The sequence below is a fragment of the Mustela erminea genome, chromosome X, assembly GCF_009829155.1.
Source record: "Mustela erminea isolate mMusErm1 chromosome X, mMusErm1.Pri, whole genome shotgun sequence".
NCBI classification, from domain to species: Eukaryota; Metazoa; Chordata; class Mammalia; order Carnivora; family Mustelidae; genus Mustela; species Mustela erminea.
The window spans coordinates 63,666,279-63,810,457 of record NC_045635.1 but is presented as its reverse complement, the minus strand read 5'-3'; the positions used below and the strand labels follow the sequence as shown (position 1 = coordinate 63,810,457).

At 38.7% G+C, this 144,179-nt stretch overlaps 1 long non-coding RNA gene and 1 pseudogene across 3 annotated transcripts; both read left to right on the top strand.

Annotated features, from left to right (window-relative positions):
* The first annotated feature begins 10,425 nt into the window (after nt 1-10,425).
* On the top strand, nt 10,426-13,162 carry LOC116582282 (annotated as a pseudogene).
* Nucleotides 13,163-45,229: 32,067 nt separating this feature from the next.
* LOC116583134 lies at nt 45,230-122,513 on the top strand. 3 transcript variants are annotated; one of them, XR_004282625.1, is made up of 7 exons: nt 45,230-45,507; nt 47,276-47,352; nt 51,265-51,345; nt 52,830-52,927; nt 58,456-58,568; nt 60,216-60,392; nt 122,404-122,513. It is a non-coding gene; the product is annotated as an uncharacterized LOC116583134 (long non-coding RNA). The 3 variants fall into 3 exon arrangements; XR_004282626.1 differs by lacking the exon at nt 60,216-60,392; XR_004282624.1 differs by lacking the exon at nt 122,404-122,513 and having other exon boundaries at nt 60,216-60,649.
* The last annotated feature ends 21,666 nt before the right edge of the window (nt 122,514-144,179 follow it).

Below are 144,179 nucleotides of genomic sequence, written 5' to 3'. Positions count from 1 at the left end.
TGTGCACTTGAGAAGAATGAGTATTCTGTTGTTTTAGGGTGGAATGTTCTGTATATCTCTATGAGGTCCATCTGGTCCAATGTGTCATTCAATGCTCTTGTTTCTTTATTGATTTTCTGCTTCAATGATCTGTCTATTTCTGAGAGAGGCGTTTTAAGATCTCCTACTATTAATGTAGTCATATCAATATGACTCTTTATTTTGATTAACACTTTTCTTATGTAATTGGCTGCTCCCATATTGGGGGCATACATATTTACAACTGTTAGATCATCTTGGTGGATAGTCCCTTTAAGAATAATGTAGTGTCCTTCTGTATCTGTGACTACAGTCTTTAGTTTAAAATCTAATTTATCTGATATTAGAATTGCTACCCCAGTCTTCTTTTGAGACCCATTGGCATGAAAGATGCTTCTCCATCCCTTCACTTTCAGTCTGGGTGTATCTTTAGGTTCAAAATGAGTCTCTTGTAGACAACATATGGATGGGTCCTGTCATTTTATCCAATCTGCAACACTGTTCTGTTTTATGGGCACATTTAGGCCATTCACAGTGAGAGTGATTATTGATAGATACATTTTTATTGACATCATGTTATCTTTGAAGTCTTTCTTTCTGTGGATTGTCTCATTATTTCTGTTCAATGCTATTCTTAGGATTTTTCCTCTTTTATGGAAACCCCCTTAATAATTCCTGCATTGTCAGCTTGGTGGTTGTGTAGACTTTTACGCCTTGCATATCTTGGAAACTTGTTATCTCTCTCCATCCATTTTGAATGTCAGTCTTGCTGGATAATGTATTCTTGGCTGCATGTTCTTCTCATTTAATGCCCTGAATATATCTTGCCAGCCCTTTCTGGCTTGCCAGGTCTCTGTGGACAGGTCTGACGTTATTCTGATGGGCTTTCCTCTGTAAGTAAGGAGCCTCTTTGTCCCAGCGGCTTTCAAGAGATTATACTTACAGTTTTGGTTCCCCAATTTGACTATCAGGTGCCTTGATGTTTTTTTGGAATCTATAATCTTGGGTGGAGACCTTTCAGCCTCTAGTACATGAACACTGGTTCCATTCATGAGATTTGGAAAATTTTCATGAAGAACTTGTTCCACTATATCTTCTAGACTTTTTTCTTTCTCCTCCCCTTCAGGGATTCCAATAATTCTGACATTGGAACATTTCATGGCATCATTTACTTCCCTGATTCTGTTTTCGTGGTTTCTAAGATGTTTGTTCCAGGCTTCCTCCTGATCCTTTCTCTCTATCTGTTTGTCCTCCAGATTACTAATTCTATCTTCTGTCTCAGTTACCCTAGCTTTGAGAGAATTTAGATTAGATTGGAACTCATTGAGAGCATTGTGAAACTCATCCCTGGTACCTTTTAGCTCTGCCCTAACATTGTGAACATCATCTCTCATCGCTTTCATCTCAGCCCTAATCAATTCCATTTGGTCATCCATGGCTTTCTCCAACCTAGCTATTGCCTGGATAATTGTTAGCCTGAATTCTCTTTCCAACATATTGTCTATGTTGATAGCCGGTAGCTCTGTTGCAGAAGTTCCAACCTCTGTATTTTTCTTCTCTTGGGCATTCCTCTTCCAAAATGACTATTTTGGTGATAGATGACTGAACAGATGTAGCTGGATGTATCGGCCGTGGTGCAGTCAAGGTGCACCCTGGAACACTTCTGAGCAATCAGGATTCCCCACCCATATGAGAGACAAAAGAAAAGAAAAAGAAAAAAAGAAAAAAGAGAGAGAAAAAGAGAGAGACAGGAAAGAAAGGGAAGTTGAAAGAGAAAGTTCAGCCCAAATGGGCCCCAAGGTAAGATTTATGAAGTATACAAACAAAAACAGACAAACACAATGACCGATAAAAATAATGACAAGAGAAAAAAAATATATATGCAAATAAAGGAAGAGCCTCGTCAAAAAGAACGCCACGTGTAAGATTTATATACTATCAGGACAAACACAAAAACACAGAAACACTGGTGGAAGAAAAAGATGGGAGAGTGGTTATAAATTCTCAGTGTGGGCGAGGAAGGATGTTTGATTCTTCGTGGATGTACCTTGATATCTTTGTTAAAGGACTCAACTTTCCTAAGATAAAGGGGGATTAAAAATTGGTTTACCTAGAGGGGTAGTATAGATTGGGGAAAGGGTTTTACTTTGAAGTTTAACTCTATATGAATATTAGAAAATAAAAATAAAAAGGAATAAATGAGACTAAACTAAACTAAAATAAAAAAAATTAAAAAATAGAAATGCAAAAGAAAAACACATGTGTATGTATCAAAAAGTTCAGGTTAGAAGGTTATTATGGAATTTGATGTACTGGACATCTCACTGTGATGGTAAATAGGTTAAAAAATTATCTATATAAAAGAAAAAATGAACAAGAATAGTGGGAAAGAGTTAAAAATAGAAGTTGTCCTATGAAGTAGTGGTGGTTGTTCTCTTATAGTCTTTTTTTTTTCCTTTTTTGGTTGGTTTTCTGGGGGAGGGGCTTCCTACGTGGGTTTTCAGGCAATGATGTTCCCTGAGTTAAGTCCTCCCGCCCCCCTCAAGGGGGTGGGCTCTGAGGAAACTGTTTCTTTTTTTCAGGCTTTTGTTCTCTGGCGGTTTTTATGCTTATTCGCTTTTTTAAAAATTCTCTCACCTTGACTGCTTTTGATGGTTTTTGTAGTTTTAGAGGAAAACAAACTGCACCCTGACCTCCCTCTCAGAGAGCAGCCTCAGTCTGGCTACAGAGCCCAAATAAGTTCCCCCTGGGCTGCTGACAGAGCAGGTTCCAAGTCGCGGTCCCTGCGGATGCAGGATCTTCCGCTTGTACCCAAAACCACGGCAAGCACCCAGCTTGCATGCACCTCTTTCAGAGGCAGCTATGGGTCGCACACGCGTTTCAGGCTCTGAGAACGGGGTGCAGGTCCGAAAGCACCAGTCTGGGCTTTTGCACACCTCTCTCAGGGGAGAGTTTGGGGCGCGCGTCTTATGCTCTGAAACAACGGCGCGGGTCAAAGAGCGCCAGCTGGGCCTTTGTGCACCTCTCTCAGGGGAGGATGAGGGGCGCGCGCATCTCAGGCTGTATAGCAGGGCTTGCGAGTTCTGTCCTCTGGCGAGGCTCCCAGCCCCTCACAGGAGCTGGACCCCATGCGTTCTCCCGCGCTGGTGGCTTAGGGACCCAGACCTGGTTTCTCCGCTGCACTCTCTCTGGCTCAGCGCCAGGGGTGGCTGTCCTGGTACCGCGGACTTAAGCCCCTGTCCCTGGCTGCCCCGATTCCCACAATCCCCCCCACCCCCCGCGATCTTTTGCTCTTTTGGAGTGCTTTCAACCAGTCTCCAAGTTAACTCTCGTCCCCAGATGCAGGGCACTCTCGCTCGTATTAGGGGTATTACTTTCCAACCGGTCGCCTCTGGTGGCTCCCTCCCCCTTTTGTTTATCTTCTGATATCAGTCGCTGTTCCCACTCTGCTTTACCTGCCCACTGGCATCTTTTGCTCCTGTAGAGATCCAGACGTGTATAATTCTGATCTCAGGCTGATTTCATGGGTGATCGGAGTTCTTTGGTAGGTAATGAGCTCACTTTAGGGTACAGGTTTAAAAGGCACCTCCTCACAAGGGGTGTTAGGAGAAGGGAGTTGGGGTAAATTGGAAGGGGAGGTGAATCATGAGAGACTATGGACTCTGAAAAACAATCTGAGGGGTTTGAAGTGGCGGGGGGGGGGGTCGAGGTTGGGGTACCACGTGGTGGGTATTATAGAGGGCACGGATTGCATGGAGCACTGGGTGTGGTGAAAAAATAATGAATACTGCTTTTCTGAAAATAAATAAATCAATTTAATAATTTAAAAAAAGCGCATCCTCCTACTTCCCCGCCATCTTGTCCCCCCACAACTCTTGCTTTTGAAAATGGTTGCCTTCTTGTGATGAGCACTAGCATTGAGCATTATATGTAAGTGACAAATCACTAAATTTTACATCAATTTTACCATATATGTTTACTAACTAGAATTTTAAAAATCTTAGTCAAAATAAAATCTTTGACTGATATTCCAAAGATAGTAGATAATTAAAAATTTAAAAAGAAAATGGTTGCCTTATAAAGAAAAGATCCTAAAATGCTCTGTTGCATAATGTCCCCTGTTCTCCAGAACCAGTTGCTCCAGTGGGGTGGGAGGTCCTGTATATGGGTTTTGTGCATTCTATTGTTGTTGCTGAACCATGTTTCCTTTCAGCCCAGTCAACTACAGTGACTGACTTTGCCTGTTGTTGGCAGGGTTTTATCTGTTAAGGTACCTGTGTGGGGCCACCTTGGGCTTGTACTTGGGTCAGACCAGATGCTTGCCATTAGCCCATTTGCTGAGGCTGTGGTGACACCAAACTACAGGCACTGTCCCTGCATTGTTCCTGAGAAGATTTTGTTGGTGAGCATGGCTTGCAGTCAGACCAGAGGTCTGTCCACTACCGATTTGTCTGTTGAAGTTATGGTGACCCTAAGTAGAGGTCTTTCTCTCTGTGCCTCCTCTGGTGAGGTTTTTGTTGTTGTGTGGAGCTAGCAGTCAGATCAAATGTTTGCCCCTAACCCAGTGCTGGGGCTGCAGTTGACTTTTTGTGTAAGGTTATTTACCCTCTTCCCTGGGCAAGAGTCACTTTAGAGGGGCAATGGTCACTGTTGTGGCTACTTACAGAATGAGACATGTCAAGAACCACTTTAGGTGGGTGGATTGGTAGAATCCACAGGAAAATGCAGTGTGTGGGGTGTGTGTTGTCAGCAAGTTAGGTGGAAAATGTTCATGCTACTTTCCACAGGCTGGTCTGAGGAGGGAAATGGTCCCTCTCAAGTCTTTTGTTTTGGGAAAGTCTCCTAAAGAGCCCTGACCCTCCAGTGCACACTCTGAGATCAGTACATGAATCTCATATACCCCAGTTGCTTTTCAAACTACTGATTCTATGCTGTATTTTGAGAGGTTGTTTATTATGCTTTCTCTTTAAAAGCATATACTCAGTTTCCTATTGCTGTCTGGCTCTTCCAGATCAAACATTTCTGGTTTTTAAAATACTCAGAGTGAAGCTCTGATGGTTGTACAAACTTTTGAGTTAAGCCCTACTGGTTTTCAAAGTCAAATGTTTTGGGGGTTCATCTTCCCATTCAGGTCCCCTATGTCTGGGGTACCTGATGTGGGTTCTGTTGCTTTTGCCTCTCAAAGAATGTGGTGTCCCTCCTGTTTGTGTTTAGCTCACCAGGAGTTTGGTTCCCAACTCTTTCCACCCCTCCTACCTTTTTTGATGTGGCCCCTCTACAATTAACTATGGAGAGTCTGTTCTTCCAGTTTTAGGGTCAGTTTCTGCATTAGTTACCCTGATGTGGCTGTTATCTAGGTGTATCCATAGGACAAGGTGAGTTAGGGTCCTCTCACTTTGTCATCTTCCCAGGCTCCTCAGATTTAAATCCAGGTTCTTCTGTCTAGGTTTCCTCTCATTTTAGTGGAGTTCATCTGTTAGTAGCTTCCTGGTAAAGGGTACATTGGAAAATGTTTGCATAATTACTTTCAGTCTTTAGTGTCTAAAAAAATTGTAAATTCTGCCTTGGTACTTAATTAGGCCTTTATCTGGAGATACAGTTTTCAAGTTGCATATAATTGTCTCTCAGAATTTTTAAGGCATTGCTTAACTGTTTTTCAGCCTTTGGTGTTGTTATTGAAGAGTTCATTACCATACTGATTCTAGATAAAGCTTTTTTTCCTTCTGTAGAAGTTTGTAGTCTCTTCGTACCTAGTGTAATGGAATTTCATGATGCTATATCTATGCAGGTATAGTTTTACCCATTGTACCAGGAATTTGTGGGCTCCTTCAATCTAGTAACTCATATTCTTTAGTTCTGGAAAAATTTTAAAATTTCACTAATTATTATACCCCCCCCCTTTATCTCTCTTATTTTTCTATAAGTCATACTACGTGGATAATGGATTTCCACAAGTCCTATAATTTTCTTATCTTTTCTGCCCAATTTTCCTTTTATTTTTTTCTCTAAAATCTGGAAAAATTCCTTAATTTTATCATTCAACCATTTTATTGAACTTTTAATTTCTGTTTTCTTAGTTTTAGTTACTGAGAGTCTTTTAACACTTTCTCTATCTTTTTTTGGAGCAGTCTGTTCTTGTTTGATGGATTCAAAATCTTATCATTTGTTTGAGAACATTTATTGTAGTTTTAATTGATGCTTTACTCTCCTTGCATTACCTCTGTTTTTTCTACAACTTGATTTTTTTCTGTTTATTTTATTCTTTGCTTATTTATGAAAGGCTTTTCTTAACTATCTGGTAATCTATGGATTTCTGTATACATTTAAGAGTGAGACACTAAAAATTTTATTAGATGTTTTGTGCTACTGCTTATGGTTTTAAATCTATGGGCTTCAATGTAGAATAATTGAACTTGAGGTGTTTAGTTGAGAAATTCCCAAGGTCAGTATCTGAGGTCATTCTTCATGGATGAGTCAGATTCTCTAGGTAAAGCTCTTACAATCTTCTGCCCTATGAAAACTATCCCATACTATTGTTTAAATGAGTTTTTGAAAGGAAGAAAAAATAAATGTATGCACTTAATCCTCCATTTTTACTCAGAAATGGGAGAATATGGTTCATATCATTGGCATATTCATAAGGGTAATAATGGCAATGTATCATCCTTCTTAGCATCAAGCACATTCTGAAAATATCAACACTTCCAGGGAAATGACATACTAACTCTTCTGAAATGGTCAATGATTATGTCCAGGGGTGAGTTTAGGAAATTTTGTACACATCAGGTGATAATAGTTGAATGTGAAGGTTAATTAGTAATATAGTTTAAACATGGGAGTGGTGCATAACCAATGAATCTTGGAACACTGAAAAAATAAAGTAAAATTAAGAAAAAAACATGGGGGTTATCCTTATTTAGATGGTCTGTAAGAGTTGTACAGGTGGGTAAAATTTTTAGGGAGAAAGTGTGGATGGAAAAGAGAGCTGTTGAGAGAGACTGGAACCTGAGTCTCTAAAGAGAAGGGGACTGGTGATAAAAGCAAGGAATGAGTGAAGTCTACAAGATTACTTGCTGTTTGTATCTTATGAATATTTTCAAGGCTCACACTTTGTACAATGTTGAACCTAAGATAAACAATTGGTCTGATTTAAAACTTGGCTAACCTAACTTAGACTAGAATTAATTCTGAAAATATTTATTGCATTCCTACTACTTATGTATTTACTCAACAAATAGTTACTGAGTACTTATTATACATCAGGCATGCTTCTAAGCCATGAAGATACAATGATAAAGTCACCAAAATTCTGCCTTCATGGAGTTTATTAGGTGCTAGATACTGTTCTAGTTGTAAGAAGACAGTGTTGAACATGATTAGTGAAGTCCCTATTCTTGTATAGCTTATATTGTGGTTTGATATGGGAGTAGAGAGTTAATAAACAAGATAATGTTCAATAATGATTAGTGTTAAGATAAAAGAAAAAAAAGGTGATATGATATAGAGTAACTAGGTGATACAAAGCTGAAATGTGAATGATAAGAACACATATAAAATCTGAGGGAGAAAAACCTTTATAGACAGAGGAACAGCTAGGAGTGTTACATGTCAGTGGGACAGAAAGGCTATTATAATTGAAGCATAGTGATAAAGAGGTAGTGGTATGACGTGACATGGGTACAGACAAATCAAATAGCATCTAGTTATTTGTATTAAAATATTTTGTTTTTTAATGATAGCAATAGGGGGCTATTGGAGATCTTCAGGTAGGGTAATTAAATGATCTAACTTTTATTTGAAAAGGATGATCCCGACTGCTCTTGAAGAATGGATTATACTGTGGCAAGAATACAAGTAGGCAGACCTGTTAGGGGGCTGTTGTGGCAAACTAGGCAAGAGAACTGGTTAGAATAAACCATGGATATGGAAGGCAGTGGATAGATTTAGAGATATAAATTCAAAGGAAAGTCTGGTAGATTGGGTATAAGGTTATAGGAAAAGAAGAGAATTAAGGATTATTCTCTTTTTTGCTTGAGTAACTTCATGGATAGTGATACCATTTCCTGAGATGGGAAAAGCTTGAAGGGGACCAGGTTTTTGTGTTTGTGAGATCAAGATTTCTGCTTAGAGACATTAAGTTTGAAATGCCTATTGAATATACAAGTGGTGAGATAAATTAAGTAGTTAGATATACAAGTCTTGAGATCAGGAATATAGTTAAAAGTTGGGACTCATTCTCATATAGTTGGTTTGTATAGAGTTGTTCAGCTGCATAAATTTTTCTAGAGAGAAAAACGTGGATGAGAGAGGTTTCAAACACTGAGACATACCAACATTGAAGGATGGACAGAGGAAGAGAAAAAAGTAAAGGAAAATGTGGAGAGGCCAGTGATATAAAAGGATAACCAGGTGAATGTGTTGCCAAGAAGATAAAAGAATCAAGTATTTCAAGAACAGGAAAGAGTGATTACTTCCTAGTGCTTGAATAAGATGAGGACAAAGAAGTTTCTCCCCATTAGTAATGTGGATGGCATTTGGTGACCTTGGAAAGAATAATTTCAGTGGAATTTTAACTTTTAATTCCAACTGGAGCGGGTTGAGTTAGAAGCAGAGATAAGGTAGTGGAAACAGTGACTCTAGATGATAGTTTAAACAAGTATTTCTGTGGTAAAGAGCAGAGAATTGGGGCAGTAACAGAAAGGTAGCATTGGGGTCATGAGAGTGTTGGTTTTTTTCTTCACTTGTATGATGATAAGAATGATCACTAGAACAGGGTAAGTTGGTAATGTAGAAGAGAGTAAGTCCAGAATTCAGAAGATCCTGAGCTAGAAAAAAACTTAAGGACTTAAGAGAAGCCATGGACATATGAAAAACCCACAGCTAACATCCTGTTCAATGGCAAAAAAACTGAGAGATTTTCCTCTAATATCAGGAACAAGACAAAGATGTCCACTCCACCAGGGTTTAGTCAACATGGTACTGAAAGTCCGAGCCACAGCAATCACAAAAGAAAAAGAAACGAATCACCTATATTATTAAATAATAAGGTAAACTGTCATTTGCAGATGATATTACATTTACATAGAAAATCCTGAAATCCACAAAAATTACTAGAATAAATGAATTCAGTGAAGTTCAAAATACAAAATGAATACCTAGAAATCCACAGTGTTTCTATACATTAATAACAAAGTAGCAGAAAGAAAAAAATTAAGATAACAACTCTATTTACAATTGCCTTTAAATAATAAAATACCTAGAAATATATACCACATCTTCTTGATCCATTCATCTGTTGATGGACATCTAGGTTCTTTCCATAGTTTGGCTATTGTGGACATTGCTGCTATAAACATTCGGGTGCACAATGGAATACTATGCAGCCATCAAAAGAAATGAAATCTTGCCATTTGCGACAACATGGATGGAACTAGAGCGTATCATGCTTAGCGAAATAAGTCAAGCAGAGAAAGACAACTATCATATGATCTCCTTGATATGAGGAAGTGGTGATGCAACATGGGGGCTTAAGTGGGTAGGAGAAGAATAAAGGAAACAAGATGGGATTGGGAGGGAGACAAACCATAAGTGACTTTTAATCTCACAAAACAAACTGAGGGTTGCTGGGGGGAGGGGGTTTGGGAGAAGGGGGTGGGATTATGGACATTGGGGAGGGTATGTGCTTTGGTGAGTGCTATGAAGTGTGTAAACCTGGTGATTCACAGACCTGTACCCCTGGGGATAGAGTATTATGCCTCCATCAGAAAGGATGAATACCCAACTTTTGTAGCAACATGGACGGGACTGGAAGAGATTATGCTGAGTGAAATAAGTCAAGCAGAGAGAGTCAATTATCATATGGTTTCACTTATTTGTGGAGCATAACAAATAGCATGGAGGACATGGGGACTTAGAGTGGAGAAGGGAGTTGGGGGAAATTGGAAGGGGAGGTGAACCATGAGAGACTATGGACTCTGAAAAACAATCTGAGGGTTTTGAAGGGACGGGGGGTGGGAGGTTGGGGTACCAGGTGGTGGGTATTATAGAGGGCACGGATTGCATGGAGCACGGGGTGTGGTGCAAAAATAATGAATACTGTTATGCTGGAAATAAAAAAAAAAATAAAAAATAAAAAAAAAAAAACAAAAACAAAAACAAAAAAAATAATAATAAAATACCTAGAAATAAACCAAAAATGTGAAAGACCTGTAATCTGAAATCTATAAAACATTGAGGAAAGAAATTGAAGATGACACAAACAAATGGAAAGATATTCCATGCTTGGGGATTAGAGGAATTAATATCATTAAATGTCTACACTACCCAAAGCAATCTACACATTCAATGTAATCCCTATTAGGTCCCTCTCTTTCTGCTGCCATCTTGGTTTTACCTTCTCTGCACAAAATGTATGGTGAAGCCACAGAAACTATCCCTACTACAGAGTAGGAGTTGCCACAGCTTCAGGCTGAGACAGGGTCTGGAAGAGAATATGACAGTGATGAATCAGTACCAAAGCTCAAGAAACAGGATTCCATACAGGCAACCACACAACCCCAGCTGGCAACATCAGTGGAAATTGATGAAGAATCAGACAGAAAAGCAAAAATAGAGTTGGAATGAAAAGAAGGCATAGAAGGCATGTCTAAACTGGGTCTTCAACAAGTTATGAGAGTCACTATGCATAAATCTAGGAATATCCTCTTTGTCATCACGTCATCAATATTTATGAGCCCAGCTTCTGATACCTGCATAGTTTTTGAGGAAGCCAAGATGGAGGATTTATTTCAGCAGACACAACTAGCAGCTGTTCAGAAATTCAAAGTTCAAGGTGAAACTGTATCAAACATTCAGGAAAACACACAGACTTTTTCTTCTGCCATATTATTAGTTATAGAAATGCAACTGATTTCTGCACATTGATTTTGTATCCTGTCATGATGCTGAATTGCTGTATGAGTTCTAGCAGTTTTGGGGTGGTGTCTTTTAGGTTTTCCACATTAAGTATCATGTTGTCTCTGAAGAGTGAGAGTTTGAACTTCTTTGCCATTTTGAATGTGTTTTACTTCTTTTCTATACACTAACAATGTCACTAAAGAAAGAGAAATTAAGGAATTGATCCATTTAAAATTTCACCAAAAATGATAAGATACATAGGAATACACCTAACCAAAGGAGTAAAGGATCTATACTTTATAAACTACAGAACACTTATGAAAGAAATTGAGGAAGACACAGAGATGGAAAAATATTCCATGCTCATTGATTAGAAGAATAAACATTGTTAAAATGTTTATGCTACCCAGAGCAATTCACACATTCAAGGCAATCCTTATTAAAATACCATCAGCAAAAAAAAAAAAAAAAAAAAAAAAATACCATCAGCATTTTTCACAGAGCTGGAACAAATAATCCTAAAATTTGTATGGAACCAGAAAAGACCCCAATTGACCAGGGGAATGTTGAAAAAGAAAACCAAAGCTGTGGGCATCAGAATTCCTGAATTCAAGCTATATTACAAAGCTGTAATCATCAAGACATCATGGCACAATCACAAAAACAGACACACATATCAATGGAATAGAATGGAGAGCCCAGATATGGACCCTCAACTCTATGTGGAAATAATCTTTGACAAAACAGGAAAAAATATACAGTGGAAAAAAGACAGTCTCTTCAACAAATGGTGCTGGGAAAATTGGACAGCCACATGCAGAAGAATGAAACTGGACCATTCTTTTACACTATACACAAAGATAAACTCAAAATGGAAGAAAGACCTAAATGTGAGGCAGGAATCCATTAGAATCCTAAAGGAGAACTCAGGCAGTAACCTCTTCGACCTCAGCCACAGCAACTTCTTTCAAGACACATCTCTAAAAGCAAGGGAACCAAAGGCAAAAATGAACTCTTGGGACTTCATCAAGATGAAAAACTTCTGCCTGGAAAGGAAAACAATCAATAAAACTAAAAGGCAACCTATAGAATGAGAGAAGATATTTGAAAATAACGTATCAGAGAAAGGGCTGATATCCAAGATCTATAAAGAACTTCTCAAACTCAACACCCTCAAACCCCCCAAATAGTCCAGTCAAGAAAAGGGCAGAAGACATGAACAGACACTTCTACAAAGAAGACATACAAATGGCCAAGAGACACATGAAAAAAAAGCTCCACATTACATCAGGGAAATACAAATCAAAACCACATTACACCAGTCAGAATGGTGAAAATTAACAAGACAGGAAACAACAAATGTTGACTAGGATGTGGAGAAAGGGAAACCCTCTTACACAGTTGGTGGGAATGCAAGCTGGTACAGCCACTCTGGAAAATAGTATGGAGGTTCTTCTGGAAGTTAAAAATAGAGCTACCCTACAATCCAACAACTGCAGTGCTGAATATTTACCCCAAAGATACAAATTTAGTGAAACAAAGAGGCACCTGTATCCCCAATGTTCATAGCAGCAATGTCCACAATAGCCAAACTATGGAAGGAGCTGAGTTGTCCTTTAAAAGGTGAATGGATATTCATATGGTTCATATATACAATGGGATATTACTCAGCCATCAGGCAGGATGAATACTTAGCATTTACATCAACATGGATGGAACTGGAGGGGATTATGCTAAGTAAAATAAGTCAAACAGAGAAAGAAAATTATCATATGGTTTCACTCATATGTGGAATATAAGAAATAGGACAGAGTATCATAGAGAAGAGAGAGAAAACTGAGGGGGAAGAAATCAGAGAGGGAGACAAACCATGAGAGACTCTTTACTCTGGAAAACAAACTGAGGGTCAGAGAAGGGGAGGTTGGTGGGGAATGGGATATCGTGGTGATGGGTATTAAGGAGGGCACATGTTGTGATGAGCATTGGGTGTTATACGCAACTGATGAATTACTGAACACTACATCTAAAACTAATGAAGTACTATATACTGGGTAATTGAATTTAAACTCCAATTGTACAAGAGAAGTGTTAAGAGGAAGAGGTTGATGAAACAGGTGTAGAGGTTAAGGACATAGAATAGGTCATGTCACAAGCAAATGTGTCAAGAACAAAAGCAGTTCAACCCCTGAAAAACAATGGTAATGATATTGTAAATGCTATTATGGAATTAAAAATGTTTACCATCTGATAATTGACTCTCTCTGCTTGACTTATTTCACTCACCATAATCTCTTCCAGTCCCATCCATGTTGCTACAAAAGTTCGGTATTCATCCTTTCTGATGGAGGCATAATACTCCATAGTGTATATGGACCACATCTTCCTTATCCATTCATCCGTTGAAGGGCATCTTGGTTCTTTCCACAGTTTGGCGACCATGGCCATTGCTGCTATAAACGTTGGGGTACAGATGACCCTTCTTTTCACAACATCTGTATCTTTGGGGTAAATACCCAGCAGTGCAATTGCAGGGTCATAGGGAAGATCTATTTTAATTTCTTGAGGAATCTCCACTCTGTTTTCCAAAGAGACTGCACCAACTTGCATTCCCACCAACAGTGGAAGAGGGTTCCTCTTTCTCCACATCCCCTCCAACATATGTTGCTTCTTGTCTTGCTAATTTTGGCCATTCTAACTGGTGTAAGGTGATATCTCAATGTGGTTTTAATTTGAATCTCTCTGAGGGCTAGTGATGATGAACATTTTTTCATGTGTCTGATAGCCATTTGTATGTCTTCATTGGAGAAGTGTCTGTTCATATCTTCTGCCCATTTTTTGATATGATTGTCTGTCTTGTGCATGTTGAGTTTGAGGAGTTCTTTATAGATCCTGGATATCAACCTTTTGTCTGTACTGTCATTTGCAAATATCTTCTCCCATTCCTTGAGTTGCCTCTTTGTTTTGTTGACTCTTTCCTTTGCTGTACAGAAGCTTTTGATTTTGATCAAGTCCCAAAAGTTTATTTTCTCTTTTGTTTCCTTTGCCTTTGGAAACATATCTTGAAAGAAGTTGCTGTGGCTGGTATCGAAGATTACTGCCTATGTTCTCCTCTTGGATTCTGATGGATTCCTGTCTCACATTGAGGTCTTTTATCCATTTTTTAAAAATTTTATTTATTTATTTATTTTTTTATTTTATCCATTTTTAGTTTATCTTTGTGTACGGTGTAAGAGAATTGTAAAGTTTCATTCTTCTACATATCGCTGTCCAGTTTTCCCAGCACCATTTATTGAAGAGACTGTCTTTTTTCCACTGTATATTTTTTCCTGTTTTGTAGAAGATTATTTGACCATAGAGTTGAGGGTTCATATCTGGGCTCTCTACTCTGCTCCACTGATCTATATGTCTGTTTTTATGCCAGTACCAAGCTGTCTTGGTGATCACAGCTTTGAAATTGAGGAGTGTCTTTTGGTGTTTCAAAAGAAAAACTGAAGTTTAGTTTGAGATTTGTACTATTTCTCTCATTAATAAAGTTATGGCTTCTTGTTGGGTGGGAAAAAAAGGGAATCCCTATCAAAATGCCAACAGCATTTTTCACAAAACTAGAAGAAAAATATTAAAATTTGATGGAATCACAAAAGACCTCAAATAGCCAAATCAATCTTGAGAAAGAAAAATAAAGCTGGAGGTATTACAATCTTAGATTTCAAAGTATACTACAAATCTGTAGTAATCAAAAAAGTATGGTACTGGTACAAAAATAGACACACAGGTCAGTGGGATAGAGCAGAAAGCCTAGAAATAAATCCAAAATTACATGGTTGATTAATCTTCAATAAATGAGGCAAGCACATGCAATGGGAAAAAGTTTCTTCAAAAAATGGTTTTGGGAAAACTGATTAGCAAAAGGATGAAACTGGACCACTTTCTAATACCATATACAACATTCCTTTGGGGATTCGGGGTCTCTTCTGGTTCCATACAAATTTTAGGATTGTTTGATCCAACTCTGTGAAAAAAACCAATGGTATTTTAATAGGGATAGCATTGAAATTCTATTACTCTGGGCAGGATAGACATTTTAACAATGTTTATTCTGATCCATAAACATGGAAAATTTTTCCATCGTTTTGTTTTTTCTTCAATTTCTTTCATAAGTGTCCTGTAATTTGTAGAGTATAGATTGTTTACCTCTTTGGTTAGGTTTATTCCTAGGTATCTTATGGTTTTTGGTGCTATTGTAAATGGAATCAATTCCTTAATTTCTCTTTCTACTGTTACATAATTAGTGTATAGAAAAGCAACTGATTTCTTTGCATTGATTTTGGATCCTGCAACGTTGTTGAATTGCTGTATGAGTTCTAGTAATTTGGGGGTGGAACCTTTTAGGTTTCCCATATAAATATTCATGTCATTTGCAAAGAGTGAGAGTTTGACTTCTTCTTTGCCAATTTGAATACGTTTTCTTTTTGTTGTCTGATTGTGAAACTAGAACGCCTAATACTTTGTTGAACAACACTGATGAGAGTGGGCATCCCTGTTGTGTTCCTGACCTTAAGGGAAAAGCGTTCAGCTTTTCCCTATTGAGAATGTATTTGCTGTGGGCTTTTCATAGAGGGTTCTTATGATATTGAGGAATGTTCCTTCTATCCCTACACTCTGGAGAGTTTTAATCAGGAATTATGCTGAGTGAAGTAAGTCAAACAGAGAAAGACAATTATCACATGGTTTCACTCATATGTGGAACATGAGCAATAATATGGAGGACCATAGGGGAAGAGAGGGAAACTGAAGGGGGGGATGTCAGAGAGGAGACAAACCATGAGAGACTATGGACTCTGGGAAGCAAACTGAGGATTTCAGAGGGAAGTGAGGTGGGGGCTGGGGTAGCTGGGTTATGGGTGCTAAGGAGGGCATGTTTTGTGAGGAGCACTGGGTGTTATACACAACAAATGAATAATTGAACACTGCATCAAAAACTAATGATGTACTATACAGTGTTAACTGAACATAATTTAAAAAATAACACTGTATACAAACATAAACTCAAAATGTATTAAAGACCTAAATGTGAGATCTGAAAACATAAAAGTCCTAGAAGAGAACACAAGCTGTGATTTCTCTGACATGAACAGTAGCAAAATTTTTCTAGATATGTCTTCTCTGGCAAGGGAAATGAAAGCAAAAATAAACTACAAGGAATACATCAAAATAAAAAGCTTCTGCACAGCAATGGAAACCACCAACAAAACAAAAGTAAACCTACCAAGTGGGTGAAGATATCGCAAATGATATATCTAATAAGGAGTTAATATCCAAAATATATAAAGAACTTACACAACTAAAAAAAAAAACAAAACAATTTGATTAATAAATGGACAGAGTACTTAAATAGACATTTTTCCCAAGAAGATATACAGATGGCCAGAAGACATATGAAAAGATTCTCAAGATCACTAATCATTAGGGGAATGTAAATCAAAACCATAAGGAGATATTACCTCCCACCTGTAAGAATGTCTAAAATAGAAAAGAGAAGAAATAACAAGTGTTGACGAGGAAGTGGGGAAAAAGGAAAGTTCATATACAAAACAATATGTTACTGTTGGTGGAAATGTCAGTTGATACAACCACTCTGGAAAACAATATGGAGGTTCCTCAAAAAATTAAAATAGAAATGCCTTATGATCCAATAATTCTACTTGGGTTTTTACTAAAGTAACACCCAAAGTAAACAAAAGCATACATTAAAAAAGATATATGCTTTGTAGTAAAGCTTGAAATCAGGTAACATGATGCCCCCAGTTTTATTTTTGTTTTTCAACATTTCCTTAGCGATTCGGGGTCTCTTCTGATTCCATACAAATTTTAGGATTATTTGCTCCAGCTCTTTGAAGAATACAGGTGGAATTTTGATCGGAATAGGATTAGAAGTATAGATTGCTCTAAGCAGTATAGACATTTTAACAATGTTTATTCTTCCGATCCAAGAGCATGGAATGGTCTTCCATCCTTTTGTGTCTTCTTCAATTTCTTTCATGAGTGTTCTGTAGTTCCTCGAATACAGATCCTTTACCTCTTTGGTTAGGTTTACTCCCAGGTATCTTATGGTTCTTGGTGCTATAGTAAATGGAATCGATTCTCTAATTTCCCTTTCCGTATTTTCATTGTTAGTGTATAAGAAAGCCACTGATTTCTTTACATTGACTTTGTATCCTGCCACATTGCTGAATTGCTGTATGAGTTCTAGTAGTTTGGGGGTGGAGTCTTTTGGGTTTTCCATATAAAGAATCATGTCATCTGTGAATAGAGAGAGTTTGACTTCTTCATTGCCAATTTGGATACCTTTCATTTCTCTTTGTTCTCTGATTGCTGCTGCTAGGACTTGTAATACTATGTTGAACAAGAGTGGTGAGAGTGGGCATCCTTGTCGTGTTCCTGATCTCAATAGGAAGGCTGCAAGCTTTTTCCCATTGAGGATGATATTTGCTGTGGGTCTTTCATAGATACATTTGATGAAGTTCAGGAATGTTCCCTCTATCCCTATACTTTGAAGCGTTTTAATCAGGAACGGATGCTGGACTTTGTCAAATGCTTTTTCTGCATCAATTGAGAGGACCATGTGGTTCTTCTCCTCTCATATTAATTTATTCTATCGCATTGATTGATTTGCAAATATTGAACCATCCTTGTAGCCCAGGAATGAATCCCACCTGGTCATGGTGGATAATCATTTTAATGTGCTGTTGGATCCTGTTTGCTAGGATCTTGTTGAGAATCTTAGCATCCATATTCATCAGTGATATTGGTCTGAAATTCTCCTTCTTGGTAGGGTCTTTGCCTGGTTTGGGGATCAGGGTAATGCTGGCTTCATAGAAAGAGTCAGCAAGTTTTCCTTCTGCTTCAATTTTTTGAAATAGCTTCAGGAGAATAGGTGTTATTTCTTCTTTGAAAGTTTGGTAGAATTCTCCAGGGAATCCATCAGGTCCTGGGCTCTTGTTTTTGGGGAGGTTTTTGATCACCGCTTCAATCTCATTACTAGATATTGGTCTATTCAGGTTGTCAATTTCCGTTGGTGGGAATGCAAGTTAGTGCAGCCTCTTTGGAGAACAGTATGGTGATTCCTCAAGAAATTAAAAATAGGACTTCCCTATGACCCTGCCATTGCACTCCTGGGTATTTACCCCAAAGATACAGATGTAGTGAAAAGAAGGGCCATCTGTACCCTAATGTTTATAGCAGCAATGGCCACAGTCACCAAACTGTGGAAAGAACCAAGATGCCCTTCAATGGATGAATGGATAAGGAAGATGTGGTCCATATACACTATGGAGTATTATGCCTCCATCAGAAAGAACGAATACCCAACTTTTATAGCAACATGGACGGGACTGGAAGAGATTATGCTGAGTGAAATCAGTCAAGCAGAGAGAGTCAATTATCATATGGTTTCACTTATTTGTGGAGCATAACAAAAAGCATGGAGGACATGGGGAGTTAGAGAGAAGGGCGTTGGGGTAAATTGGAAGGGGAGGTGAATCATGAGAGACTATGGACTCTGAAAAACAATCTGAGGGGTTTGAAGTGGCGGGGGGGTGGGACGTTGGGGTACCAGGTGGTGGGTATTATAGAGGGCAGGGATTGCATGGAGCACTGGGTGTGGTGAAAAAAATAATGATACTGTTATGCTGAAAATAAATAAATGAAAAAAAAGATATATGCACCACTGTGTTTATTGCAGCATTATTTGCAATAATCAAGATATGGAGCAACTAAGTGTCCATCAACAGATGAATGGAGGGGTGCCTGGGTGGCTCAGTCAGTTTAGCATCAAACTCTTGATCTCAGGTCAGGGCTGATCTCAGGGTTGTGAGTTCATGCCCCACATTGGGCTCCAGACTGGGCATGGAGCATGCTTAAAAAAAGATGACTGGATAAGGAATATATACATATATATATATATATAATCAGCCATCAATCAGGTTGAGATCATGCTATCTGACACACATGGATGGACCTAGAGGGTATTATGCTAAGTGAAATAAGTCAGAGTGAGAAAGACAAATACCATATGATTTAACTCATAAGTGGAATCTTTAAAAAAAAAAGCCAAACAAATGAATAAACAGATCTGTGAATATAGAGAAGAAACGGATGGTTGCCAGAGGGGAGGACAGCAGGGGCCTTGGGGAAAGGGTGAAAAGAGGTGGGAGATACCAGCTTTTAATTATGGAATGAGTAAGTCACAGGAATAAAATGTACAACATAGGGTGGGAAAAAAAGAGACCATGGCCAAGTCTCTTAGCACTTCCTTGCATTTAACCTTTGCTAAGATTCTTTTTATTTTTCTACTTCCCTTACTTAGGCAACTGCAGTTTTCGTTGTAAAGAATAGGGACGTCCTGCTCTATAATGACTACCAGATTTGCCATGTGTCTTTGACTTACTTGACCCACTTTTTAGCATGGTTCTTTTGGGGTTAACAATATTGTTTGTGGACTTGTAAGATAGCATTGTAAATCAGATACAAGCATTGTGGACATAGATTCATGATATCTGGTATCTATAATGTTCACAGACATGTGTGTCTGTGACTTAAACTTTATATAAGGAGATAATCATCTAGAAGACATTTATAGTTATCATTTACTGGTTGCTTACCATGTGCCAAGCAGTGCATGAAGTGGTGTGTGTATGTGTGTGTGTGTGTACATGTACATATATATGTATATGTGTGTGCATGTATATATAATTTATTAATATATATTAATATTATTAATATATATTTTATATGTATTTTTATTAATCCTTACAACAAATTTATTAAGTTGGTACTATCATTATTTCTATAATACAAATTAGGAAACTGGGGTATAGAGAGGTTAAGCACCTTATACTGTGTCATACATTGAGGAATTTTATGCCCAGGTTTGTGACTATGAAATTCATGCACTTAATCCCTGATATATATTGCTTGATTATATATATAGAGATATAGATATAGATATAGATATCTATATCTATATATATCTTGATATATATTTGCTTGATTTACTCTAAGGGACTAAACCCAGAACACTCATGACAATTCCAGCCCTTAACTAAGTCTATAAAATGCAAATTGGATCAGGACATATTTGAGGTTTTTGTACTTACTACTTCCTCATGGATTATTTTGTTGGGCTCCAGACCAAGTCAATGCATGTTAGAGCTTGTTATGCTGGCAAGATCCAAGGACTTCCAATATTTCTTTGGATTCTCATATAATTTTGGAAGGATCACCTAATACTTCTTTAGCATGGATAACAGCTTCATCAAAGTTCTGTAGAAAATACATGGCCTTTTATGTTTTCTTTTGAATCCCAGGATTCAGAAGAACTGGCCTCAGTTTAATTTCACCTGTTTTTGGCTTTGAATCAGTGATGTAAACGCTTAGCTGACATTTCTTGGCTCTCTGACTCCTGATTGCAGATGCATGTGCTCTTAAGTAAAAATTCACTCCAATCTTATGCCACAGACACTTCTATTTTGGCATCTGTGTTGCCACCCCCCAAATGAGGAAGCTCTCTGTCAGCTAGATAACTAGTTGAACATAACCAGCAGCTGGAGGGCAAAATCATTTTAGCAGCATAGAAGGCTATTTACATAAGGTATGAACCAGTAAGTAGCCCATTCTATTCTAGGTAAATCAGAAAACTTCCCTCACCTGAGTAGATAGAAACATTTTTAGACTTTGGTTCCCCTTATTACCCCAGCTATAAAGCTCATACTAAAAGGCTATTGCTCATGATATAACTAGACCTGAGCTATGTAGCTGGGTGCAGTCTCTAAGGGTCTATATACTAGGAAGGCTGATGAAGCAAGAGGTTGGTGGAGAGAAAAAAAAGGAAACAGTCTAGGTAGTGAAGGAGTAAGTCATTCATCATTTCTAGAGTTTAGATGAATGTTGTGGCTCAAGAAGAAAGGTAGATTAAGTAAGGAGATAAGAATGAGGGGATAGAGGTTGTGGGCAAATATAATGAATATTGCTTTTCCCTCTTTATTAAGACTTTAGGGTGACCTCTGGGTGAGTTTGAACAAAAATGGGCCAGTCAGAAATCTGGGTTTCCCTGATGTTTCTGTCCTCCTTCTTTTGCATTGGTTGATTCTGTTCTCAGCCACCATGGACTGGATGACCTCCAGTCTCTTGCCCTCAGGCTTAAGAGTTTTTGGGCAGACCAAATGGAACATTCATGTGCAAAGTTGGTGAAATAAATCAAGTAGGGAAAAAATCCATTTTGGTGTGGCCATTGTGTCAACTTTTATTATTTCAGTTCAGCATGGCTGCATATATAAATCTCCTGTAAGGAACCAGAAAAGGGATATGTGAAATAACATTTCTAAGAGGCATGGTCACTTGCTTCTAATAATAATTACTACTTGCAAAGCCTGGAAGTGCTTAAGATGTTCATATTTTTTGAATGATCAACTGGTTCCCTTATTTATACGTATAAGAAAAAAAGGCAAGTAGGGAGAGGAAATTGTCTGTTGCTGCAGAAACGTGAAAGTCACATTTTTGGCACTGTTCCCTGGTTGATGTCATTCTGGGGAATGTGCTAAAGGCCATGATTTTCCAGAGGGAAAAGTTTTTTTTCCATAGCAGCCTGTTTGTGGGCACTTATTGCCCCCTCTGAAGTCAGGCCAAAACCAAACCAGGCCTTTTCCTGCCCTGTTTGGCAGTACGGTCAAGTCCACCTGAAACAGGAGTCCAAAATTTTTGTTGGTCATTGTGCCCATCCATTCCCTGAACCCTCTTATACTTTCTGAATCTTCTCTTTAGCGGCTTCTCAGTGGCTTGACCTTTGCACAGGCTGCTGGGAAAGTTGGTTTTCCCCTGCTGTGTGGAAGCTCTAAGGGCAGCCAGGTGTGTGTGTGTGTGTGTGTGTGTGTGTGTGTATAAGGGCCATCCCTTAGCTGACTCCTGAGGTAGACCACACTACAGTGTGGGTTGAGGCTTAACTCAGCTCAACTCATTCCTTCTTATCTCCTAAATGGTCCCAAAGCAAAATGGAATATAGATCCTACTGCCATCTGATCGTAGTCCTCTCCCTACCCCTGATTCCCTTACCCAGCCTGATCTTCATGCTCTTATATGAAGCTGTTTTGAGACCCTTTAAAAACCACTTGTCATGGTTTAGAGGACTTTACTTGGACGCATCTAGCATAAAAGAAAGAGATCTTTGCATCATGAAATTGGCCAGTAGTTTAGTGTGAGCCACAAAAAGTTATGTCTCAGTTCTCACTATTGCCCCCACTCCCTCAGCACAGAGGCAAACACCAGTCTTCAGGATCATTCCCACTTTCACGCATTTATTCTCATCTTAATGAATAGCTATTTCACCATGTGCCTTGCACAGAACTACTCTCATCACTGGCTGACCATTGTGCCTTCATCTGGTTCAGGCCTCTGCTTAGCTTTTAAATCCTCTCTTACCTCCAGCTTTGATCTCCTATTCCCCAACATTCATTCTTTAACCATATTTATAGCCAGTTCATGAATTTCATGAATGAAATGCTAAGTCAGAAAGATTAGTGCTCTAATGTGAGTGTTTATACAAAGCATAATAGCCCCAAAGAAGTTGTGATTAATTCTACTTTGGGGACTCAGAGAAGGCCTTGTAGATGAGATGATGCTTAGAGCTGGATCTCTAAGGTTCAGAATGAGTCCACTGGGAAAATACGTGGGAAGGAGAAGACGATACCTAGAGACACCTCCAGGTGTCTATAGGGCCTTATTATCTTCATATCCTGCTATAAACTTCCTTGGGAACAGCCACAGCATGAGCTCAAGCTCAGAGAAAGGAGCTCAGCTCAGAATCATATCTCACAGAGTATCAACAGTAGGGAGTAGATCCTTAGATAATGTCTACTTCAATTCATTTATTTTACTGAGAAGAAATCTGAAATCCTAAAAAGTGAAGAGGCCTACCCAAGGCCTCACAGCTGGTTAGTGGCAGAGGTAGAAGTGAAGGTAGAAAGATTCCTGCATTCCCATTCCTGGGTTAATACCAGGTTGCTTTGTGTCCTTACCATGTCCCATTTGTCCCTTTGATCTTTTCCTGTGAGAGCTCCCATCAACCACCCTTCACTTACAGAAGGTTCCCTTCTAAGTCTGGGCAACAATGTTCATTGCCACTTGCTCCCTACGTGACTTTAGAAAAAACTACATGTCTTTTCTGGGCCTTAGTTTCTTGTTTTCCCATCTAAAAAACAGGTGAAAGTTAACTAGTAAGTTTCTATATCTAAACCTTATTGAGGAGGACACACAGTAGTTTGTACAAGAGCTTCATTTTTTGGTATATTTGCTGGAGTGGAGTACGGAGATCTGAATGGGTTGGCTAAAAATAGTAAAATAAATATATAGTGGGGAATGAGACCCTGAAGACTTCCTATAGGTTTGGAAGAAGATACGTCACTTCAAGTGTAGTATTTTTAATTAATTATAATTAAAAGGTTAATTAATTAACTTTTATTTTTAATAATATAACTGAGGCCCAAGTTTGGAGATGTGTAAGTTCTCATAGATGGTTAGTGAGGATCTGGGCCTCAAACCCAGATCTTCTGATTTGAAGTCAAGTACTTTCTAAAAATCCACACTACCTCACTGAGCTGGTTATACCCTGTACAGGGCAGTGCTAAAAAGACAAAGAGTTCAGAAATCTGCTACAAATAGGATTCAGTTGCATTGTGGGCCAGAGTATTTGCTGCTGGCCATTATGAAGGGAGGGAGTTCAGAGCTTTGAGAGCAGGGGAGGATACAGTTGCCTCCCCAGACCCCATTTGGGGATTTTGGAGATTTCCCTGGGTCTGAGCTACAAGATGTAGGGGGGTTAAAGGTTTGGTTAGCCCCACTTTCCTCATAATTCCTCTTTGTTCATACTGTCTTTCCTCTTAACTACATATGACAGCCTACCCTCTTCTAGTCATAGACAGAGATGATCAATCTCTGGGTTAACTTACCTCCATTTTTCCACTACGCCTCATAGTAACTTTCAAAGGAGCAAAACATCTCACAAGCTACTTTTGCATTCTCATTTGTTTTTTATTTCATACTGTTTGAGATTGTTTTTGTGTTCTCCTAGAATTCTCTGGTGGGGAAAAAAGGCATAGTCAAAGTCCAGCTTCTTCCTCTTTGGAAATGGACTTGGATTATACCATTTAGGCAGTGTCTCACTCATTACTATACTTTCTAACACTTTTTATTCTTTGGGTTGGTTCAGGTGGTCTCTAAGCCACTGGTACTTCTTCCCGGTGGGTGGGGCAGGTGCTCTTTTTGGAAGATGGGGGAGATGAGTTTAGTTCTGGACATGTTGAGTTTGAGAGGTGTGTTCTATGTCCAAATGGAGATATTGAATAGGCAATTGGATATCTAAAGTCTGGATTTTGAGAAACACTTTTGGCTGGAGATACAATTTGGGAGTTGTCAACAAACAGATACCATTTTAAGGCATCAGAACTGATGAGATAAATTAGGGACTAAGTGCAAAGAGAAACGAGGTTCTATGAAAGTTCTCAGGCCACAGTTTATTAATGAGCTGGGAAGCTGTGGAAACTCATCTCCTGGGAGGACGCAACTTTCTTCTTTTTCCCAGATTGGTATTATTGGGCTTCTAAGTGTGGTGCAGTAGAAAAAGTGATGCCACTGGTTTATTGTATACTTTGTGTTAAGTCACCCACATGTTCTGGATCTCAGTTTTCTCACCTGTATAATGAGAGCATTGGATGAGAAGATGTGATGTCCTAGAATGGTTTATCACTTCTACTAATAGAATCAACAAAGTCCTGCTACTGTGTTATCTATTGGGGTGACAAGCATGTTAATGTTCTTTGTAAAGTGACAAATCCTATGTAAATGATAATTGCCATGGTTGTGGTTATGCTCTGCTTTATTTGTGGGATGTAAATGTGTAAAGATTATTGACCTGGGGAGTCATGCACACCTAGGGTTCTCTTCTGGCTCTCGCTCTCAGTTGTTATGTGAGTATGTCCCTTTGAATATGACTCTTTCCTTCTCTGGTTCTGTTTTCACATCTGTAAAGTGAGGGGCTTTTGTTTATGCCAGTGACTTTCAATATTTTTAAAAGCAGAGAATCTCATTTTAAAAATGAAATCAGTGTAGGGGAACCTGGGTGGCTCAGTTGGTTAAGCATCCATCTCTTGATTTTGGCTCAGGTCATGATCTCAGGGTTGTGACATTGAGTCCCACCTTGGGCTCTGTGCTTAGCATGGAATCTGCTTGAGATTCTATTTCTCCCTCTGCCACCACCTTCCTACCCCGTCTCACACTCTTTTTCTCTAAGAAAATGAAAAATGATATCAGTGTAGCTTCTCTAGTTGAAAAAAGCAGGTTGAATAGGGGCTAGAAGCTCTGGTCACCTTAGAGGCATACCATGAGCTACTTCTAGAACCCCAGAACACCCAGGAATGCAGTCTGATCCTCAACTAACTTAGCTTGCAAGGCCCTTTCAATTCTGACATTCTGCAGTTTGAGGGTTCCCTTGGTATCATATGAAGTTCAGAAGTCAACAAAATTTTTCTGCAAAGGGTCAGATAGTAAGTATTTTGGGCTTTGTGAGCCACTATTGTCTCTGCCTTCTCCTCTTCTTCTCCATCCCCCTCCTTGTCCCTCCATCCCCTTCCTTCCTCCTCTTTCTCCTCTGCTCCTGTTCCCCCGCTCCTCCTTCCACCTCAGGACCTGTGTATAGCCTGCAATTTCCAGACTTCTCTTGGCTGGGCCTTGGGAGGGTGAAAGATGGTACAAGTCACAGGTAGAATGTAAGCCTTAGGTGCATTTGGAACCCTGCTGGAAGCAAACCAGCTCCCCTCTGCCACAGTCGCCTTGGCTGAGTTGGGCCATTCCATGTGCACACAGTCTCAGAGAAGGCACAGCTATTAACAGTGGCCCAAGGTGACTCTGGACCAAAAAACGTGGAGCTATTTGTTGCAGACACAGCTGGGAGGAGATGGGGGCAAAGGGGATATTTCAAACATGAGTCCAGGCAAAGAGGAGGAGGGGAGGAGGGGCCTAATTGGGATCAGATGTCTCTGCAGAGCAATAACACTACCACCTGGTTATGGGCATCTTAGCTTTGCAGAATCTAAAGGGCTTTTCCAGACAGCATTTACTTCATCTTCACTGCACCCTTGGGAAGGAGAAAAGAAGGCGAGGAGGTGTAGCTGTGGTGGTAAAGAAAGAGTTATGACTTAGGAGTCAGGAGCCACAGCTTGGTCACTGACTTGTGAGGTAAACTTGGAAAAGTCTCTTCTGCTTTCATTTGTAAAGAAATGGTAGCATTGGATCAGATCAGTGGTTATCACCAGACCAGAGCAAGAATATCACCTGGGAATTTTTTGAAATTCTATTTTTAAAAATTTTATTTTATTTTTTTCAGTGTTCCAATATTCATTGTTTATGTACCACACCCAGTGCTCCATGCAATACGTGCCCTCCTTAATACCCACCACCAGGATAGGTGAACCTAAAATTCCATTTTTTAAGCCTCATCCCAGACCTAGTGAATCAGACACTCTCGAATTGGGGCCCAGAAATGCATGTTTTAACAAGACTTCCAGGCATGAACTAGAATAATCTAAGGACTTTCCAACTTTGATTCTCTGATTATATGTGATAATGGATGTAAAAATACATTTTAAACTGTACCTTACACATTTCAGAGATGATGATGGTGATGATAATGATGATGCTCCTGTTGACTTTAAGCCATGCTTTGGCAGTCAGTTCATTACCTTAGCCAGGAATTTGCTACCCCACCCCTACGGAGTTTCTCCCAAGGCCTGTAAGACAGAGATATGACCTCAGAAGCTTATATACTATGAGAGTAGGTAAGTTAGGTAAGGCAATCTGTTTCAGATGGGTGACAGAGAAGAAATCACAGGACAACTATTTTGAAGATCCAGAGAATAGGCATAGCCAGTATTAAAGACTGCTATGTGTGTGTGTGTGAGCTCACTGTGGGATGGTGGGTTGTGACATTGGAAAGAACTCCTCGTATTAGTGGTAGTAAGGTCTTACTACCTTTAGGATTTAAACACTTTCCAGGAAGGTGGGAGGATATTATGGAATATGAATGTAAAGGAGAGGCACAAATTAAAAATAAACACATATGACTTCAGCTTGTTATAGCACTAAAACTAGAAAGATCCTTATATTTATCCAGGGTTCTGGGTGATTTCCTGGGTGTTGGCTGTAACACTAGTCATCTCCTTCCCATTCTGGAAAACGTATTGGAAAAAAAGAAGTGAATATGAATCACAGTATATGGAGGACTTAGACTCTGTTCTAGAATATAAAAATTAAGTCATTCACAAACATTTATACTTTAGTAACAAATTTATTTTAACACACTTTCAAGTGATCTCAAAATTCCTTACATTCTGGTTGAATAATTGGACTGGAACCCAGTGCTCCTGACTTCTAATCTGGTGTGTTTCTTTTGTAATCTGTATTTGCTCAAACGCTTTTGAAATGGGGAAGTTTGACCCAAATAAAGTTTAAAAGGCATGTTTTTGAGGTACAGCTGGAAGGAAGGTAGGACACAACTATAGAGAACTTGGAATGCCAGGCTGAATCTTCTGAATTGTTTCCTGTAGGTAATGGGAAAATGTTAGATGTTCTGGAACAGTGGTATGACATCATTAACAATTTAGGAATGTTATTCAAATGCTTTAGTGAAGCATACCTGGTAGATTGGAGTGGGAGAGAACTTGAAGGGAGCAAAGCAACTAAGAAGTAGCCCCAAATGTAGACTGGAATTGCCAAAGACCTGCTCACTCTTTATGGCGTGAGTACATTTCTATTTTTTTTTTATTTCTTTTCAGTATAACAGTATTCATTGTTTTTGCACCACACCCAGTGCTCCATGCAATCCGTGCCCTCTCTAATACCCACCACCTGGTTCCCCCAACCTCCTACCCCCCGCCCCTTCAAAACCCTCAGATTGTTTTTCAGAGTCTATTTTTAACAAAAGAAACAATGTAAGTGCAAAACCATAGTTTCTTTTCCTGGGATTTCAACCACTAGAGATAGGGATATTTGGAAGCTGGAGGCTTCCTGGTCCTGGAACACAATTCTGTGGAGATCTCCCAGGATTACACTCAGACAAGCCCTTGCTTAAACTCAGTGCTGCTCTCTCTGCTCTCTGGTTTCATTTTGCACTCAGATTTCTATGTATTATGTGCCAGGGGCCTTGAGTTTAGGGGGAAATTCACTGTTCCTTTCATTCTTTTCACAAAGCCCCAGGCTCAGGAAAGTTACATATACATGTTACTATGCCAGCTGCATCACCCAATCCCTTCCGGAGATCCTGGCTACAAGCTTCATAGTTTGAAGTTTCTAAAGCTCATTCATATCTATTATCTCATTTTGTTCTCATTAGAGCCTTATGATGGGCAGGCTTATTATAATTTAATGGTATGAAACTAAAGACTGGAGTGGGGAATCTAACTTGTCATTCTGCCAGTGTGTGGAACAGCTTACTTATTCTGCCTTCTAAGCAATATTCCATGCTTTCACTTGCATTGTTGGGGTTCTGGTGGTCATTTTTTCCAGTGTACTAAAAACCTTCTTAGATCTCAGACAAGGTCCGGGATGGGGCAGAGAAAGAAACAGAAGACCAGGAAACCAAATTTCTCCTCATTTCTAGCCCAGAGCCCCTCCCTCAATACCATTCTGCTGCCTTAAATGTACTGACAGACCTTGGTAGGGATATCCTTAGCTTTGCATGCTCATAGCCCTGCTGCCTGTCTGATGCCAGTTATACTCTGCATGACAGTTATGTCACCTTTGCCTGAAATTAGCCATGTTTCCTTTTTGCCATTCTCTTTCTTACCCTGGCAGCTGGAATAAAGTTGCAACCTAGGGACTCTCCTTCCCTGGGCTATCCCAAGTGATGAGGCTCACAACTCCAGATCTTCCTTGGACAGTACAAAAGGCCAATCATTGAGAGGCCAGGTCACCACTACACATAGAAAGCCTTTAAAATATAGATGGCACAGGGTCTTTAGCTGAAGCTGCTTTGGCCAGACCTTTCCAGGACTCTGACTGGGTCTTCAGTGTGAGCCAAAGGCAACACCAACCAGAGTAGTATTCGCCCAGCTTTCAGAGTTCACACAATGTCATGCTGTCTAGATTTTCATCATGAATGTTCCCAAGACTCAAATGCAAAGGGAATTGGGTTGATTTCAACTGGAAAATATTCCTGCCATCTCAGTGTTCTCTGGAATAACCTGCTTGCAGCTGTCATGGGGCGGCCCCCTCCCTGTAATGCGTGGCTTTTCCGAGGCTCAAGCTCCAGGGATCTGGAGGGGAAGGGGGGGGGACCAAGGTTATGTATGCCCCCACCCCCAGCCTGGCCAGTGCTTGCATTTTTCAAGCCTGAAATTGGGTCTCTGGGGTTGGGGTTAGGGTTGAGGTAGAAGGATTCATGGAACAAGTCTCTGCTGGGTGGATCCCTGCTTGCAGCTGGTTACATTTCTTTGACCAGCTTCCAATAGGAAGAATTCGTCTCCTGATGAAGAAGCACATTCCCCTGGATAGAGAATCTAATTGGTTGGGAGGCGGGAGTCCTGGGTTTATGTCCTAGCTCTGTCATCAGCTTGCACTGTGGCTTTAAGCAAGTCAGTCATCATCTCTTTGTCTCAACTTCTTCCATTTAAAGTGGAGCTACTAATACCTGCTGCTCACATATATGGAGTAAGAACACGGTGTAGGGGACATTGTTGAATGTTCTGGGAGAAATAAAGGGATGGTAAGACTTTATTCTTACCTCCCTCAGATGGAAGGAACTAAAGTAATTGTTCTTATTTCCTTTCCTCTTGCCTTATGATGTTGGTAAGATGTCAGGGTATGGGGAAGTCTCCAAGGATTTAGATAGTCATGGGGCAAAAGGAAGAATGGTGGTATAAGCAGAAGCATAACCTAATATACAAGGGGATATACCCTAAAACATTCTCAAGGAGATGTTGACGGCCAGCTGGAAGCAAAGTCTTGTGATAATGGGAAATAAGATGTTGGGATCAAGGATGACACATAGGTGCTAGGAAGGAGGAGAGTGCCAAAGACAAATTTTATTGCCTCTTACCATAATGCATTGGACTGTGCTAATCCTATCTAGAAATTGCCTTCATTGGCTACCTGGACTATCAGAACCTTGGCCCAGCTTTGGTATCTCCAAGCTTCTTTTTCCCTTTGGACCAGAGTTGTACTTAGGCTGCATACCTGGAAGGGGTATCAGCGGATACGAGAAAAAAGAGCCTCTGCCCTGGCATCAGAAGTCACTTTGGTCCTACCTGTGCTCTGACACTCCTATCTCTGACTTACTGTCCTCTTGAGATCTAGACATATGCTGTCCAGTGTGGTAGCCACTAGTCAGATGAACAACACTGCACTGCTCATGAGAAGGCCTGGATAATAGTATGGTTGCTTTGGCAGCAGCCCAGCAATGCTGTGAGACCTCAGGGCTCATATCCTCCTGAGAGTAGAGTAAGATGCATTTTTTTTAAACAAAGGCTCTTGAATGAAGCATTTTAAATAAAACAAAACAAAAAAAAAGAAAGAAAGAAAATCTGGGAAAGTAATTGGACTAGGAATTTTATTACCTGTTAATCATATACCTGCAGAGAGCAGAGAGCCTAAACCCATAATCCATCCCCAGGCCTCCTATTTCATAGCTCTTTGTAGCCTGGGAAGGGTGTTCACGACCATTATTTCATTTAAGTCTCCTTAATAAGGTAGAAGCAAGTATACCAGGAGTTATTCTATTCATCTGATACACAAAGAAACTGAGGCTCAGCAGACTGAAGTGGTATCCAAGGGCCTCTAGTTATTAAGTGGTAGTGCCAAGCTGAGCATGGAAAAACCTTGGGTAGCATCTTTGACTCCTTTAGTTCTATTTTCAGTCAACTGCTAATTCTGGGTGAATTTCTTCTTTACCTCATCTTTAATCAGTCCATTTTCTCCCCATTGTCAGTGTCACCACTGTAGCCCAAGTCCTCCAGTCCATTTTCCAGATAGCAGTCAGAGTGATCTTTCTAGTGTATTAAGTTGATCATGACAGTCTCTTGTATAAACCCTTTCTAATTGTTCTTAAGATAAAAAACAAGCTCTTGAATCTGGCCTACATAATGCCGTATGGCCTCTATCACTTAGAGTCTGTTCTCTCTCTCTCTTCCCATTCTTTCCTTGCATTCTATTCTTCAAAAACTTTGAAAATTTTCAGGTCTTTGAAGATATGCTTCCAGTCTATACACATGTTATTTTCTCTGCCTGCCATACTCAGTTACCCCACTCCTCTTCACTTGGTAAACTCATACTTATTTTTCAAGCCCTACCTCTGATACTGCCTTCTCTAGGAACCCTCACCTCAGCTTCTCCGTACTCAGATGGGTTAAGCGCTTCTTCTCTCAACTCCCATAGCACCCCAGACCTGCTTGTTAATATAGCTGTTATTATGTTATATTATAATTATCTGTTTTCTTGTTTGTCTCTCTTGGTAGATTTTGAGTGTCATAAGATCAATAAATATGCCAATTTTAACTCTCTATTATGTACCTAGCATGAAGCAGAGGGCGTGGCACATAATGGATGCTTATAGATATTTCTTGATTAATTGAATGAATGAAAGTAAGAATAAATGAATGATGGATCCCACGTAATCCACCCTGCAATACAGTGTTCTTTCTACTTGGAAACAACATATTTTATTATTTATTTTTAAAGAGTTTTATTTATGTATTTGACAGACAGAGATCACAAGTAGACAGAGAGAAAGGCAGAGAGAGAGGAAGGGAAGCAGGCTCCCTGCTGAGCAGAAAGCCTGATGTGGGGCTTGATCCCAGGACCCTGGGATCATGACGTTAGCTGAAGGCAGAGGCTTTAACCCACTGAGCCACCCAGGCGCCCCTATTTTATTTTTTTTACAAAGCTTTTATTTGTTTATTTGAGAGGGAGAGAAAGATAGACAGAGAGAACATGAGATGGGAGAAGGTCAGAGGGAGAAGCAAACTCCCCACGGAGCTGGGAGCCTGATGTGGGACTCGATTCCAGGACTCCGGGATCTTGACCTGAGCTGAAGGCAGTTGCTTAACCAACTGAGTCACCCAGGTGCCCATAAAACAACATATTTTAATATAGAGATGGTCATTTGACCTTCAAACCACCATTTCAGTGAATATTTAAGACATGTTTACTAGTCATAGGACCTTAATATTGGATGAAGGGGCTTGGCATATGCTGTGTGTCAAACACACTGCTAAATAATCTATATTCAATGTATGCATTCATTTATTTATCAGTTTGAAGGAGGGATAGACAAATATGATTAAGTAAGTAAAATATATAGTATATTAGACCGTATTAAATGCCAAGGAGAAAAGTAAAACAAGGATGGGGGGATAGGTTATATGTATAAGGATTATAATTTTAGATAAAGGTTGAGAATCAGAATGACATGATAAAAACAGGAAAAATTGAGGGGATAAAGAATAAGGGAGATGCAGAAAAAAATCCAGGTTTTGAGTCTGGAAAAACAGTGAATCATACAGAACGATAGAGTACCTTTCTATCTCAGATGAGGTTTCCCAGCATGAAAACATTCCTTAAAATGTATTCAAGTTGGAGTCAGATGTGCTACTGGGTATTTACCCAAAAGATACAAACGTAGTGATCCAAAGGGCCATGTGTATCCGAATGTTTATAGCAGCAATGTCCACAATAGCCAAACTATGGAAAGAACCTAGATGTCCATCAACAGATGAATGGATAAAGAAGATGTGGTATATATACACAATGGAATACTATGCAGCCATCAAAAGAAATGAAATCTTGCCATTTGCGACGACATGGATGGAACTAGAGGGTATCATGCTTAGCGAAATAAGTCAATTGGAGAAAGACAGCTATCATATGATCTCCCTGATATGAGGAAGTGGAGATGCAACATGGGGGGTTAAGGGGGTAGGAGAAGAATAAGTCAAACAAGATGAGATTGGGAGGGAGACAAACCATAAGTGACTCATAATCTCACAAAAAACTGAGAGTTGCTGAGGGGAGGGGGGTTGGGAGAAGGGGGGTGGGGTTATGGACATTGGGGAGGGTATGTGCTATGGTGAGTGCTGTGAAGTGTGTAAACCTGGCGATTCACAGACCTGTACCCCTGAGGATAAAAATATATTATATGTTTATAAAAAATAAAAAATTTTAAAAAGTGAAAAAAAGTATCCAAGTTGAAATATGATGGGAGAGTCCAACTGATGTCTTTGAATTATGGGTAAATCTAGGACTCATAGTTGCAAATGATGGTCATCTGAGAAAAGCAAATGTGCAAAACTAGATGAAACAAGGCAGCTTCATTATAGCAGAAAGGGCCTGGGGCAGAGAGTTAGGAAACTTGGGTTTAGGCTACCTTTGCTGTGAACTCGGTTTGTGACTGGACATTTTTCCTCTCTCTGGGCCCTAGTACCATCTATGGTGAGGATATGTGGTTGGGTAGATGAGTGCCTTTTACACTCTGCACTATGTTACACCATGGGTTTGGAGAGCCCTGTCAGGGCTCACTGAAGTGGAGATGGAGTGGATATAAAAAGTCAGGGTTATTGGTCATCTTTCTGCTTCAGCAGAGTCAATCACTAGACTAGATGGTACCTGCTAGGTCAGATACTCTGTGACTGTTTGCCTGGCAACATCACTGGAAACCTTTGTTCACCCCTCTTACAGCTTATTCAAAAACTTGTGAAGGTTTCCTGGGTAATGTGGGCATTACAGGGATGAGGAAGGAACAAAGGGAAAGAGCTGTATGTAGTGTATGGCATTGACAGTTTTCTGTCAGTGATTACACAGAAAAAGAGAGAGGAATTCTCCGGCTTAGGGGTTGGAGCAGCTTCCGTGGTGTTGGTTATCAAACACTGGAAATTTCCAATTGGGCCAACCTTGACTATTGATTATATTTTCCACTAGTACAGCCTTGGAAATCAGACTCAAATGCTGTAGAATTGATGGGCTTTAGTTAACAAGACAGGACTTCCCTACCAATGGGAGTAGGGCAACTCATAAAGACTACCATATATGCATATCTTTTGAGTTGATAGTCAATTACTTAGTGGAATTTGTGTATTCCTGGATGCATGAAATTAGATACCAGTCCCCTTTCTCTGGTTATTCAGGAGAAGTAGGGGAGAGTCAGTTCAAGGAACAGGATAGTAATTCCTTACCTCTGTAGGATAAATCTTATTTTACATCTCTTCAGTCAAGGCTTTCAGCTGGGCTTCACATGAATTCTGTGGGGTTAATAGTGCTTAGATTCTTATTCTTATTTGATAGATTCTACCTTCTCATCTTTTAAGACTGAGCTTGACCTTTACCTCCTCTATAGTAATTCTGTTCTCACACTGTTCATCCACTGCCCATCCACCATAAAACTTAAACTCTATTCATTTCTGTGTAGTCATTTTATTATTCTTATTTAAGTGTCTGATTATTTCATGTGTTTATGTTCCTGAAACAAGCCATTATCCCTTATAACAAAGACTTTTGACTTGTCCTTTACTACCTTCCATATAGTCTACTCTCAGAGTAAAACCCCAAATCTTAACAATGGTCAACAAGGTCCTTCCATGCTCTTCATATTGCATGTCACTTCTCTGACTTCCTCTCCTATTATTCTCCCTTTGCTTGCTCTGCTTCAGCCACATGAGCTGCCTTACAGTCCGTTGCATGCACCCAGTACATTTTTTTCCTCAGGGAAAAATGTATTTTTCTGTTCTGTATTTTCTGTTCCTTATGTCTGGAATTATCTTTCCCCAGGTACATGGTTGGCTCCTTCACTTCCTTCATGTCTCTAAACAAACTTTATTTTATAAAAGAGTCCTTTCTTTATTATACTATGTGAACTATTAATGATATATACTTGCACTCTCCTTCTTGCTCTGTTTTATTTTTTATTGCATTCATTGACATATTATGATTTTACTTACTTAATAATGATCTATCTCTTCACACTATGATATTAGTTGCTTGAGAACAAGGATTTTTGTTCTGTCCAACGTTATATTTTCAGTCTCTGGAAGAGCGCTTGGCACATAGTAATTTTTTTTTTTAATTCTGCTGGATAGCAATGGCCACGGTCGCCAAACTGTGGAAAGAACCAAGATGCCCTTCAACGGACGAATGGATAAGGAAGATGTGGTCCATATACACGATGGAGTATTATGCCTCCATCAGAAAGGATGAAATCCCAACTTTTGTAGCAACATGGACGGGACTGGAAGAGATTATGCTGAGTGAAATAAGTCAAGCAGAGAGAGTCAATTATCATATGGTTTCACTTATTTGTGGAGCTGAACAAATAACATGGAGGACATGGGGAGATGGAGAGGAGAAGGGAGTTGAGGGAAATTGGAAGGGAAGGTGAACCATGAGAGACTATGGACTCTGAAAAACAACCTGAGGGTTTTGAAGGGGCAGGGGGTGGGAGGTTGGGGGAACCAGGTGGTGGGTATTAAGGAGGGCACGTATTGCATGGAGCACTAGGTGTGGTGCAAAAACAATGAATACTGTTACGCTGAAAAGAAATAAAAAATTTTTAAAAAGTTCTGCTGGAATTTTGTTAAAGATGTCATTTATTTATTTGAGAGAGAGAGAGAAAGTTCGGGGGAGGTGCAGAGGGAGAAGGAGAAGCAGATTGCCCACTGAGCAGGGAGCCTGATGTGGGGGGCTTGACCCTGGGACTCCAGGGATCATGACATGAGCCAAGGGCAGAGGCTTAGCTGACTGAACCACCCAGGCACCCCCAAAACTTTTTTGGATAAATAAAACCTAAAAGGCCTAAGGGCAGATACTTTCAATTCCTTCATTCATGTTCCTTATTGTAAACACACTTGTCTTAATAGAACAATGGAAGTTAGAGCAGAAAAGGCATTTTTAAATAACTTTTTTATTTTTTTATAAACATATATGTATTATAAGCCCCAGGGGTACAGGTCTGTGAATCGCCAGGTTTACACACTTCACAGCACTCACCATATCACATACCCTCCCCAATGTCCATAACCCCACCACCCTCTCCCTACCCACCCCCGCCACCCTCAGTTTGTTTTGTGACATTAAGAGTCTCTAATGTTTTGTAGAAAAGGCATTTAGGGACCTGCTTGTCTAACTCTCTCATTTAATAGATGATAAGACTGAGGGGAGGAATCTTGCCCAAGACCATATAGCAACTTGTTGTCAGAGTCTGAAGAAGAGTTCAAGACATCTAAGCCTAGACCCACAACTTTCCCCATTATATTCCATGCTAGGCACACAAGTTAGTTTTATTTTCCAACTCCAGGGCATAGGTAAGGCATTGTCAGTACGTAGAAGCAAGCTCTGGGCAGATTAATGTGGAGGTAGAAGAATTTTATTTTTACATGAACAGGAGTTTCTCTGAGCATTTACCACTCTGGTTTTGGAGAACAATAAACACTGGGCCACGCATTACATAAATACCTGACCTATCAATCCACAAATAATAGTCATTCAATAAATCAAGTAGCAAGCCTTTCTTGAATGTATAATATGTGCCTAGACTTGTACTGGAGATATGAAAACATTCAGCCCTGATTCCTGCTTTCTAGGAGTAGTCTAGTAGTAAAGGCAAGACTCACCTCAGACAAGCAGATACCAATTTGTGAGATATGACAATAAGCATTGTAGAGAACAGCAGGAGACCACTGAAGGACAAATTAGTCCAAGAAAGCATTATGGAAGAAAGGAGACATCTTTGCACCTATTTCATGTTGCCTTCCTGTCAGTGCTTTATCTTCCTTCATTTGGAAGTGTTTATTTGCACGCATGGGCCCAACCCTATGCTCTTCAGGGAAGGATGATGAGTTTGATGCTATTTGAAGCCAGGTCTCTTGCTTCCTCTTCTTTTCACTCCTCCCAAATAGAATCTGCCTTAGTTTCAAGCATGTTTACTGAGTACCCTGTGGGTACCAGGTACAGAGCCAGGGGCTTGGAATAAAAAGATAAATAATCTACAGTCATTTACCTGTAGTAGACCAAAGTCTAATAGGTCAGATAGATATGCACAGAGGTTTACAAAATAATTCAATATTGAAAAAAGTAATTTATATTCTTCTTCATTAAAGAAGGGATTTGAGGTGCTAAATGTGGTAAGTTCTGCTTATGAACAAATTATAATGAAAACCCAGATGAGAGAAGTAATGATGTAAAAGTAAATCATCCAAAGTTTGCCAGACTAGGTGATATTTGAATTGAACTCAGACAATGATTATTTTTCTAGGGAATCAAAAATGGGAGGTATGGGTAAAGGGACGCATTCTAGACAAATGGAACATTACACAAAGGTGGGCATTGCCTGGCTTGTTGCCCTGTGTGTCTACAGCAAGTATGGTAAGTGTCTGGCATGGTCATCACTATCAGCTCCTTCCATGCCCATGGTAGAAAGCTTTAATCAGATGTAATATTCTTTCCCAGAAATCCTGGATAAGGCTTAGAATCCTTCTGAACACAGTATGACCACTTGCAGTCAATTTGAATTGATTTACGAGATGAAACATATTTGCTATCCTTGGCTGACTTCAATACCTTTAAAGTTACAGACGTTCAGGAAACAGAATCCTATTGGGAATCTAAGCTTTTAACAATCTATTACCCCTCCACTACCTTCTGCCATGATTCTCATGTAATGAGTTCATGGATCTGTATTTAGTAGCTATTACGTTATATTATATTATTAAATTTGCCATCAGAAATTTTAAATCAGAAAAAAAGAAGTTTTAGATTAGAGAAGTGGTCTGTATTTCAGAAAGCCCCCTTTGGTAGTAGAATAAAGACTGAAGGAAAAACCAGTGACAAGGAGACTGTATATGTAACTGTAATATTACTGGCAAAAGATGATGAATGCAGTACCTAGGAGGAGAGGGTAAATTAGATACTGACTGAGACAGATCATAGGAAAGTTTTAAGTGTCAGAATCCATGTGCTTTAGAGAGATATTAGAAGGAGAAAGAATTTGCAGGAGGAGGTGGTATATGGGGAAAGATTAGTAAAGATAGGATTTGAGCCAGGCCTTGAAGGATAGTTATCACTTGACTTTGAGAAAGGGGTGGAAGTAGTCCATTTCAGACCTCTGTAGCACAGGAGCAAAGATACAAAAGTAGAAAAATCACAGGGCATGTCTGAGGAGCAGTATGTAGCTCAATTTGGCAGGCTTTAGTTTGGCATTCAGAGTGGACATCACCCCCATCACCATTCCTGTTAGATGGCTTCTCTCACCCTCCAGCCAGCAGGTGCTCAGGAAACATAGATTCGTGTTAACATTAACTAAAGTGTGGCAAAAAGTGGAAGGACTTCTCATCTGCAAGAATATCATTCTAATGCTGATTTTAAGAGCCAGATCTGGGTTGTCTCCACTGCCATTTGCCAGCCTTGAACATCACGGAAGAAGGATGCCTAAGGGATGAAAGCTGTTTATTATCCAATGGGGAGTGGGGAGAAGAGGCTTATAACCATGAAAGGCAACTCAGGACACATCCAGAACACATAGTGGAAATCTCTGAATCACTCTGAAGGAACTCTGACCTATCTCCAGGCAAAAAGAATTATGAAAAATATCCTCCTTTAATTTAATTACATTATATAGTAACTCAACTTTTTCATAAGATATCACATTCGCAAAGTGCTGCCTCAGATAGTGTTTTTTTTTTCTTTACTATAACCTTGTAAGGCATGTTTAAGATTGCCCTAATTTTGTGGGTAAAAAAAACTATGTTTCAGAAGAGGTTACAGGACTTAAGCAAGGATATAGGAATATAGGATATAGGATATAGGGCTAGTAATTGGCCATGCCAGGCTCCAATCCTTGTCTTCTGTCACCATCTCCAATTCCTAAACTTTTCCTGTACAAGAAGGTATCAAGGATCAAAATGGCATAAAATCTAACCCATTAATCTAACCCATTCTTTTGAGAGAATAATAATAATAATAATTCATTTCAACCAATACTTTCTGAGCACCTATTCTGTTTTAGACACTCTGCTAGGTCCATGGGGTGCAGACTACGAAAACACAGTTCTTACCCTCAAGGAACTCACAGTCTAGTGGGAAAAACAGACATATATATATAGAGAGAGAGAGAGAGAGAGAATCACAAGCTAATAAGTGAAGTGATACTCGAAGAATGTGTAAAGCGCTCTGGGAGTTCTGAAAAGGGTGAACTACTGTACAGGGAGGAATTGGCACTTGAAAAAATCCAAAGCCCCCAGTCAACACAATTAACTTCTTCTGTAGAATTGCAGGCTTGGAGATGGGACAGCGAAGAGAGAATTAAATGAGTATATTTTTGAGGCCTTTCTGAAAATGCCTTTGTGCTGTCCTGCTTGAAAAGTTGGTTGCATTTGTGTGGCCGTTATTGTGCTGCTAATGCCTGGGCTGGATTCAGTGGGCCCATGGCTTGTCCCAGCAACCTCTTGATTAACTTCTGTCAGGTTTGTTGCAAGGTGTTGGGTGCTGGGACATCAGACTGAATATTACCATTTGTAGTTGTTCTGCATGTGTCCAGGACTGGTGTGGGTCAGGTTCATGAACCCTAGAGTTTACAATGAGAATAGGGCCTGTCAGGCAGCATTCTGCTTACCAGAGGAAGGATAACTGAATTAGCATTGATTGAATGCTTAATATTTCATTTTGGTTCAGATAAAACATACCTATGGAGGGCGCCTGGGTAGCTCAGTGGGTTAAGCCTCTGACTTCGGCTCAGGTCATGATCTCAGGCTCCTGGGATCGAGCCCCACATCGGGCTCTCTACTCAGCAGAGAGCCTGCTTCCCCCTCTCTCTCTGCCTGCCTACTGTGATCTCTCTGTCAAATAAATAAATAAATAATCTTTTTAAAAAATGCCTATGGAGTGTCTTCCATGTGCTTGGCATTTTATATGGCATCACATGTTCATCTTACAGTGGAAGAGACAATAGATAAAGAAGAAACTGTAAATGTATGATCCAAGGTGTTATGTTGTACAGTAAAGTTCTATATAGTGAACTCTGAGTTCACAAAGGAAAGAACAATAAATTCTGTTTGGAGGTTCCAAACAAGCTTCATTGAGTAACTGACATTGGACTGAGTTCTTATGGATGAATGTACTAGCATTATATTAGATGTTTTAGGAGAGTAATTATTACTCAGGATGATTTTGGTTACAAAATACAGAAAACCCAACTCACACTGGCTGAAACAGATCAGGGACTTATTGACTCATGTAACAGGAAAATATAGAGATAGGAGAGGCTTTAATCATGGTTTAGTCATTACTTTGCTTCTTTTCTTTATGATTCTCTTGACTCTGCCCTCTTTTATATGTTGGCTTTGTCCTCATCCTCATTTCCCTTATGGTTGCAAAAGGGAAACCAGTGGCAACGAGGGTGGATGCTTCTTCTTTTATATTCAGTGAGGCAGTGAGGCATTGTTTCTCACAATGTAACACAAAAGTGAACTTTAGTGGTTCAGGACAGATAAAGTTTAGGGTAAGATTATAGTAAGCATGGGGGCGCCTCCCAAACATTAGTTAAAAGCAGTTGAACCATTCAATAGCTTAAGGGCAGTCCCGTTTTCAGGCTTTGTTTCTTTTTCGCTTAATTCTTGCTTTTTAAATGATGTCCCAATGAGGGTGACTAGGTAGCTCAGTCAGTTGAGCATCTGACTCTTGATTTCAGCTCAGGTTGTGATCTCAGGGTCATGAAAGTGAGCCCTGCGTTGGGCTCTGCTCTGAATCTGGAGCCTGCTTAAGATTTTCTCTCTCTCTCCCTCTGCCCCTCTCCCCTGCTTGTCTGTGCACACATGTGCATGCACGCTCTTTTACTCTCTCTCAAAAAAAGAACAATCTTAAAAAATAAATAAATAATGTCCCTTTTCCTATGTCTTTTATGTGTCTTGATTTATAGGTCACATTCTGGACTTCAGAATAGTAATACTATTTCTATAACACAAAGGTCACTTGTTCTATCAAGGCATTCTTCATAGCCTGCATATGTAATGAGAGTAGTGGACAAAGTTAATTATGAGAGGGAAGTGTTGCAAATGGTTTATGAGCAATCTCTGAAGTCTGCCACATCAAGGTTCTCAACCCCTCTTTGCCATCACTTAGCTGGCTGCCTTGGACAAATTAATTCATCTCTTGGAGCCTTGGTTTCTTTATCTAATAAAGATGGAAATAATATTAATACCTATCTCATAAGGTTTGAGGCTTGCATGAGATAATCCATGTAATATATATGGCAGAAGCTCCCCAAGTTTCTTGGTTCACTGTGCCTTTCCTGTGTTAGTAACTGTTTTCACAGCATCCCCAAGCCAAAGGAAGTATTTAACCCTTCTGCTATATTAAGAACAAAACACATAATAGTAAGTAGTAGTTCATGCTCTGCCCGACAGATGTCACTGTGTTTCCCTCAAAAAAGTAAAATACAGTAGCCCTGTGAGTTGGCTACGGCACCCTGGTGTGCCTTGGTGCACAGTTTGGGAATAGAACACTGCCAGGCAAACAGTTGGTGCTAAATACATGGTATTTGTTATTATTATAAAATGTCTGTGATTGTTATTAGAATATCTGTTATTGTTATTAAACTGTTATTACCAAAGAGGATACTGACCTACTAGTTTGATTCAGATGTTGAATATCCCTGAGGAAAGATGCTTCCCTTTTTGGTAGTAATATCTTCTAGTCTCAGGTTTTCTCTTAAGTTAGGACCAAATAACCCTAGCTTGAGAGGGGAGAGTAATTTCTATGTGCATGGAGAAGAAAACTTCATTCTCAAAGGAAGTGCACTTTTCTAGCTTCTAGTGATTTCTAGTCAAAAATCACTCTTTCAGAAGAGGCTTCTATGTATTAGATTTAAAAAATATACTTTCCTATGTTTCTGCCTGTCCTCTTCTACTCTCCTTTTCCTTCTCTTTCCTCCTCTACCTCTCTTCATATTTCTTTCAGCCAGTGTCTGAGACTTGGCCCCATCTCCATCATAATGAAGGGATGCTTGATACTAAGTTAAAAAAAAGTGATTGGTTGAACTCTGTTTTGAATCTCAGCTTGGTCTGTGAACCAGTAAGAACAGTGGGTAATGATAGTTCATTCTTGTATTCTTCTTTCCCTTCCCCTGAGGGAGCATAGGAAAACAATTTAAACAGAGAGACTCCAGAAGTTGGCCTGTGGGCTTGGACACAGGAAGCTGAGGAGAATAAAGGTAAAGGCTGTGCTGAATTTCCAACTCTTAGCAGTTGAGGCCCATGAGGTATCTTTGACATTTTCCTAGAGGCTAGAGCTGACTTTAGTTCTATTTGGTTGTTTAGATTCACTGAAGGGAATCTGATGTCAGAGGTATAAGGAATAGAATAGCAGACCTGTCCATGCACTGTTGACTCTGGGCCTCCTTGGGGCTGGCCAGCAGAGGTCGGGAGTGGCCGGCTGGCTTTTAGCCCTGGCCAGCTGGCGGCGTTTGCTTTGGCCGTTGGGGGAAAGAGCACTTTGTGGAAAGCTGGTCTTCCCAGCCAAGGGCCTATTTTCATCTTGAATCTGTTGAGTCCAGCCTGAAGTCTAGATCCAGGATCAACAGAGGCTGTGGAAAATAGGACTGGATGCCTGGCAGCCAGAACTGTGGGCTTTGTCTTCCTGACCAGGACATTCTTCCCTGAGCCTGTGAAAGTAAGAATGATGGAAACTGGGGTAGTTGTGGTATCAGGGCCAGAGAGAGTTAACTGCTCTTTGCATGGTCATTGAAGCCCAGGATTGGCTGTAATATATCACTAGGCCTCATCTCTTCCCAGGTCTTCCAATCTAGGAAGGTGTATGTGTGGCTAGAGCTGACATAGCTCCTGAAGTGCCTGAGCCCCCCTAAATGGGGGCCTCCACACACTGAGGGACCACTAGAAGGCTGGATCAATAACCTTCCCAACCAACCATATACCACAGGAACACAGAGAAGTATCAGTTTGGTTCCTTTTTTTCTGAGATCTCGAAGTCTTTTTGGGGAAACAAACCATTTTCACAAAGAGGTACCTTTAGTACTAGACAGGGTAGAGTGAAGCTCATGTGAATAGCACAAAGAAGCGCTAAAGGAGTTCAGAGGAGGGCAAAAGGGCTAGGAGAGATATAGGTTTAGATGGGTCCTGAAGAGTGACTAAGAACGAGATAAAGATATGATGAGAGTTTTCTTATGCTCCTAAGGCAGAAATCCTTTGAAACTGACTCAAAATATATTTTGATTTAGTATAGAATCCCGGTCTCCAACCAAATTATATTCACTAGGATACCTGTATTGAGATTGTTCTGAACTTGAGTTCGCATCACCAAAATGATGTGGTCTTCTCAGACATTACAACTTGTCTAGAGCTGGAAGAGAATTAGATACCTGGGGGCATGAATCACATTTCTCAAGTTCTTCTGTTACTTTGCTGCTCAACTGTTTCCCAACTTGAAACCCAATACTAGCTCTTCTGTTGCTTTCAGGATGGCCAAGCAGCTGTATTCAGTGTTCAAGGCCTTTCACACTCTGAAACATCCCTTCCTTACGTTCTCTCATTCTTTTTGGAGACTCTCAGCAATTTCATATAGCCTAAATCTCCATCTTGTCCCCTGAAGGCCATGAGAAATGGCTTAAAGTTATTTGTGGTCTCAGAAGACTTTGGTACCAGTCCCTGTCATCTGTTTGAGAATTTGACATTCTTCATGAGGTTTCTTCATTCCCTTTCATATCTAACATTATCATTACATTCTTACTTAAGCAGAGTTCTATAAAAAAAACTGATTCTCTGTTGCTGTAGATCAGGAGTCAGCACGCTTATTCTGTAAAAAGCCATATAGTAAATATTTTAGGTTCTGAGAGCCATACTGTCTCAGATGCAGCTACTCAACTCTGCCATGGTAGCAGAAAAGCAGCTATAAATAATACGTAAATAAATGAACATGGTTGTGGTCCAAGAAAGCTTTATTTATGGTATGATATTTGAATTTCATATAATTTTCACATGTCACAAAATATTTTTCTTTTGATTTTTTCAACCATTTAAAAATGTAAAACCATTCTTAGCTCACACTTTTCAGAAAATAGGTGATGGTTGAACATGGCTGGCAAGCCCTAGTTTGCTAACCTCCACTCTAGAAGACAGAATTTAGATTACTGGGTGGATATTATGGGGGATTGAGTTTGGGTTAAAATTTTAAAAAAGAATCAAGATTATTGGAAAATGTAATAAATTCCCTAGGAAGTTAAACCTACTCCTTTTCCACTGAACATATTAAAGCACCACTGACTAAGGATATCATAAGAGGACTCAAAGATTTTGTGGGGGTTTGGATTTGAGGTTTTGTAAGTCTACAGGACTGTGCTTTTGTGAGTTTTTCTTCCTCTATATAACCATCATTTCCCAACTACCTGCTGTCTTCCTTTAATTTTTAGAAGTCTGTGTGGTTGTCTTCCACTTTTATCCACCTAACATTTGATGATACTGTTTTAATTTGCTCCCCATCTTTTTCATATTTGTGCATATTCTTTCCCTTCCAGAAACCCAGGAGTTAATGTCAAAGGGCAGAGTTCATTAAGCAGCAGATGTACTGTTGCCTAGAAACCATGGGGGACAGCTGCAAATTACTGCAGGGGCCTTTTGGGGAAGATGGTCTCACCCAACCACCAGGGCAGAGTAAAGAGCAAAAGAGATAATATATGTAAATGCCCCTTATTTATTATACAAGCAGAATCTGATTCTGTTTTACAGAATATCATATCCTTTTTTACTTTACTAAAAGGAATTTAAATTTGCTTCAGGAAATTTCAGCTCCTTTTTTGCTCCCCTCCCTTCAACAGTGGTTTGATCCTGCTTCTTAGAACTGCATTCCCTTTCTGCCACTTCACAGTAGTGAAGATCCTGTCTCACAGACTACTAGGCCTTTTATGTTCTTACTTTCCCTTCTTCTATCCCTACCCCGAAGTGGTTTAATGACATCTTATAGAAAAGCCTCCTTGTTTTGCTCCTTATAGATCTCAGTGGTTTGATTCTGTCTGGGGAACATCAGCATCTTTTCTCTTCTGTTTTACACCAATAATTTGATCCTACGTCATTGAGCATCAGTTTCTTTTAGCTCCTCCCCCGGGGTCTACAGTGGTTTGATCCTGCCTCACAAAGTATTAGGTCCTCTCTGATTCCCCCTCTAACATCGCCACCACAAATGGTATGGTCCTTAGCATCAGGTTCTTTTTGTATCCCACACTGGTCTTCGAAGCAGATTGAAGCTGCTTCATCTCATTCCTGATTCAAATTGATCCCTTCAGTGGCTCGTTCTTACACTAGCAACGTAAAACTGGCCCAAATGGGTTTAAAGTGGTCAGAACTTGCTCATGACCAGTTCAAACCTTTTCTCACACGGAAAAATCAGTTCTGACCAGTTCTAATCTATTTTGACCAGTTTAATGTAATTCTGCAGAGCTGGAGCCTGAGGTCGGTAAACTCAGGAAGACGGCTGAAGACGATGCTGATTTGAGCCAAAGCAAGGAATCAGGTACTTACAAAAGTTGAAACTGGGCTGAAAACTAGGAAAGAAAATAGATGAAATGAGAGAGTAAAATGTAGGAGCCAGAGTTGGTTGAGGGAAGCTCAAAAGAGATTAGTTGCACCCAAACCTATTTTTTTTTTTTGAAAGGTGAGAGGCCATTTTGAGGAGGTAGTGCAGGATTTTGGGCTCTGCCTTTGTATGTCTGGGAAGCAGTATGGAAGCTGATACCATCCAGCAGTCCGATCCAGCTGGAGCTGAGACTGGGTTATATGTGGCCCCAGTGATACCTGGTTCTGCTATTCTTTGTGTCTGGCCTCATCTCAAGTTGCAATTATTAGAATCCCAAACCACAAATGACAACATTTCCACCCCTTTAACTGTGGATGGTCATGATGCTTTTTAGCTGTTTAGGGATGTTATTTAGTTTAGAAGAAGGGATTGGTAAACCTTGAAGAAAAACTAATTACAGTAGATAATCATTAAGTGCAAAACTCATTTAATTAGAATTGAGTTGAAGACTATACCTTGCAATTTTTCAGAGATATGTGTAAAAGAAGGTGGTAAGTTGAGAACAGTATTTAATCTTTCTCCTGTGGGACTGGTTATCTATCATCTTATTATTGACTGAAGTAAAAATTGGCCTGCATTTTCTGGATTTCTCCCAGGTGGTTGTCCTGTCCTTTACTAGGACTGTAGTAGATATTGAAAGAAATGAAGTCTGGAAAATGGAATTTTTATAGATTGTAGCATTTCTAATTTGAGCAAAATTTCTGCAGAGGGACAGTTGGCAAAGGCCAGAGGCTTTGATGATGAGTGACAGAATGCTGCAAGATTGAGGGTGGGGCTGGGGCTCTCGTTTGGTGCAGGATGTCTCAACATCTTTTTTGCAGATAGATGAGGCTTTATGGCTATTTACAGGTTAAAAAAAGGAAGTATTCTTAGAATGGCATAAGAACTTTGCTGACTGGGAGGGAAATTGATCCTTTTATGAAAGAATTTGGCTTAGGATCCTATAATTTGAAAGATGTCTTTTAGGAAAATGGATTCAATTAGCCACTGCCTATTTTTTGACTTGGAAGAAGGGAGGCCATTTTTGTCAAGACAGTTGAATGGCACTTCCAAATGTCAAGGTAGAAAAAAAAATCAAAAGATTTGGATTCAGAAGACCCAGGCTTTAAATCCTGTTTCTGCTATTTGCTACATGGGCCTTGAGCAAATTATTTAACCTCCCAAAGACTTACTTTCCTCATTTGTGAAATAAAGTTAATATCATCTGTTCTAAAAGAAAAATAACCTTAGAGTTTAATGCCTTTTGGAGCAAAGTAACTGCCATTCAACATTGTATGAATAAACTAAATTGTATGATGGATTATTTTTGTGTATATGTGGGGAAAATAATACACAATTTAGCTTGATAAAGACATTTATTTATTTTCAATTTTTAAAAAATATTTTATTTATTTATTTGACAGAAAGATAGAAAGCACAAGTAAGCAGAGCAGCAGGCAGAGGAAGAGTGAGAAGCAGACTCTCTGCTGAGCAGGGAGCCCTATGTGGGGCTCAATCCTAGGACCCCAAGGCAGCCACTTAACCAACTGAGCCACCCAGGTGCCCCGATAAAGAGAGTTTTTAAAAAAGTCTTTCAACAATGTTAAACCCAAATGAAGCTAAACTAAAAATATAATAGATGTCAGAAATTATTATTTTTATAATAATTTTTTTATTAAGTGACACTCAGAAAATCCATAGCATAAAATGGCTCCTTGTTTTTCAGATTCATAGAGATCTCTGGATCCAGATTCAGTTCCTATTTCATCCTGGACCTGTGGCCACTAGAAGCCCTGAGATGTGGTATGCACCATCATAAATTGTGGTGATGCAGGTGGTGGATAAGAGTTGGAAGAATCATGTCAGAGATATAGGTGATAGGTATGGACTAATGTAAACAGGGTAGGGTGTAACAAACTGTCCTTCAGCCATAAACATCTTGAAATTATTTCTTACAAGACAAACCTGGATTACTTCCCCTGGATTCTGTCATCCTCCTTGAAAACAGCAGGATCAGGTAAAGGAGCAACAGGAAGGACAATAATGTAGACCTTTATGAATATGGAAATCCTGATTCTGCCATTCATAGGTGATGGGGATGGGAGCCAAATAAGGCAGCAGAGCTTGAGCTGGAGAAAACCAACATTAGATTTTAATATATTTTTGACCATAATGGCTCCATTAAGGAGCTGTGTTCTGCATACAGATTTGTGGGCTTGGAAATGTGGCCTTTTTAAAATAAGGTTGACTAATAGATGTAAGTGTTTGATAGTTACAGTTAGTGTACCTGTATTACTGCAAGGTGTATAATAAAGATTTTTATTTTTATGACATCCTGGTTAACAAGATGGAGAAAACTTGAGCTGTGACATTGTTCCTTTAGTTGGACTCTGAAAGATTTTTTTAAAGTATACTATTCACTGAGCACTTACTATGTACCAAGCATTTTGCTAAGTACTTTATGCATTAATCATTTCATCCTGAAAAAAGCCTTATTATCTATGTGTAATTAGCTTCATCATACAGATGGGAAAACCATTTACAAAGGACACTAATAATTAATTCTAAGTTTCTCTGGAGCAGAAATTTTATTCCTGCTCCATAGCATAGGATTTTTTTTCTTTTAATTTTTATAACTTAATTTTATTTTTTCAGTATTCCAAGATCCATTGTTTATACACCACACCCAGTGCTCCATGCAATCCGTGCCCTCCTTAATACCCACCATCAGGCTCACCTATCCCCCACCCCCCCACCTTCCAAAGCCATCAGTTTTTTTATCAGAGTCCTGCAGTCTGTCGTGGTTCAACTCCCCCTCTCACTCCCCCCCAATTCACTTTTCCTTTCCTTCTTCTAATGTCCTCCATGTTATTCCTTCTGTGGAGCAGAAATTCTTGAGAAGTGTGTGTGGAATGAAAGGGAGGATGAAGGCACATTTTCTGAGGGGTTTAGTAGAATCACCTCAATGAAAGTTTTTTGAAACCATGTAGGCATTTCCCCCATTATAGTACTTTCCTTAGAAGTACTACAGAAGGCCTACCCCTCCTTGGGTATTTTAGATGTTTTGTGAGTTACTGTGATTATTGTGAAAGAGTGAAAGGAAGGGCCCTAAGGTGTGTTGAAGAGAGGAAAAAGGTTGAGCTTTAATATTGCAAAGGGAGATCCTTGATGTTGAGCTGTAGGACTTTGTACCGGGTTCCATCTTGATTTTAGCATTTTAATTAACAATTGGATGGAGAAGTAGAATAGTATGTTCATCAGATTTTTAAGAGACCACTGGAGTGTGGGGGGGTATATATACTGGATACCAGAACCAGGAATTCAAGAAACATTTACTAGACTGTAACAATGGTTCAAAAAAGCAAAATTAATTTGATAAGAGTAAATATGACATCTTGCACAAATTTAATAAAATTTAAAAAATATTCCATAGGATAGGTTAAATTTAATATGGCTGCCAGAAAAGTTAATGCATACTCAGTCTGCATTAATAGTAGTAGAGAGTCTACAATGAAGGAGGTAATTATTCTACTCTTCTCTAGGTTTGTATGAACTACACCTCAAGTATTGTGTTAGTAGTGGCAGCTATCTCTTAAAAAGGGACAAAAACAAAATAGAGGTTAAGAAAAGAAGCTTGAAGGGTGAAGTGGGACATGATTGCTATCTTCCATTATCTAAAAGGCTGTCATGAGAAAGAGAATTTTATCTGCACAATTGTGACCCCAAGGGACAGAATTAAGATTGTTAGGTGGAAGTTACGGCAGAGCTGTCTGAAGATAAAATGGGTTGTGTTGGAAGGGAATGAATTCCCTGTCACAGGGAATATTTAAGCAGAGACTAGCTGACTACTTGTTAGGGATTTGAGATTTGTTACAAAACCTCAAATGTAGTCTTATTGCTACAGTTCAGTGGATTGAGAGAATTTTCATTGAGCATTTCTTGAATGTTGTCTGGTTGCTGGAGGGGGTGGTGATCAGAAAGGAGAGGTATAGGGTAACCCTGATGATAATCTTTTAATCCAAGAAAACCCTGGGGTTAGCTGGTGTGGCTCAGCCAAGGATGATACTGAAGGCATAAAAGCACTTACTAAGCACCCTATACATGCCTGGTGATTTGACCTGTATTATTTCTTAGTTTTCACAACAATCAGGTGAATTATATATAATTAGCATCTCTTTTACAAATGAGAAAAAGGAGGTTCAGAAAGTTTAAGTGACTTGCCCAGGTTCATGCAGCTAGTAAGTGACTTTGGGGGAGCATATCAGAGTTCTGTGCAGGGAAAGATGTGACAGAATTTCTACTTGTTACCTGAACACTTCTCCAGTTGAGTGAAGAGTTGGTATTGCCAGAGGCAAGTCAAAACTGTGTGGACAAGCATGTCATGCTGGGCTGGGTGCCTGGAGTAGATGAGAATATCATAAAGATATATGATCAGCCTCTAGTCCAACAGATCCTGGAGGATGGTGTTGGAATGCAACTGAGCTATTACACAGGCTAAATGGCATGACTGTTTATTCATAATGTCTGTACCTTATACGGAACAGAATGGCACAGCTGTCAAAGGATATAAAGATCTTCAAAGTCCAGATAAACCTATCTATTTTGAAAAACAGAAGACTGTGCTCGAGAGAGGAGAAGGACTTTTCAAACCTGTTCCACTTAATGAATTTGCTCCTGATATTGCCAAGGAAGTTATTTTTAAAAATGTAATTTAGCAAATTTAGGACTAGAGCTTCTTAGAGCTGATTTGTTTTTCAGAAAGGACCAACTCCCCTGTGAAATGTGCTACTCTATTTCAGAACTACAATATGGATAGGTAATGTTCTGGTTTCTACACCTCCCCCCACCATATTATAGAAATCAGCATCATATAAGTTAAAAGAGCATTAGTTTAGAATCAGAAAGATTAGATTTAATTCCTTTACTGGAACCCATGGGATGTTCTTTAGTTTTTTTGAGACTCAGATTCATTATCTTTGAAGATAGGAATAATAATAGCTCTATTTTAAACATGTGGAGTTTGAGGTTCTTCTGAAAAATCCAGGTAGAGAGATTAAGGGAAGGCTGAAGCTCAGGGGAATGACTGGATCTAGAGATACAGATTTGAGAATCAACAGCCAAAGGGAAGGTACATAAAGCCACATGCATGGATGGCATTGTCTAGCAGAAGGATTTCTTCCACATGATGACTCTTTAGCTCTTTGAAGTTGACAGTTATGTAATCCCAATTATTCAATTCTCTAGGCATGGCATCCCTAGATCAAAGATATTTCTGAATGTCTTGAATTCTAGCCTCTACATCAGCCAAACTGTCCTTTTGAGGACATATTATGTTTTGGTTTTATCAGTCTTGAGGTGTGGTGTTCTAAACATAGTATTCCTGGTATGGTATGGAGTTAAGTACAAAACCCTTAACTTATTCATTTTATTCACTATACATTTTTGGTGGCTCTGATGGAGATTGTCCTTGACAGTACCTTGAGAAATACTGTCCTATGGCATAGAGAGAACTGCATTTGAACCACTCTAGTCCTTGGCATTGACATAGCTTGACATAGCTTCTAGCTCCCTACCCGGTCTTGCCTCACTGCTAAATGCAGGCATGAAGTTGTTGTGGGATATTACCAGCCCCATTTAATTTCCTAATAACCAACACTTGGATTTAGTGGAAAAGATAAAACTTTTTTCCCTTGCTTTTTCATTTTTTTTAAAAAGCTTCTTAGGTACTCTGGAACTGGCTTACCAGTATTTAGAAGGGCACATCATTGTGAGCCAGAATGACAGAGGACTCAAAAGGTAAGGTTCATTGATTGGTGATTAATGACTTCTTACCTCCCCCAACCCTAATTTAATACACCATCAAAAAAACCAAATGTCAGGTATATTAAACAGTTTTATGCAAAATATTGAAGATTTAAAAAATAGAAGGAAATGTAGGTAAATAAATTATTTCCTCTTTGCATATGCTTAAAGTAATATATGGTGTCATGAAGGAAAGGTTTATATATTTTTATATAGAGAAATGAAAATCTCTGTAAATATAAAACATAAAAAATATGAAGTACAGATGATAAACTGAAAAACTGCAACAAATACGACAATTGCAGTTGATACTCATTTGTGGATCCTATTCATTTAGTCACTAAAATTTATTTGTAATCCTGAAATCAATACCTGTGGTGTTTTTTTGGTCATTTGTAGATATACACAGTGGCGACATTTGAATTACCTGATGTGCACATTCCTCTCTGAGGTCCAAGAAGATGATTCTCTTGTCTTTTTCTTTTAGCTCTCAGGCTGTAAATAAGTGTATTTTCAGTCAATTTAGTGCCATGTTTTTCACATTTTTGTGCTTTTTCTTGGCAATTTTAAAAAAAGATTTTATTTAAGAGTGCACGCACGCATGCGAGAAAGAGAAAGATAGCAAGAGAGAGCATGGTAGGGAAGGGAGAAGCAGGCTCCTTGCTGAGCAGGGAGCCATTCGTAGAGCTTAATCCCAGGACCCTAGAATCATGACCTGAACCGAAGGCAAATGCTTGACTGACTGAACCACCCCGGCCCCATTTTTCTTCGTGATTTTGCTGTTTATAATGTCCCCCAAGTGTGATGCTAAAGTGCTGCGTAGTGTTCTTGAGCACAAGAAGTCTGTGATATGCCTTACAGAGAAAATACATATGTTAGATTAGCTTAGTTCAGGCATAAGTTACAGTGCTATCGGCTGTGAGTTCAATATTAATGAATCAACAATGCGTGTTAAATAATGTTGTCTCTAAACAGAAACCCATATAAACAATGTATGTATTGATTTATTGACAAAAATGTTGTGACTATGTCTCACAGGAACATAACTCTGCCAGAACTAAGCCAATCGAACATATCTATTTTCCCCATCTCCCTCTCTTCTCCTTCCCTTTCCCCTCTCCTTCTTCCTTTCTCTCCCTCTCTTTCACTTCCTTTCCCTCTTTCTGTTTCTCTCCCTCTTTCTCTCTTTCCCTCCCTCCACTTTTGGTAATGCAGAGAAAAGAAAGATTCATTCAGATTTGGGTAAAGAGGTAATGTGAGCAGGATCTTAGAAGACTTCAAGAAGGTGACATTTGAACTGAGTAATAAAAGATTTGCAGGATTTTTCTAGGTAGAAAATGCAGGGCAGACCTTGACCTTCTTAGCTTCTAAATGCCAATGATGCTACCACAGATTGTAAAAGCATGCCTTTGTGATTCAATGAGAATGATTTTCCTTTGATATAACTGCACCCAGAATTTTCTAGTGCTTTCCCTCAGATTCCAGGTGCGTTGTCATATTCTGATGCCCTGATGTTGGGATCAATAGAGGATGGACATAGAAAAAAAATCAAGAATACATCATTTTGATGAATCAGGTATGTAATGTGGAGAATGGATTAAAGTTGGGGAGATTTGGGGGTGAAAAGGAGAAAGGAACAGATATTTGTTGAGAACAAAGATTTGTTGTAGTGTTACAGTTCTTACTTAATTTTAATGAGTTCATTTAACAACCCCATAAAGTAGGCAATTATTCCAATTTTACAAATGACAAGTAATGAAGGCCTAAAGAAGGGTAAAATAGTGGAGGTGGTGAGAAATGGATATATGCAATTTACATTTTGGAAATAAACTTGAATGTAGCAGTAGGAAGGGTAGAGAAATTATTAATCAGCTTAACTGTAATGTGCAGATAACACCGCTCAGTTCACAGTGTTATGCCATAAAGTTAGATGAAATAAGGGCTATGACAATGCTCTATAAACTGTAGACCATTATACCAACGAGAGATGCTCAGAAGCTTTGAGCTTTGGCAACTTGGGAGGGTGGAAATATTATTAATGGAGGTGGGTACTGAAGAGGAAGAGTGTTTTGGAGGGAAGATGATATTTCCTAATTCTTCAACATCTCCTCTTATCCTTATCAGTTCACCCGTCTCTTGGCAATTTCTATTGTTTTTTACCACTGTGCATAGAGACTCCATCTACGTAAATATCTGTAAATGCATAGATTATCTCTGGAATGATACATAAGAAACTTTTGACAGTGATTTTGCCTGCAAAGAGGGGACATGGGCGGAAGTGGGAAAAACACTTTTCACCCTGTATTTTTTGTACACTTTGAACTGTGTGTCATATACATAAGTTATGTGCTTAAAAAAGAAACATTATAAAATAGATTAAAGATAAAATAGGAAAAAAAATGTCTTACAGCTACAATACATTTACATCTCCTGTACATTAATCTCAGAGTTTCCCCTGTGTCCTGTTGTCCGTGAAGCTTTTCTCTGACAATCCCATATCCTATCCTTTCTTCCCACTTGATGAGGATGCCAGTGGGAAAAAAGGAAATTTGAGCTAATAAGTATTGACTACTTTTGTAAAGATTAGTGGAGAAAGGAAGGGTATTGGGTAAAATGGGACTTTGGGGTTAAGAGAGGGTTTCTAGTTTAGGTTATTTATTTGTGGCTACGAGTGACTTTTGTACCTGTTTAGAGGTAGAGGGGAAGAAGCTTGGAGAGAAGTTGAAGATAAAGGAAAAGGAGGGTTTGTAAACAGGCTGTTAGCTTACACTAAGTATCAGCAATATTGAGATAGAGTTGCAAATGTATGTGTTTCTAGGAAACTGTTTAGAAATGGTGCTTTAAAAAAAACCAAAATGCTGTCTGTGAGGAACCAGAGCCCAGACAGGCCCCTCTGTAGCCATTTACAATAGCAGCTCTTGGGTCTGCTGAGATCTATCAGGCATTTCTTCGACAAACATTAAGTGATTACTATGAGTAAGGCACAGCATACGGCAAGGGTTGTGTGGTTAATTGAATGTACTGACTTGATATTCACTAAAGAAAGAAAGTTTCTGTAAGAATAAGGATGCTTGGATATAATTCTGGGGCTGGATTAAGAGAGTCCAAGTGTAGTGGATTCTGACAGAACCACTACAGTGCTTGGTTCCTAGTAGGTGTTCAGTAAGTGTTTGTGACATAATTCGTTTATTGAGCACCTCCTATCAATCAAGCACTGTGCTAGGCTCTGGGACCACACAGATAAGTTAGACAAGGTCTTGCCTTTTCAGGTGCTTAGGTTTAGTAGTGGTTACAATAAAGTGATGGGTTCAAGACAGAGGTACAAACAAGGGTAGGAGGGGGCCTACTCCAGAAACAACCAGATTATAGTGTGTTGAGGAGTAAATATGGACAGAGGAAGTGAAGACACTGAATGTAGACTGTTCTTTTGAGACACAGTTTGGTTAAGAAGAAAAGGAGACAGAGGGCAGGAAACAGAGAGACAGGGTTCAGGGATTGTTTTTTATGAATAATGAGAGATTTGAACATATTTTTGCATAGAGAAGAAAGAAACAGCAGAGAGGGAAAGAGTAAAGATTAAGAAATAAAGGCAGTAATCGATGAAAAGAGATCACTGAGGGTATAGGAAGTGATGGGAGATAAAACTGACCAGGAATTCTTGGAAGAATCATTGTGTGGCACTGAGAATTTTTCTGAAGCAAGAGAATTTTGGGGTGATACTAGGTCAAAATATGGTAAGTCAAGAGTATGGAAGATAGTGGATAAAATAATGGTTTTTGTGTCCATGCTAGTCATGGAAGAAAATTAGGCTGCAGGGGACTGGTAAATTGGGAGGAGACCAAATAATAGGAGTAGTAGGAATGAGGAAGTAAAAAGTCCTTAATGGGAAAATGTATCTAGAGAGTGGAATATATGGATATAAGATTTTAGAGGTAGAGTGGTTTTGAATGGTAAAAAGATCCTTGTAGACTTCTTACCATTGGTTGTGGACAACTGAAATGCAGGGAAAGGTCACTGGAATTGAGCCGAGAAAGTGGTACTCTAAGGTTTATCTTCATGGATGTTTAAGTCCCTTCATAATGATACAAAGACTTGTATCAGGAGCCAAATATACAATTAATGTTTGGAAGAAAACAGGAAGTAGGCAGAGGCCACTGATGAAACTAACAAGTAGGAGAAAGCTAGTGTTTCACTTGTTCATTCACCTACCCTTCCAGATAAGGAGATAAGTGATAGAAATTGTGCTAAACATTATGTGCTTGGCTTTCCCTCCTCAAAGAGCTTCGAAGGGAATGAGATGGTAGATTCAGATGTTTGACCTGTGACTGTGGAGTCCAACCTGTCCCAGCAGCACCAGCTTATTAAAGGTCTAGTCTGCAGGGTAAACCAGACCAGTATGGTATTTGTGGCTAGCCAGTCACATGCAACTCCTCAGAAGCACTGAGTGGTGTAGGGATGAAGAGGGACTGAATCACATAAAGGAGATGGAAACAATATGTTCTGGGCTGAGTAATTCCCCAGAAAGTGTGGCGAGCTGCCAATCTGTCCATGCATTTCCATGGTCTTTATAAGAACAGTAGTGAACTATAACATATAAAAGTTTATCTCCTTGAGACCATGAAAGAAGCATCAGGTAGTGAGACTAAGATTTCCTTGTGTCCAGGACAGATTTTCAGGTATAGATTTGTTTATCAGTTGGCTCCAGAGTTTATATCCTGGTGGGAGAGGTATCCCAGAGGAAGAATAGTAACAAAATAGAGGCTCCCAACTTCGGAGGTACTTAAGAAGAAAACTCAGAGAAAATAGGGAATAGCTTCAAGAAGGCCCAAGCTATCCTATCCAAGTAACAGTGGCAAATAACAATCCAAATGACAGCAGCTAACACTTACAAAGCATTTACTCTATACCAGGCAATGTTTAAGCACTTTGTGTACATTATTTTTTTCAGGAATTATAACAATCCTGTGAGATAGGTATTAATATCCCCATTTTCCTAAAAGAAGTACACATTGTTTTCCCAGGATTTATTCTCACTCTGCTGCTGGGTCCTGGGTATGTACATTAGAGACTGTTGCTTGGTTGAATCTTTGCAGATAGTTTTGGCTTTATAGTTTGGACCATGCTGTGGAAATCAGGTGTTGCTTTGAAGCAAACCTGACAGAAAGAAACTTCACAGAAGTTTTTATAACATCTAAAATTATAATAATATGCATATATATGCTTAGAAATTTTGAATAATGTTTTCCTCTAGTGAGGTTAACTGTGCGCATGTATTACTGTGTACATGTTTACCATGTGCATAGATTATCCTTTTAAAACTAAAAATAAAACAAAAAATGCATATTGTAAACTCTGCAAATACTCTTTTGAAAATTCCATTTCTTCCTTTCCATTTTCCCCTAAATAATGCTCTAACACTGCATGATAGGACTTAAGGTAAGGGAAGTAAAATTAATAGGCATAGAGCTTGCTGCTACAATTTTGCCATTTTTTCCCCCGAGAGGGCTTATTGTATCTTGTAACATTCAAAATAGTTCCATAACAAACTTCAAAAGTATAAATTCTATATTTTATATTCAAAATAGAGAATAGCATAGCTACTTGCCACCATTCTGACCTATACCTTTATTTGAGTGGGGGTATAACTAGGTCTAAGTTATAGTAGGTGTTTCCTTTAATAGAAATATTCAATTTCAATTAGCCTGAGAGATCTAAACTAAAGAAAATCATCTTGTAGCTATCTGGCCGTTCAAAAGAGTTCTCTGCTCCCTTGAAATTCATTACAAATTCTCTTCAAATATTAGACCTCAACACACTGTTGCCCGATATACACTGGCCTAGTTTTGCTTGTGTCCCTTCATTTTTCTTGGTGCTATCTTGTCTCTTACCTTTAAGGTTGTATACCAAAGCCCCTAAAAATTAAAATATTTTTCTGGTTCAAACCCTGTAAACAACCTAGAGCCTATCTCTGTTTCCAGTAAGACCCTCAACCTTATTTTAATTGTTAGCCTGTTTATTATTGTTAAGTTTCAAGGTGAATTAAATGATCCATTAGGTCACATCCACTTTAAGTCTTTGGTTCACTTAAAGCAAGTATTTCACATTCCAAAGGACAATCCTCCCTCTTGGCCACCCTTTTCCACCTTTCTTAGGATTTATGGTGTCAAAGAGTGAATATATTTTTTTTCCAGAGACATCTCAAGGAATTCACATTGTTTAAACCAAAGAAATAAATTGTTAACATTAATAGTGAAATATCTGGTCCTAAAGAGGTTGATGTTCAGGTAGAGGCCTTCCTAATATTCCCCTTTGCCCTTGTAAACAGTGATTCTTCACAAGCTGTAGGCAAGGAAAGGACCAACAAAACAGAAAGTCTTATCATTCTTCTAGAGCTTCCCTTGATACCTCTGCATCCCCCCAAACACCAACATTACTTTTGCCCTCTTGAAGTTACCACTCAAAGGTGGTTTGCTCAATCTGGTCACTATGAAGATTACAGCCACATTGTTGAAAAGACCTGCAAAATAAATATCACTTAAAGCCACTGTGTTATTGAACTAGTGGATGCTTCTCGCTCCAGGTCCTGGGCTAAAGGCTTCACCTGATATATTTGTACTTCCTCCAGACTAGTTGCTGCTGACCTCAGAATCAGATTGAGAATTCTGAGAAAAATCAAAGCCTTATGCTTTACCCTAAGGCAAAACTGTCCTTGTTACCTTAAGTGCCTGATTTTATTAGTCACTTTTTTTCCTCTGGGGAAAATTAATACCACATTTAAGGACAATAAAGTCACATGGTCTCAAGTCCAGGAGCCAATATCAGACCTTGGCTATATACAGGTGAAAGTAAAAGACAGGAAGGGAAACTCTCTGACACTGTGGAATGGATATCTTCTTGTCAGCAAACTGCTCCAGGTTAGGGCCCTAGACTGGGAACACCATTCCAAATCAGGCTGGTTTGGAAGGAACCCCTTGCTTGGAAGGATGTGACATGATTTTTAATGAAATGGTTTCTGGCTTCTCTTCTGAATAATTGGCATGATAATGAAAGGGAACAGTAGAAGGCTCTGGTAAGATCTATAATGATGTTATTTCCTCTCCCTAGCTCCAAAAGTGATCCAACTTTAGCCTAGCTCACAGAGTCTGCTTGACCCCTGGTGTCAACCTCAATTGCAGCAACTACAAAAGCCATCAGATGACTGAGTTACATCATTAGAAGTAGGTTCTAAAGGTCATCTAATTCACCTCATTCTTCTCTCTCTCACCCTTAGCTCCCATGCAGGATTGTACCTGAAATAAGCTCTTAACTGCTGAACTTGTCAGGACTTGTCAGGAAAGGTGGATTGTTATTTCCATTTCAACCCAGAGAAACTGGAGTACAAAAAAGCAAAGGAATTTGGGGACCCACCTTTACCTGCCAATTTAGCTGCACATGGGTTTAAGCTTAGAATCTAAACAGAGAGGAAACAGTTAAGATGAGAGCATGAAGACAGAATGGGGCCTTCAAATAAGCCATTTCTATTCTTGGAGAACAGAAATGTAGCCTTTAATGTCTTCCTGGTACCTTCTATCTATGTGAATATCTCATTTCTAAAAGAATTTTCTCCCTAAGTTCCCTGGACTTCCTTTCACTTCTTATTCCTGGTTCCCAATAACTCCCTGAGTTTGAGGGCAGAGAGCATGGGAATACATGCATATACATATACATACTCTCCTGATGTTAGGAACTAGAAGGTCCTAGATAAAGTCTTTATAGAACACTTCTCTAGTCATAGCCAGCCAAAGTAATTTCAATGTGGATGTTTTTATATAAGGAATATACTAAATTGTATGATTACTGCTTTAGTATTTCAACTAATCTTCAGTTTAATGAATATGACCTTTAGAGGAATAAAATTCTCAAAAAAACTAGCAGAGCCTCCAGAATTACCACACAGAGTCTTCCAGTCGTTCCTGTGAGGGAGCATAGAGCTTTACAGGGGTGTTGTAAACTCTGGTTGATGACTAAGAATTTTAGCATTGAGGTTGAGAGGGTGGGAATGAGGGTCTATTTTTCTTTTTGCAACTTATATTGTTTTACTAGTTATGGTGAATTCATCATAATGTAGAATTTATTAAAATTTTTGATTAACAAAATGGTATGTAAAAAAGAAAAAAGATAAAATTGGAAATTGAATATTGGAAAGGAGAAAATTATTTTAAAAATACAAGTGGAAAAGAAAAAAGGAGGAAAGGAGAAAATATTAAAAGCTAACAGAGGAGAGAAAAGGAGAGGGAAAATGGAAGCAGAAGGACAATAGAAATGAAAAAGGAAACTCTAGCAAATGTAAAAGAAAAAGGAGTAGGAAATAATTTTAAAAAGTTTAACAAGTGAAAAAATAAAAAGAAGAGGTCATGTCAAGAAAATGCACAGAAATAATCCTGAAAGAGCATCCAATAACCAAAGTTGAACAATTGGAACAACAAAATAGATAATGCAGTACTTAATTCCAAATCATTTATTTGGATACCTGCCCCCTACCCCAGGAGGTGGAGCTTAGTCTCTTCCATTCAAAATATAGATGAGGCTTAATGACTTGATTTTAGTAAGTACAGTATCGAGGGGGATGAAAATAACTTCATAGTGGAGAAACTTGGCAAACACACCTTGGGCAGGTAATCAAGGTTAATATCAATAGTGATGAGTCCTGTACTGCTATGTATTTTGCTTTCATGACTGTATTTGCTGCTTTCCAGAAGTTTTGGACCATCATGTTTTCATTATTGTTTCCACGTATTTTTTTATTTCTTTTTTGATTTCATGGTTGACTCATTCATTCTTTGTTAGAATGTTCCTTAACCTCTATGTATTTGTGGTCTTTCCAGATTTTGTCTTTTTTTTTCTTGTGATCGACATCAAGTCTCATAGCATTGTGACTGGAAGTGATGCTTGGTATGATCTTAGTCTTTTTGTACTTGTTGAGGCCTGATTTGTGACCAAGTATGTGATCTATTCCTCAGAATGTCACATGCACTCAAAAAGTATATGTTGGCCAACTGAAGGTAATAATAGAAAGTATATTTTGTTGCTTTAATATGAAATGTTCTGAATGTATCTTTTAAGTCCATCTGTTCCAATGTATCATCCAATACCATTGTTTCCTTATTGATTTTTCTGCTAAATGATGGGATGTTAAAATCCTCTACTATTATTGTGTTATTATCAATGAGTTCCTTTATGTTTGATATTAATTGTTGAATATGTTTAGGTACTCCCAAGCTGGGAGCATAAATATTTACATTTGTTAGATCCTCTTATTGGATAGACCCTTTTATTATGATATAGGATCCTTTTTCATCTCTTGTTATAGTATTTGGTTTAAAATCTTCTGTGATATAAGTATGGCTATTCCAGTTTTCTTGTGACATCCATTTACATGCTAAATATTTCTCCAAACTCCTGCAGGTGTCTTTAGGTCCAAAATGAGTCTCTTTTAGGCAGCATATAGATGGGTCTTGTTTGTGTGGTTTTTTTTTAACCCATCCTGACACCCTTTGTCTTATGATTGGGGCATTTAGTCCATTTACATTCAGATTCAGAGTAGTTATTGATAGATATGAATTTATGCCATTTTATTAATTGTTCTGTTGTTGCTGGAGATTTTTGGTGTTCCTTTCTAGTCTTTGTCACTTTTGGTCTTTCTTTCCCACTCAAAGGAGTCCGCTTTAATATTTCTTACAGGACTGGTTTATTGGTCATAAACTCCTTTACTTTTTGTTTGTGTGGGAAACTCTGCTTCCCTTTCTATTCTAAATGATAGCCTTGTTGGATAGAGTATCCTTGGTTGCATACGTTTTCTAATTGGGACAGTGAAGATATTATGCCACTTTCTTCTTGCATACTAAGTTTCTCTGGAGAGATGTACTGCTAAACTTATTTGTCTTCTCTGTGTGTTAAGGGATTCTTTTGTCTTACTGCCTTTAGGACTTTTTTCTTTAGCTCTATATTTTGCAAAAATTTTTAAAAATTTTTATTTATTTCACACACACACACACACACACACACACACACACACACACACACACTCTACAGGCAGGCAGAGGTAGAGAGAAAAGCAGATTTCCTGCTGAGCAATGAGCCATCTATGCTACCCAAAGCAATAGACAAATTTAATGAAATCCCTATGAAAACATGACCAGGACTTTCCAAAGAGCTAGAACTAACAATCCTAACATTTTTATGGAACCACAAAAGACCCCAAATAGCCAAAGAAATCTTGAAAAAGGAAAGCAAGTCTGGAAGCATCGCAATTCCAGGCTTCAAGCTATATGACAAAGCTATAGTCATCAAGATAGTATGGTACTGGCATAAAAACTGACACATAGACAAATAGACCAAAAGAGAAAATCAAGAAATGGACCTACAACTCTATGGTCCATTGATCCTTGACAAACCATGAAAGAATATCCAGTGGGAAAAAAGGCATTCTCTTTAACAAATGGTGTTAGGAAAACTTGACAGCCACATGTGGTAGAATGAAACAGGACTACTTTCTTACACCACACACAAAAATAAATTCAAAATGAATGAAGGACCTAAATGTGATCAGTAAACCATCAAAATCCTGAGGAGAACATAGATAGAAACCTCTTTGACATTGGCCATAGCAACTTCTTACTAGACAGGTTTCCTAAGAAAAGGGAAACAAAAGTAAAAATGAACTATTCAGACTTCATCAAGAGAAAAAGTGTCTACACAGTGAAGGAAACAGTCAATAAAACTAATAGGCAACTATGGAATTGGAGAAGCTATTTGCAAATGACATATCTGATAAAGGGTTAGTATCCAAAATATATAAAGAACTTATAAAACTCAACACCCCCCGCAAAGAATCAAGTTAAAAAATGGACAGAAGACATGAATAGGCATTTTTCCAAAGAAGCTATCCAGATGGCTAAAAGACATGAAAAGATACTCAATATCATTCATCATCAGAGAAATACAAGTCATAACTACAATGAGATATTAATTCATACCTTTCAGAATGGCTAAAATTAGCAACACAAGAAACAATAGATGTTGGTAAGGATGCAGAAAAGGTGTACCTTTTACACTGTTGGCCAGAATGCAAACTGGTGCAGCCATTCTGGAAAACAGTATGGAGATTCCTCAAAAAGTGTAAAACAGAACTACCCTATGATCCAGTAATTGCACTAGTAGACATTTACCAAAAGAAACAGAAATACTGATTCAAAACCATATATACACCCCAATGTTTATAGCAGCATTGTCAACAATAGCCAAATTATGGAAAGAGTCCAAATGCCCATCAACTGATGAATGGATAAAGAAGTGGTATACATATGTAGATAGATAGATAGATAGATAGATACACACACACATATACAATGGAATATTATACAGCTATAAAAAGAATGAGATCTTGACATTTGTAATCACATGGTTGGTGCTAGAGAGTATTATGCTAAGTGAAATAACTCAAAGAAAGACAAATACCACATGATTTCACTCACATGTAAATTTAAGATATAAAACACATGAACAAAAGGAGGAAAAAAGAGACAGGCAAGCTATAAAACATACTCTTAACTATAAAGAACAAACTGAGGGTTGTTGGAGGGAAAGTGGGCAGGGGGATATGTTAAATAGGTGATAGGTATTAAGGAGAGCACTTGAGATGGGCACTAGTTGTTGTATGTAAGCGATGAATTACTAAATTCTACACTTGAAACTAATATTACACTGTATGTTAAACAATTGAAATTTAAATAAAAATGTGAAATTTAAAAAAATTAAAAAGTAAAAATAAAAAATATATAAAAAGGTATTACTGACAGATAACATAGTGGTAAGTAATGTTGATAGTGTGTTCCATCATTTGATGGGTGAGAAGAGCTCTTCACCTATGTGGTCTTTCTCTCCAACATATTTCCCAATTCTAATTATGAAAGAATCACTGGGGAAATCCCAATTGAGGAGAATTCTATGAAATACCTGACCAGTACCTCAGAACCATCAAGATCATCCAAAAGAAGGAAAGCCTGAGAAACTAAGTCAAGAGGAACCTAAGAAGATATGACAACTAAGTGTAATATTGTACCCTGAATGGAATGTTGAAATAGGAAAAGGACATTAGATAAAAATTAAGGAAATCTGAATAAAGTATGGACTTAACAATAACATTTTAAAATTGGTTCATTAATTGTAACAAATGTACTATACTAACGAAAGACGTTAATATAGGGAAAACTAGGCGAGTATATAGGAACCCATTGTATTATCTTTACAGGTTTTCTGTAAATCTAAATGATTCCAATGTAAAAATATTATTAAAAGTTAAAAAAAAAGAGGCAAAATGTTAAAAAAAAAACCACTTAACTGAAAGGAGATAATTTTTTTTTAAATTAAAGAAACAGAAAAAAAGGGAAAACTCTAACAGAAAAAGAAAAAATCCTAAATTCTAAAAAAAAAAATTTTATAACCCTTAAAATATAAAGAAAAACGTAACAAAACTCAAAACCCAAAGGGAAAAAAGCATAGAAAAGAAAAATCCCCCCCAAATGAGTAAACAACAAGAAAAAATACAAAACACCCAGGAAGAAAGTTAAAACCCCAAACAAAAAGAAATAAACAAACCAGAGGAAAAAACCCATAAAAGAAAAATCTGAAAACACATAAAAGTAAAATGAATGCCCCAAACAGAGGAAGATATTCCCCAAATTGCAACAAAAAGAAGAAAACCAATGGGAAAGAGAAGGCAAGGACAGTGAACAGCATCAGCAACAGCAGCAACAAGAGCAACAAAGGGCAATAAAATAGCCCAGCACTAAAAAGGATTACAAAAAATCCCAAAAGAAGGACAAAAAGCACAAAAGAAAGAAAAAGAAAAAAACTTAAGGAAAGGGGAAACTCCGGTAACTATAAAATCAAGCTTGGGAGAGACCGAAGTGACTTGCTTTCTGTGGGTAGGTGTGTGGAGTGGAAGAAGTACCCACAAAATGTGGCTGTCCACAGCACCCTTTGGGAGCCATTGGAAGGAATGAAAGGGGTATGTTATTGTAACATATGCAGACAGGCATTTAAGTGGCTCATTACCACCATATTAACTTTTTTCCCAAGTGAGTCTGGGAACCTGACTGTTTGTTTTTTTTTTTAAGATTTTATTTATGTACTTGACAGAGAGAGATCACAAGTAGGCAGAGAGGCAGGCAGAGAGAGAGAAAGGGAAGCAGGCTCCCCGCTGAGCAGAGAGCCTCATGCGGGGCTCCATCCCAGAACCGTGGGATCATGACCCAAGCCGAAGGCAGAGGCTTAACCCACTGAGCCACCCAGGCGCCCCAACCTGACTGTTTTTATCCGGAGCCCCTGAGCCCTGTTTTATTTTACCAGGGTCTGAGAGATAAACATTTATTTATTGGCCAGGTCTGAGGTCTGTATTAAGAGGGTGCCTGGCCAGATGGAGATACTGTTTTCTCTTTCAAGAGTCATTTAGGGGTGTGTGGGTGGCTGAGTGGGTTAAAGCTTCGGCCTTCGGCTCAGGTCATGATCCCAGGGTCCTGGGATCGAGCCCCTCATGGGCTCTTTGCTCGGCAGGGAGCCTGCTTCCCTTCCTCTCTTTCTGCCTCTCTGCCTATTTGTGATCTCTGTCTGTCAAATAAATAAATAAAACCTTTTTTAAAAAAGAGTTATTTATTATGATTGAAGGCAGTTACTGGCTGGGCCACAGCTAAGTGAGTACTATGTAGTTCCTCTTGATACTCCGCTGAGTCAGGACCCTGGAAGTTGTTAACTACTAACCTAACCAGTAGCCAGAAGGCGGTCTTGTTTTTAAAAAACCTGTGATTCCAGCCCATGTAAATGGGTGCAGGGATAAGGATTGTCCTAAACTGCTGGAATCCCAAATAGAAGCAATCCCAAACAGTGACCTTCAGTTTGACTTGGGAGCATATTATGTGGTAGTTTTGGTTGGTATTATTTGCTCTACCTTTAAAATTCTGTGTGGTTTAAGTTGATGTTAAAATCTTTTAGATATCAGATTGGGTCTTGATTGAGTGGTGGAAGGTAATAGCTAAGATGAAATATTGAATTTAGATAATTCATAAGTCAAGTTATTTCAATGAAAATCACTGACAATTTGGTAATAATGATAATGATGATGACACTTGTGTGAGCATTTTGATACATCAGTTCTCTCCTCTGGCCTTTATCTGGCCAGAAGTGGTAACAACAGGTGGCAACAGTGATAGGGCTCTTGGACCACCTGTATTTCACAAATCATACCAGTGACTAGCCAGGAGCCAGAGGCCTTTATATTCCCAGTAACGTTGTAATCTTTCTGGGTCCTGGAGTCTCGTGCTACTTGGGTCTGGCACCTAGAGTGGTGATGTTGGGCACTTTCGGGACAAATCATATAATATATAATCATATAATATAACAAATTATACCACAATGTCATTGGCCAGCTGATGGGTCATATCAAGAAACTGAGTTAAGATGTGCAGTGGATAGAAACGTGGATAAGAGAAAGGATTATGAGATCTAGAATGAAATTCTAGACTTTAGTCCTTGTTCAGTCCCATGTGAACCAATTTGTCTGGGAAAAGTCACTTAACCTCTCTTAGCTTCTTCTATACAATATGCCAACCTCATACAAATTGAGTGTCTGTGTCTTTTTTCCTCATAATAAAAATTTGAATTGAATCACAAATGAAAAATATAAATATGTGGTGAAAAAGCTATTACATATTAAATCAGGATAGTATGGTAACTTGAAGTTACCATAACAAAAAACAGGGTGATGCATTGATTGCAAACCAGTTTGTTTCTCCATGTTCTGCCATGTACATTTTTTTTCTATTTGTCTTCCTCTCCACATCCCAGTCAAACCAGTCTTTTTCTGACACTTTGCTCAGTATATGACACTTCAGTGGCATATTCAGTGGGTGCAAAATCTTTTGGGGTCAGAAGAGACCTTGGATTAAGTGATGATATCCTGCCTGACACCAGGGGATTGGACTAGGCTAGTAGAAGACTTCAAGTTTTCACACATCAAATATTTTCCAAAAAATGTTGAGACTTCACATGAGGCTGACAATTTATTATTTTTGTCAATTAAGGACATTATAAAAATAACAAGTATTCTCTGTGTTTATCATTATTTCATAAAAGAAAGGATATTTTAACATAAAAAAATGGACATAATCTCATGGGGCACCTGGGTGGCTAATTCGTTAAGCATCTGCCTTTGGCTCAGGTCATGATCCCAGGGTCTTGGGATCAAGCTTGGCATCAGGCTCCTTGCTTGGCAGGAAGCCTGCTTCTCCCTCTCCAACTCCCCCTGCTTGTGTTCCCTCTCTCGCTGTTTCTCATTCTGTCAAATAAATAAATAAAGTCTTTTTAAAAAATAAAAAAAATGGGCATAATCTCAAAATTAAAAATAGTTTAAGGGCGCCTGGGTGGCTCAGTGGGTTAAGCCTCTGCCTTCAGCTCAGGTCATGATCTCAGGGTTCTGGGATCGAGTCCCACATCGGCTCTCTGCTCAGCGGGGAACCTGCTTCCTCCTCTCTCTCTCTCCGCCTGCCTCTCTACCTATTTGTGATCTCTGTCTGTCAAATAAATAAAATGAAAAAAAATAGTTTAAAAATTTTAACTTAATAAAATAATCACTACATAGTTCTTGTATTTCTCATATTTCCCTTGGACCAGTGATGTTTATTATCAACTGATATTTAGGAACTACCCCCCTATATCTTGGTTCTAATTTTGACTAATTTATTGTGTGACATCTGGCCAAGTTTTTTCTCCATTTATCTCAGTTTCCTCATTCCTAGAATGGAGATAGATTAGATGAGATCCAAATTCCTTTTTAACTCTAATGTTCAATATACTGTAATTTGTATTTGTTGAGGTTCTTTCTAGTTCTTGGAATCTAGTTTGTGCTGAAAAAAAAAAAGAAGACTGATAATTACAGAACCCCAAATCAAGTAGCACGCAATTCACATTCCTAGTATGCACATAACAGAATATTTGTACCAGCCATGATGCAAGACATCAGGCCTTTCCCTTTTCTCATGTTTTTTTTGTATTGGGGGGGATATAAAGGTTATTTCTTTGATATCAAACTGTTGCTTTTCTAGCATTTACTACAATCACTGCATTCTCCTGTTTTGCTTCACCTTTTCCTCAAAACAATGGAAACTCAAAGTCTATAAGCCTTCTCCTCTGGTATGCATTTCTCTTTGGCATTGGTTGCTATGTAAAGATTTTTTACCTCTTATCTGTTATTTTTCTCCCTTCTGCTCCTATCCCCTAATATGTACTTTCCATTAATCCTTCCATATTTATTTTTTTCTTTCTTTTTTCCTCTTTCGACAGAAAGCATGACCTCAGCTGTTGGCATGGTCCATAAATGGCATTATCTGAATTCTTGGCCAAACCCCAATTGAAGAATGTTGGGCTACAGTTGATTCTAGGTAGCTAGAGGAACTATAAAATTAATTAGCAACATAATTTTGAGTTTCACCTGCCTTGTAAAAGTGTACTGGTGTTTGTACTAGAAAGCACTTTCTGGCCCAAATCCTACTCTGCTTTTTTAGTTTTAGTTCAAGTTTTAAGAATACTTGGATTTTCAATGCAACATTTTGAGCAAAGTGGTCATTTTATTGGCAACCTCAACTTTACTAGTCCTGGGCAAGAAATACAAGAGCAAACTCGGGACTCCAAGACTACTGTCTTGGAGTTTAAGGAGAGCTCAGTCTGCACTTGTCTTAAGAGATCCTAGGTCTGAAGATGAAAGTCTGTTCTCTTGCCCCAACTCCTGCCTCCAGTGTCTCTCTTCATAGTATGTTTTCTTGACATTTATTCGCATGACATCTGAAGGGTGGGTCATTGAAAAAAAAACATGGCATTCAAGAGGCAGCCCAAATTATAGTGGTTTCTTTTTATCAAATTTATTTAAAAACAAGCCAAAATGATATAATCCACAATTCAATTTAGATTCAGTTTCGTTAGTTGCTCACTACTGAGAGTGATGCATTGTTTTGTCTCTGGGAAGGCCTTAACTGAGGCCATTTCTCTGTGATCCACAACCTGCACCACCCCCAGCCTGTAACCCACCCTCCACCTGCATTCCCACCCCAGCCTTCTTTGCCCTAGAGCTGGGCCTTCCCAGCCCTAGGTAGTGGGATTGTGGCACAGTCCACTTCTGGATTCTTCCAGCTGTACTCTCACTGGGGAAAATCAACTTTGAAGTAAAGCTGGGGGCCTGCCAGGAAACTGAAAAGGGGTTATTAAAAATGCTATTTTTCAAACCACAAGTGATGTTTTGCTAACAGAGGGTAACAGGTTACTTGGAACCTGAACTCCTTTGGGTTTTGGATTAAATTGCAAAGTTGGCTGAGATTTCAGACCCCCAGGGTCTTGAGGGCTGAAGACACAATTGAAAGCATATTAAATGCTGGCTGGATCTACACAATACCAACCAACTAGTTAAAAAGGGAGAATTCACTAAAATCTGTTTATTTAGTGTCATGAACACAGAAAAATAAGTTTGAATTTAGCCTTATTCTTTTTTAACTTAGTTTTATTTTTGATTTATTAATTAGTTTTATTTTAATATATTCAGGCAAATATTTTGAATATGGAAATAGCCTGTATTTCTACTATGAACATCGTATTGTTTAGAATTCCACTATATTCTCCTTCACTTTCCTACCCCCTACAGCTTTCAATTGTGACGATTCTATCTTAAGAACAAAAAAAGGAGTTCTGCAGGATTCTTTACAACATCACTAGCTCATTCGACTCTCCAAACTGTTTTCCCTAACAAACTATGACAAGACCTGAAATTTGGCTTTGTTCATTTAGGTCCTTAAAGAAATTTTAGTTTCTAAGAGTCTTCATTTCAGTATTTGTGGCTTAAACAGGCCTTTGGCATCATCTCCTCTAGCACATAGTTGATAATCACTATAGCATGAAAGGCCTTTCTCTCCTTTTGTCCTTCTGCTGGATTCTTAGAGGTATTCCCTTCTATAATTCGGTCCCCCCAAACTTTCCCAGCTTCATGTTCTCTGATTCCTTTTCACTGGACCACTTGTTCTTCCTTTAACATTGGGATGTATTAGCAGCAGCCTCTCTATGAGCCTTGGCTATGGCAGTTTTGAGCCATAATCTCCAGGGTACCCTCGAGTCACCTGACAAGCTTTGCTTGGTAAAATTCTTGGGGAAAAGTTGCTGTTATCTTATTTTCAGCTTGTAAACTGGTATTTCTGGCCTGGAAACCTGTAATTTTGAGCTACTCTTACTTTGAGCATGGCCACTGGGACTGTTGTTGTGGATCTGGCCCTGCATTTCCTACTCTTGCTCCCCATTCTTAGGCCCAGTAGGTCCCCCAAGAAAAATGTCTTGAAGAACTATGGCCAAAACCCACTGAAGTTGGTGGAGGTTGTGGATGGGGCAGACGCTAATTTCAAATGTGTCTAATCTAAATTTCAAAGTATCTAATCCCACTTGGATGTTTTCCAAATTCAGGATCCCAGAAGTAACTTAAACTATTAGGATTGAAGAGGCCTTTAGAGATCTTTTATTGCATCCTCCTCATTTTTATGATGAGGTGACCAGCGTTGTTGTAGGGATTTGGCCAACATCACAGAGCTAGTCAGTGGGAGAAATGGGGTGAGAGCCTTGGTCTATATAAGTTGTCTGATGTTATGGTCTGTTAGTATTGATGCTGAGATTTAGTCTGTAGCCATTTTAACTCCCAAGCAACTCTTTCCAGTTTTCCTCCCAGTCTACTTAATAAGAGAAAATAGCAGTAACAAACTAATATATACACTGAAATTCCAAATCAAGTGTTCGAACATTTTAGGCCTTGATGTCCCAGCTGTCATCTTAGGTCCTGCCCTGACCCCCACAGCTGCCCCTCTCCGTGGAATATCTGAGGTGGAGGTTCTCCTTTTGGTTTCTGACAGACCATGGAAGGAAGGTAAGGGAGGTTTTCTGCCTCTAAGGAAGGCCAGTGCTGGCCTGAAGCCAACTTTCCCATTTCTCCCAGGCGGATTCCACAGTAAATGGGGGTAGGAGGAGACACAATTGGCCCAGACTGTTTTTATTTGGTCTGCAGTGTGGAAGATCAGACGTTCTGAAGAGAATTTAAAACACTTCTTTCTTTGGATTCCTGGGGCTGTGTAGGGGGAGATTGGGCCCCACTTGGCACAGAGTTGATTACAACATTCAAAAAAGCTCCAATATTGTTGCCCAAGGCTAAATGGAAAGTTTTCCTTCCAGTCAGGGGTGACGCCTAACCGCCCCCCCCACCTTCTTAAGTCTTTGATTAAAAGACACCTGCCACCTAGGAGACCAGCAAACAATAAAGCTGTGAGGGGCTGCTCAGAAAACCCCTGAGGGTGGATCAACAGTAGTGGAGCCTGGATGGGAGGAATACAATGATTTGGCACCTCTATGGGTCCCTAAAGTCCCAAAACCCAGTTTTTTAAAAAAAACTTTCTTTGAATATACTGAATGTTAAGTTTTTCTGTTTTTAACTCATTTATATGTACTGAACATGTCAAAAACATCACTTTATTGAATGCCACTGTGTCCAAGGAGTTAACCTATCTCCTTTATTTTTCACTTGAGGTAAGAATGCCAACTACCTCACCATTTGTCATCGCATCTTATTCAAAATGTTTAAAAAGAAGAGACTAAAGACTGAAAATTGATGAACTACTGATGACCACTTCAGGGGAGTTTGTGGCTTAGAAGATGTTAGAAGAAAGTTATAATTAATGCAAAGGAAAAAAAATAATGTCTCACAAATAGAACTTCAGACTTATTGGGGAGGAGAGAGCTTTTCTAGATCTCTTGAATGAGCCTACCTTCATGAGAGACTATTTCTGGAAATAGCTTCCTGTTAATCAGCATAAATAATTATTTTTAAATGTTAATGATTATTTATACCCCCATGTACTTTCAAAAAAATATTTTCAATTGCTGGGAGTAAGTATTTGATCTGATAGAAAGTCATTGCAGAGACTCCTTTTGCAACTGGCCATGATGAAATATTTACCCAGAGCAAAGCACATTGGACTAGTTGTCTTGGTGATAGACAGCTTGGCAGAAAGAGCTGTCTGAAACTCTCTGAGGTGGGGTTGAACTGTCTGTAAAGTCTCCATTCAAGTTTGGCTAATTGAAATTAGGAAGAAAATTAATGTAGAAAGAAGGCAAAAAATTTATACCTCTAGTCAGGTTTTGCATGTCTGTCAATGTACTGGGTAAAAAAAAATATATAGTTTGGGGAGTTCCTGTTCTGTTATTTTTACTATGTCATTGTTATGCAAGAAAATGGCACATTAGCTTATAAGACAGGGTTACCAGTATTGGCAACATTCGTTTCCTGAGGACCCCAAGTGAAGCTGAGCTGTGTCACTATCCACACATCATCATAGTACCTAAGGCACAGAGGAAGCAAGGAACATGTCACTGGAAAATGACCTCAGTAGCATCCAGATAAAAATGATATATGTTTTGCCAGGAAAGGAAGCATTGTGCTCAAGGCCAAAAGAAACCAAGAGAGAGGCATTTAATCTCAAGTTTATGAAACTCCAGAAGTTATTAGCAAAAAAATTCATGTTTATATGCATATGTGCAATTTTCTGGAGTCTTTACCTTTGATCAGATTCACTAAAGATCCGAAATCCTCTGAAAGTTAAGAAGTACCGCTACATAGATTCAAATTTATTGGATTGGTTCATTGTTAGTTTCTTTTCCTGATATTTAGGTATTGGTTAGCAGGGGAATGATGAAATCTTTTGTGTTCAGCATGTAGACCCACTAGCTAGACATGCTCTAGTTCAGAATAGTTGGGTGTGGAGATCATTTAGCATGTTATTCTTTGGGAAAAATAAAAACATAAATACTAATCTTTCTTTTTCCTTAGATATGCCATAATTCATAATGTAGAATAAGGTTTACAGAAATACAAACACAGATATACAAATTTAAAGCTTTCTTATCTATTTTGTGTCATTATTTAATTTCATCCTACCTTCATTGCTTTAAGTATTTCTCACTTCCATAGAGTATTGAAACACCCCTACTTCTTCATTTGATAAAACCACTATACATCTTTCTGTATGATGTTGGCATTATTTGGTTGGTTTTCCTTACTCTGATAAATGTTCTTAGTTAATATTAACTAATTAGTCTCTTTTATTCTGGTCCCCCATATTTTCCAAATCAGCTACCATCTCTACTATCAAAAATCCAAAGCAGAACATTATGATACAGTCATTTTGAAGAAACTGTTTCAACTATGAATAGTTACTATTGTTTTAAACTTATCAGTTGATATTTAGAGCATACGTATCTACCTAACTCCAATCCTAGTTGTCTGAGTCTTTCACTTTATTCTTTAATTTTTTTATTTTAAAAACTTTGATGAGCATATTACCTTTATATTTTTAAAAAAGAATTAAAGATATATCTATCTATCTATCTATGTATCTATCTATCTATCTATCTGGCACATCCTTAGAAATTAGCGTGACTGGCTCTAACAGATATATATATCAATATATATATATATATATATATCTGGCTCTAACAGATATCTGTTAGATGACGTGCCAATCATGTTTTTTGAAACTCTTTGATTAAAGGAACATTACTTGTAGAGCATAAGGAATAACATGGAGGACTTTGGGAAAAGGAGAGGAGAAGGGAGTTGGGGGAAATCAGAGGGGGAGATGAACCAGGAGAGACTGTGGCCTCTGAGAAACAAACTGAGGGTTTTGGATGGGAGGAGGGCGGAGGGTTGGGTGAGCCTGTTGGTGGATATTAAGTAGGGCACGTATTGCATGGAGCACTGGGTGCGGTGCATAAACAATGAATCTTGGAACACTGAAAAAATAAAATAAAATGAAAAAAATGAACATCATAATATTAAATATATGTGTATTACTGAAATGTCTGAGATTACTGTGAGAGATCCAACCAAAGATTTCCTGTACAGCCTAGATCTCAGAATGAGAGATGATAATGTGGCTAAAATACTTTCTCTCCCCAATGTCTTTGACTTTTAGGGGAAAATCAGGTTATTTGAAGTGTTTATCAAGATATAATTCTTGGAAAGTGAGAAGATAGATTACTGAATATAACTGATGGCCCCTTACGAGATGACCGCAGGTGGTCAACACACCACTCTTCGTATATGAAAAAACATAAATATGCCAAATTCCCACTCCATTTCGAACCTCACTCTTCCCAAGTGTAGAAGCTGGTGTTAGGGTGAGTGTCAGAATGAGGTAAGGTTATTTGTTTTATACATTACCTGGTAATTTATAAAACAGTTTAAAGTATAACGGTGTGTTGTTTTAGGCCACACCAAAACGGTTGGGTTAAATTAACTCGGTCAAAGAGTTCCTGATGTCAGAATGGCTGAATAAAAATCTGAATTGATGCTTAGCTAAAATGCTGCCTCTTTCAGAGGGCTTTCTCACAGTGAAGCTGAAAACTCTTAATATGTCAAGGTGTGAATAATATATCTAAAATTTATGGAATTTATGGCATGGCCACATTTATGGAATGGTCTATTAAGGATAAAACTGATAAAAATTCTTTCTCACATTAACTGAAAACTCCAAACCAATATTTTAAGGTGTAAATAATACATCTAAAAATATTCCTTCCACTCTATCTTGAGTATATAATATTAACAATAAACCATTACTTGCAATTTTATTTTCCCACACATTATCCCTCACTCAGTTCAGGGTTTCTATGTTTGCTGTGGCTAAGCACATTTAATACATACTAGGAAAGCATCCTCTTACTTTGGAGGTGGGAACACTGCGTATCCTCTCCCGAACATCTCACTCCTAAGCATTTCTGTTTATTCTTTTCAGCTTATCAAGTGGGGAGTAGGGTGAATAGAATCTGTTAAATCTGGTTGTTTGATGGGACGCCTGGGTGGCTCAGTTGGTTAAGCAGCTGCCTTCGGCTCAGGTCATGATCCCAGCATCCTGGGATCGAGTCCCACATCGGGCTCCTTGCTCAGCAGGGAGCCTGCTTCTTCCTCTGCCTCTGCCTGCCATTCTGTCTGCCTGTGCTCGCTCTCTCCCCCTCTCTCTCTGATAAATAAATAAAATCTTTAAAAAAAAATCTGGTTGTTTGATATGTTGAATAAATTGATTGACAACTGATAAATGGTTATACTGAATTAATTAGTCGTGAGGCAGAACTTACTGTTAGACTGAGTTATCTATTTGGCTGAAGTAATTGCTTAATTGAACTGACTGTCAGAATGTTTCCTTGACCAATTTTAAGCAAAGTTAGAAATGAATTACAGAGTTGGACATTTTTGTCTCCTTAGAGTGTAGGAGTTCAAAAGGAATAACTCTGAAACTCTGAGAATTTTGGGGCTAGACATCATTTGTCTTCTATTTAGGATTTAGGCTTATTAACCACCCAGAGACAGTCATTGGGATAATGAATTGGAGGGTCATGCTGCATTTATCTTTTGGGAGAGAGCAGTTTTCCAAGAAAAACACCAGATCTCTGCTAAGTATTGGCTTATTCTCGAAATCAGATGAAAGTTAAAATTAGTTATTAGGAATTGTGTGTGATCTGCAGAGGCAAACGAAATAGGTCATTTCAAAAGTAACATCAGAAGTAAGTACATTGGAGGAGGGTAGAGAAAAACATACATATTAAAAACACACTTAGAATTTATTGCAAGCATCATAAATTCAACTTTAACAGAATTATGGAAACCAAAATAATACGACCCTATCTTCTGGTAGATGAGTAGCTGGGATAGAGATGAGGCAGAGTGAGGCCAACATGACTTCCTATTTTTTATTTCATCTTTAGATCAGTTTTTCTAGAGGAAGCTATTTGATGAACACTTTCCCTCTTTCTTCACAGGTCCATTCTACACCTGAAACTAATATTGTACTATAGAACTCAAGTCTCTTTTGTATTTTCAAAATTACCCCTAGTTTTTACTGTCCATTCAAATTGCATTTTTCAAATTTTGTTTTGTTTTGAGAGATAGTAGAAAATCTTCCATCCCTTGGAGTCTGTAGCTTTAGGATCAATACGAACTGCTTGTTCTACCTACGCTGCAAATTCAAATGTCTAAAATCAAACATGTTTACTTTCTGTGTGTAATCCTTCTTCCTGATTTCCCTTTCAAATCAAATTCTCTAGCTATCCTTTCAACAGATTTGGGAAACTGTCATAAGATATAATTCTAACTAAACTGACACAAGGAAGTTCAGTTACTCTATTTGCAACTCTTAGAGGCGATAAACATAAAAATATCTCCCCAATCTCTCATTCTTTGAAGTTCTTGCTGACTCAAGGGGACTCTGACAATTGACTTTGTTCTTTTTTTTTTGAGATTGCTTTTATTTTTATTTTTATTTTTTTAATTTTTTATTTTTTATAAACATGTATTTTTTTTAATTAATTTTTTATTTTTTATAAACATATATTTTTATCCCCAGGGGTACAGGTCTGTGAATCACCAGGTTTAAACACTTCACAGCACTCACCAAAGCACATACCCTCCACAATGTCCATAATCCCACCCCCTTCTCCCAACACCCCTCCCCCCAGCAACCCTCAGTTTGTTTTGTGAGATTAAGAGTCACTTATGGTTTGTCTCCCTCCCAATCCCATCTTGTTTCATTTATTCTTCTCCTACCCACTTAAGCCCCCATGTTGCATCACCACTTCCTCATATCAGGGAGATCATATGATAGTTGTCTTTCTCTGCTTGACTTATTTCGCTAAGCATGATACGCTCTAGTTCCATCCATGTTGTCGCAAATGGCAAGATTTCATTTCTTTTGATGGCTGCATAGTATTCCATTGTGTATATATACCACATCTTCTTGATCCACTCATCTGTTGATGGACATCTAGGTTCTTTCCACAGTTTGGCTATTGTGGACATTGCTGCTATAAACATTCAGGTGCACGTGCCCCTTTGGATCACTACGTTTGTATCTTTAGGGTAAATACCCAATAGTGCAACTGCTGGGTCATAGGGCAGTTCTATTTTCAACATTTTAAGGAACCTCCATGCTGTTTTCCAGAGTGGCTGCACCAGCTTGCATTCCCACCAACAGTGTAGGAGGGTTCCCACTTCTCAGCATCCTCGCCAGCATCTGTCATTTCCTGACTTGTTGATTTTAGCCATTCTGACTGGTGTGAGGTGATATCTCATTGTGGTTTTGATTTGTATTTCCCTGATGCCGAGTGATATGGAGCACTTTTTCATGTGTCTGTTGGCCATCTGGATGTCTTCTTTGCAGAAATGTCTGTTCATGTCCTCTGCCCATTTCTTGATTGGATTATTTGTTCTTTGGGTGTTGAGTTTGCTAAGTTCTTTATAGATTCTGGACACTAGTCCTTTATCTGATATGTCGTTTGCAAATATCTTCTCCCATTCTGTCAGTTGTCTTTTGATTTTGTTAACTGTTTCCTTTGCTGTGCAAAAGCTTTTGATCTTGATGAAATCCCAATAGTTCATTTTTGCCCTTGCTTCCCTTGCCTTTGGCGTTGTTCCTAGGAAGATATTGCTGCGGCTGAGGTCGAAGAGGTTGCTTCCTGTGTTCTCCTCAAGGATTTTGATGGATTCCTTTGGCACATTGAGGTCCTTCATCCATTTTGAGTCTATTTTTGTGTGAGGTGTAAGGAAATGGTTCAATTTCATTTTTTTCCATGTGGCTGTCCAATTTTCCCAGCACCATTTATTGAAGAGGCTGTCTTTTTTCCATTGGACATTCTTTCCTGCTTTGTCGAAGATAAGTTGACTGTAGAGTTGAGAGTCTACTTCTGGGCTCTCTATTCTGTTCCATTGATCTATGTGTCTGTTTTTGTGCCAGTACCATGCTGTCTTGATGATGACAGCTTTGTAATGGAGCTTGAAGTCTGGAATTGTGATGCCACCAACGTTGGCTTTCTTTTTCAATATCCCTTTGGCTATTCGAGGTCTTTTCTGGTTCCATATAAATTTTAGAATTATTTGTTTCATTTCTTTGAAAAAGATGGATGGTACTTTGAAAGGAATTGCATTAAATGTGTAGATTGCTTTAGGTAGCATAGACATTTTCACAATATTTATTCTTCCAATCCAGGAGCATGGAACATTTTTCCATTTCTTTGTGTCTTCCTCAATTTCTTTCATGAGTACTTTATAGTTTTCTGAGTATAGATTCTGTGCCTCTTTGGTTAGGTTTATTCCTAGGTATCTTATGGTTTTGGGTGCAATTGTAAATGGGATTGACTCCTTAATTTCTCTTTCTTCTGTCTTGCTGTTGGTATAGAGAAATGCAACTGATTTCTGTGCATTGATTTTATATCCTGACACTTTACTGAATTCCTGTATAAGTTCTAACAGTTTTGGAGTGGAGTCTTTTGGGTTTTCCACATATAGTATCATATCATCTGCAAAGAGTGATAATTTTACTTCTTCTTTGCCGATTTGGATGCCTTTAATTTCCTTTTGTTGTCTGATTGCTGAGGCTAAGACCTCTAGTACTATGTTGAATAGCAGTGGTGATAATGGACATCCCTGCCGTGTTCCTGACCTTAGCGGAAAAGCTTTCAGTTTTTCTCCATTGAGAATGATATTTGCGGTGGATTTTTCATAGATGGCTTTGATGATATTGAGGTATGTGCCCTCTCTCCCTACCCTTTGAAGAGTTTTGATCAGGAAGGGATGCTGTACTTTGTCAAATGCTTTTTCAGCATCTATTGAGAGTATCATATGGTTCTTGTTCTTTCTTTTATTGATGTGTTGTATCACATTGACTGATTTGCGGATGTTGAACCAACCTTGCAGCCCTGGAATAAATCCCACTTGGTCGTGGTGAATAATCCTTTTAATGTACTGTTGAATCCTATTGGCTAGTATTTTGTTGAGTATTTTCACATCTTTGTTCATCAAGGATATTGGTCTATAGCTCTCTTTTTTGATGGGATCCTTGTCTGGTTTTGGGATCAAGGTGATGCTGGCCTCATAAAATGAGTTTGGAAGTTTTCCTTCCATTTCTATTTTTTGGAACAGTTTCAGGAGAATAGGAATTAGTTCTTCTTTAAATGTTTGGTAGAATTCCCCCGGGAAGCCGTCTGGCCCTGGGCTTTTGTTTGTTTGGAGATTTTTAATGACTGTTTCAATCTCCTTACTGGTTATGGGTCTGTTCAGGCTTTCTATTTCTTCCTGGTTCAGTTGGGGTAGATTATATGTTTCTAGGAATGCATCCATTTCTTCCAGATTGTCAAATTTATTGGAGTAGAGTTGCTCATAGTATGTTCTTATAATAGTTTGTATTTCTTTGGTGTTAGTTGTGATCTCTCCTCTTTCATTCATGATTTTATTTATTTGGGTCCTTTCTCTTTTCTTTTTGATAAGTCGGGCCAGGGGTTTATCAATTTTATTAATTCTTTCAAAGAACCAGCTCCTAGTTTCGTTGATTTGTTCTATTGTTTTTTTGGTTTCTATTTCATTGATTTCTGCTCTGATCTTTATGATTTCTCTTCTCCTGCTGGGCTTAGGGTTTCTTTCTTGTTCTTTCTCCAGCTCCTTTAGGTGTAGGGTTAGGTTGTGTACCTGAGACCTTTCTTGTTTCTTGAGAAAGGCTTGTACCGCTATATATTTTCCTCTCAGGACTGCCTTTGTTGTGTCCCACAGATTTTGAACCGTTGTATTTTCCTTATCATTTATTTCCATGATTTTTTTCAATTCTTCTTTAATTTCCCGGTTGACCCATTCATTCTTTAGAAGGATGCTGTTTAGTCTCCATGTATTTGGGTTCTTTCCAAACTTCCTTTTGTGGTTGAGTTCTAGCTTTAGAGCATTGTGGTCTGAAAATATGCAGGGTATGATCCCAATCTTTTGATACCGGTTGAGTCCTGATTTAGGACCGAGGATGTGATCTATTCTGGAGAATGTTCCATGTGCACTGGAGAAGAATGTGTATTCTGTTGCTTTGGGATGAAATATTCTGAATATATCTGTGATGTCCATCTGGTCCAGTGTGTCGTTTAAGGCCTTTATTTCCTTGCTGATCTTTTGCTTGGATGATCTGTCCATTTCAGTGAGGGGAGTGTTAAAGTCCCCTACTATTATTGTATTATTGTTGATGTGTTTCTTTGATTTTGTTATTAATTGGTTTATATAGTTGGCTGCTCCCACATTGGGGGCATAGATATTTAAAATTGTTAAAACTTCTTGTTGGACAAACCCTTTGAGTATGATAGGGTGTCCTTCCTCATCTCTTATTATAGTCTTTGGCTTAAAATCTAATTGATCTGATATAAGGATTGCCACTCCTGCTTTCTTCTGATGTCCATTAGCATGGTAAATTCTTTTCCACCCCCTCACTTTAAATCTGGAGGTGTCTTCGGGCTTAAAATGAGTTTCTTGTAGGTAACATATAGATGGGTTTTGTTTTTTTGTCCATTCTGATACCCTGTGTCTTTTGACTGGGGCATTTAGCCCATTAACATTCAGGGTAACTATTGAGAGATATGAATTTAGTGCCATTGTATTGCCTGTAAGGTGACTGTTACTGTATATGGTCTCTGTTCCTTTCTGATCTACCACTTGTAGGCTGTCTCTTTGCTTAGAGGACCCCTTTCAATATTTCCTGTAGAGCTGGTTTGGTGTTTGCAAATTCTTTCAGTTTTTGTTTGTCCTGGAAGCTTTTAATCTCTCCTTCTATTTTCAATGATAACCTAGCTGGATATAGTATTCTTGGCTGCATGTTTTTATCGTTTAGTGCTCTGAAAATATCAAGCCAGCTCTTTCTGGCCTGCCAGCTCTCTGTGGATAAGTCAGCTGCCAATCTAATATTTTTACCATTGTATGTTACAGACTTCTTTTCCCGGGCTGCTTTCAGGATTTTCTCTTTGTCACTGAGACTTGTAAATTTTACTATTAGGTGACGGGGTTTGGGCCTATTCTTATTGATTTTGAGGGGCGTTCTCTGAACCTCCTGAATTTTGATGCTCGTTCCCTTTGCCATATTGGGGAAATTCTCCCCAATAATTCTCTCCAGTATACCTTCTGCTCCCCTCTCCCTTTCTTCTTCTTCTGGAATCCCAATTATTCTAATGTTGTTTCGTCTTATGGTGTCACTTATCTCTTGAATTCTCCCCTCGTGGTCCAGTAGCTGTTTGTCCCTCTCTTGCTCAGCTTCTTTATTCTCTGTCATTTGGTCTTCTATATCAGTAATTCTTTCTTCTGCCTCATTGATCCTAGCAGTGAGAGCCTCCATTTTTGATTGCACCTCATTAATAGCTTTTTTGATTTCAACTTGGTTAGATTTTAGTTCTTTTATTTCTCCAGAAAGGGCTTTTATATCTCTTGAGAGTGTTTCTCTAATATCTTCCATGCCTTTTTCGAGCCCGGCTAGAACCTTGAGAATTGTCATTCTGAACTCTAGATCTGACATATTACCAATGTCTGTATTGATTAGGTCCCTAGCCTTCGGTACTGCCTCTTGTTCTTTTTTTTGTGTTGAATTTTTCCGTCTTGTCATTTTGTCCAGATAAGAGTATATGAAGGAGTAAGGAAAATACTAAAAGGGTGGCAAAAACCCCAGGAAAATATGCTTTAACCAAATTAGAAGAGATCCCAAATCATGAGGGGGGAGAAAGGGGATAAAAAGAGGTTCAAAAAGGAAGAAAGAAAAAAAAGAAAAAAGAAAAAAAAAAGAAAAGAATTAAAAAAAAGAAATCAAATAAGAAAAATATAAAAAAGAATATATGTATATATTAGATAAACTAGTTAAAAAACGTTAAAAAAGAAAAAGGTAAAAGTTAAAAAAAATTTTACCAGAAGGCGAGAAAAAAAAAATGAAAAAGAAATAAATTAAATTAAATGCAAGACTAAAAAAAATCACAGGGTAAAAGCCATGAGTTCCGTGCTTTGCTTTCTCCTCCTCTGGAATTCTGCTGCTCTCCTTGGTATTGAAACCACACTCCTTGGTAGGTGAACTTGGTCTCGGCTGGATTTCTTGTTGATCTTCTGGGGGAGGGGCCTGTTGTAGTGATTCTCAAGTGTCTTTGCCCCAGGCGGAATTGCACCGGCCTTACCAGGGGCTGGGCTGAGTAAACGCTCGGGTTTGCTTTCCGGAGCTTTTGTTCCCTGAGCCCTTTCCGTAGAGTTCTGGAGGACGGGAATAGAAATGGTGGCCTCCTGGTCTCTGGCCCGGAGGAGCCGAGAGCCCAGGGCCCCACTCCTCAGTGCGCCCTCAGAGAACAGCGCCCAGTTACTCCCGTCTGCCTGACCTCCAGCCGCGCTCCGAGCTCACCGAGCCTGCGACCGGTTCAAGGTAACACTGAGCTGTGAGCTTACTGTCGGCTCTGTCTCTGTAGCCGGCTTTCCCGTTCCAATACCCGCAAGCTCTGCGACACTCAGACACCCCCGATCCTTCTGTGACCCTGCGGGACCTGAGGCCACGCTGACCCCGCTTGGGCTTCGCCCCGGTTTAGCCTCTGGAGCGATGTCCCTCAGCGGAACAGACTTTTAAAAGTCCTGATTTTGTGCACCGTTGCTCCACTGCTTGCCGGGAGCCGGCCCTTCCCCCCGGGGTCTATCTTCCCGTCGCTTTGGATTCACTTCTCCGCCGGTCCTACCTTTCAGAAAGTGGTTGTTTTTCTGTTTCCAGAATTGCTGTTCTTCTTCTCATCGATCTGCCGATGGATTTTCAGGTGTTTGCAATCTTTAGATAAGCTATCTAGCTGATCTCCGGCTAGCTGAAGTAGTCTCAGCCTGCTACTTCTCCGCCATCTTGACGACAATTGACTTTCTTATCAAGGCTGAGGGCAGTGGGACAGAGAAGTTTTTAGGGATTTGTTGGAATACAGGGTTGGGGAAACCCCTCATATCACAACTACTTTCAGGGAGTTGGTTCTTATATTGGAAATATGTAAACTTGGAGCTGTCTCTGGTTATTGGGGCAAATTCTTGAAGTTTCTAAGTAAATGAAAATATGCTCAATTTTGAGGACCAGATGGCATACCTTAAGTGTTTGGAAAGTTCTCAAGAGTTCCCCATGTATATTACACTTTGGGTAGAATTTAGAGGTGAGTCTCTCTGAGCATGCTGAAATTTATCTCTTAGGGCTTGGGCAGCCATCAGATATGTATAGCTGATGTCAGATAACTTGACATTCACTGCCACAATCAAGTCACAGATAACTGGAAAAAATGGCTGACACTTGTTGAATATTTACTCCATACTAGGTAATATTCTAAGCATTTTACATAAAATTTACTAACTTAATATTTAACACAACCCTAAGTGTAGGTACAATTACTATCTGTACTTTACAGATAAAGAAATTGATAAACAGAGAACCCTTGATCACACGTGGCTGAGCCAAGGTTTGAATCCAGGCAATCTGGCTCTGGACCCAGTCAATCCATATAAATAGTTATAACTTCACTACTTTACATTAATATAATTACATTATTTGTTTATAATAAAATTTTTATATGTGGGTGTTCGTTTATACTCCGTCATATTCCAGAAAGTATGTCAGCATAGAATATCAAGTAAGGTAAAAAGTGTAGGTGGTATTCTATTTCTTATTAGACTGAGGAAACAGGCAGAGATAAATTTATCTAAATAGCTAGACAACCAGAAGTAGAAGCTGAGTTAGCTGATTCATAAAGGGGCATATGGACTTATTGTTTACTTGGAAAATTTTATGAGGGTTCTGAGGCACAATTAAATGAAAGATAATATGAAGATAAATGAATATGCGGTAATATCCCAGTGCCACTGGAAGGATCTGGTACATAGTGAATGTTTAGTAGGCATTAAGACACACTACATTATGCAGTGGTACTATACCAATAAAAGAGATAAGATTCTTATCCTCAAGGAACTTACAGTCTAGTTGGAGAATCAGCCATGGACACAATAGTATATGACCCATGCTATGGTGAGAGATGAGGCAGGCAGAGGACAGATCTTTGATGGACTTTTACAGGACACTTAGAAGGTTCAGGTTTTATCCCCAAGACGATGCAGACCCATTCAACTATGGTGGCAATCTGATCAAATTTATGGGAAATTTCACACTGGTAGTAGTGTAGAGAGTATATTGGAGAAAAATAAGATTAGAATCTTTCAACATTGACCTCTTCCTAATTTTGTATTCTCTAGTTCATACTCGTCTTTATCTGCTAATTTCTTGATTCATTCAAACATTTTTCAGTGGCTGTCCACTATTTTTGCTGGATATAAAACTGAAAAAAACTGCCCTCAAGGATGTCACAGTCCAGTTGGGAGACATTCATTATGAACATAGAGATGAGAAAAGAGTTTTAATTATTCTATGGACACAGTGATAGAGAAGCACAAACTGGAGTGTCTGGGAGAGTCTACCCTGGAAGATTGTAAGAATCCTTGAGGACTGTCTTTTATTTTCCTGTGTCCATTGAAATAGTGCAGATACATAATAAAAGCTCAGTAAAAATATTGCTTTCCTTTTGTTGTTGTTGTTATTTTTGTTACTCAGTATCTAGCATTTCTACTGACAATGAATCCCATGATGGCAGCTCAGATCTTAGGTCTGCTCTTGTCTCCTTTTCATCTCAGCTAACCTTTTCATTCTTTGATAAAGTTAATGTATGAAATCATTAATAAAAATGCATTATTTTTTATGGCTTGTTCTTTTCTTCCTAATGTAATATATATAATAGTTGGAAAAGTTCACTCACTCATTAGATAAGATCTCATAAAAGATGCCCAAAGCTGTGATATTATTCCTTTTGGGTTTAAGAACATAGCTAGGTAGGATTTTATGCTGCATAAACTCAGAACCACTAAGAATCAAAAGAACAGGTTGTAAGAATCAAGTTCATTTTCTTCTAATATCAAGATGATATCCAGTAGAGGAATTGCAGCTGGACAAAGGGAAAACCGAATTCACGGTCTTAGGCTTAGCAATAGCCTTTTGGGAAATCTTTGGAAGATTGACTCCTCAAAGAAATTTGCTCAAAATCTGCTCTGGAAGATTTTCAGTCAGGTTCAGTTCTGAAGAAAGACCACTGGATATAGACAACTGTTTTTGCTTTGCCCTGATTTTGAGGCTTTCACCACAGGCTACATCTTGTAACTCCAGCTTGTTTCTAATTTATGGCCAAGTGGTGATTTTTTTTTTTCAAATCTTTACATTTGACAGTTGTGTTATAACTTTGGTTTTCTTGTAAGTGAATGGGGTTGGTAGAAATGCAGTGAAGGTGAACATAGATAGCACAGATCTGGTTTGCTGTTGTTGTTTTTAATACTATTATATTAAGGTGCATTACTAGTCGGGGACTCTCGAGTTGTCAAACTGTGGTTGGTCTTTTCTGAATAATTTATGTTCAAGTAGGGGAGAAGCATTCCCCATCTTTTGTGTATAATTATAAAAGGAAGTTTGGTTGACTGATCTGAACAATGATTATTCTTATAATTTTGGTTGGGGGAAAAGAGAGACAGAGACAAGGAGAGAAAGAGAGAGTAGGGGAGAGGTGATGGGAAAGGGAGGGAAGGAGACATTGGGAAGGAGGGAGCTTGGCACAACTCATTCAAAAGCAAAAGAAGTAAAAAAAAAATTTATGGAGAAGATCTAAATAGGATAATTCAATTAGGTTATGCTAAGCAAAATAAATTCTGTTGTCATTTTAAAAAAGCATTACAAATTCTCATGTTGTCTGAAATAAAGATTTGCTCCTGAAGTTTATTCCAGTTCCAAGTGATAGACCTTAAACTCTGAGGGTGGAAAGGAAGAGAGATGAAACAAGATATTTTTCTTGATAACTGTTCAGGCCTGATTCAATCCATCTTCCTCTATCTGTCTGAATCAGAAAATCCATTTTATTAAAATTTGTTTGATCATTATATATATAGCTATGAAATTGCAATTTGTCCTACAGCCAGGATGGGGGCTCAGAAAGGAAATCAGAGGCCCTATCACTGAAGATATTTCCCATAGATGTTTTCATAACCAGAGTACAATGATTACCATGTGTTGTAAATGTTTATTTTTATTTGATGGTGCTAAATGGGACATACTAATAGTGTTAAGTAAACACAATAGCATTATAAGATTTTAATAGCTCCCAAACTTCTACAGTGACACCATTGATATCTTTGATTTCAGTTTAAGCAATGGAGGCCCATTATTTTCTATGATGTTTCTAAATTACTTCAGTGATAGGTTCAGCTATTTTGTGTACATCCAGGGTACACAACAGACAGCCAATTTACCTTGCAGCAACTGTGATCTGAGTTTTGTCAGCAGGGTCAACATTCCTGAGTAGAGGGTCCAATGATTTGTTTCAGAATAAAGGAAGCCTTCTAAAAACTCATACTTGCCAGTAAGAAAACCTTATAAATGAAAACTTCAGGAAGTTGATATGTAAGTTCAAGGAATAATACTTTCAGGGGATTTTGTTGAGGAAGAAAAGTCATTTGTTGTATAGTTAGTGTGCTTATCTCTCTCTCTCTCTCTCTCTCTGTGTGTGTGTGTGTGTATCTATTTTGAAAATATAAGACTAAAAAATGTCCTTAAGACATTTGGACAGATCAGATTCTCTGAGTTGGAAGAGATTTTTTTTTAAAATTATTTATTTATTTGTTAGGGAGAGAGATAGAGAGCACAAACATGGGGGAGCAGCAGGAAGAGGGAGAACCAGGCTCCCCACTCAGGAAGAAGCCCAATGTGGGACTCAATCCCAGGACCCTGGGATTGTGACCTGAGCCAAAAGCAAGCACTTAACTGACTGAGCTAGCCTGGTGTTCTGGAGGGGATATTTATTTTTTTTCCTTTTCAGATTTTTATTTAAATTCTAGTTATTCAACGTATACTATAAAATGGGGTTCAGGAGTAGAATTTAGGGATTCATCACTTACATATAACACCCAGTGCTCATCATAACAAATGCCCTCCTTAATACACATCATCCATTTAACCCTTGCCTCACCCACCACCCTCCATCAAATCTGTTTGTTTTCTACCCTCAAGGGTCTCTTATGGTTTGTTTCCCTCTCTCTCTTTTTTTCTTTCTCTGATATGTTCATCTGTTTTGTTTCTTAAATTCCACATATGAGTGAAATTGTATGGTATTTATCTTTCTCTGACTGACTTATTTTACTTAGGATAATACACTCTACCTCCATCTACATCATTGCAAATAGCTAGATTTCATTCTTTTTGATGGCCAAGTAATATTCCACAGTGTGTATGTGTATGTTTGTCTGTGACACCTCATTTTCTTTATCCATTCATCAGTAAATAGACATTTTGTCTCTCTTCATAGTTTGGCAATTGTTGATAATGGTGCTATAAACATCAGGGTCCATGTGTGCCTTTGAATCTGTATTTTTCTATCCTTTGGATAAATACCAAGTGGTACAATTGCTAGGCCATAGGGTAGTTATATTTTAACTTTTTTGAGGAATCTCCACACTGTTTTCTAAAGTGGCTGTACCAGTTTGCCTTCCCACCAGCAGTGTAAGAGGCTTCCTCTTTCTCTGCATCCTCACCAACATCTGTTATTTCCTGAGTTGTTACTTTTAACCATTCTCACAGGTGGGAGGTGGTATCTCATCTTTTTTTTCTTTGTATATTAATTTTTAAAATTTTTTATAAACATATAATGTATTTTTATCCCTAGGGGTACAGGTCTGTGAATCACCAGGTTTACACATTTCACAGCACTCACCATAGCACATACCCTCCCCAGTGTCCATATCCCCACCACCCTCTCCCTCCCCACCTCGCCCCAGCAAACCTCAGTCTGTTTTTTGAGATTGAGTCTTTTAAGGTTTGTCTCCATCCAGATCATATCTTCTTTCATTTTTTCTTTTATGCCCCCCAAACCCCCCATGTTGCATCTCCACTTCCTCATATCAGGGAAATCATATGATAGTTGTCTTTCTCTGATTGACTTATTTCACTAAGCATAATACCCTCTAGTTCCATCCACGTTGTCGCAAATGGCAAGATTTTATTTCTTTTGATGGCTGCATAGTATTCCATTGTATATATTCACCACTTCTTCTTTATCCATTCATCTGTTGATGGACATCTACGTTCTTTCCATAGTTTGGCTATTGTGGACATTGCTGCTATAAACATTCGGGTGCACGTGCCCCTTTGGAGCACCACGTTTGTATCTTTAGAGTATATGCCCAGTAGTGCAATCACTGGGTCATAGGGTAGCTCTATTTTCAGTTTTTTGAGGAACCTCCACGCTGTTTTCCAGAGTGGTTGCACCACCTTCCATTCCCACCAACAGTGTAAGAGGGTTCCCCTCTCTCCGCATCCTCGCCGGCATCTGTCATTTCCTGATTTGTGAGGTGGAATTTCACTGTGGTTTTGATTTGTATTTCCATGATGCTGAGTGATGTGGAGCATTTTTTCATGTGATTGTTGGCCATCTGGATGTCTTCTGTCGCTCTCGGCCCGCAAGAACGACCCGCAGACGAGGTGAGTGGCAAACTTCTTTATTGGCAAATCTCCTCCGGGACCCCCACCAGTTCATTACCCCAGGCTTATATCCATTAAGGCGAAAATTCCATCCAATCAGAGTACACCACGAATAGCAACACTACCAATCAGACGGACTACCTATGACCTTATCCGTGAGCATGTGAGATGCTCGTGAGCACCTACGTGACTCCATAGGTTTCTATTGTTCTATAGAATGTGCGCCGTTCCCATGACTCCTGGTATCGATCATACGTCACCCATGAGCGCACCCACATTCCTTGGGTTAAACATTCACAGTCCTTACTCCTCAGGCATTTCCATCTACGTGACCAATTCCATCTACGTGACTCCTTGCTCCATGCTGCATGGCTCTCCACAGCTCCCCCTTTTTTATTGTTTATATGGCAGGGATCGTGCCTGTCTTAGGTTGCCAATCCTCAACACACATGCTTACCCGTCATCGGGTACTCCCCCTGGTCGAGGAGCCCCTGTCTTAGGTTGCTATGGTGAGGGATCAGTCTTACCCGTCTTTGGCTACCGATCAAGCATACTAAGCCATATTTGGGGGAGGTACCAGCCTCCAGAGCCATCATAATGAGCGTCTGAGTCAGAACCATCAGGGCTCTAATGTCTGCCTAGCTTGAGGAGGGAGCCTGCATAGTTAGTTCAACTAATACCGGAGTCAAGGGATAGCTTGGTGGCGACTAAGGCCGTTCCTTGAGCTTGCCGCGATTGGCCAGCTGCTGGTTACGTACGATGGCTCTCAACTTGTAAACTTCTGCAAGTATTATTTTAGCCGCACAGGGCAAGAGGCACATGAAAAGAATAACTACTACTAGCACACCTATAATAGTTCCTACAACATACCATGCATGCATCAGGGAAGGAAAGTGAGAAAACAAAGAGCTTACAAAGTTTTCAGCAAGTTGGGCTACCGTTAGCTTAGCATGGGGAGCTTCTCCTATATCCAAAATTTCTTGATGCAATTGTAAAAGATCAAGGGATAAATTAGAATTAGACCATACCCCCTCGAGATGGCGTCGTACTCGTTCCCAAGAAGTCTCAGAGGCATTATATTTTTTAGAGGTTACACAAATCCAGTGATAATCGCTATGACACCGGATCCTGGTGCGCAATTTTAAGCCTGCTGTGGCCGGAGATGAACAGAAGAGGGAGGGCCTAGCAAGGCAGTATCATTGACATACACAGGAAGAGGGCTCATATCCCATCCCACGGGCTGTAACAGGGGTGGGTCGGGGACGTATGCCCAATATAAAGAGCCCTGGATTGCCAACACGTGTTGCATTAAAATAAGCGTCAGTAGCAAACATGAGTTAGGGTGAGAAGATTGCACTCTATGCTGAGCCATTTGAAGAAAGGCTTGAAGCTGGGCAGTCTCTTGTCTCGACCACAGGTGAACTGGCTCCGCCTTCATGGAAACAGGCTGCAGGACAGTCATCGTCGCTATCATCACCATCACCAGCACCCTCCACAGGTTCCACGGCCACCAGCCTGGTGAGGCGTTCCGGCACCCAGAGTGGAGCAGGTGCATCCTGTGGGAAAATACAAAGAGAACCTCGGTGCCACCTAAGCACCGGGTCGGGTTTGGATAATTGGCCTTGCAAGTCTCCTGCCCCTCTCAGAGTCTTCCAAGCCCTGAGGGCCGCCGTGGCTATCTGTTGATACACCGCAGGGGGGTATGTACTCTGCACTTGGGCCCCGAGGTATGGCCCTGTGCCTGTCAGCTTTTCCAAATTCTATTGCGGGTTACCCGCGGCTGCATTTCTCCGTGCTGTGTCCAGACAATTGTCCTGATTTTGGATTTTCCATTCTAGATATTGTCCTCCACTTAATACCGCCCTGGCCAAGTTGGCCCAATCCTCGGGAGCGAGGTAGAGTGCTCCCAGCGACTCCACAAGGGAGACCGTAAAGGCTGCCTGGGGCCCATAGCCGGTAACTGCCTCCTTCAGCTGCTTTACCAACTTAAAATCTAGTGGCTGGTGGTACCTCTGCTGATTCTGATCTTCTAACACTGGAAAAAAACCTTTTCCCGGGCCAAGGACCTCTCTCCAATTTTCCGCGGCGCAGCCCGAACAATAGCACGTCTTGGTGCAGCTGGGCTTATAAGGCGGGGGCCACTCATGGGGTGGCGCCGTGGGGCTAGAATGAGGAAGCAGTGCATGGTCTACCTTCGCTGCTGATTGCGGTACAGCTGAAGGTTTCGCCCCTGTAGGTAAGCTTGAAACCTCTTGGTTCTTTTTCTCCTTCCCCTTTTCCAAGCCTAGTGTCTCCTCATCTGAAAACCCTTCGGAACTCTCACTGTCAACATCGGAACCCCGGGAGGATCCCTTGTGCGATTCCTCCTTTAACTGTTCTAAAATCTCCCCCCCTTGCTGCACTACTTGTTTTAGCCGTTCCCGGGATGACTGCAAACATACCTTCACAAGGGACCACACGGCAAGGGTTCCGGCAGTGACAGTGGAGCTTTGTCTTAAATCCTCCCCCAGATGTTCCCACTGAGGCACATTCAAGAGTCCTTCTTCTATAAACCAGGGGGCAATCTCCCCTACCTCTTTTAAGAAGTCACGAGCTGTCTTTGACTTCAAAGGAGTGCCGTTTGCCTTGAGGATGTCTCTTAAAGGGCCCTCCATCCTATATCTAGCAAGTTCGTTTCCCATTCCGGAAATCTTTCGTTACTATAGTCCCTGAGGAGCCTAAATAGCTTTGTCTATGATCGTCCCCAGAGAACCTTCCCTGTCCAAAGACAGAAATGGGTGCACACTTTCCTTATCGTTGCTCTTACCTCAGTCCTCGTTCTACGTCCGGCGTCTCGGATCCCGGGTTTCGGCACCAGATGTCGCTCTCGGCCCGCAAGAACGACCCGCAGACGAGGTGAGTGGCAAACTTCTTTATTGGCAAATCTCCTCCGGGACCCCCACCAGTTCATTACCCCAGGCTTATATCCATTAAGGCGAAAATTCCATCCAATCAGAGTACACCACGAATAGCAACACTACCAATCAGACGGACTACCTATGACCTTATCCGTGAGCATGTGAGATGCTCGTGAGCACCTACGTGACTCCATAGGTTTCTATTGTTCTATAGAATGTGCGCCGTTCCCATGACTCCTGGTATCGATCATACGTCACCCATGAGCGCACCCACATTCCTTGGGTTAAACATTCACAGTCCTTACTCCTCAGGCATTTCCATCTACGTGACCAATTCCATCTACGTGACTCCTTGCTCCATGCTGCATGACTCTCCACAGTCTTCTTTGCAGAAATGTCTGTTCATGTCCTCTGCCCATTTCTTGATTGGATTATTTGTTCTTTGGGTGTTGAGTTTGCTAAGTTCTTTATAGATTTTGGATAGTAGCCCTTTTTTCCAGTGTGTCAATTAAAGTCTTTATTTCCTTGTTGATCTTCTGCTTGGATGATCTGTCCATTTCAATGAGGGAAGTGTTAAACTCCCCTACTATTATTGTATTATTGTCGATGTGTTTCTTTGATTTTGTTAATTGGCTTATATAGTTGGCTGCTCCCATGTTAGGGGCATAGATAATTAAAATTGTTAATTCTTCTTGTTGGACAGACACTTTGAGTATGATACAATGTCCTTCCTCATCTCTTATTATAGTCTTTGGGTTAAAATCTAATTGATCTGATATAAGGATTGCCACCCCAGCTTTCTTTTGATGTCCATTACCATGGCAAATTGTTTTCCACCCCCTCACTTTAAATCCGGACGTGTCTTCGGGTCTAAGATGAATTTCTTGTAGGCAGCATATTGATGGGTTTTGGTTTTTTATCCACTCAGATACCCTGTCTCTTTTGATTGGGGCATTTATCCCATTTACATTAAGGGTAACTATTGAAAGATAGGGATTTAGTGCCACCGTATTGCCTGTAAGGTGACTGTTACTGTATATTGTCTCTGTTCCTTTCTGATCTACTACTTTTAGGGTCTCTCTTTGCTTAGAGGACCCCTTTCAATATTTCCTGTAGAGCTGGTTTGTTATTTGCAAATTCTTTCAGTTTTTGTTTGTCCTGGAAGATTTTTATCGCTCCTTCTATTTTCAATGATAGCCTAGCTGGATATAGTATTCTTGGCTGCATGTTTTTCTCATTTAGTGCTCTGAATATATCATGCCAGTTCTTTCTGGCCTGCCAGGTCTCTGTGGATAAGTCCACTGCCAATCTAATATTTTTACCCTTATATGTTACAGACTTCTTTTCCCAGGCTGCTTTCAGGATTTTCTCTTTGTTGCTAAGACTTGTAAATTTTACTATCAGGTGACGGGGTATGGACCTATTTTTATTGATTTTGAGGGGCATTCTTTGAATCTCCTGGATTTTGATGTTTGTTCCCTTTGCCATATTAGGGATATTCTCTCCAATAATTCTCTCCAATATACCTTCTGCTCCCCTCTCCGTTCTTCTTCTGGAATCCCAATTATTCTAATGTTGTGTCGTCTTATGGTGTCACTTATCTCTCGAATTCTCTCCTTGTTGTCCAGTAGCTGTTTGTCCCTCTTTTGCTCAGCTTCTTTATTCTCTGTCATTTGGTCTTCTTTGTCACTAATTCTTTCTTCTGCCTTATTTATCCTAGCAGTAAGAGCTTCCATTTTTGATTGCACCTCATTAATAGCTTTTTTTATTTCAACTTGGTTAGATTTTAGTTTTTCTATTTCTCCAGAAAGGGCTTTTATCTCTCTGGATAGGGTTTCTCTAATATCTTCCGTGCCTTTTTTGAGCCTGGCTAGAACCTTGAGAATCGTCATTCTGAACTCTCAATCTGTCATATTACCAATGTCCGTATTGATTAGGTCCCTAGCCTTTGGTACTGCCTCTTGTTCTTTTATTTGTGGTGAGTTTTTCCACCTTGTCATTTTGTCCAGATAAGAATATATAAAGGAGCAAATAAAATGTTAATAGGGTGGCAAAGACTCCAGGAAATTTATGCTTTAACTAAATCAGAAGAGACCCCAAATCGTGGGAGGGAGAAAGGGGATAAAAAAGAAGTTCAGAAGGAAAAAAAAAAGAAAACAAATAAAGAAAAAATATTAAAATATTAAATAATTATTTAATATTTAAAATATTGTAAATATTTTTAATATTTAAAAATAAATAAATTTTTAAATAAAAATATATAATATAAGTATTATAAACATAAAAATAATATTTAAAATATTAAAAAATCTAGTTCTGGCGACTAGAACACGGTCATTCACTTAATTTTGAGAATATTTTGGTCTCTTAGAAGAAGCTACCTCCTAAAATTTTAAAGAATGAAAAACATATATAAGCGTAGGCACAATGAAGGGATGGAATAAGCCTATAAAGATGAGAAATTTTTTTTTAATTTCTAAAAAATGAGTTGATAAAGCAAGTTGGTTGGGAGAATAAAGAAAAAGAGAGTGGAGAGAATTTGCTTGGGCTGGAGACTAAAACAAACCCAGAGCTAGATTTAGGGTATATTTTGATCTATTAAGAGAAGTTGTACCCAAATTTTTTAGAAGAAAAAACCCTATGTGTATACAAAAAATATAGTTAGATACAATGGAGGATAAAATATGAGTATAATAATGAAAGTTCAAAAAAGATTATTTTTTTGGTAAGGTATTGTTAAGATAAACTAGTTTAAAAAAAACGTTAAAAGAGGAAAGGGTAAAATTTTTAAAAAATTTAGCAGAAGAAAAAAGAAAAAGAAATATTAACTGCAAGACTAAAGAATCATGGGGAGAAAGCCATGAATTCCTTGCTTAGCTTTCTCCTCCTCTGGAATTCCACTGTTCTCCTTGGTAAGTGAACTTGGTCTTGACAGGATTTTTTATTTTCTAGGGGAGGGGCCTTTTGTATTGATTCTCAAGTGTCTTTGCCCGATGCGGAATTGCCCCGCCCTTACCGGGGCCAGGCTAAGTAATCCACTTGGGTTTGCTTTCGGGAGCTGTTGTTCTGTGAACGCTTTCCGTGGTGTTCTGGAGGATGAGAATGAAAATGGTGGCCTTCCAATATCCAGCCCAGAGGAGCTGAGTGCTCGGGGCCCCATTCCTCAGTGCACCCTCAGAGAAAAGTGCTCAATCAATCACTCCCGTCTCCCTAGCCTCTGGCCGTGCTTGGAGAAAAGCACTCAGTCACCAATGCTTGGAGAAAAGTGCTCAATCACTCCCGCTTGGAGAAAAGTGCTCGGTCACTCCCGTCTCCCTTGCCTCTGTCTGCGCTTGGAGGAAAGCACCCAATCTCTCCTGTCTCCCCGGCCTTCAGCCATGCTCTTGGAGAAAAGAGCTTGGTCGCTTCCATCTCCCTGGCCTCCAGCCGCGCACTTGGACAAAAGTGCTCAGTCACTCCATCTCCCTGGCCTCTGGCCACGCTCCGAGCTCACCCAGCCTGTGGCCGGTTCAAGGTAACCCCAAGCTGAGAGCTCACTCCTCGGCTTTGTCGCTGTAGCCGGCTTCCCTGCTCTAATACCTGTGAGCTCTGTGACACTCAGACACCCCTGGTCCTTCTCTGACTCCGCGGGACCCAGTGTTACGCTGACCCCACGTGGGCTTCACCCGGTTTAGCCTCTGGAGCGATGTCCCTCAGTGGAGCAGACTTTTAAAAGTCCTGATTTTGTGCTCTGTTATTCTGCCACTTGCCAGGAGCCCGGCCCTCCCCTCCCAGTCTATCTTCCCCTCGCTTTGGATTCACTTCTCCACTGGTCCTACCTTTCAGAAAGTGATCAATTTTCTGTTTCTAGAATTGTTGCTCTTCTCTTTGATTTCCCATTGGAGTTGTAGGTGTTTGCAATGGTTAGATAAGCTATCTAGCTGATCTCCTGCTACCTGATGTCGTCTCAGCCTGCTACTTTTCCGCCATCTTGACTCCTCCCATGTTTAGGGTTTTTATCAAGAAAGGATTCTGTATTTTGTCAAATGCTTTTTTCTGCATCTATTGAGAGGATCATATGGTTCTTATATTTTATTTTATTAATGTGGTGTGTTACATTGATTGATTTGTGAATATTGAACCAACCCTGCAGCCCAGGAATAAATCCCACTTGAATGTGGTGAAAAAAGTTTTAAGGTATTGTTGGATCTTTCTGGCTAGTATCTTGGTGACAGTTTTTGCATCCATGTTCGTCAGAGATTTTGCCTTGTAATTCTCTTTTTAGTGGGGTCTTTGTCTGGTTTTGGTATCAAGGTAATGATGGCCTCATAAAAGGAGCTTGGAAGTTTTCCCTCTATTTCTATTTTTTGGAATAGTTTGTGAATAATAGGTATTAACTCCTCTTTAAATGGCTGGTTGTATTCCTCTCGGTAGCCATCTGGCCCTAGACAGTTGTTTTTTGGGGAGATTTTGGATTACTGATTCATTGTCTTTGCTGGTTATGGGTCTATTCAAATTTTCTATTTTTTCCTGCTTCAGATTTGGTACTTTGTATGTTTCTAGGAATTTGGCCATTTCTTCCAGATTGCCCGGTTTGTTGGCACATAATTTTTCATAATATTCTTTCATAATTGTTTGTATTTCTGTGGTATTGGTTACACTCTCTCCTCTTTTGTTTGTGGGTTTTTAAATTTTTTTAAAGATTTTTTTTTTGTCAGAGAGAGAGAGAGAGAGAGAGCGAGCACAGGCAGACAGAGTGGCAGGCAGAGTCAGAGGGAGAGGCAGGCTCCCTGCTGAGCAAGGAGCCCGATGTGGGACTCGATCCCAGGATGCTGGGATCATGACCTGAGCTGAAGGCAGCTGCTTAACCAACTGAGCCACCCAGGCGTCCCTTTTTAAATTTTTTTAAAAAGATTTTATTTATGACAGAAAGTGATGGTGAGAGAAGGAACACAAGTATGGGGGAGCTAGAGAGGGAGATGCGGGCTCCTTACTGAGCAGGGAGCCCGATATGGGGCTCCATCCCAGGATGCCAGGATCATGACCTTAGCCAAAGGCAGCCACCTAAAGACTGAGCCAGCGAGGTACTCCTATTTGTGGTTTTATTTATTCAGGTTCTGTCTCTTCTCTTTTTGATAAGTCTGGCTAGGGTTTTATCAGTTTTATTCATTCTTTCAAAGAACCAGCTCTTAGTCTCTTTGGTCTGTTCTATTTCTTTTTGTGTGTTTCTATAATTTCTATATCATTTATTTCTCCTCTAATCTCTATTATTTTACCTTCTTTTGCTGACTTTAGCCCCCCCACCCCTTGTTCCTTGTCTAGCTCCTTTAGGTGTCAGGTTAGGTTTTGTATTTGAGACTTTTTGCTTCTTGAGTTAGGCCTGTATCGAAATACTTCCCTCTTAAGACTGCCTTTGCTATATCCCAAAGGTTTTGGACTATCATGTTTTCATTTTCATTTACTTCCATGTATTTTTTTTAATTTCTTTTTTCATTCTTTAGTAGGATATTCTTTAACCTCCATGTATTTGTTGTCTTTCCAAATTTTTCTAGTGGTTCACTCAAGTTTCATAGGCCTGTGGTCTGAAATTATGCATCATAAAATCTCTATCTTTGTGTACTTTTTGAGGGCTGATTTGTGACCCAGGATGTAATCTATTGTGGAGAATATTCTGTGCGCTCTTGAAAAGAATATGTATTCTGCTGCTTGAGGATAAAAGGTTCTGAATATATCCATTAAGTTCATCTGGTCCAGTGTGTCTTTCAAAGCCATTTTTTCTTTGTTGATTTTCTGCTTAGATGATCTGTCTATTGTTGTAAGTGGTGTTTTAAGGTCCCCTACTATTATTGTATTGTTATTAATGTTCTATATTAGTTATTTTTGGTTTGTTATTAATTGTTTTATGTATTTGAGTACTCCCTTTTTGGGGGGCAAATACTTACAATTGTTGGATCTTCCTGATGGAGAAACCCCTTGACTATGATATAATGTCCTTCTTCATCTCTTGTACAATCTTTGGTTTAAAATCTAGTTTGACTGATATACGTATGGTTCCTCCAGCTTTTTTTTTAAATGTCCATTAGCATGATAGATGGTTCTTCATCCCCTCACTTTCAATATGCAGGTGTCTTTAGGTCTAAAATGAGCCTCTTGTGGATAGCATATAGATGGGACATTTTTTTATCCATTCTGATACCCTATGTCTTTTTTTAATCAATTATTTTTATTGAAATATAATGATTATTTGCCCAAGGGGTACAGGTATGTGAATTGTCAGGCTTACACACTTCACAGCACTCACCATAGCACATACCTTCCCCAATGTCCATAACCCAACCTCTCTCTCCCTAGCCCCTCCACCAGCAACCCTCAGTTTGTTTTGTGAGATTAAAAGTTTCTTATCATTTGTCTCCTTCCCGATCCCATCGTGTTTCATTTTGTCCTTCCCTATCCTCTAAACCCCCCACTCTGCCTCTCAAATTCCTCATATCAGGGAGATCATATGATAATTGTCTTTCTCTGATTGACTTATTTCACTCAGCATAATATTCTCTACTTCCATCCACGTTGTTGAAAATGGCAAGATTTCATTTCTTTTCATGTCTGCATAGTATTCCATTGCATATATATACCATTTTTTAATCCATTCATTTGTTGATGGATATCTAGGTTCTTTCCATAGTTTGGCTATTGTAGACATTGCTGCTATAAACATTTGGGTGCACGTGCCCCTTTGGATCACTACGTTTGTATCTTTAGGGTAAATACCCAGTAGTGCTATTGCTGGGTCATAGGGTAGTTCTATTTTCAACATTTTGAGGAACCTCCATGCTGTTTTCCAGAGTGGCTGCACCAGCTTGCATTCCCACCAACAGCGTATGAGGGTTACCCTTTCTCCACATCCTCGCCAGCATCTGTCATTACCTGACTTGTTAATTTTAGCCATTCTGACTGGTGTGAGGTGGTATCTCATTGTGGTTTTCATTTGTATTTCCATGATGCCATGATGTGGAGTACTTTTTCAAGTGTCTGTTGGCCATCTGGATGTCTTCTTTGCAGAAATGCCTGTTCATGACCATTGTGTATATATACCACATATTCTTTATCCATTCATTTGTTGATGGATATCTAGGTTCTTTCCATAGTTTGGCTATTGTAGACATTGCTGCTATAAACATTTGGGTGCCTGTGCCCTTTCAGATCACTACATTTGTATCATTAGGGTAAATACCCAGGAGGTGATTGCTAGGTTGTAGGGTAGTTTATTTTCAACTTTTTGAGGAACCTCCTGGCTGTTTTCCACAGTGGTTGCACCAGCTTGCATTCCCACCAACGTTGTAGGAAGGTTCCCCTTTCTCCACATCCTCTCCAACATCTGTAATCTCCTGACTTAGCCATTCTGACTGGTGTGAGGTGGTATCTCATTGTGGTTTTGATTTGTATTTCCCTGATGCCGAGGGATATTGAGTACTTTTTCATGTGTCTATTGGCCATCTAGATGTCTTCTTTGCAGAAATGCCTGTTCATAACCTCTGTCCATTTCGTGACTAGATTATTTGTTCTCTGGCTATTGCGTTTGATAAGTACACTTTAGATTTTGGATACAAGTCCTTTTTCTAATATGTCATTTGTGAATATCTTTTCCCATTCTGTCAGTTGTCTTTTGTTTTCCTTGTTACCTTTGCTGTGCAAAAGCTTTTTATATTTTTTTAAAATTATTTATTACTTGACAGTATAACAGAATTCATTGTTTATACACCACACCCAGTGCTCCATGCAATATGTGCCCTCCTTAATACCCACCACCTGGCTCCCCCAACCTCCCACCCCCCACTCCTTTAAACCATCAGATAGTTTTTCAGAGTCCACAGTCTCTCATGGTTCATCTTCCCTTCCAATTTCCCTCAACTCCTTTCTCTCCATCTCCCCATGTCCTCCATGTTATTTGTTCAGCTCCACAAATAAGTGAAACCATATGATAATTGACTCTCTCTGCTTGACTTATTTCACTCAGCATAATCTCTTCCAGTCCCGTCCATGTTGCTACAAAAGTTGGGTATTCATCCTTTCTGATGGAGGCATAATACTCCATAGTGTATATGGACCACATCTTCCTTATCCATTTGTCCATTAAAGGGCATCTTGGTTCCTTCCACAGTTTGGCAACCATAGCCATTGCTGCTATAAACATTGGGGTACAGATGGACCTTCTTTTCATCACCTCTGTATTGTGGGGGTAAATATCCAGTAGTGCAATTGCACTTCCCTTCATAGGGAAGCTCTATTTTACTTTCTTAAGGAATCTCCACACTGTTTTCCTAAGTGACTGCACCAACTTGCATTCCCACCAAAAGTGTAAGAGGGTTCCCCTTTCTCCACATCTTCTCCAACACATGTTGTTTCTTGTCTTGCTAATTTTGGCCATTCTAACTGGTGTAAGGTGATATCTCAATGTAGTTTTAATTTGAATTTCCCTAGTAGCTAGTGATGTTGAACATTTTTTCATGTGTCTGATAGCCATTTGTATGTCTTCATTGGAGAAGTGTCTGTTCATATCTTCTGCCCATTTTTTGACATGATTATCTGTTTTGTGTGTGTTGAGTTTAAGAAGTTCTTTATAGATCCTGGATATCAACCTTTTGTCTGTACTGTCATTTGTGAATATCTTCTCCCATTCTGTGGGTTGGCTCCTTGTTTTATTGACTTTTTCCTTTGCTGTGCAGAAGTTTTTGATCTTGATGAAGTCCCAAAAGTTTATTTTCACTTTTGTTTCCTTTGCCTTTGGAGACATATCTTGAAAGAAGTTGCTGTGGTTGATATCGAAGAGGTTACTGCCTAAGTTCTCCTCTAGGATTCTTGTCTCACGTTGAGGTCTTTTATCCATTTTGAGTTTATCTTTGTGTATGGTGTAAGAGAATGGTCGAGTTTCATACTTCCACATATAGCTGTCCAATTTTCCCAGCACCATTTATTGAAGAGACTGTCTTTTTTCCACTGTATATTTTTTCCTGCTTTGTCAAAGATTATTTGACCATAGAGTTTAGGGTCCATATCTGGACTCTATACTCTGTTTCACTGGTCTATGTGTCTGTTTTTATGCCAGTACCATGCTGTCTTGGTGATCACAGCTTTGTAGTAAAGCTTGAAATCAGGCAATGTGATGCCACCAGTTTTGTTTTTCTTTTTCAACATTTCCTTAGCAATTCGGGGTCTCTTCTGATTCCATACAAGTTTTAGGATTATTTGCTCCAGCTCTTTGAAAAATACCAGTGGAATTTTGATCAGAATGGCATTGAAAGTATAGATTGCTCTAGGCAGTATAGACATTTTAACAATGTTTATTCTTCTGATCCAAGAGCATGGAATGGTCTTCCATCTCTTTATGTCTTCTTCAGTTTCTTTCCTGAGTGTTCTGTAGTTACTCGAGTACAGATCCTTTACCTCTTTGGTTAGGTTCATTCCCAGGTATCTTATGGTTCTTGGTGCTATAGTAAATGGAATCGATTCTCTGATTTCCCTTTCTGTATTTTCATTGTTAGTGTATAAGAAAGTAACTGATTTATGTATATTGACTTTATAGCCTGCCACATTCCTGAATTGCTGTATGAGTACTAGTAGTTTGGGAGTGGAGGCTTTGGGTTTTCCATAGAAACTATTAAGTCATCTGCGAAGAGAGAGAGTTTGACTTCTTCATTGCCAATTTGAATACCTTTTATTTCTCTTTGTTTTCTGATTGCTGTTGCTAGGACTTCTAGTACTATGTTGCACAAGAGTGGTGAGAGTGGGCATCCTTGTCATGTTCCTGATCTCAACGGGAAGGCTGTGAGCTTTTTCCCTTTGAGGATAATATTTGCTGTGGGTTTTTCATAGATAGATTTGATGAAGTTCAGGAATGTTCCCTCTATCCCTATATTTTGAAGCATTTCAATCAGGAACAGATGCTGGATTTTTTCAAATGCTCTTTCTGCATCAATTGAGAGGACCATGTGGGTCTTCTCTCTTCTTTGATTGATTTGTTCTATTACATTGATTGATTTGTGAATGTTGAACCATCCTTGTAACCCAGGAATGAATCCCACCTGGTCATGGTGGATAGTCTTTTTAATGTGCTGTTGGATCCTATTTGCTAGGATCTTGTTGAGAATCTTAGCATCCATATTCATCAGGGATATTGGTCTGAAATTCTCCTTTGGTGGGTTCTTTGCCTGGTTTGGGGACCAGGGTAATGCTGGCTTCATAAAAAAAGTTTGCAAGTTTTCCTTCTGCTTCAATTTTTTGAAACAGCTTCAGGAGAATAGGTGTTATTTCTTCTTTGGAAGTGGGGTAGAATTGCCCAGGGAATCCATCAGGTCCTGGGCTTTTGTTTTTTGGGAGGTTTTTGATCAATGCTTCAATTTCATTACTAGATAGCATTCTATTCAGGTTGTCAATCTCTTCCTGGTTCAATTTTGCGAGTTTATAGTTTTCCATGGATGCATCCATTTCATCTAGGTTGCAAAAGCTTTTGATCTAGATGAAGTCCCAAATGTTCATTTTTGCCCTTCCTTCCCTTGCCTTTGGCAATGTTTCTAGGAAGAAGTTGTTGTGGCTGAGGGTGAAGGGGTTACTGCGTGTGTTTTTCTCAAGGATTTTGATGGATTCCTGTCTCACATTGAGCTCTTTCATCCACTTTGAGTCTATTTTTGTGTGTGGTTTAAGGAAATCGTCCAGTTTCATTTTTCTGCATGTGGCTGTCCTATTTTCCCAAAACATTTGTTGAAGAGACTACCTTTTTTCCATTGGACATTCTTTTCTGCTTTGTCAAAGGTTAGTTAAGCCATAGAGTGGAGGGGCCATTTCTGGGGTCTCTATTCTGTTCCATTCATCTATGTATGGGTCTGTTTTTGTGCCAGTACCATATTGTCCTGATGATGACAGCTTTGTAATAGAGCTTGAAGTCTGGAATTGTGATGCCACAAACTTTGGCTTTCTTTTTCCACATACCTCTGGGTATTCGAGGTCTTTTCTGGTTCTATATAAATTTTAGGATTATTTGTTCCATTTCTTTGAAAAAAAATTGATGGTATTTGGATAGAGATTGCATTAGATGTATAGATTGCTTAAGGTAGTATAGACATTTTCACAATATTTGTTCTTCCAATCTATGAGCATGGAAAGTTTTTCCATTTCTTTGTATCTTTCTCAGGTTTTTTCATGAGTACTTTATAGTTTTCTGAGTACAGATTCTTTGCCTCTTTGTTTAGGTTTACTCCTAGGTATTTTATGATTTTTGGTGCAATAGAAATTGGGATTGACTCCTTAATTTCTCTTTCTTCTGTCTTGTTGTTGCTGTATAGAAATGCAACTGATCTCTGTGCATTGACTTTATATCCTGACATTTTACTGAATTCCGGTATGAGTTCTAGCAGTTTGGGGGTGGAGTCTTTTAGGTTTTCCATGTAAAGTATCATATCCTCTGCAAAGAGGGGGAGTTTTATTTCTTCTTTGCCGATTCGGATGCCGTTTATTTCGTTTTGCTATCTGATTGCTGAGGCTAGGACTTCTAGTACTATGTTGAACAGCAGTGGTGATAGTGGACAGCTCTGCTGTGTTCCTGACCTTAGGAGAAAAGCTTTCAGTTTTTCTCCAAAGAGAATGATATTCACTGTGAGTTTTTAATCTAATAGTAAAACTTACAAGTCTTAGTGACAAAGAGAAAATCCTGAAAGTTGTACAGGACAAGAAGTCTGTAACATACAATGGCAGAAATATTAGATTGGCAGCAGACTTATCCACAGAGACCTGGAAGGCCAGAAAGGAATGGCATTATATATTCAGAGAACTAAATGAGAAAAGTATGCAGCCAAGAATACTATATCCAGCTAGGCTGTCACTGAAAATAGAAGGAGAGATGAAAAGCTTCCAGGACAAACAAAAATTAAAAGAATTCACAAACACCAAACCAGCCCTACAGGAAATATTGAAAGGGGTCCATTAAGCAAAGAGAGAACCTGAAAGTAGTAGACCAGAAAGGAACAGAGACAATATACAGTAACAGTCACATTAGGGGCAATACAGTGGCACTAAATTCCTATCTTTCAATAGTTACCCTGAATGTAAGTGGGCTAAATGCCCCCATCAAAAGACACAGGGTATCAGAATGGATAAAAAACCAAAACCCATCAAGATGCTGTCTACAGGAAACTCATTTCTGACCCAAAGACATCTCCAGATTTAAAGTGGAAAACAATTAAAATATAAATAAAAATATATGTTTATAAAAAATAAAAAAATTTTAAAAAAGAAATTAAAAAAAAGAATAGTAACTAATCACCCTTCTTTTGTACTTGGCTTCTGTCAAGTTCCTGCCTTCACCCTGTTTGTGTCCAAGCTGTCTACCTGTGAGGTGGCCCAACACTATGTTTTATCTCAGACACAGCTGGGTTTCAAAACCAAATTTTAGGGACCAATGCAGCATGGACCAGTCCTGATCCTCTGGGTGAAGGCCTCATTCTGCTTTTGCCACTTGCTGCTTTGTCCCAGAAAAGCAGTCACATGACTGTCCAGTGGTTCAGAGTTTAAAAGTGGAACAAAAAGACATTGAGGTTTGCTGCCCTCAGCTTGTGTCTTTGGTCCCCTTACACTAGGGAAGAGGCAGCCTGTTCTTTTGTCCCCAGAGAGGCTGTTCCACCACTCACAAATGCACTCCAAGAAGGGGAACTATTTCTCGATGTGCAACCCAGAAGATCCTCCGACCATGCTGCTCGCTCCCAAGTATCTGTCCTTCTTCCCTGTAGGAGCACTGCTAAGCCTGCCAGGGATGACCCCAGTGGTGGTATGGACTTCTAAAACTTCAGATTTTGTGGTCTTCTGCTTAAAATAACTTCCAGTAGTCAGCTCCTCTCCTTTCCTCAGTCAGTGGTTTTAAAGAATTTTTCTTGTGCACTCCCCTGCCTGCTGCTTCATGCTCTCTCTCTGTCTCTCACTCCTCTTTCCATGATCAGGACTCTCTCCCCTTCACAGCAGCTGCAGTCCTTTTCTCCCTCAAATTAACTCTCCACAGTTCTATCTTCCACAAGGTGGTTGTTTTTCTACTTGTATATGTGTAGTTATGTCCTTTCAGTCTTCAGATTGATTTCTTGGATGTTCCAAATGATTTGACATTTATCTACCTGTGTTTGAGGGATTTGGAAAGCTTAAGGTCCCCCTACTCCACTACCATCTTAACGCCTCCCAGATCTTTAATAGTTAAGCAGAAAGGACACCCCATTCCTTAACTTCTAAGTTTTAATTACCTCTCTGAAATTCCTTTCTCATAGTTATCCAGCCTCTGATTACACACTTGGAGTTTAAGGTGTACTCACTTACAAGGCAGCCCATTCAATTGTTGCACTTCTCTTACTTGGACAAAACACAGTGTTATTTAAACATTATGATCTCTTTAAAGTTGGATCTGGGTTTAAATCCTGGCTCTACACCTTACTGAAGAAATTGCTTTATCTCTTTGAACTTCAGCTAGCAAATTATGCTATATATATGCCTCTACCTGGGTCCACATAGGAAATTGAGATCTTCCAATATCACAGAAAATATTTTAAACCAGAGCAGCAATGATTAACTAGTAAGTAGTTTGTAATAAGGCTTTGATCATTGACTCACTCAGTATCTTCCAAGCTGGGTATAATTTCTCCATACTTAATCAACTCTGAAGAATGTTAATATTTTCAAAACTTTCAAGTCACCCAGGCTATCTCAATAACAGCTCTTCTTAACAGCAGACAGAATATGTCCCTCAGAAGCAGATGTTCATTCTTATCCTGTCTCTATACTTTTGCTCATGTTGTGCTCAAAATTTGAAATGCCATTTCATTCTCCTCTCAATCATTATAAATCCTATTCATTCTTTAGGGCAAGATTTAATTTCAGCCTCCATCATGAAGCCTTTCTTGATCATTTCCAAACATAAGGCTGTCTTCAAACACATGGAATTGATCATACACAATATTACATTTTCCCTAGTCATTCAAAAAAAAACCCTAAAAAAATTTCCTATTTGTACCATACCTACTATGTGCCAAAATTTATAAGGAATACAAAAATATACATAAACAAGGTCTTTGAACTAGTACACAGAAATATCTAACTAGTGGACCAGAAACAAAACTAGTAATGGAGCAACACAATTTTTTTGTTTCAGGTATAAAATATAATGATGCAACTATTCTATACATTTCTTGGTGCTCATCAAGCTAAGTGTACTCTTAATCCCCTTTATCTATTTCACCAATTCCCACCCACCTTCACTCTGGCAACCATCAGTTTATTTTGTATATTGAAGTCTTTTCTCTTGTTTGTTTTTCTTTTTAATTTGTTTATTTTTTACTTAAGTTCCCCCATATGAGGTTAATTGTATGGTATTTGTCTGTAACTTATTTCATTTAGCATTATACCATCTAGGTACATCCATGTTGTTGCAAATGTCAAGATTTCATTCCTTTTTATGGCTGAGTAATATTTCATTGAATATATATTTCACATCATCTATATTTATTCATCTATCAATGGATACTTGGGTTCCTTCCCTAATTGAGTATTGTAAATCATGCTTGAATAAACACAGGCTGTGTATATCTTTTTGATTTTGTGTTTTCATTTTCTTTGGGTAAATTCCCAGGAGAGTAAATCTTTTTTTTTTTATTTTTTTTTTAATTTTTTATTTTTTATAAACATATATTTTTATCCCCAGGGGTACAGGTCTGTGAATCACCAGGTTTACACACTTCACAGCACTCACCAAAGCACATACCCTCCCCAATGTCCATAACCCCACCCCCCTTCTCTCAACCCCCCTCCCTCCAGCAACCCTCAGCTTGTTTTGTGAGATTAAGAGTCACTTATGGTTTGTCTCCCTCCCAATCCCATCTTGTTTCATTGATTCTTCTCCTACCCACTTAAGCCCCCATGTTGCATCACCACTTCCTCATATCAGGGAGATCATATGATAGTTGTCTTTCTCTGCTTGACTTATTTTGCTAAGCATGATACGCTCTAGTTCCATCCATGTTGTCGCAAATGGCAAGATTTCATTTCTTTTGATGGCTGCATAGTATTCCATTGTGTATATATACCACATCTTCTTGATCCATTCATCTGTTGATGGACATCTAGGTTCTTTCCACAGTTTGGCTATTGTGGACATTGCTGCTATAAACATTCAGGTGCACGTGCCCCTTTGGATCACTACGTTTGTATCTTTAGGGTAAATACCCAATAGTGCAATTGCTGGGTCATAGGGCAGTTCTATTTTCAACATTTTGAGGAACCTCCATGCTGTTTTCCAGAGTGGCTGCACCAGCTTGCATTCCCACCAACAGTGTAGGAGGGTTCCCCTTTCGCCGCATCCTCGCCAGCATCTGTCATTTCCTGACTTGTTTATTTTAGCCATTCTGACTGGTGTGAGGTGATATCTCATTGTGGTTTTGATTTGTATTTCCCTGATGCCGAGTGATATGGAGCACTTTTTCATGTGTCTGTTGGCCATCCGGATGTCTTCTTTGCAGAAATGTCTGTTCATGTCCTCTGCCCATTTCTTGATTGGAGATTATTTACTATTCTGTGAGGACTTCCTGAAGAGTGTTGTGCCTGAACTCCCCAATCCAGGGATGAGAGAGCTGAGCAAAGCCACTTTCGCTTCTGCCCACCAGCAATGACCAAATTCAGCACAATACAGTGCCCCCAATTGGAGGCTGGAGCCACTTACAACAAGCACCACCCCCCTGTGCCCTGCAGGTGCATGTCCACTAGGGCAATTCCTCCTGAGAAATCAGTGCCACAGACCCCTCCCCCAGAACACCAGCACAAACCCCCAACATGCATCAAGTCTTCCCATCATAGAGTGCTGCAAAGCTTCAGTTCTATGGGAAATAAGATCTAGCATCTATCTCTCTCTTTTTTGATCTATCTTCTTTTACAAGCAGACCAAATCACACTTAGTTAAAACTTGCCACACAGTGGACAACATCCAAACACCCCCCACCCCACTGCAGGCCAGTAGAAACTCTGCAGAGGGCTGATCTGAGGGTAGGAGCAGCCAAAAAACAATAGCAGACTACATATAGGAGCCCCCTCCCTTTTTTACCCTCTTCTTAATATAGCCATTACTCATAGAAGCAGGAATATAACATGTTTTCCTAACAATCTCTCTCTCTCTCTCTCTCTCTCTCTCTCTCACACACACACACACACACACAACAGTGACCTGAAACAAATGACAAGATGGAGGAATACACCCCAAAAGAAATAACAGGGAGAAGTCATGGCCAGGGATTTAATCAATACAGATATAAGTAAGATGTCTGAAACAGATTATAGAACAATTATAAGGATACTAACTGGGCTTGGAAAAAGCATAGTGAACATTAGAGAATCCCTTACTTCTCTAGTAAGTAAAAGGACTAAAAACCAGCAAAAAGAAAATTAAAAATGTTATAGCTGAGATGGAAATCCAACTGGATGTCATAACAACAAGGATGGAAGAAGTAAAGGAACTAACTGGTGATATAGAAAATAAAGTTATGGAAAATAATGAAGCTGAAAAGAAGAAGGAAAGAAAGAATGAAGACTTAGGGAACTCAATGACTCCTTAAAGTGTCATAACATTCTTTTTATAGAAGTCCCAGAAGAAGAAAAGAGAGAAAAAAAAAGCAGAAGATTTATGTGAGCAAATTGTAGCTAAAAACTTCACTAATCTGGGTAGGACACAACATTGAAATCCAAGAAAGAGAACTACCATTAAATTCAACAAAAGCCAACCAATCACCACCAAGACATATCATAGTCAAATACACAAAATACACAGACAAGGAAAGAATCCTGAAAGCAACAAGGGAAAAAAAGTCTTAACCCACAAGGGAAGACAGATCAGGTTAACAGCAGATCTGTCCAAAGAAACTTGGACCAAAAGAAAGAAACATGATATATTCAATGTGTCAAATGGGAAAAATATGCAGGCAAGAATACTCTTTCCAGCAAGGCTATCATTCAGAATAGGAGAGATAAGGAGTTTCCCAAACAAAAACTAAAGGAGTTCATGACCGCTAAATCAGCACTGCAAGAAATATTAAAAGATACACTTTGAATGGGGAAAAAAGACCAAAAGCAACAAAGACAAGAGAGGATATCACTAGAAATAGCAACTTTACAGATAATGCAATGGCACTAAATCCATGTCTTTCAAAAATCATTCAGAAAGTAAATGGACTAAAGGCTCCAATCAAAAGACATAGGGTATTGATGATACTGAGGTATGTGCCCTCTATCCCTACGCTTTGAAGAGCTTTGATCTAGAAAGGATGTTATACTTTGTCAAATACTTTTTCAGATTCTACTGAAAGTAGCATATAGTTCTTGTTCTTTATTAATGTATTGTATCATATTGATTGATTTGTAGATGTTGAACCAACCTTGCAGCCCAGGAATAAATCCCACTTGGTCATGGTGAATAATCCTTTTAAAGCACTGTTGGTTCCTATTGGCTAGTATTTTGGTGAAAATCTTCGCATCTGTTCATCAAGGATATTGGTCTGTAATTCTCCTTTTTTATCTTTGTCAGGTTTTGGGATCAAGTAATGCTGGCCTCATAAAATGAGCTTGGAAGTTTTCCTTCCATTTCTATTTTTTGGATGAGTTTCAGGAGAATAAGTATTGATTCTTCTTTAAATGTTTGGTAGAATTCCCCTGGGAAGCTGTCTGGCCCTGGGCTCCTGTTTGTTGAGAGATTTTTGATGACTGCTTCAATCTCTTTACTGGCTATGGGTCTGTTCAGGTTTTCTATTTCTTCCTAGTTCTGTTTTGGTAGTCTATTATTCTCTAGTAATACATCCATTTCTTCCAGATTGTCAAATTTACTGGTGTATAGCTGCTCATAATATGTTCTTATAATTGTTTGTATTTCTTTGGTGTCTTTTGTGATCTCTTCTCTTTCATTCATGATTATACTTATTTGGGTCTTTTTCTTTTCTTTTTGATAAGTCTGGCCAGGGGTTTATCAGTCTTATTAATTCTTCAAAGAACGAGCACCTAGGTTCATTGATCTGTTCTACTGTTGTTTGGTTTCTATTTCATTGATTTCTGCTCTGATCTTTATTATTTCTCTTCTCCTGTTGGGATTAGGCTTTATTTGCTGTCCTTTCTCCAGCTCCTCTAAGTGTAGGGTTATGCTGTGTACTTGAGACCTTTCTTGTCTCCTGAGAAAGGCTTGTATCACTACTATACAGCCTTTGCTGAGTCCCAAAGATTTTGAACAGTTGTGTTTTCATTTTCATTTGTTTCCATGAATTTTTTCAATTCTTCTTTTCTTAATTTTCTGATTGGCCCATTCATTCTTTAGTCGGATGTTCTTTAGCCTCCATGTATTTGAGTTCTTTCCGACTTTCCTCCTGTGATTGAGTTCTAGTATCAGAGCACTGTGGTCTGAAAATATGCAGGGAATGATACCACTCTTTTGGTACTGGTTGAGACCTTATTTGTGACCCAGGATGTGATCTATTCTGGATAATGTTCCATGTGCACTAGAGAAGAATGTGTATTCTGTTATTTGGGGATGGAATGTTCTGAATATACCTGTGATGTCCATCTGGTCCAGTGAGTCATTTAAAACATTTATTTCCTTGTTGATCTTCTCCTTGGATGATCAGTCCATTTCAATGAGGGAAGTGTTAAACTCCCCTACTATTATTGTATTATTGTCGATGTGTTTCTTTGATTTTGTTAATTGGTTTATATAGTTGGCTGCTCCCATGTTAGGGGCATAGATAATTAAAATTGTTAATTCTTCTTGTTGGACAGACACTTTGAGTATGATACAGTGTCCTTCCTCATCTCTTATTATAGTCTTTGGCTTAAAATCGAATTGATCTGATATAAGGATTGCCACCCCAGCTTTCTTTTGATGTCCATCACCATGGTAATTGTTTTCCACCAATAAATTTGACAATCTGGAAGAAATGGATGCATTCCTAGAAACATATAAACTACCACAACTGAACCAGGAAGAAATAGAAAGCCTGAACAGACCTATAACCAGTAAGGAGATTGAAACAGTCATTAAAAATCTCCAAACAGGGACGCCTGGGTGGCTCAGTTGGTTAGGCAGCTGCCTTCGGCTCAGGTTATGATCCCAACGTCCTGGGATCGAGTCCCGCATCAGGCTCCTTGCTCGGCAGGGAGCCTGCTTCTCCCTCTGCCTCTGTCTGCCATTCTGTCTGCCTGTGCTTGCTCTCTCGCCCTCTCTCTCTGATAAATAAATAAAAAATCTAAAAAAAAAAATCTCCAAACAAACAAAAGCCCAGGACCAGACGGCTTCCCGGGGGAATTCTACCAAACATTTAAAGAAGAACTAATTCCTATTCTCCTGAAACTGTTCCAAAAAATAGAAATGGAAGGAAAACTTCCAAACTCATTTTATGAGGCCAGCATCACCTTGATCCCAAAGCCAGACAAGGATCCCATCAAAAAAGAGAGCTATAGACCAATATCCTTGATGAACACAGATGCGAAAATACTCAACAAAATACTAGCCAATAGGATTCAACAGTACATTAAAAGGATTACTCACCACGACCAAGTGGGATTTATTCCAGGGCTGCAAGGTTGGTTCAACATCCGCAAATCAGTCAATGTGATACAACACATCAATAAAAGAAAGAACAAGAACCATATGATACTCTCAATAGATGCTGAAAAAGTATTTGACAAAGTACAGCATCCCTTCCTGATCAAAACTCTTCAAAGTGTAGGGATAGAGGGCACATACCTCAATATCGTCAAAGCCATCTATGAAAAACCCACCGCAAATATCATTCTCAATGGAGAAAAACTGAAAGCTTTTCCGCTAAGGTCAGGAACACGGCAGGGATGTCCATTATCACCACTGCTATTCAATATAGTACTAGAGGTCCTAGCCTCAGCAATCAGACAACAAAAGGAAATTAAAGGCATCCAAATCGGCAAAGAAGTCAAATTATCACTCTTCACAGATGATATGATACTATATGTGGAAAACCCAAAAGACTCCACTCCAAAACTGCGAAAGTAAATCTTTTAATTATAGCTACTAGTAAGAAATAGATATTGATGATGAAGCCTGCACAGTTTTGATCTGAAAAAGGAATGGATATGCAGTGGAGGGGGTTTGAAACTAAGCAGGATAAGCTTGAGGGTTTCCTGGGACTAGGGACTCCAAGTAAAAACTAAAGAGCCCAGAGCTAAAAGTGGCTGGAACTGGAAAAATAAGACTTATATGTAGAGACAACATGAAACTCTGGTTTCTCCTCTGGCTTAGAAGTCATCACTCCTGTTCTCATAACAATAAAAAAGGAATAAACTAAACATCATTGACCCTTCTTACATGCACTAGAGAATTGAGATCTCAAGGAAACTGCTTACCCACCCCCAGCTGGATAGTCAGACAGGGGAAAACAGAACACAATTTATTAGAGCAGAATTCCAGGAGCAGAAAGTGCCCCTGGTAGTGATCATGAGTTAGGAAAACAAACTGTATGTAGTTGGCACATTGTTGGAGGCTCAGTGTGGACAAGCTTGTTAGTTAAAAACTCCAGAAAGGACAAGTTTTAGGGGAGCCCCCACATTTTCATGAGTTTTATCTCTAGGATCCCTACTGAATTTTCACAGTGAAGATTTAATAATAATAATAATAATAATAATAATAATAATAATAATAATCCCCTTGTGCATCCAACAGAGGAAGGGGGAGAATAACCATTTTGAACTATGCCCAGAAAATTCTGCTCTTTTTAAAAAGGCCTGCCCTCAAAGGAAACTATTCTATCAAAGCCTAACTGACTGGGATTTTACCAGAGCCAAAATGTCCCAGGGAAAGGAAATACCAAACTCCAACCCCCTCTAGGCTTTCTGTCTCACTCAAGGAGATAAAAACTGAGAAGCACTTGTGAAGATCATGGCCTAGTAATGGAGGCTCACTAAAAGACTGAGCCTTAATCATAGGACTATAGAATGCTTCCCTTCTCCCCACACCTCATCATTACTTCAAGAGTGCTTCCGTATTATAACAGTGAAATGCAGCTGAAAGAACTGTGTGTCTCAGATATTACTTAAGAAGTCTCGGGGCACCTGGGTGGTTCAGTCAGTTAAGCATCTGCCTTCTGCTCAGGTCATGAACCCAGGGTACTGGAATTGAGTCCCATGTTAGGCTCTCTGCTCAGTGGGGAGTCTTCTTCTCCCTCTCCTTCTGCCTGCCTCTCCCTCTCACCCCTGTCAAATAAATAAATTTTTAAAAATCTTTATTAAAAAAGAAGTCTTAACAGAAGAGAGAGAGCAAAACAAAACAAAACAAAACAAGTGCACCAGAAAAAATGGTTTCTGACATCTACAGCTAAAGCAAATGGTAAACACAGTAAAACACCTAGCAGATAAACATAAAACTTCACAGTAAAGGCCTATTTACCTCAGTTCCTTTTACTAAGTAAATCATGTTTGGCTACTAGTAAAAAAATAAAAGACATACTAAAAGACAAAAAAAAAAATACAGTTTGAAGTGACAGAGCAAGCACCAGAATCAGACTCAAATACAGCAGAGATGTTGGAATTATCAGACTAAGAATATAAAGCAACTATATTAATATAATAAGGGCTCTGATGGAAAAAATGGACATCATGCAAGAACAGATGGGTAATTTGAGCAAATAAATGAAAACTCTTTCTTAAAGAATCAAAAGGAAATGCTAGAAATCAAAAACAGAAATACAGAATTACATTTGATAGACACATCAAAAACAATAGACTGGACACAGCTGAAGAAAGAATCAGTGAACTTGAAGGATTGTCAATAGGAACTTCTAAGAATAAAATGCAAACAGAAAAAGAATGAAAAGGGCAGAACAGAATATGCAACCCGTGGGACAATTGCAAAAGTTGTAACATACACAATGCAAATACTAGAAGGAGAGAGAAAGGAGCAGAAGAAATATTCAAAGTAATAATGACTGCAAATTTTTCTAAAACTAATGAAATACATTAATCTAGAGATGCAGGAATCTCACAGAAGACCAAACAAGGCAAATACCAAAAATATATTCCTAGGCGTATCATAATCAAACTGGAGAAAATCAAAGGCATAGGAAAATCTTGAAAGAAGCCTGATGAACAAAACACCTTATCTATAGAGGACAGAGGGTAAGAATTACATCAGATTTCTCTTCAAAAACTATGCTAACAAGAAGAGTAGAATGAAATATTTCAAGTATTGAAAGATAAAGCCCGTGAACCTAGAATTCTGTGTTCAGAGAAATTATACCTCAAAAGTTTAAGAGAAATAAAGCCTTTCTTAGACAGAAGTTGAGAGAATTTATCACCAGTATATATGCTCAAAAGTTCTTCAGAAATAAGGAGAATGATATAGGTCAAAAACTTGGATCTACATTAAGAAAGAGCATTAGAGAATGAATAAATGGAGGTAAAATTAAATATATTATTTTTATTTTATGTGATATATAACTATTCAAAGTAATAAAGTAATAATGTATTTGATAGTTATAGCTTATGCATAAGTGAAATGAATGACACCAATGTTATAAAATATAGGGAGAATGAATTGGGAATGCTCTTTTATAAGGTGTTTTACTACCTGTGAAGTGGTATGACATTATTTGTGGGTTTTTTGGAGGGTGTGTATTTTTTAATATATATTTTTAAATTTTAGTTGGCACACAATGTTATATTCATTGTACTTGGATGTACTTGGTGTACTAGGATTAGTTGTAAATATAAATTGCAAATTCTAGGGCTACTATTAGAAAAAGTAAAAAAAAATACAACTGATATGCTAGGTGGAGAGAAAATGAAATCATATAAAATATTTAAAAGCAGAGAAGGCAGAAATAGAATGACAAAAAAAAGAAACAAATAACAAAGGCAACACAGTGAAAGCAGTAAAAATATGGGTAGATATTAAGCCAACTATATCATAATCACTTTATATGTTAGTGGTCTAAATAACCCAATTAAAAGACAGTCTTAACACTAGTTGAAAAATATATATCTACCCCCTATATTTGTTGCAGCATTATTTACAATAGCCAAGATATGGAAGCAACCTAAGTGTCCATTGACAGATGAATAGATAAAAAAGATGTGGTATTTATATAATTGAATATTATGCAGCCATAAAAGGGATAAGATCTTGCCATTTGCAATAACATGTATGTATCTAGAGGGTATTATGCTAAGTGAAATAAGTAAGACAGAGAAAGAAAATACTGTATGATTTCACTTATATGTTAACTCTAAAAAAATAATACAAAAGAATAAACAAAAAGCAGAATCAGACCCATAAGTAGAGAGAATAAACTGATTATTGTAGAGGGAAGGGAGGAACAGGCAAAATGGCTGAAAGGGAGTGGGAGATACAAGCTTCCAGTTGTGGCATCAATAAGTCGTGAAATAAAAAGCACAGCATAGGGAATACAGTCAATAATATTCTAAGAGTATTGTATAGTGACAGATGGTAGCTACACTGGTGGTAAGCATAGAATGAAGTATAGGGAAGTTAAACCACTATGTTGTACATCTGAAATTAATGTACCATTGTGTGTCAACTTTAGACAAATTAAAAAAGATTTTAGTCTTTTAGAGTGGATTAAAAAAAGGCTCAGGGCACCTGGGTGGCTCAGTTGTTAAGCATCTGCTTTTGGCTCAGGTCATGATCCCAGGGTCCTACGATCTAGCCACACATTGGCCTCCCTGCTCAGCAGAAAGCTTGCCTTTCCCACTCCCTCTTCCTGTGTTCCCTCTCTTGCTGTGTCTCTGTCAAATCAATAAATAAAATCTTTAAAAAAAAAGGCTCAACTCTATGTTGTTTAGAGGACACCCACTTTAAATATAAAGACAAAGATAGATAAAAGTAAAGGAATAGAGATAGATATACGGTGCTAACATAATCAAAAGAATTCTGAAAGAATTATAATAATAAAGTATATTTATTAAAATAATAAAAGACAAAGATGACTTCAAAGTAATGGAAATTATCAAAGATAAACAAGGGCATTATGTAATGGTAAAGGTCAATACTCCAAGAACACATAAAAGCCCTTATTTGTATGCATCTCCTCAAGGATTTTGATGGATTCCTTTCGCACATTGAGGTCCTTCATCCATTTTGAGTCTATTTTTGTGTGTGGTGTAAGGAAATGGTCCAATTTCATTTTTCTGCATGTGGCTGTCCAGTTTTCCCAGCACCATTTATTGAAGAGGCTGTCTTTTTTCCATTGGACATTCTTTCCTGCTTTGTCGAAGATTAGTTGACTGTAGAGTTGAGGGTCTATTTCTGGGCTCTCTATTCTGTTCCATTGATCTATGTGTCTGTTTTTGTGCCAGTACCATGCTGTCTTGATGATGACAGCTTTGTAATAGAGCTTGAAGTCCGGAATTGTGATGCCACCAACGTTGGCTTTCTTTTTCAATATCCCTTTGGCTATTCGAGGTCTTTTCTGGTTCCATATAAATTTTAGAATTATTTGTTCTATTTCTTTGAAAAAGATGGATGGTACTTTGATAGGAATTGCATTAAATGTGTAGATTGCTTTAGGTAGCATAGACATTTTCACAATATTTATTCTTCCAATCCAGGAGCATGGAACATTTTTCCATTTCTTTGTGTCTTCCTCAATTTCTTTCATGAGTACTTTATAGTTTTCTGAGTATAGATTCTGTGCCTCTTTGGTTAGGTTTATTCCTAGGTATCTTATAGTTTTGGGTGCAATTGTAAATGGGATTGACTCCTTAATTTCTCTTTCTTCTGTCTTGCTGTTGGTGTAGAGAAATGCAACTGATTTCTGTGCATTGATTTTATATCCTGACACTTTACTGAATTCCTGTATAAGTTCTAGCAGTTTTGGAGTGGAGTCTTTTGGGTTTTCCACATATAGTATCATATCATCTGCGAAGAGTGATAATTTGACTTCTTCTTTGCCGATTTGGATGCCTTTAATTTCCTTTTGTTGTCTGATTGCTGAGGCTAGGACCTCTAGTACTATATTGAATAGCAGTGGTGATAATGGACATCCCTGCCGTGTTCCTGACCTTAGCGGAAAAGCTTTCAGTTTTTCTCCATTGAGAATGATATTTGCGGTGGGTTTTTCATAGATGGCTTTGATGATATTGAGGTATGTGCCCTCTATCCCTACACTTTGAAGAGTTTTGATCAGGAAGGGATGCTGTACTTTGTCAAATGCTTTTTCAGCATCTATTGAGAGTATCATATGGTTCTTGTTCTTTCTTTTATTGATGTGTTGTATCACATTGACTGATTTGCGGATGTTGAACCAATCTTGCAGCCCTGGAATAAATCCCACTTGGTCGTGGTGAATAATCTTTTTAATGTACTGTTGAATCCTATTAGCTAGTATTTTGTTGAGTATTTTCGCATCTGTGTTCATCAAGGATATTGGTCTATAGCTCTCTTTTTTGATGGGATCCTTGTCTGGCTTTGGGATCAAGGTGATGCTGGCCTCATAAAATGAGTTTGGAAGTTTTCCTTCCATTTCTATTTTTTGGAACAGTTTCAGGAGAATAGGAATTAGTTCTTCTTTAAATGTTTGGAAGGGGAGGTTAACCATGAGAGACTATGGACTCTGAAAAACAATCTGAGGGTTTTGAAGGGACGGGGGGTGGGAGGTTGGGGTACCAGGTGGTGGGTATTATAGAGGGCACGGATTGCATGGAGCACGGGGTGTGGTGCAAAAATAATGAATACTGTTATGCTGGAAATAAAAAAAAAAAAATAATAAATGTTTGGTAGAATTCCCCCGGGAAGCCGTCTGGCCCTGGGCTTTTGTTTGTTTGGAGATTTTTAATGACTGTTTCAATCTCCTTACTGGTTATGGGTCTAACAACAAAACATCAAAATACATGAGGCAAAAACTTATAGAACTGAAAGGAAAAAAAGATGAGCCCACTATTATAGTTGGAGATTTCTTATCTTATGTGATAGATCCAACAGGCAGAAAATCAGTAAGGACAGATTTGAATTGAACAGCACCATCTATCAACAGGATTACCAAATTCTATAAGTATTTTACAGAATACTTTATCCAACAGCAGCAGAATGTGCATTCTTCTCTGGCTCATGCAGAATATTCACCAAGATAAACCCATACTGTGGGTCATAAAACAAACCTTAACAAATTTTTCCAAAAACAGAAATAAAAAATTATGTTCTTAGATCTCAATGGAATTAAACTAAAAATCAATAACCTGGGTGGCTTATTCATTAAGTGTCTGCCTTGCACTTGGGTCATGATCCCAGGGTTCTGGGATCTAGCCCCAAATCAGGCTCCCTGCTCAGCAGGGGGCCTGATGCTCTCTCTCCCATTCCCCCTTCTTGTGTTCCCTCTCTCACTGTGTCTCTCTGTCAAATAAATAAATAAAATATAAAAAAATAAAAATCAATAACAGAAAAATGGTTGAAAAAGCCCACAATACTTGACTATTAACACGCTTATTCATAACACATAGACTATGAAAGAAGTTTCATGAAAATTTTTTAAATATTTCACATTAAATGAAAAAGTATAAAATCAAAATTTGTGGTATGCAGCAAAGAGCACTTAGAGGAAAATTTATAGTAGTGAATTCATATATTAGAAAAGAAGAAAGATCTAATATCAATAATCTAAGCTTCCACCTTAGGAATCTAGGAAAAGAGCAAATTAAATTCAAAGTAAGCAGAAGAAAGGAAGTAATAGAAATTATTATAGGAATCAATGAAATTGAAAATGAGAAATTAGTAGGAAAAATTAACAAAACTAAAAGCTATTTCTTTGAAAAAAATTAATAAGTTTGATAAACCCCTAACCAGGCTAAGAAAAGACACAAATTACTAATACTTGAAATGAAAGAGATACCATCACTACTAATCACATTAATATTTAAAAGATAATAAAGGAATATTATGAACAGAAAACACAAAAACTATGTGACCACAAATTTGATAATATAGATAAGATGAACCTATTCCTTGAAGAATACAATCTACCAAAACTCAGACAGTGAGAGAGAATGTAAATAAGCCTGTTTTTGGTAATGAAATTAAATCAATAATATTCTTCCAAAACAGAAAGTACCAGACACAGATGAGTACATTGGTGAATTCTACCAAATATTTTAAAAAGAATATATATACAACTAATGAATCATTGAACACCACATCAAAAATGAACAATGTTGGCTAATTGTACATACATACATACACGCATACATAAATAAAACATGTATCAATTCTGTATAATCTCTCCAGAAAATAAAAGCAGAAGAATATTTCTTAATGAATCCCATAATGCGGGGCACCTAGGTGGCTCAGTGGGTTAAAGCCTCTGCCTTCGGCTCAGATCATGATCTCAGGGTCCTGGGATAGAGCCCTGAATTGGGCTCACTGCTCAGCAGGGAGCCTGCTTCCTCCTCTCTCTCTCTCTCTTCCTGCCTCTCTGCCTACTTGTGATCCCTGTCAAATAAATAAAATATTTAAAAATTGAATCCCATAATGCAGCATAATATAGTAGAAAGGACACAAGACTAGAGTTCCAGTCTTGGCTTATATACTTATAAGTGTGTATAAATCACAAAACTTCTTTGAGCCTCAGTTTATTCTTTAGTAAAGTATGGTTAATACTGTTATGGACTGAATTGTATCACTCCAAATTCACATGTTGTTGTCCTAACTAGCTGATGTCAAAGAGTTTACTGTCTGTACTCTGCTCTAGGAATTTTTATGATTTCAGGTCCCATATTTAGGTCTTTCATCCTTTTTGAACTTATTTTTGTGTATGGTGTATGAAAATGATCCAGTTATATTTTGTATGATTTTGTCCAGTTTTCCCACACCATTTGCTGAAGAGACTTTTACCCATTGAATGTTCTTTCCAGCTTTTTCAAAGATTAGTTGACTATAAAATTGTCGATTCACTTCTGAATTTTCTATTCTCTTCTACTAATCAATGTGTTTATTTTTGTGCCAGTACCATACTTCCTTGATCACTGCAGTTTTGTAATATAACTTGAAGTCCAGAATTATGATCCCTCCAGCTTTGCTTTTCATTCTCAAGATTGCTTTGGCAATTTAGGGTCTTTTGTTGTTCCATACAAATTTTAGGATTGTTTGCTCTAGTTCTATGAAAAATACTATTGGTATTTTGATAGGGATTGCATTAAGTGTGTCAATTGCTTTGGGTAGCATAGCATTTTAACAATATTTATTCTTCCAATCTATGAGCATGGAATGTCTTTCCATTTATTTGTGTCAGCTTCAATTTCTTTTATCAGTGTTTTATACTTCTCAGAATATGGGTCTTTCACCTCTTTGGTAAGTTTTTTTCCTAGCTATTTTATTATTTTTGGTGCGATTGTAAATGGGGTTGTTTTCTTAATTTCTCTTCCTGCTGCTTCATTATTGTGTGTAGAAATTCAACATATTTCTGTACTTTTATTTTGTATTCTACAAGTTTACTGAATTTGTTTATCAGTTCTAGCAGTTTTTTCTTGGAGTCTTTTGGATTTTCTCGTTTAGTGCTCTGAAAATATCATGCCTAGTATTATATTATCTGCAGAGAGAGTTTTACTTCTTTTTACTGATTTGAATTCTTTTTCTTTCTTTTTGTTTTCTGATTGTGACTAAGACTTCCAGTTCTATGATGAATAAAAATGGTGAGTAGACATTCTTGTCTTGTTCCTGACCTTAGGGGTAAAGCTGTCACTTTTTCCCATTAAGAATAATGTTAGCTGTCGATTTTTCATAGATGGTTTTTATTATGTTGAGATACACTCCCTCTAAGCCATTTTGTTGACAGTTTTTGTCATGAATGGATATTGACCTTTGTAATGCTTTTTTTCTCCATCTGTTGAAATGATCATATTTTTCTTATCCCTTCTCTTATTGATGTGACATACCACAATTGATTGATTTGAAAATACTGAATCACTTTTGTGGCCCAGGAATAAATCCCAGTTGATTGTGGTTAATGACTTTTTAAATGTATTGTTGAATTCAGCTTGCTAGTAATTTATTGAGAATTTTTGCATCTATGTTCATCAGGGATATTGTACTATGGTCTCTTTTTCAGTGGTGTCTTTATTTGGTTCTGGTATCAGGGTAATGTTGGCCTCAGAATGAATGTGGGTGTTTCCTTCCCTTTCCTATTATTTTGGAGCAGTTTGAGAAGAATGGGCATTAACTTTTCTTTAAATGTTTAGTAGAATTCACCTGTGAAACTATCTGGTCCTGGACTTTTGTTTATTGGGAGTTTTATTTTTTTATTACTGGCTCAATTTGCTTGCTGTTTACCAGTCTTTTCAACTTTTCTATTTCTTCTTGTTTCACTTTTGATAGTTTTTATGTTTCTAGGAATTTATTCATTTCTTCTAAGTTTTCCAGTTTGTTAGCATGTAGTTTTCCATAATGTTCTCTTATGTTCACTTGTATTTCTGTGGTATTGGTTGTTACTTCTCTTCTCTCATTTGTGATTTTGAGTCCTTTCTTTTTTTTTTTCTTGATAAGTCTAGCTAGAATTTTGTCAATTTTATTGATTCAAAAAAAACCTCCTGGTTTCATTGATCTGTTTTATCATTTTTAAAGCTTCTATATCATTTATTTCTACTCTAATCTTTATTATTTCCTTATTTCTGCTGGCTTTAGGTTTTGTTTGTTCTTTTTTTCTAGCTCCTTAAGGTATAACATTAGGTTATTTAATTGAGATTTTTCTTGCTTCTTGAAAGCCTGTATTGCTAATAACTTACTTATTATAACCACTTCTTATAACCACTTCTTATAACCACTTCTTACTTCTTATAACCACTTTGCTGCTTCCTAAAGGTTTTGGGCTGTTGTGTTTTCATTTTTATTTCTTCCCATGTACTTTTAAATTTCTTCTTTGATTATCTGTTGACCTATTCATTATTTAGTGGTATGTTGTTTAATCTCCATGTATTTGTGATCGTTTCAGATTTTTTCTTGTAGTTGATTTCTAGTTTCATAGTATTGTGGTAAGAAAATATGCATGGTATGATTTGGTCTTGAAATTGTTTAGGTTTGTTTTGTGGGGTAATATGTGCTCTGTTCTGGAGAATGTTCCATGTGGACTTGAAAAGAATGTGTATTCTGATGTTTTAGGATGAAATGTTCTGAATACATTTCCTAAATCCTACCTCTTTTATTGTGTCATTCAAAGTGATGGTTTCCTTTTTGATGTTCTGTTTAAATGATCTGTACATTGATGTGAGGTGTTAAAGTCTTCTGCTTTTATTGTATTATTATTAATTCCTTTGTGTTTGTTATTAACTGTTTATGTATTTGGGTGCTCCTATGTTGAGTGCATACATACTTACAATTGTTATATCTTCCTCCTGGAGTGTCCCCTTTATTATTATATGGTGTCCTTCTTTGTCTCTTGTTACATTTTTTTGTTTGTTTGTTTTAAAGTCATTTTGTTCAGTGCAAGTACTACTACTCTGGCTTTTTTCATTCAAGATTTTATTTAAATTCCAGTTAGTTTACATATGGTGTAGTACTAGTTTCAGGGTAAATTTATTGATTCATCAGTTGCATATAACACCCAATTCTCATTAAATCAAGTGCCCTCCTAATGCCCATCACCCAATTACCCCATCCTCCCACCCACCTCCCCTTCAGCAACCTCAGTCTGTTCCCTATAGTTAAGAGTCACTTCGGGTTTTCTTCCCTCCCTGTCTTTATCTCAATTTATTTCTCCTTCCCTTCCCTTATGTTCATCTGTCCTGTTTCTTAGATTCCACATATGAATGAAATCATATGGTATTTGTCTTTCTCTGACTGACTTATATTTCTTAGCATGATACACTCTAGTTTCATCAATGTCATTGCGAATGGGAAGATTTTATACTTTTTGATGGCTGAGTAATATTTCATTGTATGTATATGGCATACATATATATGTATGTGTGTATATGTGTGTATACATACACACACATACATACACACCACATATGCTTTCTCCATTCATCAGTCGTCAGACATTAGGGCTTTTTCCATGTTTTGACTATTATGAATAATGCCGCTGTAAATATTTGTATCCATTTTCATGATAGATGTTTCTCCATCTTTTCATTTTCAATATTCAGGTTCTTTAGAACTATAATGGGTCTCTTGTAGGCAGCATATACATGGGTCTTGGGTTTTTTTTTAATTAATTTTTTTTCAGCGTAAAAGTATTCATTGTTTTTGCACCACACCCAGTGCTCCATGCAATCCGTGCCCTCTCTAATACCTACCACCTGGTTCCCCCAACCTCCCACTCCCCACCCCTTCAAAACCCTCAGATTTTTTTCAGAGTCCATAGTCTCTCATGGTTCACCACCCCTTCCAATTTCCCTCAACTCCCTTCTCCTCTCCATCTCCCCTTGTCCTCCATGCTATTTGTTATGCTCCATAAATAAGTGAAACCATATGATAATTGACCCTCTCTGCTTGAACTATTTCACTCAGCATTATCTCTTCCAGTCCTGTTCATGTTGCTACAAAAGTTGGGTATTCATCCTTTCTGATGGAGGCATAATACTCCATAGTGTATATTGACCACATCTTCTTTATCCATTCGTCCGTTGAAGGGCATTGACCACTTGCTATTTTCTAGGCAGCATGCTGGGACACTGAAGACACAAAGACGTCATAGTCAGGGGAGATAAGTTGTCGGGGAAGTAGGAGGAGGCGCCCTTTCAACCTGTACCCTAAAGTGAGCTGATTACCTTTCAAAGAACTCTGATCACCCACAAAATCAGCCTGAGATCAGAATTATACACATCTGGATCTCTAGCGGAGCAGAAGACACCAGTGGGCAGGTAAAGTGGAGTGGGAAAGTTGGACTGATATTGGAAGATAAAAAAAAGGGAGAGGGAGCCACCAGAGGCGACCCATTAGAAAGTAATATCCCAATACGAGAGTGCCTTGCATCTGGGGACCAGCATTAACTTGGGAGTCTAGTAGAAAGCACTCAAAAAGAACAAAGGATCACGGGGGTGGGGAGGGTTGTAGGAAATGGGGTGTTAGGGATGGGGCTTAAGTCCCCAGACCCAGGACAGCCACCCCTGGCACAGAGCCAGAGAGAGTGTGGCGGAGAAACCAGGTCTTGGTCCCCGAGCCACCAGCGTGCCTGAGAGCGCGTGGGGCCCAGCTCCCGTGAGGGGCTGGGAGCCTCGTCAGCCAACAGAAGCACAACCTTTTTGCAGTCCCCATGCGAGTACCCTGCCGTGCTATCAGTGTCCAAGTCGCGCCCCCATGCCCTCCTCTGAGAGAGGTGCGCACAGGCACCAGCCTGGTGCTCTCGACCAGGAAAGACCAGGCACTCCCAGCCCCCAGTCAGGGCCAGCGGGAAAATCTCAGTGTGTGATCACTGCTTGGAACTTCTCTGGCAGTCTGGAGCTGCCCAGACAGCCACCTCTGCCGTGGTTTTGGGTACAAGCAAAAAATCCTGTGTCCCCAGGAACCGCGACTGGGAACCTGCTCTGCCAGTGGCCAAGGAGGGATTTATTTGGGCTCTGCAGCCAGACAGCCTTCTCTCTGAGAGGGAGGTCAGGGTGCAGGTTGCTTTCCTCTAAACCTACAAAAATTATCAAAAACGGTCAAGGTGAGAGAGAAAAATGAAAGTGAACAAACATAAAAACCTCCAGAGAACAAAAGCCTGAAAAAACCAGTTTCCCCAGAGCCCACCCCCTTGAGGGAGGCGGGAGGACTTAACTCAGAGAACATCATTGACTGAAAACCCACTTGGCAGGCTCCTCCCCCAGAAAACCAACCAGGAAAGAAAAAAAAAAAAAAAAAGATGACAAGAGAACAACCACCACTACTCCATAGGACAACTTTTATTTTTAATTCGTTCCCACTATTCTGGCTCATTTTTTTTATATAGATAATATTTTAATCTATTTACCACCATAGTGAGCTGTCCAGTACATCAAATTCTATAATAACCTTCTAACCTGAACTTTTTGATACACACACCTGTGTTTTCCTTTTGCATTTCTATTTTTTAAATTTCTTTTTTTTTAAATTTTAGTTTAGTTGGGTTTTGTTTTTAAAATCTATTTTGTCACGTTATGTTTTTGATTGGAGCATTTTGTGTATTTACTTTTAAAGTAGTTATTGATAGATATGTGTTTATTGCCATTTTATTACTTTTTTTGTGCTTGTTTCTGAAGATTTTCTCTTATCCTTTTTTGTCTTTCTCTACAAAGCAGATATCCTAAGCTTGGGTTGTGATCATGGAAAATAGTGGCCTGTGGGATCCCGCTAATTTGAAAGTGTTCTTTGTATGTTAGTTTTAAGATCTCATTGGGACCTGTATTAAAGACTAGAGCATAGCTTCATATCCTCTCTTTTTTAAATCTTTCTTCTCTCTTTAACTCCAGAGTACTAAAGCTACATACTCTTTGTTTTTTCCTTCAGAGACATCATTCAGGCACCAAAAACAGAAATGGAAAGAGACAGGTTTAGTCCAAAGCACCAGTTTCCATTGCCTTAAGCTGCCTCAATGGTTTTTTTAGAGTGTAGAATTTCTCACACTTGGTCTCAGGCCCACAGTGTGTGCAATACTTCAATCAAATTGCTTATGACATATTGGAGTGAGTGCTTAGGAATTATGAGTTCCTCATATATTAAAAGAAGGCTGAATACGACTTACAAAGGCACTGAGGTAAAGAGGGGAATAGTTCTCAAAATTCCTCCTTGTCATGGAGTTATACTCAAATGTTGAGTTCTGTTTTACATAACACACAAAGATGCACAGTCAGAGACTATGTTGGAAAATATAGATTCCAAGAATGTCATTCAAAGTCCTCCACACTCTGGTCCTGGCCCGTTTTTCTGTTCTAATCTATTGTGCTTATTCTTTCAGTTTAGTTCCATATATGTTTATTTGAGTGTTTGTGATATACTTATTGGTCACATCCTAGGCCCTGTAGATAAACAAACCAATCTATCTACAGTCCTTTCTTCAAGAAGCTCAAAAACTCATCGTCTCAGAAGGGAAAATTCTAAAGTGTACTGCACGGTTAATAGGATTATAGGAGCCTGCTCCATGTGAAGAAGTTATGCATGAGGGCATGTGAGCCATTCTTGGCCACCAGTTTTTCTGACAGCCATAGGAGGCCAAAGGGAATAGAGAAGAGAATTTAGATAGGTGCAGTGTAAGTCATGGGTTCCAGCTCTGTTGTTTTGATTTTGGGCAAGTCGCTTCTTGCAAGAGATGCAAAGTAATATTATTTTCCTGCTTAACCATAGGGAAGAGTTGAACAAACTTCAAGGAATGAGGTATAACCATCAATGAATTTTTTCCTTATGGTGAATATTTGTTCCTCAATAGGAAGTTTGACTCTTCCAGCAATTTTGAGAGAAGCTTGGAAAGCATGAAACGTGCTGACATTCTAGCAATCTTGGTGTGTACAAAGTTCTCAACCTGTAATCATCTAGGAATGCAATTCTGGGAATATCAGGTATCCAAATTCCACCTGTGTTTCTCCTTGATGCCCCATTTATCCCTAAGACATCTGCTATAACAGGTGTGTGTGTGTGTGTGTGTGTGTGTGTGTTTTAGCTGATAGAGGGAAAGATGTCTGGGTGAGGGGAGAGGGTACTGCTGCTGCGGATTACAGGCATTTGAGATAACAGGCATTGGATGTTCTGCAGTGTTAACAATGGGCTCCATTCCTTCAGGGATTTTCAAGGAAAAAGACTAGGGATGAGATGTGAAGGACAAAACAATCTAGATAGTGGTATCTGTTACCAATTCAGTATAAATAGTGCATAAAGTTCATAGGTAGACAAATATTTAACTTTAAAAAATCTTAAAAGTTAAAGTGAAAAAATTAGAGTTTTTGTCATCTCATAAATGTAAATAAAGCCATTCTTGAGAATTAAAAAAAAAAGAGTAGAAAGACTGTTGCTCAAATGGAACTTTGATATTTGGTAAAAAGGATGTTCTGGAGGTCAAGATACTTGGATTCTAGTCCCAGTTCTGTCACTGACTTGATATGTGACCTTGGGAAAGTAACCTTAGTTGTGACCCTCACTTTCTTAATATTAAAAAAGTGGCTGGAATAACTGATTTCCAAGGTTACTTTCTCACTCTGACTTTCAATATTTTGGGTCCTCAAATTTCTTTAGAGAGGGAGCAAATACCAAGACTGTCAGATATCATAAACAGAAAGTTAAGGAATATAAGATAATAAAATAATTTTACAGTACCAAAACAGAAAGTATGAATTATGCATTGTATTATTGTGTTACTAGTATTTTACTCTATGTACTTTCCAGATTTCGCAGGATAAATATCTTGTCCTATTTTCCCTACAAACAGTCCAAATATCCTGGTAATTGTAATGTTTTACCATTCCAATTGTCTTCTAAACTGCCTTATTTGATCAGAAAGGATTTCAGAACACTTTTCCTTAGAAAATCAGAGAGAGAGACAAACCATAAGAGACTCTTAACTATAGGAAACAAACTGAGGGTTGCTGGAGGGGAGGTTGGGGGGCATGGGGTAACTGGGTGATGGACATTAAGGAAGGCACATATAATGAACACTGGGTATTATATGTAACTGATGAATAACTGAATTCTACCTCTGAAACTAATGATATGCTGCTATATGTTAACTGATTGAATTTCAATAAAATAAAAAAAAACAATCCCTTATTTTTGCTTCAGAAAATATGGTTGCCATAACTCTGTAGCACTCATTTTATGTTTCCTTTCTAGGTTTTTTTCTAATGCATATGAATTTTTTCATTGGCATAAGGAATATTTAAAGCAATTGAAACTTTCTATAAATATAATATGCATGGATCACTTATTACTCACAAATGACATGTGTTTGGGAATACAAAAAATCATGCTTAAAACTAGACATGTACAGTGGATGTTTGGAATAGACAAGCAAATGAGGCTTCTCAGCTATAATGTTCTGGAGATAATTGTAGGGAAGAAGAATCTGGGGAGTAGGGAGGAATGGCAGCAGAAGTAGAGAGAAGGAAGTTTCAAGTATCCCTTATGTACGGCCTCTGCTGGTGGGGATTGGGAGCCAGAAGGTTTAGACTTAGGTGAAGTAGAAGGTCATTGATGTCTGCCTGATTTTTATCTCTAGGCCAAACCTTTCCTGAGTCCAAGCCTAGAATTTCAAACTGCCTGTTCCATCTCTCAGTATGGCATCTCAAACTCATTCATCTTCCCTTCAAGACCCTTTTCTTCTCCTGGATTCATTGTTCCTATAACTGGCACCATCATTTTTATTTCCCCAATTACTAAGATGAATAACTTTGGCAGTATCTCTGATTCTTCCATTGCCTCACTAAACACAGTCAGTCGCCACATTGTGTTGCTATTCCACCGTAATATTTCTCATGAGCAAAAGCTCCTATGCATACTTACTATCTTCACCTTCATTTAGGCCTTCCTAATTTCTCATTTCAAATACTATTTTTTATTTTATAATTTTTTATTTTTTATAAACATATATTATTATCCCCAGGGGTACAGGTCTGTGAATCACCAGGTTTACACACTTCACAGCACTCACCAAAGCACATACCCTCCCCAAAGTCCATAATCCCACCCCCTTCTCCCAAACCCCCTCCCCCCAGCAACCCTCAGTTTGTTTTGTGAGATTAAGAGTCACTTATGGTTTGTCTCCCTCCCAATCCCATCTTGTTTCATTGATTCTTCTCCTACCCACTTAAGCCCCCATGTTGCATCACCACTTCCTCATATCAGGGAGATCATATGATAGTTGTCTTTCTCTGCTTGACTTATTTTGCTAAGCATGATACGCTCTAGTTCCATCCATGTTGTCGCAAATGGCAAGATTTCATTTCTTTTGATGGCTGCATAGTATTCCATTGTGTATATATACCACATCTTCTTGATCCATTCATCTGTTGATGGACATCTAGGTTCTTTCCATAGTTTGGCTATTGTGGACATTGCTGCTATAAACATTCGGGTGCACGTGCCCCTTTGGATCACTACGTTTGTATCTTTAGGGTAAATACCCAATAGTGCAATGCTGGGTCATAGGGCAGTTCTATTTTCAACATTTTGAGGAACCTCCATGCTGTTTCCCAGAGTGGCTGCACCAGCTTGCATTCCCACCAACAGTGTAGGAGGGTTCCCCTTTCTCCACATCCTCGCCAGCATCTGTCATTTCCTGACTTGTTGATTTTAGCCATTCTGACTGGTGTGAGGTGATATCTCATTGTGGTTTTGATTTGTATTTCCCTGATGCCGAGTGATATGGAGCACTTTTTCATGTGTCTGTTGGCCATCTGGATGTCTTCTTTGCAGAAATGTCTGTTCATGTCCTCTGCCCATTTCTTGATTGGATTATTTGTTCTTTGGGTGTTGAGTCTGCTAAGTTCTTTATAGATTCTGGACACTAGTCCTTTATCTGATATGTCGTTTGCAAATATCTTCTCCCATTCTGTCAGTTGTCTTTTGATTTTGTTAACTGTTTCCTTTGCTGTGCAAAAGCTTTTGATCTTGATGAAATCCCAATAGTTCATTTTTGCCCTTGCTTCCCTTGCCTTTGGCGTTGTTCCTAGGAAGATGTTGCTGCGGCAGAGGTCAAAGAGGTTGCTGCCTGTGTTCTCCTCAAGGATTTTGATGGATTCCTTTCGCACATTGAGGTCCTTTATCCATTTTGAGTCTATTTTTGTGTGTGGTGTAAGGAAATGGTCCAATTTCATTTTTCTGCATGTGGCTGTCCAGTTTTCCCAGCACCATTTATTGAAGAGGCTGTCTTTTTTCCATTGGACATTCTTTCCTGCTTTGTCGAAGATGAGTTGACCATAGAGTTGAGGGTCTATTTCTGGGCTCTCTATTCTGTTCCATTGATCTATGTGTCTGTTTTTGTGCCAGTACCATGCTGTCTTGATGATGACAGCTTTGTAATAGAGCTTGAAGTCCGGAATTGTGATGCCACCAACGTTGGTTTTCTTTTTCAATATCCCTTTGGCTATTCGAGGTCTTTTCTGGTTCCATATAAATTTTAGAATTATTTGTTCCATTTCTTTGAAAAAGATGGATGGTACTTTGATAGGAATTTTATTAAATGTGTAGATTGCTTTAGGTAGCAGACATTTTCACAATATTTATTCTTCCAATCCAGGAGCATGGAACATTTTTCCATTTCTTTGTGTCTTCCTCAATTTCTTTCAAGAGTACTTGATAGTTTTCTGAGTATAGATTCTTTGCCTCTTTGGTTAGGTTTATTCCTAGGTATCTTATAGTTTTGGGTGCAATTGTAAATGGGATTGACTCCTTAATTTCTCTTTCATCTGTCTTGCTGTTGGTGTAGAGAAATGCAACTGATTTCTGTGCATTGATTTTATATCCTGACACTTTACTGAATTCCTGTATAAGTTCTAGCAGTTTTGGAGTGGAGTCTTTTGGGCTTTCCACATATAGTATCATATCATCTGCGAAGAGTGATAATTTGACTTCTTCTTTGCCGATTTGGATGCCTTTAATTTCCTTTTGTTGTCTGATTGCTGAGGCTAGGACCTCTAGTACTATGTTGAAGAGCAGTGGTGATAATGGACATCCCTGCCGTGTTCCTGACCTTAGCGGAAAAGCTTTCAGTTTTTCTCCATTGAGAATGATATTTGCGGTGGGTTTTTCATAGATGGCTTTGATGATATTGAGGTATGTGCCCTCTATCCCTACACTTTGAAGAGTTTTGATCAGGAAGGGATGCTGTACTTTGTCAAATGCTTTTTCAGCATCTATGGAGAGTATCATATGGTTCTTGTTCTTTCTTTTATTGATGTGTTGTATCACATTGACTGATTTGCGGATGTTGAACCAACCTTGCAGCCCTGGAATAAATCCCACTTGGTCGTGGTGAATAATCCTTTTAATATACTGTTGAATCCTATTGGCTAGTATTTTGTTGAGTATTTTCGCATCTGTGTTCATCAAGGATATTGGTCTATAGCTCTCTTTTTTGATGGGATCCTTGTCTGGCTTTGGGATCAAGGTGATGCTGGCCTCATAAAATGAGTTTGGAAGTTTTCCTTCCATTTCTATTTTTTGGAACAGTTTCAGGAGAATAGGAATTAGTTCTTCTTTAAATGTTTGGTAGAATTCCCCCGGGAAGCCGTCTGGCCCTGGGCTTTTGTTTGTTTGGAGATTTTTAATGACTGTTTCAATCTCCTTACTGGTTATGGGTCTGTTCAGGCTTTCTATTTCTTCCTGGTTCAGTTGTGGTAGATTATATGTTTCTAGGAATGCATCCATTTCTTCCAGATTGTCAAATTTATTGGCGTAGAGTTGCTCATAGTATGTTCTTATAATAGTTTGTATTTCTTTGGTGTTAGTTGTGATCTCTCCTCTTTCATTCATGATTTTATTTATTTGGGTCCTTTCTCTTTTCTTTTTGATAAGTCAGGCCAGGGGTTTATCAATTTTATTAATTCTTTCAAAGAACCAGCTCCTAGTTTCGTTGATTTGTTCTATTGTTTTTTGATTTCTATTTCATTGATTTCTGCTCTGATCTTTATGATTTCTCTTCTCCTGCTGGGTTTAGGGTTTCTTTCTTGTTCTTTCTCCAGCTCCTTTAGGTGTAGGGTTAGGTTGTGTACCTGAGACCTTTCTTGTTTCTTGAGAAAGGCTTGTACCGCTATATATTTTCCTCTCAGGACTGCCTTTGTTGTGTCCCACAGATTTTGAACCATTGTATTTTCCTTATCATTTGTTTCCATGATTTTTTTCAATTCTTCTTTAATTTCCCAGTTGACCCATTCATTCTTTAGAAGGATGCTGTTTAGTCTCCATGTATTTGGGTTCTTTCCAAACTTCCTTTTGTGGTTGAGTTCTCGCTTTAGAGCATTGTGGTCTGAAAATATGCAGGGAATGATCCCAATCTTTTGATACCGGTTGAGTCCTGATTTAGGACCGAGGATGTGATCTATTCTGGAGAATGTTCCATGTGCACTGGAGAAGAATGTGTATTCTGTTGCTTTGGGATGAAATGTTCTGAATATATCTGTGATGTCCATCTGGTCCAGTGTGTCGTTTAAGGCCTTTATTTCCTTGCTGATCTTTTGCTTGGATGATCTGTCCATTTCAGTGAGGGGAGTGTTAAAGTCCCCTACTATTATTGTATTATTGTTGATGTGTTTCTTTGATTTTGTTATTAATTGGTTTATATAGTTGGCTGCTCCCATGTTGGGGGCATAGATATTTAAAATTGTTAAATCTTCTTGTTGGACAGACCCTTTGAGTATGATATAGTATCCTTCCTCATCTCTTATTATAGTCTTTGGCTTAAAATCTAATTGATCTGATATAAGGATTGCCACTCCTGCTTTCTTCTGATGTCCATTAGCATGGTAAATTCTTTTCCACCCCCTCACTTTAAATCTAGAGGTGTCTTCGGGCTTAAAATGAGTTTCTTGGAGGCAACATATAGATGGATTTTGTTTTTTTATCCATTCTGATACCCTGTGTCTTTTGACAGGGGCATTTAGCCCATTAACATTCAGGGTAACTATTGAGAGATATGAATTTAGTGCCATTGTATTGCCTGTAAGGTGACTGTTACTGTATATGGTCTCTGTTCCTTTCTGATCTACCACTTGTAGGCTGTCTCTTTGCTTAGAGGACCCCTTTCAATATTTCCTGTAGAGCTGGTCTGGTGTTTGCAAATTCTTTCAGTTTTTGTTTGTCCTGGAAGCTTTTAATCTCTCCTTCTATTTTCAATGATAGCCTAGCTGGATATAGTATTCTTGGCTGCATGTTTTTCTCGTTTAGTGCTCTGAAAATATCATGCCAGCTCTTTCTGGCCTGCCAGGTCTCTGTGGATAAGTCAGCTGCCAATCTAATATTTTTACCATTGTATGTTACAGACTTCTTTTCCCGGGCTGCTTTCAGGATTTTCTCTTTGTCACTGAGACTTGTAAATTTTACTATTAGGTGACGGGGTTTGGGCCTATTCTTATTGATTTTGAAGGGCGTTCTCTGAACCTCCTGAATTTTGATGCTCGTTCCCTTTGCCATATTGGGGAAATTCTCCCCAATAATTCTCTCCAGTATACCTTCTGCTCCCCTCTCCCTTTCTTCTTCTTCTGGAATCCCGATTTTTCTAATATTGTTTCGTCTTATGGTGTCACTTATCTCTTGAATTCTCCCCTCGTGGTCCAGTAGCTGTTTGTCCCTCTCTTGCTCAGCTTCTTTATTCTCTGTCATTTGGTCTTCTATATCAGTAATTCTTTCTTCTGCCTCATTGATCCTAGCAGTGAGAGCCTCCATTTTTGATTGCACCTCATTAATAGCTTTTTTGATTTCAACTTGGTTAGATTTTAGTTCTTTTATTTCTCCAGAAAGGGCTTTTATATCTCTCGAGAGGGTTTCTCTAATATCTTCCATGCCTTTTTCGAGCCCGGCTAGAACCTTGAGAATTGTCATTCTGAACTCTAGGTCTGACATATTACCAATGTCTATATTGATTAGGTCCCTAGCCTTCGGTACTGCCTCTTGTTCTTTTTTTTGTGTTGAATTTTTCCGTCTTGTGTTTTTGTCCAGATAAGAGTATATGAAGGAGCAAGGAAAATACTAAAAGGGTGGCAACAACCCCAGAAAAATATGTTTTAACCAAATTAGAAGAGATCCCTAATCGTGAGGAGGGAGAAAGGGGATAAAAAGAGATTCAAAAAGGAAGACAGAAAAAAAAAAAGAAAAGAAAAGAATTTAAAAAAAGAAATCAAATAAGAAAAATATAAAAAAGAAAAAATATATATATTAGATAAACTAGTTAAAAAACGTTAAAAAAGAAAAAGGTAAAAGTTAAAAAAAAAATTTTACCAGAAGGCGAGAAAAAAAAAACAAAAAATGAAAAAGAAAAAAATTAAATTAACTGCAAGACTAAAAAAAATCACAGGGAAAAAGCCATGAGTTCCGTGCTTTGCTTTCTCCTCCTCTGCAATTCTGCTGCTCTCCTTGGTATTGAAACCGCACTCCTTGGTAGGTGAACTTGGTCTCGGCTGGATTTCTTGTTGATCTTCTGGGGGAGGGGCCTGTTGTAGTGATTCTCAAGTGTCTTTGCCCCAGGCGGAATTGCACCGGCCTTACCAGCGGCTGGGCTGAGTAAACGCTCGGGTTTGCTTTCCGGAGATTTTGTTCCCTGAGCGCTTTCTGTAGAGTTCCGGAGGACGGGAATAGAAATGGCGGCCTCCTGGTCTCCGGCCCGGAGGAGCCGAGAGCCCAGGGCCCCACTCCTCAGTGCGGCCTCAGAGAACAGCGCCCAGTTACTCCCGTCTGCCTGACCTCCGGCCGCGCTCCGAGCTCACTGAGCCTGCGACCAGTTCAAGGTCACACCGAGCTGTGAGCTTACTGTCGGCTCTGTCTCTGTAGCCGGCTTTCCCGTTCCAATACCCGCAAGCTCTGCGACACTCAGACACCCCCGATCCTTCTGTGACCCTGCGGGACCTGAGGCCACGCTGACCCCGCTTGGGCTTCGCCCCGGTTTAGCCTCTGGAGCAATGTCCCTCAGCGGAACAGACTTTTAAAAGTCCTGATTTTGTGCGCCGTTGCTCCGCCGCTTGCCGGGAGCCGGCCCCTCCCCCTGGGGTCTATCTTCCCGTCACTTTGGATTCATTTCTCCGCCGGTCCTACCTTTCAGAAAGTGGTTGTTTTTCTGTTTCCAGAATTGCTGTTCTTCTTCTCTTCGATCTGCCGATGGATTTTCAGGTGTTTGCAATCTTTAGATAAGCTATCTAGCTGATCTCCGGCTAGCTGAAGTAGTCTCAGCCTGCTACTTCTCTGCCATCTTGACTCCTCCCCCCACGATTCATGATGTCATTTCAAATACTTTAAAGCTTTTATCTGGTCCATTCCTTTGAAACCGTATCAACTTCAATCAATAAAATCCTAGAGCAACATTTATCTTAGTTTCCTTTCCCACCAGTAGTTTCACCAGTAGTGTTAGACCAAGTTTTTAGAGTTACATGTGCATTTTTTTTTATCAGAGACATGAATAAGTAATGGCATTAGTTTGCTGGACTTCCTGAAATAGAGGAAATTTCAGGAGTTTTAAGTGGACTAAGATGCTTGAATAATTAGATTCTTTTCTAACTCCGAAGCACTCTCGCTGTATGTTTTATCTCCTAATTTGGATGTTAAAATAGACCTGACATCTATAGCTTTCCTTTTGGCCACAACAGAAAATTTGATCTTTGCTTCTTTTTTAAATACACCTATATCAGCTGAATGCTTTTCTGTTGCTAAAAAGCTCTCTAGCCTCATCTGATCCATTTCACAGATGTTGGGAATTCAGGGATTCCCCTTAGGTTTTAGTGTCTCCTCCCTCATTACCAACCTTCGCCTCTTACTACAGTCATGTTTCCATCACTCACATGTACTTGGCCACGTGGCAGATTTGCTGATGGGCTCTGCAGCCATCTCCCACAAACACAGGCCAAGAGGTGACATTCAATCTATCCAGAGTATACTTCCATCCTGCCAAAGCTGTAAAACTGTCTAGAATTGTAGTCTCTTCCAGTTATGTGCACCAAAGCACCTGCCAATGTCATTAATCAGTTTCCTAATGATTTCACAGTGCATCAGATAGAGCTCAGTTGGCTTGTAGTAAGAATGTAAGGCCGTAGCAGCATTGGGCTAGATGTTTGGCCTCAGTGATCCTGAAACTCTTAAGCCACAAAGCATAAGAAGTCCATTAGGTGTTTCTGGAACCTGTCCCAAAGACGGGAAAATATCCAGGCAGAGGCAAAGGAAAGGTCAAGAGAACGCAAAATATCAGACAAAGGCTGCCTCCTCAGTGGGGGTTATGGTGTGAACCAGCCCAGTAACCTCATGGCTGCCATTTAGTCAGTGGGCCTGCTTGTCTGGATCTAGGGTCTGGTCTGGAGGGTTTTCCCAGTGTCCAAGGCATGTACAATGCTTCCATCTAACTCAAACCACATGCAGAAGGATGGTGTCATATTTGGCATACAACCAATCAAGAAAGGCATGAGAGGGTGTCCAGACTTGTTTGAACAAATGTTCAAAAAACATTTCTAAGGGGATATTCCAGAAAAACATACTCAAGGTCTTAAAACAGATGTTCAGTCTCTAGGAGGATTGTTGCTTTGCAGCCAGTATTATTGAATGCTATAAGAACCAAATCAGTTCAAGGTTTGAACCATGGTGGCTTTTCAGATTTTTCTTGTAGTTTATTGTGGGCCAGGGAAAGGGTGGGTTAGATAACAGGGGATAATGCTAAGGAGGCAACATTTTGTTGTGTTTTAGTGCCTCAGCTTCAGAGTTAGGCAGGCAAAGACTTAGACACCTGACTAGCTGAGTGACTTAATCTCTCAGAGCCTTAGTTTTCTTCATTTGTAAAATGAGGGCAATAACATTGCTTACTTGATAGGTTTATGAAGTGGACTAAAAGGAAATATCTGTCTATATATAAAGAGTTTGCATAGTGCATATCATGTATTAGGCACTCAATAAGTCCTAGACAATATTACTATTAATATCACCACTAGAAGTACTTTTATCTTTACTGCTTCTTCTACTATTACTATTATAATTACTTCACTATACAACAACTACAAAAACTACTACTGCTGCTGTTGCTGCTGCTACTATTACTACTACTACTACTGGTAATGAGGGCTTTTCCCAAATGAGTTGGGAAGTTGAATACCTCAAGTTCATGATTTCTTTTTTTTTCTTTTCTTATTTATTTTTTTGTTTATTTTCAGCATAACAGTATTCATTATTTTTTCACCACACCCAGTGCTCCATGAAATCCATGCCCTCTATAATACCCACCACCCGATACCCCAACCTCCTTAACTTATGTAGAAAGTAGTAATATCAAGGAAGATTACAGGATTGTAATTCTTAGAATAGGGAAAATACCAAAGAAGTACAGGAACCTGGGGCACCTGGGTGGCTCAGTGGGTTAAGCCTCTGCCTTCAGCTCGGGTCGTGATCCCAGGGTCCTGGGATCGAGCCCCGCATCGGGCTATCTGCTCAGCAGGGAGCCTGCTTCCTCCTCTCTCTCTCTGCCTGCATCTCTGCCTACTTGTGATCTCTCTCTCTCTCTCTCTGTCAAATAAATAAATAAAATATTTAAAAAAAGAAGTACAGGAACCTAGAATTGTATTTCTTTTATCTCAGACCCAAGCTCTTCCACTCTTCTTTAGTTTGCTATGCAATATAGCCCAAGCCACTTTAGATCTCTAAGTTTCAGTAACAACCCTTGAAAATAAAATGTCACTGAAACTTATTTGCAGGTCTCCTGGCCTATACCAGAGGCCTAAGCTGTGAATGGAATATATAACTAAACTGGTCCACATGGGGCATGATACCAGTCTCTAAAGCCACACCAAGCTAACTGGCTCCTAATCCAGAGACATGCTATAACCACTACCAGAATTTTTGTTAACCACTGCCAGTGATAACTTGAGCTCATTGTCATTGGGAGCATGGTCTTACTTTCAATATAGCCATCACCTTATTATTTCACATTTTCCCATCTATGTTTGTTCATCCATAATGTCTTTTAAAGGAATTTAATTAATTAATTCATTTATCTATCCATCCATTCAACAAATAATTATTGAGCAACTAAAACATGCCAGACACTGTTCTTAGCACTGAGGATAAAGCATTGAACAAGCCAAACAAACATCCCTGCTATTATGAAACTCATAGTCTAGCTGCCTGGTCTGGCCAAATGTAATATTCTAAGAAATATTATTGAGGTAAGTTCAGTCTACCTTTTTGAAGCAAATTATAGTCAATACTTTTCAACTGAACATGTTTCAGGGAGGCATGTTTGGGTGGAGAGGGAGGAGATGGTCTTGAATCTAGCCTGAGAAAAGTCTCAGAGGGTAGTTTGGGAAAGGGATTTAATAATAATATGACTATTTTAATTTATCAGATGACTCTGGTTTATATAAATTATATAGCTAATATATGTTGTATAGCTGATGTATATTGAAATATGTTAGAAAGTAATGTGACTTTTAATTGTGTAGTTCATAAACTGGCTCCGAAGGCAGCTCCAAAAACAGCATTTTGAAAATATTCTGAACAATAATCGCATAATAATAATAAGTTTATAGATGACGGATAGTTAGATCTTCAAGGGGACTCCTTTGAAAAGTACAACATGCATTTGGATGTACAAGTTCTGGTATGTTCTTAAATATTAAATTAGCAGTTAATTTGTTTTAAAAAACAGTGAAGTAAGAAATGTGTATGTATTTATTATGTTTGGACTTAAGTCATACAATTCAGTAAATAATTATAAAATTAGCTTACTTTAAAAAACACTGAATCAAAATTTTCTTTGCTCATAGGTTCTTTCATTTAATTTATACGTAATTTTCTGCATATGGGTCTTAAAATGCACAGAATAGTTATTTGGCCATTACCTACACTGTGTTACATTTTCAATATGCAAATCAACCTTCTGATTATATGACAGTTCTGAAGAAATACTGCCTTCTGATTTGATGCCAGTGTATGATCAAGATTCTTAAAATTTAACTAGTATTTATGTTATAGGCAGAATGTTAAATCAGGAATCGTAAACAATTCCTAGGCAATGTGTATAATGTTTGTAAGTCATTCCTAGAAATTGTTCACAATGTCTGTAACATATATGCAACTAGCAACTGCCTGAAATATTTAAGAAATCTTCAAGATGCAAACTGGCCATCCCCATGCCATCCTGAATTATAACATTTGTTTTAATAATTCTACTTATTTGTTTGTATACTTAGATATTAACCATAATTCTAGTAATAATAGAGTTTATTTGCATAGTTCTCATGGGTTCCTAGATTTTTACTATTTATTGGATGATGCAGGGCTTTGAACATGCTCATTTTAAGAGGTACTAGGAAAAAAAGAAACCAGTAAATTAAAATAAAGGGAATCTTTTTTGTCAGATACTCTAAGGCCTCATCCAAATATTCTTAGTCCTGTTCACAAGCTGTAGCCCAAGCTCCCTTGCCTTTTTCCCCACATCATTAGACTTTATCCAAGTAGTTTTGATACCCTAAAGCCTTCAAAGTTTCCTAGGTCACTCAAAAGAAGTCTAATAAGTTTACAAACCTCATTCTGTCTAAACACGAAATTTTCTTGCCTGTCCCTGTTCACTTTCCCACTTCAGTCTATACATGGTGTAAATATTTAATTCTACATATTTGATTCCTGCTTAAGTTTATCATATTTTCATATACTATTTTGAAATGATCTACATTTTGGTTTATGTTAACATTGTCTGCTATGTAACTACCCCAAAACAATTTTGAGATGAAGAAAAAAAAGTCAAATTAGTCTGACCTTTGAATGCTAAGGTCATATCAAATAACTTTTTGGAATTCTTTATCCTCTCTAGCTGGAGCATTTCTAGTCCATCTAAACAACTAAACTGATTTGGCAAACTTTTGATTGACCAATGGAACCAGAGCCCATCAGGATTAGGCCAGGAAATGAATTGGCAAAATAGGATGTAGGATCAAGAAGGAAACTTCTGAATGACAGAGAAGGGCCTTCTGACAATTGATCTCAGAATCTAATGTAGGTGCAAAGAAATTCGTTGGTACGAAGAGAGACAGTTTGACTTCTTCATTGCCAATTTGGGTACCTTTTATTTCTCTTTGTTGTCTGATTCTTGTTGCTAGGACTTCTAATACTATGTTGAACAAGAGTGGTGAAAGTGGGCATCCTTGTCGTGTTCCTGATCTCAACGGGAAGGATGCAAGCTTTTTCCCATTGAGGATGGTATTTGCTGTGGGTCTTTCATAGATAGATTTGATGGAGTTCAGGAATGTTCCCTCTATCCCTATACTTGGAAGGGTTTTAATCAGGAACGGGTGCTGGATTTTGTCAAATGCTTTTTCTGCATCAATTGAGAGGACCATGTGGTTCTTCTCTCTTCTCTTATTAATTTGTTCTATCACATTGATTGATTTGTGAATGTTGAACCATCCCTGTCACCCAGGAATGAATCCCACCTGGTCATGGTGGATAATCTTTTTAATGTGCTGTTGGATCCTGTTTTCTAGGATCTTGTTGAGAATCTTAGCATCCATATTCATCAGGGATATTGGTCTGAATTCTCCTTTTTTGGTAGGGTCTTTAAGGTTGATATCCAGGATCTATAAAGAACTCCTCAAACTCAACACACACAAAACAGATAATCATATTAAAAAAAATGGGCAGAAGATAGGAACGGACACTTCTCCAATGAAGACATATAAATGGCTATCAGACACATGAAAAAATGCTCATCATCACTAGTCATCATGGAGATTCAAATTAAAACCATATTGAGGTATCACCTTACACCAGTTAGAATGGTCAAAATTAGCAAGACAGGAAACAACATGTGTTGGAGGGAATGTGGAGAAAGAGGAACCCTCTTACACTGTTGGTGGGAATGCAAGTTGGTGCAGCTTCTTTGGAGAACAGTGTGGAGATTCCTCGAGAAATTAAAAATAGAGCTTCCCCATGACCCTGCAATTGCACTGCTGGGTATTTACCCCAAAGATACAGATGTAGTGAAAAGAAGGGCCATCTGTACCCCAACGTTTATAGCAGCAATGGCCACGGTTGCCAAACTGTGGAAGGAACCAAGATGCCCTTCAACAGACGAATGGATAAGGAAGATGTGGTCCATATACACTATGGAGTATTATGCTTCCATCAGAAAGGATGAATACCCAACTTTTTTTTTTAATTAATTTTTTATTTTTTTTATAAACATATATTTTTATCCCCAGGGGTACAGGTCTGTGAATCACCAGGTTTACACACTTCACAGCACTCACCAAAGCACATACCCTCCCCAAAGTCCATAATCCCACCCCCTTCTCCCAAGCCCCCTCCCCCCAGCAACCCTCAGTTTGTTTTGTGAGATTAAGAGTCACTTATGGTTTGTCTCCCTCCCAATCCCATCTTGTTTCATTGATTCTTCTCCTACCCACTTAAGCCCCCATGTTGCATCACCACTTCCTCATATCAGGGAGATCATATGATAGTTGTCTTTCTCTGCTTGACTTATTTCGCTAAGCATGATATGCTCTAGTTCCATCCATGTTGTCGCAAATGGCAAGATTTCATTTCTTTTGATGGCTGCATAGTATTCCATTGTGTATATATACCACATCTTCTTGATCCATTCATCTGTTGATGGACATCTAGGTTCTTTCCATAGTTTGGCTATTGTGGACATTGCTGCTATAAACATTTGGGTGCACGTGCCCCTTTGGATCACTACGTTTGTATCCTTAGGGTAAATACCCAATAGTGCAATTGCTGGGTCATAGGGCAGTTCTATTTTCAACATTTTGAGGAACCTCCATGCTGTTTTCCAGAGTGGCTGCACCAGCTTGCATTCCCACCAACAGTGTAGGAGGGTTCCCCTTTCTCCGCATCCTCGCCAGCATCTGTCATTTCCTGACTTGATGATTTTAGCCATTCTGACTGGTGTGAGGTGATATCTCATTGTGGTTTTGATTTGTATTTCCCTGATGCCGAGTGATATGGAGCACTTTTTCATGTGTCTGTTGGCCATCTGGATGTCTTCTTTGCAGAAATGTCTGTTCATGTCCTCTGCCCATTTCTTGATTGGATTATTTGTTCTTTGGGTGTTGAGTCTGCTAAGTTCTTTATAGATTCTGGACACTAGTCCTTTATCTGATATGTCGTTTGCAAATATCTTCTCCCATTCTGTCAGTTGTCTTTTGATTTTGTTAACTGTTTCCTTTGCTGTGCAAAAGCTTTTGATCTTGATGAAATCCCAATAGTTCATTTTTGCCCTTGCTTCCCTTGCCTTTGGCGTTGTTCCTAGGAAGATGTTGCTGCGGCAGAGGTCAAAGAGGTTGCTGCCTGTGTTCTCCTCAAGGATTTTGATGGATTCCTTTTGCACATTGAGGTCCTTCATCCATTTTGAGTCTATTTTTGTGTGTGGTGTAAGGAAATGGTCCAATTTCATTTTTCTGCATGTGGCTGTCCAATTTTCCCAGCAGCATTTATTGAAGAGGCTCTCTTTTTTCCATTGGACATTCTTTCCTGCTTTGTCGAAGATTAGTTGACCATAGAGTTGAGGGTCTATTTCTGGGCTCTCTATTCTGTTCCATTGATCTATGTGTCTGTTTTTGTGCCAGTACCATGCTGTCTTGATGACGACAGCTTTGTAATAGAGCTTGAATGAATACCCAACTTTTGTAGCAACATGGACGGACTGGAAGAGATTATGCTGAGTGAAGTAAGTCAAGAAGAGAGGGTCAATTATCATATGGTTTCACTTATTTGTGGAGCATAACAAATAGCATGGAGGACAGGGGAGTTAGAGAAGAGAAGGGAGTTGGGGGAAATTGAAAGGGGAGGTGAACCATGAGAGACTATGGACTCTGAAAATCAATCTGAGGGGTTCGAAGCAGCGGGGGGTGGAAGGTTAAGGAAACCAGGTGGTGGGTATTAGAGAGGGTACGGATTGCACGGAGCACTGGGTATGGTGCAAAAACAATGGATACTGTTACGCTGAAAATAAATAAATAATTAAATTTTAAAAAAGAAATTGGTTGGTACGGTATGATGCTGCTAAGTAGGATTTGACAGCCATATAAGTGGGCCCTTTAGTCTGCTTAGATGATGACCATCATTCTTTTTTTTCACCACTGTTCAAATTATGACCTATTTGTTCTAAACCTTACTCAGTCCTATCTCCTGTGTTGAAACCCTGCTAGTTGCTTCACTGGTAGTGGTAGTGGTCACACTAGTATGTTTTTTCCTTAAACCCCTCTAGTTCTTATTTACAATTATTTTGACTCTAGCACTGAATTGCATTTATCTAAATATTTACTGTGTGATATTTTATAACCCAAAAGCTAAAGCATATCATTTTAAAATTTAGGTAGACTATTTGAAATTAACAGTACCCTGAAAAACAGATGCTTATTCCTTTCTGTGTCACTCACTTATTAAATGTTGGCTGCTATTGATGAAAAGATAAAGAGCAACATAGGTTGACATCTACTAAGTTACAAATAAAGGACACTGATATATGCAGTGTCTAATACAGAGAAGCATTGCACAAATACCTTATCATTGTGTGAGGAATGATGTGATAATCCTGAAAAAGGGGGAAAAACTGTGGGAAAGGAAGAAAAGCAAAAAAATTACCAGTAGAAAAAGATGTTATATAAGGATCATATCATATAAGACATCATATAAGGGTAGTCTAAAAGGTGGGAACTTGTTATCCAGAAAGACAGAAATAAAAGAGGTTTCACTGATGTCTGTTAAGGATGTAGATTAGGTGAACTTGGATTTGTTTACCAATCTAGAATCCTTCACTGGGCTGCCTATATTCCTGCATACCAAACTTTCAAGTAAATTCAGAAAAATAGAAAGGGTGATAAGAACATGGAACTTGCTATTTTAAGAGGTAGTGTATAGGATAAGAACATAGCTTAGAAAGTTTAGGTTCATTTAAGGCTGACAGATCCATAAAGGATATTAAACTATTTTTATCCATTACTTTTTAGCTCAATTAGTTAATGATATAACTAGTTAATCCACTGTACAGCAGAAAGAAACCATTCATCTAGAGTCAGACATGCTTACAACAAGAAGAAGGGGCAGCTTAGAGTGAGGAGGAGATTAAAGCAGAGAGAATTATTTAAGACTACTAATATGGAATTAGTTTAGGGGCTAATTTACCTACATACCTTACTATCACCTTAGTGTAACAAAGCATAGTACAGCAATTCATACCCTTAATGGCAACCCTGAGTCATTAAGACAAACTTAAATTATATTCTATCTACTTTGTTTATGTGGATAGGTGATATCTCATTGTAAATCTGATTTGTATTTTCCTAATGGTGAGTGATGCTGAACATCCTTTCTGTGTCTGTTAGCCATATGTATGTCTTCCTTCAAAAAATGTCTATTCATGTCTTCTGCCCATTTCTTGACTGTATTTTTTGGGTGTTAATATTGGTATGTTTTTTTATAGAGTTTTGGAAACTAACTCCTTATCAGATATGTCATTTGTGGATATCTTCTCCCATTCCATAGGTTGCCTAATATTTTTGTCAATTGTTTCCTTTGCTGTACAAAAGCTTTTTTATCTTGATGAAATCCCAGTAGTTTATTTTTGCTTTTGTTTCCCTCACCTCAGGAGATATATCTACAAAGAAGTTGCTATGGCTTATGTCAAAGAGATAGCTGCCTGTGTTTTCTTGTAGGATTTTGATGCTTTCCTGTCTCCAGTTTAGGTCTTTCATCCATTTTGATTTTATTTTTGTGTATGGTGTAAGAAAGTGGTCCAGTTTCATTCTTTTGGATGTTGCTCCAGTGTTCCCAACACCATTTATTAAAGACACTCTCTTTTTTCCAGTCTTTCCTGCTTTGGTGAAGATTAACTGACCATATATTGTGGGTCCATTTTTGGGATTTCTATTCTGTTCCATTGATCTTTGTTTCTGTTTTTGTCAGTACCATACTGTCTTTTTAATTTCTTTTAATTTTTTTTTCAGTGTTCCAAGATTCATTGTTTATGTACTACGCCCAGTGCACCATGCAATACATGCTCTCCTTAATACCTACCACCAGGTTCACCCATCCCCCACCCCCTCTCCTCCAAAAGCCTCAGTTTGTTTCTCAGAGTCCACAGTCTCTCATGCTACCATACTGTCTTGATGAATATAGCTTCAATATAATATGACTTCAAGTCTGGAATTGCGATGCTTCTGGCTTTGCTTTTCTTTTGCAAGGTAGTTTTGGCTATTTAGGGTTTGTGTGTGTGTGTGTGTGTGTGTGTGTGTGTGGTTACACATCCATTTTAGGGTTGTTTGTTTTAGCTCTGTGAAAAATGTTGATGTTATTTTAATAGGGATTGCATTAAATATACCAATTGTTCTTGTTTTTATATATATTTCAACAATATTTGCTTTCCCAATCCATGAACACAGAATGTCTTTTTTCCTTTTTTGTGTGTGTGTCCTCTTCAATCTCTTTCATAAGTGTTCTATAGTTTTCAGAGTACAGATCATTTACTTCTTTGGTTAGGTTTATTCCTATTTATCTTATTGTTTTTGGTGCAATTACAAATGAGATCAGTTCCTTGATTTCTCTTTCTGCTGCTTCATTATGTTGTATAGAAATGCAGAAGATTTCTGTGCAATGATTTTATATCCTCCAACTTTACTGAATTCATGTATCAGTTCTAGCAAATTTTTGGTGGAGTCTTTTGAGTTTTCTACATAATGTATAATGTTCCCTGTAAGTAGTCTAATTTTCATTTCTTCCTTACCAAATTGGATGCTTTTTATTTCTTTTTGTTTTCTGATTTTTAAGTCGAGGACTTCCAGTACTATATCAAATTAC